General features: G+C 39.7%; 4 protein-coding genes across 13 annotated transcripts; 2 read left to right on the plus strand and 2 right to left on the minus strand.

Annotated features, from left to right (window-relative positions):
• The first annotated feature begins 1617 nt into the window (after window positions 1-1617).
• NOPCHAP1 (NOP protein chaperone 1) lies at window positions 1618-7375 on the plus strand. The gene is made up of 5 exons (XM_041426822.1): window positions 1618-1641; window positions 2029-2215; window positions 3171-3307; window positions 4386-4567; window positions 4904-7375. Exons 1-5 carry the CDS (start codon window positions 1618-1620, stop codon window positions 4926-4928), a joined length of 555 nt encoding a protein of 184 aa, XP_041282756.1. The 3' UTR covers window positions 4929-7375.
• Window positions 6809-35746, minus strand: ALDH1L2 (aldehyde dehydrogenase 1 family member L2). 2 transcript variants are annotated; one of them, XM_041426864.1, is made up of 23 exons: window positions 35591-35746; window positions 29707-29848; window positions 27126-27360; window positions 23140-23305; window positions 22223-22324; window positions 21585-21674; window positions 20682-20816; window positions 20158-20283; window positions 18678-18769; window positions 17705-17852; window positions 17299-17418; window positions 15997-16124; window positions 13374-13524; window positions 12538-12608; window positions 12330-12435; window positions 11883-11970; window positions 11360-11453; window positions 11058-11154; window positions 10476-10574; window positions 9584-9749; window positions 8934-9039; window positions 7766-7965; window positions 6809-6864 (listed from the first exon to the last, which is right to left on the minus strand). In XM_041426864.1, the coding sequence occupies exons 1-23, from the start codon at window positions 35744-35746 to the stop codon at window positions 6809-6811; spliced, it is 2874 nt and encodes a 957-aa protein (XP_041282798.1). The 2 variants fall into 2 exon arrangements, with proteins under 2 accessions (XP_041282798.1, XP_041282797.1); XM_041426863.1 differs by lacking the exon at window positions 6809-6864 and having other exon boundaries at window positions 7514-7965.
• A 7796-nt stretch (window positions 35747-43542) lies between these two features.
• WASHC4 (WASH complex subunit 4) lies at window positions 43543-84053 on the plus strand. Of its 7 annotated transcripts, none has more exons than XM_041426862.1 (34): window positions 43570-43673; window positions 47665-47804; window positions 48867-48920; window positions 49033-49098; window positions 49267-49312; window positions 51585-51652; window positions 53882-53964; window positions 54938-54980; window positions 55494-55597; window positions 56371-56491; window positions 57926-58049; window positions 58144-58271; window positions 58916-59076; window positions 61263-61389; window positions 62705-62830; window positions 64152-64259; window positions 65515-65661; window positions 65767-65846; window positions 66716-66821; window positions 67553-67669; window positions 68703-68871; window positions 69000-69154; window positions 70680-70754; window positions 71560-71664; window positions 73026-73160; window positions 73886-73994; window positions 74683-74749; window positions 75451-75537; window positions 76046-76193; window positions 76353-76449; window positions 76927-77123; window positions 78101-78200; window positions 79448-79523; window positions 83917-84053. In XM_041426862.1, exons 1-33 carry the CDS (start codon window positions 43613-43615, stop codon window positions 79513-79515), a joined length of 3522 nt encoding a protein of 1173 aa, XP_041282796.1. In that variant the 5' UTR covers window positions 43570-43612; the 3' UTR covers window positions 79516-79523; window positions 83917-84053. The 7 variants fall into 7 exon arrangements, 6 of the variants coding, with proteins under 6 accessions (XP_041282790.1, XP_041282796.1, XP_041282792.1 ...); XM_041426858.1 differs by lacking the exon at window positions 83917-84053 and adding an exon at window positions 80901-82521; XM_041426859.1 differs by lacking the exon at window positions 83917-84053 and adding an exon at window positions 81123-82521.
• Window positions 82569-116075, minus strand: APPL2 (adaptor protein, phosphotyrosine interacting with PH domain and leucine zipper 2). 3 transcript variants are annotated; one of them, XM_041426865.1, is made up of 21 exons: window positions 115853-116075; window positions 111014-111112; window positions 101019-101078; window positions 100461-100532; window positions 98531-98618; window positions 96368-96409; window positions 96192-96250; window positions 95084-95230; window positions 92891-92973; window positions 90125-90283; window positions 88927-89115; window positions 88569-88611; window positions 88435-88491; window positions 88232-88320; window positions 87661-87813; window positions 87485-87537; window positions 86510-86684; window positions 85832-85868; window positions 85584-85724; window positions 84859-84906; window positions 82569-84069 (listed from the first exon to the last, which is right to left on the minus strand). In XM_041426865.1, exons 1-21 carry the CDS (start codon window positions 115904-115906, stop codon window positions 83941-83943), a joined length of 1977 nt encoding a protein of 658 aa, XP_041282799.1. In that variant the 5' UTR covers window positions 115907-116075; the 3' UTR covers window positions 82569-83940. The 3 variants fall into 3 exon arrangements, with proteins under 3 accessions (XP_041282799.1, XP_041282801.1, XP_041282802.1); XM_041426867.1 differs by having other exon boundaries at window positions 111014-111146; XM_041426868.1 differs by having other exon boundaries at window positions 115816-115855.
• Between the last annotated feature and the right edge of the window lie 28104 nt (window positions 116076-144179).

Below are 144179 nucleotides of genomic sequence, written 5' to 3' on the forward strand. Positions count from 1 at the left end.
GGGTTGTGTACAAATTCAGAAAGACTCACTTTTGAGGCCCAAGGCAAAAACCTCACCCCTCAAGATTTTTCAGTCATTAAACCTAGCAATGGGATTTTTCTGAGAAATGGAAATTCTGGAGTGCATCTGGGGAGAAAAGGTGCAGGTAGAAAATTCAGTGGAATGCACCTGGCACTGTGGGTGGGCTGGGGAAGTGGCAGAGGACACTCATTTGGATAGTGTCAGGAAAAGAGCAGGGTGGTCTCTTGCTTGAGGCCTTGCAGAGGTTTGCTTCCTATTCATGTTAATTCCAAGATACTGGCATCTCGGTGGTTGTGTGGTTGGGTTTTTTCCTTTGTCATTTTTCTGTGTCCTTTGCAATGAGGGCCCTAAACACCACTTACCTGATTACTATTTATTCTCATTTTCATCTTGGACTTCCTATCTTGCTTCTTATGAACCATTCAGTTTTCTTTTTGCAGTTTTCACATTGTCTAGATGTGAAAGGACACAAACTGCAGAACAGATAAGGACAGAGATTGCAGAAGAAATCCTGAATAGCAGGCTAGTTAGTATCAGTGTCAGCCGAACTTGGTGGTTGTGTAAGTTTCTTTTCCAAAGAATGACTAAAACTCCCTCAGGCTCTGATATTTAATTTTAGGTTCATTTATCAAATTCTGAAAATGAAAATGGGAAAGTTTTGATAGACTGGCAGGCTGGTGATGTTACCAGCTGGCAGGTTGGTTCCACAGGCTCTTCATGGTGATGGGATGGACTTTTTGTGCCAAATCACAGAATCAATCAGGTTGGAAGGGACCATAGTGGATCATCTGGTTCAACCTCCCTGCTTAAGCAGGGTTTGCACAGAACTGTGTCCAAACAGTTCTGGAATATCTCCAGTATGGGAGACTCCACAACATGTCTGGGCAACCTGTTCCAGTGTGTGGTTACCTGCACAGTAAAGAAGGTGTTCCTCATGTTCAGGTGGAGCTTCCTGTGCATCAGTTTCTGCCTCTTGCCTCCTGTCCTGTTGCTTGGCACCACCAAGAAGAGCCTGGTTCCATCCTTTTGTCACTCTTGCCACTGAAGAAATCTCCTCTCAGTCATCTCTTCTCAAGGCTAAACAGGCCTCCAGCTGCCTCAGCCCTTCCTCTTAAAGAGATGCTTCCGTTCCTTAATCACCGTTGTTGCAAGGCCCCGCTCCAGGAGCTCCATGTCCCTCTTGTCCTGAGGAGCGCACACCTGGACACAGCCCTCCAGATGTTCCTCACCAGGGCTGAGCGGAGGAGCAGGACCACCACCCTCCACCTGCAGGCAGTGCCCTTCCAAACGCACGCCAGGGCCCCCGCTGTGTCTCAGGAGCCTCGGGCCGCGTCACCGCCATCTCCCCGCCGCGCGCTGTCCCCGCCGTCGCGCACGTGCGGCAGCGCCGCTGCTCCTCCCGCCCGGCAGGGAGCGCGCCGCCGCCGAGCGGGCCGGCCAGTCCGGCACCGGCCTGCAGCCGGTGGGTGCTCGGCTTGGCCAGGTGGTCCGAGGGAGGGGATCGTCGGCCTCCGGTGACCCACGGGTGATTGCATCCCGCGGGTATTGAAGAGTTGCCCTCCCGGGAAGGGATAATACGGAGCAAATAAGCGGGAAATGCACGTCAAACTATGGGAATTCGTAACGATATTTTTATGAGAACAAAGAAAAAAAGTTAAAAAGACAGAACGTTGCGCTTTAGTTAATGATACCGGGCGGATGGCTCTGTTGGTGGTCATAAAGATAATGAGGATAACTAATGCCGAATTCCCTGGCATCCGTTTGGGTTTTGTGGCGCTGCTGCTGCCCAGTTAGCGGAGGTGGCTGGCACCGCCATTGAAATCAGTGCGAGGGGCGCGCCTCGGCTGCCTCCTCACCGCGCCTTGCAGAGGGCAATGACAGCTTGTGTTTCTGTGCGCTGTAACTCTTTCATCAAACTTTGTCTCAAAAACAGCTTAAGGAACTTTAGCTTAAACCCAAGGAGTGTGTGAGAGGTGACCTGCAGGCTGAGGCCCCTGGCCTGTATAGCCCAGTATTTCTTCCAAGAGCAGCAAAAGCAGTTGGCAGTCACAGAGAACTTGTCAGCTTAAGCACTTCAATACTCGTTTGTTTGTTTGTTTGTTTGCAGGGCTGGGAGACATTTTGCTGATTAATTCAAAACGTAGCAGCAAGAAGGCCACAACTTTACAGACGGTTAAGGTGCCAAGGAGCAATGGTGAGTACGGAGGAGCTTGTCCCTGGCACCGTGTCTGGTAGTAGGCAACATTTGTGACACAACTTTTGCTTTGGTGCTTTCCTTGAAAAGGGAGAAGCTTTTGTGTTCAGTTTCTAGAGGTGGTAGGTCCTCCTCCCATGACAGTTCCATGTCCAACTGGTGAGTCACGTAACTGCTGCTGCTGCAAAATTAGATTTTGCAATGCTAGGCGTTTAGGGACAGATTGTTCTTTCCCAGTATAGAGCTGTTGCTTGGCCTTCTTATCTCTTTTTTAGAAGTAATTTCTCAGTTTGATATATTTGTTGTATAAAAGCATTTAATTTAAAAAGGACTTCTGTCAAATTATTTTATGTTTTGTGATTGAGCTGAAATTTAAAAAGATTGTTACATTGAATTCTTTGTTGGATAAAAGTCTCTACAAAGATGACAGTGTTTCAAAGATTGATTATACCTGTTAGATTTTTGTGGAGCTCACCTGAAACAGTACCTCTTCTTAAAGAAAGAAAACTAGTCTTTGGCTCATCTGCATGTGTGGAGCAGTTTATTTGAAGAAATTCTGGAGGTGAAAATATTGTCTTCCTTCATGGAAGGGTTATGAGTGTGATTCTCCTAATTCCATTGATTACATTAAAATTCTTCTGAAGTCCCACTGAGCTGTAGAGGATAAGTGCTTTATACTTCAATCTGGAGCTTCTGTCTCTCTTCCACCATCTTAATTTCAGAGTTTCTTTTGTTAATAATGTTGACCTTTCATTAGTCCATCATGGCATCTGCTACAGCTAATTTTTCGATGTTCCCTTCAGTCTATACTTAATTATTGTAGACAGCTGGAAATTACAGATGAAATGGAATCTGTTGTAAAGGCTCATATCTGAGGTATAAATGTGAACACTAATGAGCATCTCTTTGACTTTATGTATATATATATATATATGTGATAATTATTTCTTTTCAGTTTTGGACCGAGTACAGAGCTTTTTACCACAGATGGCCCAGGCAAATGATGAGCTCAAAAGAAAAATGGTAACAGCACCTGCTCATCAGTTTGATATTGAACATCTAGACAGTGAAACAGAAAAAGTTATAGAAATGGTAAATACATTTTTTTTATTTTAGCATCAGTCTAGATGGGATTAAAATAATTCTGATCTTAGAATGAGTAATATGATAGATAAAGTGAAGTCTTTACCATTTTCTGTGAAGTCTTCACCATCATACTTGCAGAATTCAATCACAGGGGATAAAGCAGTTCAAGAACGCAATAAGACATGCTTTTGAATCTACAACTCTGAATCAAAAGTCACAAATTGTATTTTAAGTGTCATCTAGGTGATTATGTTTAGAAACTGGACAATATAAAGTCTAGTAAGGCATAGCAGAAGGCTTTCAGCTCTGCTCTGTTGCTGTTTTTAGGAATGACTAGATCTTGGGTTTAGAAAAGTTGTTAGTGTTGTTGTGATCCTTTGTTGCTGGTATTTGTCTGTTTATTTACAGTCACATAAATATTTTATTTCTGGTTTTAACTGAAGTGCTGCAGCCACACACTTATATAAGAAAACTTTATTTTGAAGCTGATATATGTGCATAACCCAGCCAAATGCCTTTTGGCTAAGCAGACCTCAAAAATTGTAGCTCTGTATATGGATATATGAGATCTCTTCAAAAAATATTCTGTTGGTTTAAACTGCTTGTTATTTTAGCGTAGTTGTAGTGCCCTGAATACTACTACATTATAAGATATAAACTATATTAATATATATATCTACATGTGATAGTATTTTTGTCATGAGCCCTTATACACTAAATGACATAATTTGAGTTTTTTACTGAAACAGCAGTAGTTTTGATGCCTGCTGCTTGTCAGTTTACATACCTGATTTAGACAATCTGAGTTCAGCTATTAACTCAATTCTTTCTTTGATAGTGGTATAAATGTGGCCTTAGATTTCCTATAGGCCCATAATATTTATGAATCTCTTAATGATATTTGTAAAATCCCTGGAAAACTCAAGTCTTTTTTATTGTGGTTGTGATTTCCTTATGGTAGCAGGTTGTTTAATGTGTTCCCCTTGTTTTACTCAAGTGATAGAAGTGATGTAGTGTGTGTGTGTATATATATATATTTGTATGTATGTAGTATGTGTTAACCAAGATCTTTTTTTTTTTTCAGAATGTGGCTGTAGTTGAACTGAGTGATTCTGATACAGATGAAGAGTTGCTGACTTCAGAAGATGACTCAGAATCTGATGAAGATGACTCTGTAACTGATGAAGTGACAGTGGACAACATTAAGTTTCCTAAACAAAAGGGAGAAAAGGGCAAAATAGAAATTTTGGACAGCAAAGCAAATGAGTAAATCCATTTTATTTCACTTTAAAAAACCCCAAACCAACCAAATCATATTTTCTCACTTTGAAGCGTTGTCTCTTAATACCACTTTGTTTCCCAGTGTAGCATCTCTCAGGATCCTGTGAAATGCTATAGTTTACATGGTGGAGAATTCAGGATCCACTCATGGCTGGGAAAGGCTGGGTTTCTGAAGAATTAAGTGCGATTTTATTCATCAAGTAACAGGGAAATGCACTTCATAGTAGATTACACCAAGAAAACAGCTAGAGTAAAGGGGCACTTGAAAGTTGAAAATTCTTGTTCTGTTGCTTTGTTGAAGAAAGATTTTTTTTTTTATAGGAAGATAAGGGCAAGAAAGAGTTAACCAGGAAAGAAGCTTTGTTTTCATATTCCATGTCCTGTGAAGTGTTATATACACTCCCTTCACTGTTAAACATGATCTTGCAGTACCCCAGAGGTAAGTCTACAGTGCATTAATGGCAGTGACTGCTCAACAGCGGAGCCGTGGCTGAGTTCATTTCCAGCTGAGCCAGCCTGGACAGCCGTGAGTTCAGCAAAGGGTTACTTGGTACTTACCCTGTGTGCCTGCACTGGGCTCCACACCAGCACAGGGAGCTTACAGGCTCCTCTGGGAAGCCTTTGTGGCTGTGGTGCAAACACTCTCCCATACTCAAAGGATCAAGGCTGCCTCTGGGGTGTTATGATGGCTTTAAGCTACACTTTTCATCCCCCAATTTTCCAGTCTCCATTTTGTTAACTGTCACTGACAGAAGGATGAAAAGGTGACTTTTCAGCTGGCCTGTACTTAAGTTGGCTTGACACAATTGTGAAACCAGGATCAGTGAAAGTGTGTCCCATTTATACTTAACCTCACATTGATCAAATACAATGGTTTGGGCTATTACATTCACTTCATAGATCAGTCTGCATTTCAGAAGTATCTGTCATGCTCCTGAATGTCATTGTTTCTTAAAGGAACTTAGTATTTTCTACACCATTAAAGTAATATTTTCGATACTGTATTTGCTCAAATATTACACTTAATGTCATGACTTGAAACCTGGAGTTACTTACAGAATTTATTTTGAATCCTGTACCTGAAGTTCTAGTTTTAATACCTGTTTCTGTAGTATTTGTAGTAAGAAATAACAGGGATTCTAGTCTTTCTTTTACAATGTGGCTTAAATATAAGATGGAGACATTTACTGATTAAATCATGGAACATTTTAGTGAAGGGGAAGGATGGGGATCAAAGAATCAGACTGCTGTCTTTAATAGCAGCCCACAGATAAGTGAAGCTTTGGGTGTTTTTGCATTCTAAGAGCAAGGAGTCTTAACAGGCTTAGTTAAATAAGGTCTCAATCTATAGAAAATTTCTTCCAAACTGAAAAAAGTTTGAAAGCCAACATCTGACCTTGGTCATCTAACAAGGGATTTTCCCAGAGATTAAAAAGAACCCAAAAGTGTGAAATACAAAGTAATAATCATACAGTATGAAACAGTGATTACAGTCCATGTGCAGAGACACAAAATGTGATTTTAATCCATTAATGTAACCACCTTTCAAACTGCAGGCAGAGCACACATTCCATATCAACAAAAATGTAGAAAATATTTTCAGTTACTTTAGCTTGATATGCATAGTTTAACACCAATATTGAACTCTGTATGTACTATACAAAGATCATAGTAAGTGCACTTCCTTGCATTGATTTACTTCTTATGGCACAAAGGTTTTCTGTACTGCTGAAAAGTCACCAGAGCAGAGTGTTTAATTGCTACTGTAAAGCCTGAACTGGTTTTTAGCAAATATGGCATAATCAGTATATTCTAGTTCAACTTTGGAAGCCTAATGACTAAAGATTTAAAATTATCATGTAAATATTATGTCACAGAAATATGAAGTAGGTGTGTGAGAACTTAACTCTTCAGTTTTGTTTAAAAAAAAGAAACTGAACCATATTCTTGGGGGGTTTTGGTGGGGGGATGATGGGAAGAAATTGTGCTACCAACTGTTGCTGCTGCATAATTTAAATAACTTCAGGGTGATTTCCAAAAGCCATTGTCTGTCAGACTAAAATCTGGTCCTAATTTATAGAAACTTATCCATGAATGAGTATTTTACTTTGTTCTTTTGGTTGTAGCATTGCAGACAGCATATCCTAGGTGTGGGATTGAGTGCTTGGTGTGGTAATCAAGATTCAAACTCTGCTGACAGTCTGCTTCCCAAGTGAAGCTGTTACTTTAATATTCCACAGTGATGGCTTTGGTTCTGAGATATTCATGAAGAGCTTCTTCACCTGTACAAGCACAATATTCACCTGTTAGAACAGCAGCTAAATGAATTTTGTCAAACTGTAACTATTACTAAGAAAAAATTTTAAACACTGGAGCCAATATTTGAGTTCTTAAGGAACAATGAAAACTAATTACTTTCCCACTGTGATTTACAGACCTGGTTTGACAAGGGGCCAGACCCAACAGATGTGGAAGAAAAAGGAACTAGATTTAACAAGCAGCTCCCCAAGCAGCAGCAGTCTTTAGATGGCCACTGGGGGCTCATAGGTGTATTTATGAACTTTGCTTCTCCTCTATTAAAGGTCAGAGGTAGAGAAGCTGTGTGAAAATCAGTAATCTTTTTTTCCCTGACATCATGACTGATTGTGGTTTCAGGAAGTGTCTTTGGAGATTCCAAAAGCAAAAATCTGTTGTGTGAATGAAATTTGATTTTCCTTTTTTCTCTGCCATGAAGCTTGAGCTGTCCAGACTTGCAAAGCTTCTTTGACAAAATAAACTTCACTTTTCTACAAAGTTGTTTTGAAAAGAGAATATTTTTAATGCATCTTTTTCTGTGTCTCTTGGCAAATTTTGGTGACATTTTAAGGTATAAAAAAGTTTCCCATGCTCTTACTTAGAGGAGATACCTAAATTAGCATTCTATCTGAGGGAAAGGATATTTTGGCCAATACCATTGTTACTTGACAGCCTTTTGTAGCCTGTACAAAAAGCTGTAATTTATTTGTCTGCTCTCAGAGTAGTTGGAGAGGAATATTCTGTGTTATTTAGCAAATATACAGGAAATGCTGAATGGGAGGTATTGAAGTGGGAATATTTAGGGAGGGAGAGGAATTGGGTTAAGGATTGTAATTCTTTCATTGACTAAGACGCTGAGACAATAAAGGAGGGAAGGAAACAACTTACCTAAATCTTTCCCAAAGCCAGACAGCTTAAATCCTCCAAATGGCGCTGCCACATCAGTTTTATTGTAAGTGTTAATAAAAACTGTCCCAGCTTCTAGCTTTTCACTGATGTAGAGAGCTTTGTTTATATCTTTTGTGAAAACTCCTGAAGCTAAGCCATATTCTGTGGCATTTGCCCGTCGCAATACTCCATCGACATCCCTGTGGGGGAAAGAAATTATTTCATTGCAACTAGGTAAAATAAACAAGTGTTAGCAGCCTTCTACCTTCAGTGTCATTGAAGCAATTTTCACATGGCCTTTCTTCTCCAGTGAGCTTTTTTAAAGATGACTTATTAAGGACAAATCGGTGTGTCAATCTGACAGATCCAAGGCAATTCACACCCTTGCTTCAAGCTTGTGAAGCTCATAACTTCACTTTTCAAAGGTTAATATCTACACTGAGAAATGCCACAGGAAATGTTGCTACAGTACAACTTGGGAATTAGAGCAATACAAAAATGCCTGTAAAGCAGATGATGAATCAGTTTGCTAAAATTTTGTCCAGCTTTACAAGTTAATGCAGAATAAAAGCTGGAATTTAAACTGCTATCAAGACACAACTTTTCAGACTATTTCCACAGTGCTGTTTTCTATCTGCATCTCATCTTCATACAGCTTCAAAAATCAATAGTAGTTTAAAACTTTAAAAAATTCAGTGCAGTCCCTTAAGACTACAGAATTTATGGATGTGAAGGGTTATCTACATGGCTGGTTCTTAACTTTATTGTCAAACTGCAGGAGATGAAACCTGATGGAAATATTTATGTGAAGTTTCTATGTAGAATTATAATCTCATCTATATGTTAAATAATTCTTATGATCCAGAATGAAAGATATTAGAAATGACAGTTTACAAAATATACAGAGGAGTTTTCATTTGCAACAGTAATATGCCAGTGTTACACAACACTGCAGTCTTCTGTAACAGGAAAAATAAGTAATTCCACTGGGAAAAATATACATTTCGTAATTTGATCAAGCTGTTGCAATTACCACACAAACCTCACTAAAACATTTCACTAAATACTAGATATTCAGGTTGGTCTAACAGGATTTAACAAAATACTGTGTATGCTGTCACTTCCTGACTTTGGGTGAAAATGGTACAGTAACCAGACGAGAACATACCCATTTTTAAATTTAGATATAACCATCACAGGACCAAAGGATTCTTCCTGGGCGATATACATATGGTCTTCAACATCTGTGAATACAGTGGGTTCCATGAAGAAACCTAAAGAGAGGATAGAGCAGTGTTCAAGCATGGTACAAGTGCTTAAGGGTTTGCTGTTGTCCAGGCCATTTCTGTCCCACGCTTTGAGGTCATAAATAATTTTCAACTTGAAACAGAAAACAGATATGAAGTATGAATGGAAATGCATGCACTTCAAGAGAAATGGCAGACAAGAGGGTAAAAGAGCAGCCTGTACATCAGTGACAACCTGTGCTGTTTCCTGCCAGGCTGGGAGGTCTGTGTGCCACAGCCCAGGTGACTCCTTGGGGGAAGACCCTATACTCTGAAGACAAGGTTACAGCAAGTCACAGAGGCCACTGTTTTTCTTGCTGGGAAACAAAGAGATAGATTTTAGGCTTAAATAAAGATCTCATACTTAATTTGCACAGCTTCTCATAATAGTGGATTTGAAAGCTCTGTGGTATCATGGGCTTACCTGGTACTGTTTCCATGATACTGCAACTCCACAAAATACAGCTGAGACAATGGTGACAGCTTTTACATAAAGTGTAAAAGTTCAAAGTATCTCTGGAAAGCCTTTTACCTGGTCTGTGTACTTGTCTTCCTCCATACACTAGAGTGGCTCCTTCTTTTACTCCAGTTTCACAGTATTGCAGCAGCTTTTCCAAATGTGCCTTGTGATTTTGCGGACCGTGATCTGTAGCTCTGTCAAGTGGATCACCAATTTTCATCTTTTTTATCTCTTCAACCTATAGGTTACCCAATTGAAATGAAGTTACATAACACAGCAATGTTGTTAAAGTGACCAGAAATTTGGAATGCTGCATTTTTTGGTGCTGTGAAGACTGAATCAAGAAAATACTGGATTCTTAGATATAATGCTTCTCCCTTTTTTAAAATTAGGCTTTATCTTTTGTTTCATAATCTCTAATTACTTCTGAAAGTTTTTGATGCTTTGTTCATGTGTGTATTCTCTTCTGCTATTAAGATAGGCGTGTAAAATGTTAACTTTTACCTGTGGTATATGACTTAAATGGTGACTTCCTGTTCTTAAGCAAAATAAATGAATTCTCCAGTGGCACAGCATGGCAACTATTGCATTTTTAATAGTGATCTTTGTATTATTCTAGCTATGCTTCCAATATTCCTTTTTTTGACTTTACAGAAGCCTTCTTCAATCACATTGACCTGAGTTCAGTAATTATTTGTAATCTTATTTTCCTAGTCAAATATGAACTATCACTGAAGGTACAATATCTATTTAACTGCCACTTATCTGCATTACTGATACAAATATCTCCCTTCAATGCTTCCTTTTAACCATGTAAGAGGTTCCTGAGAAGCAGCACTGTCTACTACAAGCAATAATGAGAAATTAGGCAATTGAAAATAAGAAACACAAATGTCTATAAAACTAGTCGATCCTTCTGCCACAGTAAAACATATGCTTAAACTTTAGTTTTTTAATATCTTACCACTTTTCTAACAAACTCATCATGAATTGATTCTTCCACAAACAGCCTGCCAGCTGCAATGCAGTTTTCTCCTTTGTTGAAATACACTGCTCCCATACCCTGATCAGGAAAAAAACCATAAATATTTATATGCATTTTTTTTCAGTCTCCATTCTGTTCCCTTAGGTTGCATGCAGTATTTGTGATCCCAGAAGTTTAATGCTTTATGTTAAAGGATATCACCAGTGCAACATCTTATTTAGGAACTTTGAACACAATATAGGTGGTAGGGAAGGTGAGTTATTATGATTGATACTTGATGATTGATTGATGAACTAAAAACTATATGGCAATAGGGGGCTCAATTCTTTGTTTTGTTGTAATTTCTAATGTGTATTTCTTGTAGTACTGCCTTTTTGGGGCAGCACGAACAGTTAAATTGTGCTGGCATAAAGCAATCTGTTTTCTAACAGATCTCAAGGTTTTTCATGCAAAGAATCCCTGGGTTTTTTGGTTTTTTTTGGCAACTCAGGAATAATATTGCAGTACTGTGAGGATGTACCACAAAGGCTTGGAATAAATTTTACTTCAAAGTAACATTACCATTTTTACAGCTCTGTCAAGTTCACAGTCACTGAATATGATCAATGGTGATTTCCCACCAAGTTCCAGAGAAACTTTCTTCAGGTTAGCAGCTGCACTGTAAAAAATAAAAATAGTCATATAAACCCAAAATAGTCATATAAACCTCTGCTGTCCAGTAGTGACTTAATCAATTCTACATAGTAGTAAACAACTATATATAGTTAAGCTTTTTCATCACTGCTACATGCACAATATATCTAGTAAGATACTTCAGAACCAGACTAAGCAGGGTTTATTTATGATTCTTTTGCTGAGTGTACCTCTTCATGATCTGTTTACCAGTTGGTGTTGAACCAGTGAATCCAACTTTGCGGACATCTGGATGTTCGGAGAGGTGCTGTCCCACTAAGCCACCTATCAGAGTGAGGAAAGCAGTGTAACTGGATTGTACATGGACAATTTTACTACTCCAGCAGCAGCACTGTAACACAGAAGGAGCTTACACCACAAATCAAATGCAGTATCACATCCCTATTTACATTTGCAGCTTTATTCCCGTGACTACAAATAAGCTTCACAATTAAGTGAACATGTTTCTCTGTAATACATTCTTTCCAGAGTGTTTGTGTCAATTGTGTGAACTTGTAAAGGGCGTAGGCTGACAGCTCCTACCACTAACTAAAGCCAGATTTTTCCATTTCTCTTCTGGAAACATGTGAAATCACTGCATGAAAAGATGGAAGCCTAGTACCTGTGAACAGACCTATGTAGTAGATCTTCAAAAAGGTGAAGAACTTCACCAGTTTTAGCATGACCTCTCCCAGAAAAATGTTCAAGTTTTACCTGAACCAGGCAGAATATTTATAACGCCCTTAGGAAATCCAGCTTTAGCTGAGAGTTCTGCAAACTTCAAGGAAGTCAGAGGTGTGACCTAAGTAGAAACATTTAGATTAGGTCTCCTGTTTTAATCAAATGCATGATGATACTTTTTACACTCAATATATCTTAGTTTTGATACAATATTCACCTTGTTACAGTATTTGCAAATTAGAAGTGATGGCTTCTTGCAGAAAATAATTCTTGAAAATGAGATTAGCACCAGGGTGGAATTGGAGTCAATCAATACTTTGTATCACCATGGCAGTTTGTATTATTACAAATGCACTTTCAAATATATGACACAGTCAACATATGACAGATCAACCTATGGGTGAAATCTGCTACATTGCCTAAATCATTCTGCCTGAACAGGGGCATCTGGGCCATTTGTACATTTCCTTTTGCTCTTACCTGAGCTGGTTTGAGTACAAGGGTATTGCCTGCAGCCAAGCATGCTGCGCTCTTCCATGCAAGCATCATCAGTGGGTAATTCCAGGGGATAATAATTGCACAGACACTTCAGGCACGGAAAAACAGGGAAAGATTACACATTTGATGGCAGCTTTTCAATGGCTTTTCTGCATGTCAAATCTGTCACTAAGAAGAAAGTGATACTCACCCGATTGGCTCTTTCTTGGTGAATGTTAGATTATGGTTTGGCCGGGCCTGGTTAATTGGAATTGTAGCACCCTAAAAGACAGAGGAGGGACAAATCTTCATACTGATTTATAATTTTATTATAAATATATTTGCCATGTAAGTATGTTTCAGAAAGCTACAGAGTAGGCTTCAAAACCACAAGCATTTTTGCATCAGGGGAAGGGGCACAGATGCTCCTACTGTATGATTTCCTACTGTGGATATTGTAATCAAGTCCTGATTGTCAGCTGGGTGAAATAACAGCACAGATTTAAAAAAAGCATGAGAGAACATAAAGCAAGGGTCTGATGAAAAAAAAAAAAAAAAAAAAAAAAACCGGGATGAATTTTTAAAAAAAAAAAAAGCTGGATGATATTCTTGGTTGGTCTTAAAGATGCTGGAAGAAATGCTCTTGAACGTGTGCCACATGTTCCACCATCAAGCAAACTCACCAGCCTTGGTCAGACTGCAGCAAAGTGCAAGTCTCTGCACTTACCTGCATAATGAGCACAGTGACATTCTGCCCTGTGAATAACCAAGAGCTGACCAAGTAAATATACCCACTGTGACACCTCAGCTGATTTCTTCACTATTTAGAGCCACATTCTAATCCATATTCTCCAGCTGGAGGTGGACTTTCCTTTTGTACTGACAGGGAAACCCATTCTAGGTAAAATTCTAATTTTGCTTTAGTTTTTGATTCCTCAGTAACTTTTTCCCTTTACTACTTTTTGGCACTGTTTCAGAAGAATAACAGCAAAAAAAGAAGTGTAGAGAAGCACTGCCATTGATAATTTCCTTTACATATTCACTTGCCTGAATTTTGTCACACCATCCAGCAAAGTATCTGAATGTTTGCACAGACATTCCAATATGAGTCTTCAGAGCTAAAGTGTAGACAGCTCCTGAGTCAATAGACTCTATTGTCGCTAACTCCTCTTGATGTTCTTCCATCAGGTCTGCAAGTCTTTAATAAAAATGTTAAAAATCCACATTAAAGGAAATTACATCTAAAATTATATTAGGTGTGGAAAAGAAGCATAATCAAAACAGCATTCCCACTAAATTTGGAGGTGGAGGCACTGCTCCTTAATATCAGCAAAGGATTGAACAATTGCCCATTACTCTGCAAATGTCTTTGCACTGGCCGTATTAAAGACTGAATGAAGACATGAACTGTGCAAACTCACTAAAGTGTAAGTAAGACTGTAGTAAGTATTACTAAGTTGATAATAACTATCAGTATCTCAAAAATACATCTGCACAGATTGATATCTGTACTTATGAGGTACTACTATTAGTTTAGTGGTCTCCTGTTCAGGTCTGTTTGCATCAATGAATTTTCACATTCAGTCCTTCACATTGTCTCACATGCATTAATGTTTTTCTTCAGCCTCCCTTTATGATTTGGTACTCAGATATATAAATCAGTGCTCCCATGTGATTTTAAGAGCTTAAGAAAAGTCCATTTTTGATCCTGTAAAGGGTATTCAAAACTGTGAAACTTGTGAAATTTTTCCATTATGTAAATTCTGGCCATTTAAAGCATTTGCATAGATGTGGGAAAATGCTCTTTAATACCTGTTTTAAGTGTATCTTGGAGACCCAGCTGCAGGTCAGGGCATTGGCAATGTTGTGTAAGATAATGGATTTGGGCATGTCAGGGACAAAGGAGAAGGTTCCATTTAAAGTGTGCTTAATATTTTCTATTAATGACTCCTTAAGACAAAGCAGCAGAGCTAGGAGCTTTAATGGCACACACATTCTCTTTGGTTCAGCACTCAAAATCTCCATTTTGAACAGAGGCCAGAGAAGAAAGGGCCTTATTTCAATTAAGGTGGTCCAGAGAGAGCTTTTATCCACTGGGAGTGGTTTGCAACACAAACACACTGGTGTTTTATCCTAGAGAATGAGTTCCCTAAGCAAAGCTTTTAATCCAGGATAACCAGCCCAGTGTAGGGGAACTGTATTTTCCATATACCTAATATAGCTATTCTTGCAAATCTTCCAAGTCTAAAACAGAGCAGGAGTTTTCACACCTTAAGATTTTTTTCTTTAGGTCAGAGTTAACTTGGTCTCTCAAGCACTCTACATTCCTGATACAAATTAAACACAAGTTTATGCATGCCTTGAATATGTGCACACTTGTGAAAAACAGAAGTGACCAGATGTATTTAATGTTCCGTTCTGACTTGCCCATTTTCTCTTGTGATGACTACTAACTGTGTAAGAGTCCTGCAGGCCTTTTTCCATGGCCTGGTCACATACTTTAAAAGATAAGCTGAATTTTTAGCTTTGCTTTCATTCTTTTTTGCTAAGATTCCTGCCATGTCTTGTAAAACATGTGGCATTTTTTTCAGGAGTAGCAACCTGAAAAAGTAGCTTCTTTACTCGTGTCTGCTCATTCATTTGCATGTTTAGACCTGAAAAAGCAATGAAAGCTTCTCGTAGAGCCCGCAAAAGAGGCTTTCTTCATAGGGAAGCTCTGATGCTTCTAGTCACCTAAAGTTTGCAAGGCAGTGTCCTCCTTGTGCTTGGGAGAAGCATCATACTGCATCTGGAGAATCTATAATACTCTGGGTTTTATTAGCTGCCTCTTGTGTCATGCTCACACTATCTAGTCAGCATTGAGATCTTTCTAAGATCACCTCCACCCCTTCAAGAATCAAAGCTCACCACTAAAATAGCATTAATTCAACAAAACCTCTGCTTATCTTCTGAGCCAATAGCAACACAGCCAAAAATAAGAACCAGGCATTAACTAGACATGGTGAGACAGATACAAAAAAGAGACAGAAGTTCTCAGGTAAATGTTGGAATTAGCTTAGAAAATTCCTGCACAGGACAATTCTTCCTCTACAGACCATAACACATGTCCTACAGTGGGTCTTTAGCCAGATGCTGGCATATGATCCTGGAAAAATCTAGCATCATTTACAGTCTAATTCAAAATTAGTGGCAATGTAGGTGCATATTTACTGTATGGAGTGCACATGCAGGCAGGCTTAGCAAGGTCAATCTCTGCCTACCTAACTCAGGTAGACTGTTTTTAAAGCTTAGCCTCACTTACATGGAAGGATGAGGGTTTACAAGGGAATTCTCAGTCTTTGCAATGAAACTCATATAGATTAAATGAAGACATCAAGTATTTAAAATATATTTTGCTCAAATTCTTTGCTTCCATTCATAAACGATAATGAAAAGTTGGCAGCACTGAGGGACCACAAGATTCTTCTCTGGCACAAGAAAGGTTGGCAGGCTGAGAGCTGAGGTTGGTACACTAAAATCAGTCAGGGGGTGAAAAGATGGCTAGTCATAATCCACTCTGACAGTGGGATTATGAACATCCATCACCTTCAGAAAATGTAAACAACAATTCTTCAGAGAAACAAAACAAGATTTGAAGAAATGAAACAAATGCAAGCTGTCTTGTACATACCTGTACATGAGTCGCCCTCTTTCCCTTGCATTCATCCTCCCCCATTCACCATTTTCAAAAGCCTCCTTTGCTGCTGCCACTGCCTTGTCAACATCAGCCAGAGAAGCAGAAGATACACTGGCTATTACCTGTGCAAAGGTAGCATTGTGTTAGCTCAAAAAGAAGCAGTGGGATACAGTGCGTTACTCCTTCCTCCCAAACTTCTAGACTGGGTATAAGCAAATACTTAATATCCTCATCTGTGGCAGCTGTCCTGGGTGAGCCAGGCTGCAAAATGTTTAGACACAATTGAGACGATAGAATTTGGAGGACACTGCAGGGAGACAGATTCCTTAATCTTTCTTTTTCTCCAAAGTAACATGCATTGTCCCATGGGATCTCACCCTCTCTCTTTCCTTATATAAAACCAATGTGGTATTACAAAAGCTGGAAGTCTTTATGTGTGGTATCACAATCTAATATCTCAACATGCTAAAACAACTCCCATGTGTTCCATTTCTAAGGAATGGAGCTTCTGTTATCATAAACCACCATAACACACAGTATTTTATGATGATCGTGTTCTAAATACACACATTGTAAATCCTAACACAGAATGGTTTTGACTTCTACTCTATAATGAGTTTCAGGAAAAGTATCAGAGTCTGACTTCTGATGATAATGAAATTTTTGTCATTGATTTTAGGAGACTTCATGTACTCCAGAATTAAATGGCAACTACATGGACATCAGAATCACTTCTCTTATTTCTAATTCACAGTTATGATTTGCTCAACCAATATTGGGTAGTTCAGGACTAAAGTGCAACAGTATGTATTTTCCTATTGAAAAGTTATTTTTCTTACTGGGAATTTAAAGGGACATTTTAGTGTTAAAATTACCCTAAGGTATCAGATTTATTAAAAAAGTAAAAAGAAAAAAGAAGTTGATTACTGATAGGAAATATACCAAATATCCTAAAATAAACACTTCTTTAGCAAATAGGCTCCAGCAATTTCTGCTTGCAAAGTTAAACAAGAATGAAATTAAGGTAAAATGTTCAGCAGGGTGTGAAGAGTGTTGTAATGATTGAAGTAGAAGTAGGTTATTTTTGCTTTGCAGCTTGACTCAAATGGAAAAAATTGTAGAATACGCAAAATGTGAAGTAAATTGAAACTTGAAATTATTTCTAGAAGTTGTTTAATTTAAAATATTTTAAAATTAACGTTTTAAAATTAGCAATATCCAGGTGATGTTTGAGATTTTTTAACAAGCAAAACCAATGAAATAAACTGGTATCAGTCATATTTAGAAATTACTTACTGATCCATCTGCTGGATTTATAGTGTCATATGTTTTTCCATCATCAGCATCTACAAATTTCCCATTTATGAAACATTGGTATGGCATATTCACAGTCATGTTGTTCATATTTTTTGAAACCTGGGTGAAATAAAAACTAAATTATTTAAAAATTATAATAACTAATATTTTAATGTAGCTTAACAAGCTTTTGATATCTGCAGTCAATATCCAGACACATTTTAGCCTACATATATGGCTGTTAGAAGTAAAATGTATTAGAGACCATATACAAATATATAGAAGTTTGTATAACCAAGTAGTTCCTTGCTTTCCTACTGCATCAAGCAGTCTAATAAAATGCATTCTCTGCCCTCCCCTAAAACCCAGGAAAGTGTAAGCAACAATGCAAAATTAAAGGCCTTACATAATCAATGACTAACTCTTCTTCTTTGTCTTCTCCTCTGAGTTTTCTGACAGCCATCTGAATAAAGTCTGCAAACTTAGTGGCCATATACACATCTTCATTCTGTAGCTGCAGTCCACGATGTTTCTGTTTGATCTCTTCTAGCAGTCTAAAGATTTTGAAGAAGGAGTAAGTTTATTTAAAAATTAAACAATTCTCCAGATAACTGAATCATTAGAAGGGCAAAAGGGATCAAAACTGGGCCTCAGTTTGTGTGCATGTGAATACGTGTGTGTGTTTCTCTGACAAGGGCACAGAAGTGATGCAATTTCCTGAAATCTGTTGGTTTCAATTAATTGTGGATGCTATGAAAAAGAAAATGTCACTTCTAGAATACTCCTAGGAAAACTTTTGAAAATCAGTTACTAGAATATATTGATATGCCATTGGAAAACAGTATTTGGGACTACTCCAACCACAATACGGAGGACATTGAGCTTGGCAGGCAAACAGCACAATAATCAGTTTGTTTAAAAATGCTGGTTTTATATTATGGTCTGTGCTGCAAAAAGAAGGCAAACAAGGTGACCCATGCCATGGCTAACTCAGCACATCTTTAAGCATGGGCTCAATTCTTTCTGTGAAAGGCTTCTCTTTCCCTCGGGGGAGGTCTTTGCTCAGGTTCCCAGTCAGTCCCCTGCTCTGGAGATACCTGTGGCTGCACGCAGACAGGTTTGAGCATCACCATGCTCCCATGGGCATGACATTCCTGAAGTTAAGGGGAACTTTCCTTCAGTAGAAAGAGCAGGATTTCAGCAATACCTCATAACTTTGGGAGAAGAACAGTACATGTTTCCAATATAAGAAAGAGAATATTAAGAGTATTGGAAAACATGCAGGGATTATTTTTTTAACACCACTGATTTAAACGCACCATGACAACTTTTTTTTATTAACTTTTGCTTTACAATTTTCTTATTTTGAATATTCCTACCTGACAACATGCATAGAGGATGCTCCAGATTTGAAGAAGTCTGTGGAATCCTCAATCACAGCAACATTGCTTAAAATTCCCTTCCAAATAGCCTAATAATACAGAACAATAACAGATGCAAGAGTGAATAATCCTCTAATAGCAAAAAGTATTTATCAAACTGTATTTTCTATGGTATTTGTGCTGACAACATATTTTATTTCAAAGGTTTCTAAAACATGAAGTTATTTTAAGAGGGTCTAAAACAGTCTAGAGACATTATATCAGACAAGGAATTTTTCAGTATAATTACATGATCAAAATTTAGTATTTTGTCCATGGTAATTTTGCCTAATCAGGTAAGAAACCTGAATGGTGTAATGCTAAAACTTTTCAGGCCCATCTTTAAAAGATTTTTTTATCCTCCAAATAATAAGTTCCCATTGCATTACAGAATGTGTCATCAGTATAGGCAAGGACAGCCTGGGGCACTTTATGAATGGATTGATGATATTTCAGGCACCCGGCCAAGGCTGAGAAGTAGTTTAAGCTGCATTCATGAGATGGAGAAATAAACAGTTCAATAACTGGTATTGTAATATTTCAATTAATTATAACTGAGTTTCACAGTTAGCAGGCAGTGTCATCAGCTGATGAGTTTATACTTTTTTTCATCATTTTCTCAGTCATTCAATAGCTCCAGGCAGTATTTATGTTGCTGCAAGCAGGTTCAAGGTAATCTTGAATCAGCAGCTTAAAATATTAGTACATGAAGCTGCCTGACCTGTGCCAAAAGTTAATAACCCTTCAGCAGAGTCAGCACAAGGGAAGACATCTATGATTAATTTGCTCTGGCACAAAACTTTAATGATAAATGTGGCTTTCAGCTAAGCCCCTGACACTACAGAGGGATGGATTTCAGGAGAGGGCAGAAAAGTTTCTCTCTGGCTATGAGAGTTTTCTGCTCCAGCTGTTCCCATCCCTCTGGCAGCCAGCCCCTTGTGAGTGGTTGTGACAGAAGAAGTGCACACAAGTACAGTGGAAAAACTGCTGCCTTTTGCTTTCAGAAGGCTGTTTTGAGAATCCCTGGAGCTTGTCCAACAGGCCCACTCTGAGCACAACCTAGTGATGAACACCACAGTGAAAAAAGGATTCCAGGAACTGTCCGAGTCTGCCAGTGTTGAAAACCTCACCTCTACGAGGTGAAGGGCAGCTTGTTTTTCCTCACCCCACCTTCATCACCTGTAGATATTTATCATTACCTGCACTCACTGTTTTTGTATCACCTGTATCTGAAAGGAAACTTTGTAAAGTGAGACAAATACACCAGTGAATCCCCACCTGAATTAATATCAATAACTAAACCTTCACCCCCATATACTTTGAGTACATTTTATCAAAAAATTACTTGCATGACTAAACAAAATATATGCCTTGCCAAAAGTAAGTATGTCATGCTTTTGGCTGAATAATATCCCACTGAAGCAGTTTAGTGAATTACTCTGATATCTTCTGCAAACTTTTTCTCCTCTTCTCTAAGTTCCAGGGCAATTGTTTCATCAGCAGAGAAGTATTTAGATGCAGGGATCATTTTGCCATCCTCAAACTGCAGATTTCTCACTAGTACCTGAAAAATGAAAGGATATGATTTTAAATTGTTTGGGAGGTAGCACATCCTTGGGTGAAGAGTTTTAAGCATTAACAGGGTGATTGAAATAGTGAAATAAATGGCTCGCAGGAAAGCTGATACGATGCAGGCAATTTAGCACAGGCCACTCGTACCTGTCTTTTAAATCCTGTCCTAGTAAGAACAGATTTTACTCCATATAGGAAATGATGATGGATTGAGTGAAAAGCAGAACATGAACATCTTCTCTATAGGATGGTAGAGGATTGATAAACTCCAAGTGAATCAGCTGTCAGTCATTAGCACCTGGATTTATCTAGCTTGACAGTTCCACACTACTCGCCCTTCTTAATAAAACAATTCCATCCATGCTTATGTTTGCCAGACTGAGCACTTACCATCTTGCCATCATTTCCAAAAACTACTAGACCATTCTTTGTCACAAGTCCTGGTCTTGAGGCACCTTTTATTGTCAGCTCTTGTCCAGCAGGCACTGAAGCGTCAAGTAATGAAGATCCATAAAAAGTAACCACCTAAAAAGAAATGTAATTAAAAGCACACAGGTTCTAAGTGTGCTGTAAAATGTTAACAATTGTATTAGACTGTTTTGAAGCTTTAATATAATAGAAATCATATATAATTACCTACACATGGAAAATATGTTACAACATTTCTAGACCTTTACAACTCAGAACATGTAAAACTTTGCAAATTGCCTAAACCTGCAAAGCAGCTGAGCTGTAACAATGTGCATGCTGCAACCAGTGCAGGAAAGGGAGCAGCTTTTGACAGTGCATCCCAGAGTGAGGGACCACTCACTCTATAACATTTCATAATTTATTTCTGCAAAATATCTAGACCCAAATCTCTTTAAAATGAAACCCTCTGTTATTTCAGCAGCCCACAGTGTTTCATTTTGCTGTCCACACTGTGATGTTGGCCACTGTACATGGGCTGTACTATACTGTAATGCATACCTGCTTTCCAAAACGACTGGCACAGTTTGGTTCTACTCTTCGTACCTTTGTACCATGTCTCTTTTTTTTTTTTTTCTCAGATTTGTACTTATCTTTCTTCAAATTAAGTTAATTCTGCTATTAAAAACTCTTAACTACTGTGTTCTGTGTGTTTCTTTAGGTGCCTGTTCTAGATACACACAAAACATAAAGTCATCAGATTAGAGCTACTCCAATGTAACAGCCATTTGTATTCACCTGTACACAAATATCTTTAATTTTATAATAAAAAAGAGTCAAAAAGAGAGTATAGATAAGAATATTCTTCTGGTTTTCAGAGCATACCTGTCCATTTATTGTTGTCCATGCTCCAGGCACTTTATCATGCCCTCGAATCCAATTGTGCAAAGCTGCTGCAGGTTGGTCCCAGGAGATCTAGGAAATCAAGACATGCCAGGATGCACCACCACCTTCCCAACCACAAACAAGATCATCTAATGCAGTAGGGGTGCTTAGATAAAATAATTCTCATATGGGAATTCAATTAATATTTGTATCTCTGTTTATACAGCCTGTGTTATTTTTTGGCACTAGAAGGAAAGGTGCCAAAACTTTGTTTTCCTAAAATCAAATGTATTTCTGGTAGAGAATTTCATATGGCCTGTTGGCAAACAAAGAGAGTGATCTTGATTCAATGTTGTATTCACAAGTATGGTAGCTTACTAAGAATCCACTGAAATTGCAGCTGCCTGTACATGATTCCAAATAAGACACCAAGTTTCTAAATACATGCAACTGCTGAAAGGAAAATGGAACTTAACCTAGGGCTCCATTACATGCATCCTAAGAGGTATTCCAGGAAAAAGAGGTGAGGAAACCACTCAGTTAAAATTCACGTTAACTTTATATTGCTGCTACTGTAGTCTGTATTAATAACTTTTCTAGTACTATGCACAAAAAAACCCAGTGTTACTTCACACTACCTCTGCATTTTCCTTTTTCTGGATCCCTTCATATGTTGCCCCTTCTTTAGGCTGAGGTATACGAGGGGCCTTGCCATCAGCAATTAGATGTACAGCTTCCACCTACGTGAAAAAGTAAAGGATTTAATGTTAGCTTGGTTCATCTTTTTTTCTTCAAACATACTTCAGAATGACAGTAAAAGACTTTCTGCCACAAGGTGAATTGGCTTGGATTTTTTTAAACCTAGTATTTCCAAACCTTAAGGGACCAGTGCTGCCCTGAACAGACGTGTGTTTCCTTGAGTCTCTTTGACAAAAGAAATAGCCTCCAGAATTTCATGGGAGTACCTAGTCACCAAACTTAGAACAGCTGTCTGAATTCTCCAGAACAGAAGTGTGGCTCAGTATGATTGTATTTAATGTTTTCCTTTTTCTCTCTGCAAAAAGTTACTTTTCTGCATTTAAATGAAGGGAGGGGAAAAAATCTCTAAGAAGCAATGCTGAGTATTTTTTGTGCATTTTCTTTTATTTACTTTAAAAAATACAAAAAATGACAAGCACAGAAAACCCAAAGTCAATCCACCAGAACTTTAAGCCTCAAACACCATACTGCCATTTTTTCTTAAAAATCTCACGCCTAATTTTTTTGTTGTTGCTGAGCCTTTAAAAGATTTTGTCTTGTATGAAAGAGCCACATTCCAAATAAATTCAACTTCATGCCATTTGTGGAAACAGAATATGCTCTGCCTGCTGTCAGCAACAAATATTCTGAGGTCACATCCTCAGCTGTTGGGCAGCTGCACAGCTCCAGTGAAGTCCAGGGTTTGGCTGAGTATCACAACCTCTGTCTTTCCAAATGCATACATCTTGTCTGTATTTCCTTTACTTTCAATCCCTTTTCCTCTTAAAAAGCTGGTATTCAGTACAGTTAAACATACCATAGCTTTTATTCCTTCTGGGAAGAGAAACCGGTTATATAGGTCATCCACGGTATCATTTTGGCCAACATCACATTCTCGCTGCAGAAGTATTGGTCCAGTATCCAAACCATCATCAGCCCAAAAAATGGTAAATCCTGCTTTCTTATCTCCTTGAATTAAAGTCCTGGGCATAAAAAAATACTTACAGTAAATATAGAAAAAATTAAAGTAGTTAGGAATATCAGCTCACATGTTTTACATTCATTTTCTTCAGGAAGACAGAAAAGCAAACCCTAACAATTTTTACTATACTTTCACTGCTCACTTCACAGCCAGGAACCCAAAGATTTGACACTGTTGATGTGTGGTTTCCAACAATGACACAGGAAATGCTGCAAGTGAACCCAGGCTGTCTCACATAGTTCACTGTGATAATTATTTTTAAAGTATTATTAATGGTAAGCCACTCAGAGCAAAAGGTGTGCAACAGTTATGACAGAATTTGAAAGATGGAAGCATCTAATAGAATGCTATCTTAATAATTCATGATTGTTTACTGTAATTAGCGAAGTCTCATGGCTCATCTGCAGGTCAACAAGGAAGTACATTTGTCACATGGCTGAAAAGGGGTTAAACTCAGAGTGGAAAATGATAAATATGCAACTGTTTAAGGAAAAGTTATTAACAGAATTAAGGCTTTCCAGCCAGATTCTCAGCTGCTCTGCATGAACATAGCAGTGCTTACATTAGACCTGTGCCGATTTACCCCAGCTCAGAATTTGCTTCTGCATCCAAAGGGAACTTCAGCCACCTAAAATTTTGCAGGTCTTCTTTGGCATGTGTCTCAGAATGATGAAAAATCAAACTGAAGTGTGTTTAAGGGAGCAGCCAGAAACTGTGAGAAAAATATTTCCTGCATGTTTTCAGCCATGTGTATGCATGCAAACTTAAATGCTATTTTAAGTAATTCATATCTCATGTAAGTATTCCCTCAGCAGCCCATGTTGTAGCAGAACTGTCTGAGATCTGGCTTATACACAGGAAAATTCATTATTAGTTATAAGCACTGAAAGCTGCATTCACTAAAATGAGTGAAGTACACTGAAGTACATATGGGATGAACACTGGACGAACTCCAAAGACAGCTGGGGAAGTTGGCAGGTATAACAGAAGTGAAAGCTTACAGAATTTTGGCTAGCCTTTATCAGATCTTTCACATATTTAAGCTGCATTTCTTCTCGTTTTTATTATGTAAACATTCCAAAAGAGTACTCTAGTGAGAAATGGATGTACTCAGCATGGAAAAGAAGGTTTTATAAGCAAATGTCTCTGACGCTGAGTAGGTGACAAGGTAAGAACTACGTGTGCCTCCTCCTTTGTCCAGCAGCTCCCTCCACAAAGGGCTGCTGATAACGGAGTGGCGGCAGCTGGAAGAGACTCTAAAGGAAGCAAGTGAGGAACCCTCTGCACCCCAGGACCCTTGTTTGTACCTGGTTATGTTTAGCCATGCCTAATTCTCAAAGGTTTTCTTGGTTATACTGTGAAGATAAAGGGTCTGATAGCACCAGGGCTGTAGCCACAATATGTGAAAGTAGTGATTAGAGTAAGGGGTGAGAGGGTGAAACACAAGAACAGACAGTCAAAGCCAAATCCTAGTTTAGTTTAAAGGCCTCAGGACAATGGCCTTCACTTGAGAAGGGCAGGAGCAGATAGAAAAGATTCCTTTTGCAGAAGGAATATGCAAAATAGAGCAAGACACAGTGATACAACACTGCAATACATTCCATTTCTGCAAACCTTTGCACTTGCTGAAAGAACTTCCTGAAACAGAGTTTGTGTCTACACCTTCCTGTGAAATACATCTTGATGAATTTCTCCTCCATAAAAGCATGCTTTTAGAGCTCTCTAGATATGAGGTTGCACAATTTAATAACAAACTGCATGGAGTAAAAGGACCTCATTTATTTGGAAAAATCCTACTACTTGATGTCTTTGCTGACTGCTCCCTGACTTTTCATTAGAATGAGCAATCATTCTTTTTTCACCTTCCATGTCTTTCATGGCTCAGCACACAGCTGGTGTATGCCCTTCCCAATGACCTCTTTTCCAGTCTAAAGTCTCCATCATTTGTCTTCAGCCATGTGAAAACCGTCCTATACCCTTGACCATCTTTTGTAGCCTTTTCCGAACTTAGCTAGTTCATGTTCCAGCTGAGATGCAGACAGTATTTAAGATCACAGAATCACAGAATATTTTGAGTTGGAAGGGACCCACAAGGACAATTGAGTCCAACTCTTGAATGAATGGATCCTTCCATGGTGAGTAACAACAATCCTTTTCTGAGTAACAACAATTAACTTATAACACTGCTTATATATAGTCAAGGGGGTTTCCCCCTTGTGTCCATTGTGTAATGCTTCTTAACTTTGAATTTGACCTCTCATTTTCTCACTCTCACATTATCATGTTTACTCATTTGCATAGAAAGTGTATTACAGATTTAAATCAGAGTGATTGATCTAAAGTTTCCTGGCTTTCTCTTTCAGCCTTTTTAAAACTGATATTGCTTTTGCTATTTCCCAGTCACCTGCATCAACATAACCTTAAGAAACAGAAACATTTGCAGTTCATTTCAAATCTGCAACTTCAAATTTGCTGATGTCCTGTGGTCCTGACAAAGAGTTTTTTATTCCTTCATCAGTTCATGAAAATGTCTTCTGCTCACAGTTTAGCTCAAGAGAATTGTTTTGACTTTTGCTACCCAAAGAAGGACTGTAGGATAGTAACATCTTAAGCTCCTCCATCCTGAATACCAATACAGATTTCCTACTGTGATATTCTCTTTGATAAATACCTTTGTTAAATCCCATACCTCTATCAGTTACATACCTCCACTGCAACTTCAAATTTGCTGATGTCCTGTGGTCCTGACAAAGAGTTTTTTATTCCTTCATCAGTTCATGAAAATGTCTTCTGCTCACAGTTTAGCTCAAGATAATTGTTTTGACTTTTTCTACCCAAAGAAGGACATCTTAAGCTCCTCCATCCTGAATACCAATACAGATTTCCTACTGTGATATTCTCTTTGATAAATACCTTTGTTAAATCCCATACCTCTATCAGTTACATACCTCCAACTTTTAACATATTTGGAGGAATTGTTGGTATTACATTTGTGCTTTAAAAAGCTGTTTATTTCTTTCTTTTCTGGACTGTCTCATTCTCATTTTCTGCTGAGTTTATGCTATTTTACTTTACACACTTGGACACAACTGACACTTTTTGAAGTCTTTACCTCTCTAATAGCCTCCTCAACACCTCTGTTTAAGTATTTCAGTTTAGTACTTTTTCCAGGAAGGATTAAAATTAAACAAAGCTAAGTACGCTTTTGCTTTGAATCCACAACACTGTGGATTCAGATAATCACCATGCTGCCTGTAAGATTATTTTTAAATTGTTCCTCCATATTTAGATAATTTCTTACTGAATTTAGACACTGTAATAATGTCATTTCTGTTGTCACAAGCGTGCCAGATTTGAGTCTATTGTGGCCATTATTGCAGTGTAGTTCTTTCAGGGTGATGATTTGAACCTACCTTGTGAGATAAGGTTTTTTCTTGTGGATTCTCCCTTTTCCCTTCCTCTCTGTGAACTCTTAGGTTCTGTATCAGACCTTCCTGTGACAGTTATCGAGTGTTTGTGGGGATGAGCCACTAGGGCAGTGTCCTGCTTATGGAAACTCCAGATTGTCAATTCGTGCATGTGAGTAAAATATATGAATGTACAGCTCACACCGCTGATCCTCCAGAGCAACAGCTGAGCTCGCACTGGAAATAATAATGAATCCTAGGTATGAAGTGCAGTTCATGTACCAAATAGTCAGCTGCCCTAGAGAAGTTCCTTCAGAGCATTTGCAAGTCAAGAGAAGTGCAGCATTGACAAGAGGAACGGGGCAGACCAGCCCCTAGCGTGACAAACACGTGGTTTTGATGCACAGAACTCACCAGTTGATTGCAGAAGCTCCTCGGTGGCGTGGTAGGATGGATGGATGGTAAATAATAGAGCCATGTTTTGGGCAGTCAATAACATCCATGGGGATAAACTGTGTACAGAATGGAAGGACATTTAACTCTGCTCCAACTGATTTGTAGGCTGCAACTACTTCCTGGATAGGCTTGCCTTTAGCTCTCCACTTGGGGAACTTAAAAACAGGAGTGCCATCCTTCTCCGCTGCCAGTGCTGAGGGGCAAGAACAGTATTTTTTTTTTAATTCTGTGTTAAAAATTCAAGTCAGAGACATATTTCATGGCAACTGAAGCAAATCATCAAGTATATGACCACAGAGTGCTCTTCTGTATGCTGTTTAAAAACCTTTGTGCTTGGATGCATTTTATTAATTCTGTCTTTGATTCTTTTTCCTACAGCTTATGTTGATCTCAGCTTTCAGTTCACTCTTATGACTTGGCTGGTAAGTACCAATGAAAACAGAAAAGACAGGTATCCATACTTTACTTTCTCTTTTTTGTCTGTGAAATTGGATCTTGAGCTTGACCTGAAGCATCTTTAGCCTGTTGATTTAAATCTTAGGTAAATTCTTATTTAAATATTATTCCATGCAAGTTAGTGTGTACTGAAGTTACTGTTAGAAAACAAAGACTGTAGCTGTCTGAGGGCACAGAAAACTTCAGGTAACACTTGAGACTTAAGCTTTTATCTGGAAGTAAAAACAAGTGGTTACCTAGTAATTTAATTTCATTTTTTCCCCCCAGTCAGGAGAGATTGGACTTAATTAGTCCTGTGGTTTTAGTTAAAAATCAATACACGATTGAAAGATTGGAAGATTTACTTAGTTACATTTCTTAGTGTAACAACCTTACAAGAATAATTTTTATAATGTAAACAAGTTATGGTATATAAACTTTTTATACAATGTAATCCAAACAGACATGGATAGTCAAATTTTCATTTTCTAAGCCAATGGTTGCCTTCCCTAATTCTTCTGAAGTGTGATTAAATCTTTTAATGAGGTAGAGTTGAGAATTACATGCTAGTCTGTGAACACCACAGCACCAGTAAGCAAAATTTATGTTTGATTCTTCCCTCATGAGAGTTCTATAAAAACATGTCAGGACCACATAAAAAAACCCAAACCCTAAACAAAAACCAAAACAAAAACCACCAGAAAAGTCCCCAACCAAAACCAAGAGAGAATTGAAACAGCTCATGGAATGTAGTTTTGATTTCAGATTATCCATAAAGGTACATTCCATTCTGGCACTTCTATTTGCTAATCATATAAACTCACAGTCTTTGAACTTGTGTCACTGAAACAAAAACAAAAAAAACAAAAAAAAAAAAAAAAAAAAAAAAAAAAAAAAAAAAAAAAAATTAAGTTCCAAATTAGCTTCTTTGCCATGCTGGGTTCTGAATACAATGAGTACAATTCTGAATAAGCAAAACTTCCTTCTTTTGTAAGCCTAGAAAATCCACGTGTGGTATTCACATTCTCTACACAGAGAGACATAATTCTCTCTCACAGGATTTTTCCTGGAGAAGCACAGAGAGAAGAAGAGCAAACAATTTTCATCTCTATTCTCTGCTCCTGTTGTTATGCACCTCAGCAATGGGAAACGTGTGGTATTCACATTCTCTGAACAGAGAGACATAATTCTCTCTCACAGGATTTTTCCTGGAGAAGCACAGAGAGAAGAAGAGCAAACAATTTTCATCTCTATTCTCTGCTCCTGTTGTTTTTGCACATGTGGAATGTGTTAGGAAGATTGTTTACCTGAAGGGATTTGTCAATTGGATTCTACTGAGGATTGTTTTGTTTCCTTGGCCAATTAGGTCAAAGCTGTGTCCTGGCTATCTCAGTCACGAGCTTTTCTTTAGTATTCTTTAGTATCTCTTTGCTAGGTAATTTAGTAGAGGATAATGTATTATAATATAGTTTTAATAAAGAAATTGTTCAGCCTTCCAAATCAATGAAGTCAGCTGCCAATTACTCCCTGCCTCAGGGGTGCCCTGCATTCAATAAAGGGAGAGCAAAGCCTCCTCCAGCCTTTCGAATGTGTTTTCCATAGTCCAGGTGGAAGAGAAATAGGTTCTGCAGGTACACTGCCACACGCAAGCTTGTCAAAAAGGGCAGAAAACCAGGGATAAACAACCTTGGCTCAGTGCCTTGAGTGTCCCAGCCAGCAGAGAGAAGCAGGTGACAGACATTTGCACTTGAATATAGGCTCAGCAGCTATTTGCTGTAAGATACAGATCTAGTTCAGAATGAATATGTCTAGGGTGTACATTCCAATAAGATATCCAGATTAATTTTGGTTTTCCAATACCTTAATATACAGCTCTGCATGTTTAGAAACTACTTTAAAAGTTTCTTTTTTGAAGTACTGACAAATGGACAAGGTTAAACTGGTTCTGGGACTGGTGTTTGTTAAAGGATAGGTCTCGTACTGGATTTAGTGGATAAAAGGAAATATATGCAAGTCATTCCCATATAGCTATAACCTTCTAATGAAAAGGAAAATTTGTTATGTACACCTGTAATTTTTACATTTGGATTCAGGTTACACTTACCCAAAGGATCAGCTTGTCCATTCTTGTCAGGCACAGTGAATACTCCCACAACTTTATGCCCCTCTTTTCTTAGCTTTTTATAAACTTCTTGTCCAAAAATACTTTGACCTATAAGGGCTAGCTTTAGCTTATGTTGATAAGCCTGGTAAAAAGAATTAAAACAAAACATGTTGTAGCATGCAAATAAAATATGTTATTGCTTACATTTCTGTCTTGCTCTTTCTTTGTCAGTTTTCAGTTTGATTTAAAATGGAATAGTCTTTTCTAACCTAAAAACCTTTGATGGAATAAGAATCAATTTTTTGAGACTAATGACAGGTAACATACAATTTAGAGAGAATATACTTCACATGAAAGTATCATCGGATTCTGTCACTGATGTTTAGATGGCTTTTTTAGAATTTTCATTAGACAGACCACCCACTGCTTCTTATTAGAGGCTCCATGATCTTATCCATAGTCAGAAATGAAAATACATTTTTTGAAACATACATAAAACACTTTTTGTAGACATAATTTATGTGGCTGGAACATGCCCTCTAAATCCCCGTAATTAAACAGAAGTATATTATTTGTGGTTAACATGTATAGGCTAAAGACAGACTTGTACTGTTCCTGCCAAGTTAAAGGTGATGATCATCCATTTGGTACTTCTACAAGCAAAAACGGTGCTAAAGGTAAGGTTACCTTGCTGGACTTCCACTGCCTGCTGCATTTGGATTCCAGTACACTGGACATGTGATTTAAGCTTCTTCAAGGAGAGCAGGTGCAAGTAACCACCTCCACCTTTTTTTTAAATTTATGATCGTTAGATCATAACGATATGATGATATCAGAACACAATATGTGTTCTGATATCACAACAATATGATGATATCAGAATATCAGATATTGCTATGTCTTTCAAGTGATTGCTTCTCGAGGAAACTACTTTTTCCTTCTGAGTCCTTTCAGATTTATGTGGCAGTTGTGCTCCTTTCCCACCCTACCTCCAGTCCCTCACCTCCAACACCTCCTTTATCCCAGAACTGGTACTGCTGTATCTGCAAGAACTGCATTAGGGTACTGAAGTGAGCAGGCACCGACATGAAAAATGCAGCTTATTCATAACTGGATCTCTTCACTGGTCTAATTTATAGCACACGGCCATGAGTCCTAACACAGGGCCAGCAGGGGAGCAGGAATGAGCATGGAAACATGGCAGAAGGGTGGAACTGTCTCTATATGCACTGTCTTTGCATTTCTAGTCAGCTTTTGGAAAATAAAAGCTGGAAACCTCTGGAAAACAAATGGACTATCAGACCTGGTTAAAAAGGAAAGGTCCACACAGAATAAACAGAAAACGTACCTTCCTCAAAGCTGGGTCTGGCACAAACGGTTCCTAGACTCAAACCATACAGATCCCTCCTCTTAGGAGGCCTGAATGAAAGGTAGGAAATAGATCCACACACTCCCCACCTTTTTTCTTAACTTTATTTTTCACAACTGGACTTTGACTTCCATTTTTTCCTTATGACCCATTAGAGGAATCAAAGCACTCTGTGAATGTCTTAACCACTGATGTTTGTTTTGCTTGTGAGTTGGCACTTGTATGTTTATCTCCTCCCACCTCTTCCCTTTCTTAGGGTGCTGGGACACGAGGATACTTGGACTGAGTGGGTTATTGATTGGATAACAAAATGGTCTGCACTGTCCATTAGATCATACGACAAAGAGAAATGTCCTGAAAAACAGGTTACTCAAAACCACAATCCACTGCAATTCATTTCACAGCTGACATATTACAGATGCATTTTACTGGTTTCAGCTTACATTTTTGTTGTGCAGCTGGCTTTAGAAAAGGGAGTTATGAATTGGTAGGCTCCATTACAGGAATATTGAAGTGTGGGGTTTTTTTTTTAATATAAAACAATAGGAAATAATTATTTGTACTGGACACAATATTTTCCCTGAGAATGAAACTGCATAGTAAAACTGTCCTGTATTGCAGCATTACTCAGCACTAGTGCCACTGCAGCAGAAACAAGCAGTAAGGTGCAAAGGTGGACGTAACTCAGGCCCTTGCAAAATCAGATTGTTATAACTGGCTGGCAAAAAATGTCTGCAAGACTGCTGATGATAATATTACTAACCAACATTGCACTGCTGGCAGCTATACCTCAAATAGTCCATCATTTTGTTCTTAACAAAGACAAGACCTTGTTCTGAATTACAACTTATCCTTGCAATCCTTATCCAGCAAAGCCAAACTGATGCAGGTGGTGCTCATTATCAATGCTTTATGATGGATGTCTTTACAGCAGAAATGCTGCTGCACTACAAAAACCCAAAAAACCAGTTATTAGGTTTTCCCAAGTATCTTAACTATAGCCAGGCAAATTGGAGAAAGATTAACCTGCTGGATCACTGAACATGTTTAGCATGGTATGAAATCCTCTGATTTCTGTACTGTGCTAACTAGTGCCCAACTCGTATATTAAATAAATGTTTAAAATAGTCCAGATGAGAATTACTTATTCTACTTCTGCTCTTTCATTAGCATTTCTCAGTAAGAACACAAGACTGGAAGGGATCTTCTTAGCTAATGAATCTTCTCCTCTGCCACCACAAAAAATCATGTCATATGATTGCTTTTATAAATCTACCCAAACTCCTTTTCAAAGCACTGTTAATGTACTCACTTCTGTACTCTGCTGCTTTTCTGATACTTGGACAATCTTCTTGTAATTTTAAGTCCAAATTTATTACCACTTAAATAGTTACTTTTTCACAGAGAGTTTATTCACAAAGTGTTAATAACATATGCACCCTCTATTCCTACACTTTCAGTTCATGTTGCCCTGTGAATAAATCTGATTCCCATATTACATGGAATGGCATAGCAGTTCCAGTACCAAATCATGAGTTGCTGTAAATCAACATACTTTCAGTAAAGCCACACATTTAATTTGTGCTAGCTGTGGAACTGAATCAACAAATGGTGAGAAGCAAAGAGAGAATGTAGTCCCCAAATGAATAACAAATAAAAAAACCCCACCAAATCCAAACTGAAACTGGCAATACTGAGAAGATTGCAGTGTGGGAAATTCTGTGTGCACAAAAACATTATTCTAGTAGTAAATCAGCTTTGCTGCCTCACACTTCCAGAAGGTAACTCAAATGGGGACTGGTTTCAATTGCAAGATGGATCTGATAACTGTGACCAGTGATTCCTGAGTTCCCTCTCCACTGTGGCACCCACAAGTCAGCCACAAACAGGATTTCTACTGAGTTTTAAAAAAAAAAATAAAGAAAAAAGAAAAGGAAAATATCTGTGTGGAGGGGCTTGCGTGCTCGGATCACAAGTTCAGTCTTTTTTTTTTTTTGTTTTGTTTTATTTGAAAAATTACAGTGGAACAACTGCATGAGATGTTATAGCCATTCATATATTCTTTTGGAAACTCTCCTTAAGCATTTTTACCTAAGATGAGTCAGACCTGTGGAAGTGGGAAAATTTTGTAGAAGAATTTAATGTGGACATAACACGCAATTAAAACGGAAAGTTCTATAAGATGACACAGAGAAGAAAAAGAGTTTGGTGTTTTCTGTCTTAGAGAAATAGCACATTTTGACTAGTGTGCCATCGCTAGCATTCATCATGAAACTTTAGAAATTCTGTTAAAGAACACCAAAACAATCCTGGATATGCGCTAGATGGATACTCCATCATTATCACTGACATGCACAGAGATTAAACTTTTTATTGTTTTTGACAGTGATGTTAAGAGATTCTACTAGACTCCTTTTGCATCTGCCTGGTTGACTATGAACGTGTAGCCTGCATGAACCATGCATGTAAAGGTTAATGGTCATGTAGCATCAGAGTGGATCATTTGCTGCACTTCTGTAAGATTACCCAATTCCTAGTTATAATAAACAATGCAGCTCAGGTGGCTTAGGGAGATCTGGCCCTTCTTTTATTACTAATCATAAAATAATATAGTTATTATGACAGCGCTGCCAAAATACAAGATTTTAGGCAATTAGTTTTCACTCTACTGTAATTCGGTTGCTTTCACTGTCTTAACTTTAAATTTCTTCTTTAACTTTGTATTTTGTTTATAGCATAACACAGATTAACAGTGATTATGTTTCCTTGACTCAAATACTCATGATTTGAATGAAGACAATAAGATAAAGGTAGAAGCATAAAATCCGAGAAGTGTTTGTACAAGCAGTCTTATCTTGCATGCTCAACGTGTCTCAAAGTTCACATGTGTTTCACCACCTCAATACAAAAGCACAGATTTAAGTTTAACTTCTGTATTTAAAAATTCTGCCCATATGATCTCTTGATACCATACTGGAATTTATTTTAAAATAGCTCATTAAAAGTTGTACAGTATTTTAATGTTTGATTCCATTCTGGCTCTTTTTTTCCTCCAAAACACTTATACAGAACTAAAACGAATAGAATTAAGTACTGCATAGATGACAGCCTGAAAAATGCTGGTAACTATCTTGTAAAGTTCCCTAGAAATGGGAGATAAGTCCAACATCTACATTTTCTTCTCAGTAGAGTCTAAACTTACAAAATCTCTTCAGAGGAGAATTTTTTTTTTTGTTGGATAAAAATAATTTTCTGTTACTGCCTCTTTTGTATGTGCATCTAAACTTCAACTGGTTAGAACTACTAATTACATTTCCTGAAAATGAAGATTTAGTAACTGCTACCCTGGGTACAAACCTTATAATCAAAAAGATGACAATATTTTACTTAGTTTGCATAAGAATTTAGTAAAGCTAAAAAATTTTGAATGTTACATCTTTTTAAAATTATCACAGAGAGATGCTTCTTTTGAAAAGCAGTACTGCAACTTTATTTCTACTGAGATCTCCCTACATGTGCTGGATTCCAGTGCCTGCAAATAGAAGCCTATAGTAGAGCCCCGCCCCCATCTACATACACATCCAGGGCAATGTGTTCCCACCGTTCATTCATTCTCTTTTTTTTGGCACTGTTGGTTGCATTTCCAAAAGGCTTGTGTCAAATGTCCTTATTCTAACGCCTTCCATGCAGATACCTTTGGAGGATTGCTGTCCTCAAACAAAACTGAGCAGCCAAACACGAAACAATGAACAATCTCTAGGGAAGAAATAAATCCCCCAAGCCCCATCCAACTTGCCAGACCTACACATCTGGACAATTTGGACTGGACACAGCTTTCAGGGAGAGGGTCCTTGCAGGAGTCCTGCAGTCTATATATGTAACCAGACATAAAGAAAATTACTTGAAACAAATGCTCAGAGCTGTAAAAGACTAAACCATGGGGTGCAGAGGAATTTAGACCATCAACTTCAACCCTAGCAGTCCACCATGCCAGAGCTATGAACCGGCGATGAGAAGGTCACAAACGAAACAGGCCAGAGCCGGGGGCTTCACTTTGGCCCTGGGAAAGAGCATGGTCCCTTCTAACTGAGAAGAGAGCCTTCAGCTTCTCGCAGGGCAAATCCAGCCTGAGGGAGGCAGAGAACGGCTGCATCACATTGTTCTTGACACACGATTACGGGGCACTATCACAGCATCGCTGCTGCCTGTTCCCCGCGGCTTCCAGGCACATCCCTGCAAGATGCAGCGCCCAGACGATGGCTGCGATCCCGCTCGCCGAGCAGCCGGGCAAGATGCAGCCTTTGCACTCACACCGCGCCCTTTCCCGACCCTGCCGTGCCTGTACGCGCTTTGCTAAATCCTCGGCAGAGACGACAGACATCACATCCTGGAAAACACCCGCTCCCGCCAGCCCCCTCCTTGCGGTTGCCCCCCGACCGGTTCGCTCGCGGGCTCGGCACGGCACGGCACGGCACGGGGACCCAGCTCCGCGGCCGCCCGCCCCGCGCTACTCACCGCAGCCGTGGTGCAGATGGTCCGCAGCAGCCGGGGTGCTGTCCGCAGCATCTTGCGGCCGCCCGGCCAGCTCCGAGCGGGCTCCGCGGCTGTGGCGGAGCGCCTCGTCTGATGCAACCCGCGCCGATGCCGCTGGCGCCGGGCCAGCGCCTGCATCCGCGGCGGCGCAACCCCGCCCGGGCCCGCGGCCGCCGGGGANNNGGCGGGGGTCGCGGGGTGCGGCCTCGGCGGGGAGCGGAGCGGAGGGAAGGGGCGGGGAGCCGGGCGAGCGCCGCCGCCCCCCGATCCCAGCGGGGCGGCCGAGCCCTCCCGCTGCTGCCGCGGGGCCCCGGCGCAGGGACCTGCGGGGCGGCGCGGGGGGCTCCGGGCCCGCGGGCACGGGAGTCACAGAATCACAGGATCGTTAGCGTTGGAAGGGTCCTCTGGAGATCATCCAGTCCAGCCCCCCGTCAAGGCAGGTCACACAGGAACGCGTCCAGGTGACTCCATGGAGAGAGACTCCCTGGGCAGCCTGTTCGAGTGCTCTGCCACCCTCAACATATAGAAGTTCTTCCTCATGTTGAGGTGAAACTTCTCGTGTTTTAGTTTGTGGCCATTGCTCGTTGCTGGGCACCGCTGAAAAGAGTCCGGCACCACCCTGTACGTGCCCGTCTTCGAGGTGTTTGTAGGCATAAATGAGATCCCTTCTCAGCCTTCTCTAGACTGAAACAGACCCAGCTCCCACAGCTCTTGCTCCAGACCCCTCATCATCTTTGTGGCTCTCCACTGCACCCTCCCCAGTCACTCCTTGTCTTTCGTGTAGTCACGGCCACCGAGGCCACCCGGGTGGCATTTTGGTGTCTGAGATGCGTGCAGTGTCCCCAGCAGTGCTCCAGCCATTTACAGCTTGAGGGGACAGAACCCCTCACCTTCACCTTTGCCCTCTCTACCGAGGCTGCTGGCAAGATATTCCCTTGACTCTGCTGTGGGAGTAAAAGATCATGTGGATTATTAGCATTAATTTTTAGTTTATTTAATGCTAGTAATGGGGTTAAAAAACATTAATGACTTACTGGAAATCCATATCACCACCTTTGCCAAGTATTATTAAAGCAGCTCACTCTATTTAGCCATTTCTTTAAAATCTTGCTCTTGAGCTCTATTACTAAAAGTGTTTCAATTTCAATATTATCTGGAAGATACAACAAAATTTTATTGTCAGAGGTATGGAGAAGATCTTGAAAACAGAAATTCAACGTGCTAAAAAAGACCAGAAAGCAAGTGAAAATGGCCCCAAAAATGACAGGAATAGCAAAAGCAAGAGTAGACAGCAAGACAGTAATAATTTGCATCATTGCAAATTAGGTCAGGTTTAAACCCCAGCAACACAAAGAACATAGGCGTGTAATAAACGCAAATACATGATGTTCCTGTCAGAAGAACAAGGAAGACAAAAATGGAAAAAATTTCTTTTAGCCAAGTTGTGAACTATGTCAGAGAGGTCAGAGGCAATGATTAAGCAAAAGTTATGACCTGCAGTCACCTTGCTACAGTTGAAAATAGAGTAGACATGCAAATATCCATATCTCAGTGAGATATCATATCTCTTTTTTATGCTTTCCTGCAAAAGAACTGCAGCAGTGATCACCAGGGTTTTACTCCCAGGCCCCCAACATCTTCCTCAGGGTATTTCAAATGCTGAAAAGTACCTTAAGGACACGGACTGCTGCAGTCCTGCTCTTCCATCCCTGTTCAGGAGGTGCAGGAAGGAGAGGTGTTGCAAGAGATAAATTGTGCCAGTCCCCAAGGAAGTTGGGTTGGCACAACACAATCCCCCCACAGAGTAAAGTTACACAAGGGCTTGCATTATGCCTCTCAGACCATTATTCATTCTCTGATTTAGTCCTGTGTAGCACAATTATATCCTGTCCTTTATTCAAGGCTCTTGGTGGTCCCATAAGTGTAGGTGGCCCTAAGCAGAATAAACAGAAATTAAACCCAAAACTTTTAAACTAAAATAAACCACTGCACTTCTGTTTTGCAAAGAAAGCTCTACAAAGAACAATCACTAGCCAGTTCCTATAATTTCTTTTCTGTGGGATGAAAAATCTACAGGAGTACTTGTCTGCTTCAGTGAAAATTCTTCTCATGATGGTATCATGTGGATTGTGTGGTGATTTATTAGATCATGGAATAATCAGCCAAAAAGTCATCAAAAAATTCTATTAACAAAGTGGTACAATATATTTATACAAGAAGTTCCTTCTCTAATATCTGTGGTACTGTGGGTTTAAAAAGAATGGTATACAGTAATTCCAGATTTTATTAAGAAAGCTAAAAGTTTTTCCTTTGTGGCTTATTCTTAAAATATTGTTATTGCCTACTTTCATGGGTATGCAGCTTCATACCTTCCAATTATCTCACAGAAAATCTACAAAATTTCATTGCTACATTTCTTTAAAATATTCCTTCTTTAAATTGCACAATAAAAAATTAAACCTCATAATTTTCTTGGACTAAAATGCATCACTTAACTATTGCAGGAGCTGTTGTTCTGAAATGCCTGTTGTTAATATCTTGCTTTCTTTTTTGAATTGGCAGTTTCTTTCAGAAAGATTAACTGCCCAGTTTGAATGGTCATGTAGCAGTACAAGGATTTTACAGGTTCATGTGCAGCTTGGTTTGCAGCTAAGCAAACCCCAAAACAAGAGGTATTGACAGTCCTCACTAAAGGAATGATAACACTACCACTGACAGCAGGAGAAATGAATGTGTGGGTAGTATTCCCATGACTTGATGGAAGCTGCACAAATTCCATACAATAAATAGGGTACAATCAACTCCTATTATAATAGCTGGCATCGAAATGGTCCTATCATGCAAAGTTTGGAACTGGATTAAAGCATTGCTGAAGTTCATGGAACTTCAAATCTTGGTTCCTGATCCAAAATCCTCTCCAAATTGAACAGTACACTTGGCATTTAACCACTGACACATGAGCTTATGGCAAAATGCCTGGTTTTCCTGGGTAAGCTATTTGTAATAACCTGTGGCTCTATTCCCTGTACACACACAACATACAGTTCAACAATGCAAGTGTAAAGCACCAAAGTTTACTTAGTTGGCACAGCTTCATCTCCAAACACAATTCTTAACCTAGTGAGAAAATAATAGACCTCCATTTACTTCACACACCACTAAAATATTAGGTAACGAAAGGGAAAAATCACAAGAGGACGTGTCTGTTGTCACCATATAAGAAGAGCTATATAAAGAAGAGCTGGGAAGGAAGAGGTGGGATTTATTTTAGATTTCATAGCAATAAGAGGGGCAGGGACATGAATGGCCATGAAGGTGTGCTAAAACACAAAGATGGTATCTTCATACCATCAGCTTCACATTATCATCAGGGTTATGAATTCATACAAATGGGTTTAAATAACCACTTAACAAATTGCCTATGTGGAATTTCATGTGCAAATACTTACAATCAAGATTTTTGGTATCCAGAAAATTATTAGGCTGACCTTTTTGAGATAGGTCTTGTATGACCAAAAACGCCAACATCAGTGTTAAATATCGTAACACAGTACATTCCTCTGGGCTTTATGTTGTTGGAAAAAGTGACACAAAGTATTACCCATTAATTTTTGTACCCCAGTCAGAGAAGTACCTTGCAAATTATTAATTTCTTGTTCATTTGGGGAAAAATATCCTAGTACACCAGTGCTTACTTTGTTTGGAGCACATTTTATACATTAAGCTTAATTTTGGATTTTTTTTTTCCTTTCAGTTCTAATCCCTTTTCATAAGCCAAAGTTTATCGTTGGGACAAAACCTGCAATTATCCATAGTAAGCTTTTCAGCATGGGATTTTTCCTTTGTGTCACCAAATTTTCAGGAGATGTATGTCAGCACATGGCAAAAACTGATAAGGGGATATGTTCACCAAAGCTATGCAGGAGTTAAACGTGCTTGTACAATAGCAAAAATGTACAAATTGTGCTTGCACGTGCAGAAATGTACAGAACAAATATAAGACCTAATGTAGCTGAATATTTTAAATCCTTGTTGATTTCTGTGAAGCAGAAGCTACTCAGTGTCTTGGAAGACATCAAGACCTGGCAAGATCATTAGGAAAGACTGTTCCACACAGCATGCACATACTGAAGTGCTTGGGAAACTGCTTGGAATCTTCCAGGATTTGCTTTCTTTTGAAAATCATGCCCTGGGACTCAGTAATCAACTAAATTAGCTCTGCATAGGCTTTTTGTTGTTGGAAATTATCCCTGATGGGGCTTTTCATGATGATTAAAGATTTGGTCATAGTTCAGACTCAAATTCCTCAGGAGTACTTTAGAGTTTACCCAGTTCTAAAGACTGAGTAATTAAAAAAATAAAGTAAGGCTTTGTATGGTTCACTAAGTATGTTAATTGCATGACAAGTTTCAACTAAAATTTTACACAATAAAAATATTTCATGTTTTTCCCCTTGCTGAAGCAAAATTTGACAGGAAAGTTACTTTGTCTGTTATCTCTGCAATATTTGTATTTAAAACTTGTATTATTTTTTTCCCCAGAGGGTCTTAATTAGAGAGTAACCATTTAAAACTTTAGCCTCGACATTTGATTTTTCCAGACTAACCAAAAGGAGGTATATATTTGTTGAGAAAATGAGATTATTTCACCAATGTAACAAGTGGCAAGGACTATCATGTGCAGATGCCTTACTCACATGGATAAATGTAAGTCTCTCAGATTGCATACAATAAATTAGGAACTACATCTGCAAAAGTGGTTGCTATCTTAGTGGAGTGGAGCTGCAAAGAGCAGATCTCAGATGGTAAATCCTTTCTGGGAATTCTGCCACAAAAACTTCGAGCAAAATCTTTATTTTATTTAAAATGTTCAGAGCTAAGCATCAAACATTCCACAGACAAGGAACATAGAGAATAGTTGGGTTTCTGCATATACAGCAAGTCAAATTCTTTCTCCTGTAAGTAATTACAATTCTAGAAATTACTAACTGTCAGTCTTGCTGGAGCTTTGCCTGCATACACGAGAAGCAACATCTGATCTGGGTGCTTTTCTGACCCCTCTTTTTTAATTTTTTAGGAAAAAATTGGTTTCTGTTTGGATGGTTAAAATATCTGATGGATGGTTTCAAATATCAGAAAAATGCTGTTTAAAATACCAGGCAACCGAATTGTCCATTGTAGTATGGTATTTCCAATTGTGATTATTTCAAAGGAAAAAGGGTTTTTAATACCTCATGGAATCAGACTCCTGTTGATTTATGAATCCATAGAAACTTAACCACTTCATAAATGAAACAGTCATAGTACTACATTAATTCTGCTATATTTTGGACTTTATTCTCTCACCCACTTTTTCTAGTACTCAAATGTAACAGTAATTTCAGCTGGAACATATTTGTGTTCACATTTTACTCAGTTCCTGTGAAAGTTCATTATGAAATTTCATTTCATGACCATTTTGGCCTGACCAAAAGGAATGATTTTTTTATCGATTATGTCTGTGCTCAGTAGTGGTCAGCTTAGAAATCACTGTCTATCAAACAAAGTCTAAAGAATGTTCTTACTACTCTATTTCCTGAAAATTCTAACAGATATTTGAGCAATCTTAGCAATTCCTATGAGTTTGTACCACATAAAAGCTTCCTGGTACAATGGAAGCTGTGTCACCTAGCTTCCAGAAATTCTGTGTATAAATAAAATGTCAGTAATTTCACACGAGCGAACAGCGTAAAGCCATCCACTGATAAGACAACCCAGCAAACTTATCAACCAAATCCTAGCCAGTATCACTGCCAGTGAGCTTCAAGACAAAGTCTAAATCACATTTTCAGAGAAAACAGAAATTCTAGCAGAATTTTCAAATTACCTAAATAATTTCAGTGTGAGCAACAAAACACTGCCACCTAGGGAGCCAAAGGAAAGGCAATTATCAGTCATTTAAATAAACCAACCATGAATGGCAGCATACATTTAACCGGTGTACTTAATTGAGTACAATTGTGAAATTTTTTTCCAGTTACAGAGCCTCCTGCTCCATTTTTTTTTTTTTAACATTCTATTTCAATGCATTTTCTTTTGAAATAATTTAATTTTTCCGTATTTAAAACAAGGGCTACATCACTTATGCTGTGGGGATCACAGTGCACCCTTTGGTGTGGCACAGACCACCCAGCTGGATTACCTTGCACCCAGTTTTGATGATCCCACAACCTTACAATAAGCAACCCTGCAATATTTCTTTTACATATTCAGTTTTGATGTGGGAAGTGAGAGCCCTACCAAGTGCCAGTTCTGCAGGTTATTCCCTTGTACCTTCCTGCAGAATTGAAGGACACCTTTTTCTGGGACAGAGAGCAAAAGGCCTGATAACTACTTTTTAAGTAGTCTGAAAGCCTCTGTTCGTGTGCAGTCTTACACAGCTGAAAAAAACAGTGTTTGTTTCAAAGAAGGTTTGTGAAGAAAACTCCTCTATTTGTTTCATTTTTCAGAATTGGAAGACATACGTTGAATAAATGTATAGCAGCTATACTGAGTTTGATTAAAGCTGCACAGACAGAACAAGATCCTTAAAATCTAACATAAGCTGTGTTTTCATTTTGTGTGATACTCATCATCTTCTTAGAAGCACTTGCGTTCACTGCCAGCTGTCAATGTCCTGCACAGTTAAACTTCTGGTTCCATTGAAACTCAGTGTGGACATCTTCAGTTTGCATAAGAGCCAATGAGTGGAGGAGATGTATTGGCATATTTGCATCATGATTATTTGACAACACGTGCCAAATCAGAGTTCTCTCCAGTAAAAAAAAAAACCACCAAAACGAACAACTTATTCCAAACACCGTTTGTTTCATTTCACACAAAGCTGAATTTGATCTCTTCTTTCCCAGAGTGGCCTCTTAGAATGCACTTTATTAAGAAAAATTAATCAATAAACGTGGTCATTCAACCAATCGGATATTTCATTCCTAAAAATCAATAGATTCCAAAGGATGGCTTCCTTTGGAAGCAACCAGAATCTAGTAGGTGCTATTTTCAGAATTGTTGCACTACCAAGTTAGGTTTTATGGATGGTCCTGCGCTTACTGGCACATCTCTCATCCGGGTTGCCTCCATTTCCCGGCTCTTTCCCCACTGACATTGCCGATGCTCCCGGTGATACTGCTTTTGAAAGCCATTTCCTTTTCTGCTGATGATACAGATTCTGCTGAGCTAATGAAATTGCTGTGGTCGCTGCTAATAGCCCTGAACGGTTACTTCTCTTCCTTTCCCAAGTACTTCTATTTTTATTCTGATTTTACACCCCCTAAGGTCCTGGAAAAAAGAAAAAAAGTGGCACGTGGGTAACCACCTCACGGCCCTTGTGACCACAAACGACAGGGGGATGATGAGCGGGAGCTCTGCAGCTCTCCCTGAGCTCCAGACCGTCCCAGAGCAGGGACAATTCCTCGCACCGCCTCCTTCCTCCAGCACCAGAGAGGGGAAGCGCTGGGGCGGCTGCGGGAAAGGGTCACGCTTTGGGCGGCGGAGCTTTCCCTCCCGCCAGCAGCTTGGCAGAGGCTGGGACGGGGCTGGGGCGCCGAGCCCCAGCCGAAAAGCAGGAAAGCTCCCAAAGCCCCGGTGCCTCCGAGGCCAGCACTGCCTCACCCAGCACGACCGCTCAAGCTGCCGGGGGTCGGAGGAAAGGGGGGAGCGAACTCCCCGCCCCGCCGCAGGCACCGGGGCAGCGCCCCCCGCCCCGCGGGGCCTCCCCCGCGCTCTCTCGGCCGCAGCAGCGCTGCCCGGCGCCGACCCCCGGGCGCGGCGGGCGGAAGGAGGGAAGCAGGGAGGGAAGCAGGGAGGGCCGGGCCGGGGGCGGCGGAGCGGCGCCAGCGCTGTCCCGCCTCCTCCCGCACAGCCCAGTCTCCCCTCCGCCTCCATTTCCCGGCGTGCGGCGCGGGCGCGGGGCAGGAAGTCCCGTGCGCCTGAGTCAGGGGCGGCCGGGCGGCCGCTGCCGGGGTCGGCGGCGATGGCGCTAGAGACCCTGTCCCCGGACTGGGAGTTCGACCGCCTCGACGACGGCTCGCAGAGTGAGCGCCCGCGGAGGGCGGGCCGGGCGGGGCCGGGCCGGGCCGGCGGGGTGCGGCGGGAGCCACCTCGGAGCGGGGGGAGGCGCGGGCTGAGCAGACCCGGCTTCCCCCGGACCGGCCCGCTGTATCCCCGCCGGGAGCGGGAGGGAGGGAGGGAGGAGGAAGCGGTCGCGGGAGCTGAGCGGGGTCTCCCTCCCCGCGCCCCCCGCGGACCCTGCCCCGCGCCCCGCCGCCAGCCCAGCGCTGGTCCCCTGCGGCCAGGCCTGCGGGGGTGGGCGGCCGCCGTGACCTCTTTGCTCTCACCACCCTCTCCGTAGCTGTCGGGGCTGTGTTGGGGTGGGGGGGTGGCTTTTCCAGCGCTTCATCCTTTGCTCCCTCGGGGGAGTCGCCTGCGGTGCCCCCCGTGCGGCGGGGAGGGCCAGGCTGCTTTTGCCACCCTGTCTGTTCTCACACTAACCGGGCTTGTCGTGGGAACGGTGTTTCTTTCCTTCCCGGTCATTTCTCATGGCCCGCGAATTTTTGTAGTGGCTTCCTTGGTTATCCAGAGAAGTCACATCAAGATATGTTGTGAGCAGTTAGTTGTACTCAGCTTTCATTGGTAAAGGCTCTCTGTCACGGGAGGCGGGCAGTCGCTTGCAGTTTCACCTTTAAAATAGAATTGAATAAGATCTTCAGCGATGCTGAAGTCTTTCACGGTGGGTTCGTGTGCCCGTCAAAATACACGTTTTACTCAGCCGGTGGAGGTGACCTAGTTTCTAAACAGGGAACTTATATGGTTGTCACACTGTAATACACGCTGTAAATTGAACTGTGCCAAATTAATTATACCAGGTGTTGCTGTGAAAATATGTCACTCATGGACCAACTGTTTCACATATAATGTTATCCCAGGGGATGACACTGTTTATGCCATGTTCGTTTAGTCTGGATTTCAGTGGAAGCTGAAGCTGTCCTGAGCAGAGCTTTTTATCAGTTCTCTAGTTGTAGCTTTTACTCAAAATGCCAGCTCTCTGCTGGTTTGACCAGGACCTGAAATGAAACTCCAGAAAATTTACATGACTTAATATGCCCCGTTATTACCATCTCAAGGGTGAAGAAACAGGCTGATCTTCCCTCCAGAACAGCACACAGTTTTTCTAGAGAAAATCCAAAGAATAATCGTGTGACTTGAAAGGCGTTTTTTGTTCTTTTTGTCTACTTTCACTTTGTATCACTAACATTTAGCAATTACAACTTTCTCAACTGAGGACATAAGTCTAGTTTGTAAGTCTAGTTTACTACATCTCTGTCCTGGATATGTATGGCTATGGCACATGCAAATCTTGCTGCCAGTGACTTCATTGAATATTGATATTGCTGATTTTATGGAAGAAGTTAAGATTAAGTTAAGGGATCTGTGCTGCTGAATTGATCTCTTGTACTGTTCCAACTATAATGTTATAGTTTTATCAGCTGAGAAGAAACTAAATCAAACTTTCTTATATGTATGCTGCTCAGAAGAAATGGGTGATATTTGCTTTCTATGATTTCATTTTCTTCCTCTGTGTGAGTCAGTTTATTTAGGAAAAATGTTCTGCATCTTAGAAAGCTTCTCTCATCTCCCAAGTAATTTTTTATCTTTGCAACTCTGCCTATCTCTGGCTAGCTAAGAGCTTCTACTCTCTTGTCTCACTAAGAAAGTGAGAAATTATTCCTGTCTCTTATTTTATAGATGATCAGTACAAGGTAGCAAATTGATGGCTGTCAATAATTAAGTATTTGGAAGTATTTAATGAGCTGTAGTGTTGCTCAAATCCATAATTTGCTAGAAATGTGACAGTCTGTGAATCTCTAGCAGAGTGCTGTTGTGAGGTTTTGTTTCAGAAATGCCCAGTGGTTTTGGTTCGTAGAAACTGATTTCAGCAGCAATGCAAATTTCCTACTCTTGTATGACTTTGAAGTTTTTTTGTTCTTCCTATAAAGCCCCAGTGTCTGTCAGGTTTTTTTTGTTCTTAGTTTGTCTTTTGTGTGAAGGGAGGAGATGTGATGGGGAAGTACCAGAGCATACCTCTTTAATGTCTCCCCTGCTCTGGATTTTGTAGCGGTAAAGCACTGAAGCTGACATGGTGGCTGGTTAAAATCCATTCAGCAGGGCTGTGCATCTATGAGTGTTTTACTGGTTTGCTGCAGCAGAGCTTACAGAAGGTGCACTGGAAAGAACCTGAAGGATGAGATGGACTTGATGGAATACAACAGTACAATGACACAGCTTAAGGGCTACACACCAGTGCCTGGAGTGCTGCTGATGGAGGGTGTTTTACTCACTTCTTTATTCTTCTCCTGTGTGAAATTCAGTCTCCTGATCTTGACGAGCCTGTGCACTGTCTGGGCTGCAGGTGGTACTAGAACTCAGTGGCACTGAAGCCATTATTGTGGGGGAGTGTGCTGTGCTCCTTGGGTAGGCTTTGCGGTCTGCGTGCCTTTATGGTTCGCGTTGCTGCTGCTTTCAAAATACTATCTTAAAATTAATTCAGGTCTTCACTGCAGTCATTTCTCCTTCTCAGTCTCAACCTCCCTGCACGTAGTCCTTTTCAGCTTTCCCTTATCAATTTGTCTTTATTCATTCTTCCTTTTCTACCTGGTGCAGTTTCTCAGATATTTTCTTTCTGCAAAAAATGTTTCAATGGTGATTGATTCAGCAGTGCTCTCCCACTGAAGTAGCCGTCAGCTACCATTTGGCTCATTTGTTTGCAATGACAATGACTAAGAGGTTGAACAGGCAGAATAAAAGAATATATAATTTTTAACTTTCTAGGCCAGTCTACTTGCTGAAATGCGAAAAGGGCACATATAAAGCTATGTGACAGCTGAATTCTTGTGTAAGAAAAGTTCGGTTGTCCAGCTGACCTTCATTCTCGAACTTTTTTTTAGATAATCCTATTTCCAACAAATAGCAGAAGATCACAAGCTGTTAGATTTCTTATCTAATTATGGGAATGACACTTTTCTTTATGTGAAAAAGGACTATACTTCCTGAGTGTAGGAGCCTTGAACTGTAATCATTTACTCCGTGGTTCAGACTCTAATTATGGGAATGACACTTTAGTCTTTACGTGAAAAAGGACTGTACTTCTTGAGTGTAGGAGCCTTGAACTGTAATCATTTACTCTGTGGTTCAGATTGTGCAGCTAAGTGAATGAGTATAATTTGAGGAGGAGTGGGGAGCATCTTAATATGAGAAATAAAAAAGATCAGGATAGAGAGCATGAAACTCTTTTTCACCAATTGTCTTTAGATTTACTTTGCTACTTAATACCACTGTGGTTTGTGTTTGACCAGCTGAATGTTAGCCTTTGAACCTACTTGTCCCTTTGAACCTACTTGTCCCTGACACTAACAGGACAGCTGTGCATTTCAATGCCCAGCAGAAGAAAAATTCTGCATGAGAAGGGTGAATTTGAAAGTGGGAGGGAATGACTAAAAGCCATAAGCTTTCCATGTAATTCTCAAATAACTCACTGAGAGGTACCAGGGAGAAGTGGAAAGAGGATTGCTGGAAATTCAGCTGCTGCTCAGGCTGAAATTATTAGACCCATTGCCTCAAAGTTCTTATATAAATGCATTTGTACTGGTTCAGCTGGTGGGTAGGGTCACCTGCTGTGCTACAGTTTCCACAGTAATTTCTTTGCTCAGCACCTTATGTGATTGTTAAGGTCTTACTTTAACATTACATGTACCTTGGAAAAAAAAATTTCTGCATACTGCTTAGATGTTTGAAACTCTTCAAGTAGTATTTGCATTTCTTTTAAACCAACACTAAGTTTTAGGATTGCTTTTAAACAAATAAGAACTTTGTATGAAATCTGCATTTTATTAAAGAAAAATGCCACAGCAAAATGAGGAATACAGGGCTAAAGCTAAATAGCAAGATATTAAATGTTTTAATAACATTTTTTGATATTGCAATTTATTGAATTATTTTTAAAACTGTACTAATGTTATCAATTCTCAGAAATTCATGCTGAAGTGCAGTTGAAGAATTATGGAAAATTCCTTGAGGAATATACATCTCAGCTGAAGAGAATTGAAGATGCTTTGGATGACTCTGTTGGAGATGTTTGGGACTTCAGTCTGGATCCTATTGCTTTAAAGGTCTTCATATTTTTAATATACTCTGTTACTTTCCTAATTTGTCCTTTCCTTCAAAACCTCCAAAGTAAAAGCTTGTTACATTTGTGCTCTTAAAATTTTGACTTGTGTGTTTGAGAAAACTATCCAATACTATTTTAATTATCAAGTAATTAATAAATTGGTGCATATCATATGAGAAGAAGCTTTCACATTATTATTTTCTAGTCTTATGGATACTAGCTAAGTTGAATGAATTTCTAATTTTTCATGTGCTGGGAAGGCTGGTTGCAGCAGACTTCTCCCCTGTGACTGTTAGTGTTTTTCTCTGGGGTTCCAGGAGTGCTCACTAATAGTTGTAAAACTGCACAGTGAACTTTGTGTGTATTTGTAGGTTGTGTTTTGACCTAATGGCCTTGGTACAGTATTGGCTGTTTTCTTGGTCACAAATTCTCTGTCCTCTGTGGAGCATTAGCTTTTCCTTTTCACTGAATTTGCAGAAATAAATTAAAAGCGCTTTTGTTGCCGTGTGAAACTTGTCTGTGCTGAAGATGCACTCCCAAGCAATCATCTATGTGAATAATTTGGATAAAATATGTGTAGGGCCACCACAGTACTGCATGTTTATAGACTAGTTAAAATCAGGCTGACTTAAGTACAAATTGTCATTGCCTGCATACAGATGTATTTTCTGCTTCCTGTTTCTGGCATTTGGAATTATTAATTCATGTTTTAGTTTTCCTGAGCTTTTTTTCTCCTACATATGCCATAATGATCATGCTTTTGCTTTACAAGTTTTGTAAGTAAATTGTTGCAAATGCTATGTAATATACCTGGTTATTTGTCTGTCTGCCTAAAGTGAAAGGAAAGGTATTTCCATGTGAACGTGAAGGGTTCCTGCAGTGCAGGCTGCCAGTAATGTGCAATTGTGGCTCTCTTACTACTGACCCTATTTCAGATTAAACTGGCGGAATACTTGTCTAGTTGGATGAATGTATTTTTGAGTAATGTTTTCTAAAGTTGCTGATTTGTTGTTTCTGTTTGGTTGTTTTGTGGTTTTTTGTTTGCTTTTTATTTTAATTTTAGCTTTTGCCATATGAACAGTCCTCCCTACTGGAGCTCATAAAGACAGAAAACAAGGTAAGCACTTTATGCTTAAAGGAAAAAAAAAAGTTATTCAACCTCAGTCCAAGCCCTCTAAATGTGAACTTGTTTGTAATGGGTGTGATTTTTTTCCTCACTTTGTGTCTAGGTTCTAAACAAAGTTATAACAGTGTATGCTGCTCTTTGCTGTGAAATCAAGAAGTTAAAATATGAGGTAAATTCAGCTGACTTTTATTATTGTATATGAAAAGGTTTGCAGTTTGGCATGCTGATATATACATTTAATTTTGTCAATAAAGAAACAAGACATGTCTAAATAATTTTGTAGCTTGATTACATATATCCTGTTTATTAAAAAACAAATTTCTGCTTTTGTTGTTAGGCGGAAACTAAATTTTATAATGGCCTCTTGTTTTATGGAGAAGGAGGTAAGCAGCTCCTTTTACTGTAAAAGTATGAGTTTTGTATTATTGCTTCAGGTTACATTAAATGCTACAATAACTGTAATTTTATTTTATGGATACATGCTTTCTCTGTGATGCACACCAAATAGAGAACTTTGAGGGTATAGGGATATATGTTAGTGTCTTGTGGCTGTCCTGAGTTAGCTAAAGATTTATCTTAAGATTTATCAGGTTTATCTGTAAAGCCCTGCAGTAAGTATTGTTGCATGAACAGGAAATTTTGTTGCAGCCTTATTTACACGGGAAGTAGGGAGTGTGAGCTCCCTACATGCAGCTTGTCCGCTGTAGCAGCTATTTTGCAAGGTATAGCACTGAAAACATGTTTTTCACGTGTAAACTCATCCTAAACCATCTTATTTCCTTTTGGAACTACATTTGACATCGGTTGTAGTAAAACAATAAATCTGTGATTTAACTGTAGTAAAACAGTGAAACCATTAATAAATAACTTGGCCCAAATCCTGCCCTCTTCACTTACGCAATTGGTATTCCAAGATAAGTTGGAGTGTGTTGGTATCGCCTCCCCTTGCAGTGCAGGTAACTCACACTACTCTTTAGACCATGGCATAAGATAGGAGGGGCCCAAGTCATTGTCAGTCAGCTCACAAATCGTGAGACACTGCTTCAGGTGACAGCTTTTTGCCTTGAAGTTAAACTGGTGACTCCTGAATGACTGGCCTTAAGCTTCACCTCAAGGGATACTAGTGTGGGAATAAGCACAGGTCTTTGTCACAAGACAAACATCAGAGAATGCGAAAACTTTGAGCTGAGGACTGTTTATCACACTTTTAAGTGCTATATAAGATAACTGTTGTGCTTAAGGAGCATGGAAACGTGGGGGATTTGTTACCTTGTTATGTGGGAGGTTTTTTTTGGGGGGTGTGTGTTTGGGTTTTTTTTTTTCCTTTTTTTCTTAGCAGACTTGCATGTCTTATCAGGTATGGTTTTAAATATTTTAAAGTCATATGCTGCCAAAATGATACTGGGAGATCCCTCAGAATTTTCCATGTCTCTAGTGTGAAAAAGCCAGAGTATAGCAGATTATTATATTACAGCAGCAGTTTGTTCCTGATGGGTGTTGTGCAGAGAATGCTTGGGAATGGCAGGAACTTAGAGGTCAGCCTTCTGAGGGTGAGGTAGGAATGCAGAAATGATGTTCTTTATTTCCATATCACTACTTGTAGCATTTTTTCTGATAACAGCAAACTTGCTTTCTTTAAACAACTGGCAAAGTTACTGGCTCAAGGATGATTGAAATTTAAACAAATACTATGGTGGCTTTTTCCATCTATATAAAGGAAACTTCTTTACCCATCTTGTCATTGCAGTGGCTAGGACTAGTCTAGGAACTTCAGGTGGTTGGGTAGGGTTTTTTGGAACATACACTGAAGAGATTAAAGGTTGCATAAAATGTGTAAATGGGAAGCAAAGCGATGTTTAGTATCCTGTCCCAGAGTTCCATGTTAGAGAAAAATGGAGACTCCTTTAATCTCTGACAGCTGTAAAAGAATATATTTTATGTAGCAAGAAGACCTGCATTTCTTAGGCAGGTAAACTTGTAATTTCAAGTGAGCTTTTCTTGCTTAGAGTGACCCAGAAGAAAAATCTCAAGTCTAGAGCATCCATCTGTTGTCACATTAAAAAGACAGTATTTTGTCAGGTGATGTTCAAACCGCTCCAGATGACTGAAACACTTTGGCATGGCTGATGTAATTATTGTATTTCTGTGTTCTGTGTCATACAGATAATGCTGTGAAGCTATGGTGGTAAGCCTGTTCTTTTGTGCAGAAGGATATGTAGGAAAAAGAAAATTAATTATTTCTGGTTAATCGTGTAGTATATTCTCTCTGTAAAAAAACATCTGGATGTTTCTTGCAAGATAAATACATAGTGTTTTCATGCAAATTTCTTAAAAGTAGAAACATTTATATGAAGTTGCATAGTACATATGCCCTTAAAGAACTATGGGGTTTATTCTTTTTCTTTCAGATGAAGGAGACTTTTCCCAGCTTTGTATCTAATTGATAAACCATGTAATTTTTAATGAGAAAGAAACTCCAAAAATAAGTCTACCTTAGGAAAGCAGAATTAGGAGGTTTTGAGGCTCCATCAATACACTTGTAATAGTGCACTCTACTAGTATGACTAATAAATGTCTTGAAGGACAAGATTCAATGTTAGTTTAACAGGTACAACACAGGCTTTAGAAAGTGTTGACAAATGTTTCTCTTTTAAGCCACAGATTCCAGCATGGTGGAGGGAGATTGCCAAATACAGATGGGAAGATTTGTTTCTTTCTTGCAGGTAGAGTATGTTTTGATTGTTTGACAAGAATTATAATCTTAATTTTACTTGCAAAATGGATTTAACAGTCTGCCATATCCTGTTTGCATTTTGCTGAAAGGCATAGCAGCCATTTAATATGTTACTGTGTTTTGCCTGCAAACCAGTTGTTGTATCACACATTGTTTGGGGATTTTTTTATACTTTTCTCTGGAAATCTAATGAGAGAAGGAATTAGAAATGGCTTTAAAATATTTCAGTAGGAGAACATAAATTGAGGTTGCTTTCATCTGTAGTTAAAGTGAGCTGTTTGTATGAGTTTGGTTAGCAAGTTCTGGTGTTCATTGAACATTGGAAATGGGTTAATTGTTTTATATGTTTGGGGGTTTTTTAGCTGGTAGAAGAAAACAATATCAAAGTATCTGCCTGAAAAAAATTGCTTGTGTTTCTTTCAAACATTTTTGGAAGAGCACTCCTTTGCATGAAAACAGGATCTGTTTTTATTCTGAGGATTTCCTGTACTCTTGGGTTTCAGTCTATTGTGGAGTTTTTTGTCCTTAATATAACTTAAGCAACTGTCCCATTCCCAAAAACATTTTTATTTTTTTTTTAATGCAATATTGCTTGTAAGGAGTAGCTGTGATGAAGTAGAGAATATAGAGGAGGCTTCCAGAATGTTTAAACAAATTCTGGTTTTACAGGAGTTAAAATTTATGTTCTGATTCTGCAGCATGGCACTAATCATTGTCATACAAGACAAATGCCGTGTAGGAAGTAATTTCTCAGCTTCCTTTACCATGCTGAAGTGCGGTGAATTGTTAGGATCGTTTGGGTTTTCTTTCTCATTTTCCAACCTCTTTGTCTTATCAGCTTTGTAGGTTTCATCCTTCATTCTCTGTTTTGCTTATGAAGTTTGTTCTTTTCCAGCAGCTGGATTCTCCTAAATCCATTCAGTATTCTACATCCCTAGATTAGGAAATGCTGTTCTGGTCAGTGTTATAAGCATATCCGCAGGGGTGGTGTGAAAAGTTGCTTTCATAGAGCTAATGACCATGTATTGGTTTCTTGGCTCTTTTGGGCTTTCTGGATTAGCTAGATGCAGTAGCCTCAAATTTGCTAGGTCAAAAAGGTTTTTTAAAGCATTATCAAAATAATACTCTGAAATATTAGTTTAAAAATGACAATCTTGTCTGTATTATGTAGCTGCTAATATGCATGTGCTGTTGAATTGGACTTCTTTCCGGAAATTTTAAAATGGCAGCTGGTGCTGCCTCCCCAGGAAACATGATCTCATCTGTCTATTAATCCATTCTTCTGGAATCTGTTGGCTTATTTCAGCTGCGTTTGTTAGAGCAGTACAATTTTAAGAAGTAATGGTTTGTGAAAACTGGTGACTAATAGAAGGCAGAAGCCCAAATAGGATCTATTTTTGATGGAGAGGAAGACAGAATTCAGCTGTTAACCAGTCTCCTGGCTGGCTGACTGTGCAGCCAGTGTGGACTGTCTGCTATAAAGCCATCTGTGTGCAGCCTGGCTAGACTCACCACACACTGACATTTCCCTGATGGGATTTGTAAGGTAAATTAATGAGCAGATGTTACTGCAGTTAAGGGAAACTCAAATTAATTTATCCTGTTGTTCAAGGAATGCTGTGTTAAAATCCATTATAGAAATTAAGATACCTCTTTATATGGTCAGAGTTGACATGTTCTTACTCATTTTGTGTTACGTAACCAAGGCCAAATTCTGCCTTCGTCAGGCAAACCTTTCAAAGACATTGATTTTCTTTGTTTTAAAGCAGTATTCTGTGGCTTATCACTCCTACAGTAAGAGCTTCTGTGGTAATTTCCAATTTGAATTTGGCTATTACCAGCATCCAGAGTGTGACTCTTGAATCTAATGGGGAAAAAGCACAGCCTCTGCTGGATTTTGTCCTTGAAGGTACTTGGGCTCTGTTGTCAAGTCACTTCTTGCTGTCTTTCATAAATTGAACCAATACTATAAATGGTCAGCATTGTAATGGAAGCTTGTGTTTGGTAGTTTCTTAGCTTAGTCCCAGATCCTTTTTCAGAGCTGTTAGTAGGATGTTTTCCATCCTGCTGTAGATCTGTCCACTGACTTGGGTTAGGTATATAGTTGGAACTTTGGCTGCATATTCTGTAGTTTATGTTCAGTTTCTTTGGTGTAATGACAACTTGTCTATGAGGAGGATCTATATATTTATATGCATTTTGTTTTCTTGTATTTCAGGAGCTGTCTTGCTTTGTTACCCGATGTTATGAAGTGGTGGTGAATGTAGTGCATCAGCTGGCTGTTCTGTATACCAGCAACAAGTAATTATTCCCTAAAATGCTGTATTGTTACTATGTAGAGTTAAATGTATAAAACATGAATGTTCTATTTGAGGAAATGGTCATTTTTGGAATATTGTTGTCTAGAGAGAGTGCTTTGGTGTGCAAGTTTGAGCTTCATAAATGGTTGTGGAAATGGTTTTGTTTTGTTTTCAGAAAAAATAGTGCTTGTATATAATGAGATGCAAGGATGTTAGTGTTTGTCATTTTTAGTCTTTATGTTTGAGAAATATTGCTGATTTTTCATCCTTGCTCTGTTTGAGACACTCCTCCTGTTTCTTGATACATAGTTTAAAAATCAAGTAATTTCTACTGTCTAGTTTGAAAATGTAAATCTTGGCATGTATTCTTCACAGAGCAGCCATGGTTTTAACATCTGAAGTTTAGCTTGGTAGGGGCTGTTTGGTTTATCTCCTTTGAAAACTGTGAGGAAGGTTTAGTTCTGAACAGGATTGTTGGAGTTAGCTTTGAATACCTCTGCAGGACTCTCAATTGCTTCCCCATCCCTCAATAGGATAGCACCATCTTCTCAGTTTTATTTGTTGCTTTTATTTTTGGCTTATGCCACACCACAAGGCAGACTTCCTGTGTGGTGCTGGATGTGTAGCTTGGACATGGCTTGAGTAAATACAAAGTGATTTTATTCTCTGGGTGTGTCAAGGCTATTTGCATAACTGAAGTGGGAATTGCTGACGCACTTGGGCACTGAATACACTTGGTGGTTTCAACCAGTCACATGCTGTATCTTTAAAAATACAGTTTTAAATTTGATCAGAGTATACAGATTTCACACAGTATGTACTTTTCATCAGGTTTTGATGTTCTTTTGTTTCCTGAAGTTACTATGTTAACAAAGAAAAATGTTCCCAGAAGACCGAGAACACAGATACAGAACTGATAAATATGATCTGTTCTAAGGATGAAAAAGGCATTAAAATATTGATTTTATTTACAGGAATGCACCTAAAATTATAGAGACATCTGGAGTTCATTTTCAGGTGGGAATGATTTGGAACTCTTTTGCTTATGTGAATATATATAGGTCTTGATGATTAATCCTGAGAAAACCAGCATGAAAGTGACTATAGAGAACAACTTTCAATTTAAAGGTTTTATTTTATTTATCAGCTTTTTCTGACCTTTATATGGGAAGGCCTGGTGTCTCCATGTCAGTCATATTCTAAATTTCCTAGCAGCTAAGTGTTTGCATGCTCCCTTATTGCAATGTGTGCCTCGGCATATAGACTATTTTAAAAATTGTGTCTTCAGTGTCAAGATAGATCAAGGAATTTAGTTTGTGTGCAGACATCCCTTTAATATTTCTTGTGTCACTACAAATAAAATCTTTAAGCTGCTAAACCACAAACTCTCCTGTTTAACTCTCTAGCTGATATCTTGTTGGCTGAAAATGTGTTGAAAGGAACTGAAATTTTATGTGCCTCATATGACTGCAATAAACTTTCTATTAATTACAGTCCTTTTCTCTCTTTTTTTTTTCCCTTCACATACAGGCAATGTATGAGCATCTAGGAGAGTTGCTCACAATCTTGATCACTCTGGATGAAATAATTGACAATCATGCCACGCTGAAAGATCACTGGACTATGTACAAGAGGTGTGTCTCTGATGTGAAAAATACTCCCACAAACTAAGACATAAAAGCATATGCATCTGTGTTCCAAGAAAGTCAGTGTGAGAACATGGATTTTGGTAGTCTCTCCAGAAATTTCAGTGAAGAGCAGGGCTAAGCACCCACAGTGTCCTTCTAAGGGCACCAGTAAATATTTTGTGTGTTTGAGTATGAATGTTGCATTTTCAGTGTGGGGTAAGCATCTTGGCAAACAATGTAGTAGTTGGTGGGATTTAAAGAATATTCAGTAAGAAATTTAGTTGTGTAAAGAACTGAGCTAAGACTATGCCTCTTCATATTGATCATGGGAATGGGCATACAGCTTGAAGAAGGGGTGGTACCTTAAGTAAAAGCTGAAGATTCAACAATTCTAAAGGTAGCTGAATTAGTGGAATATTAACTCTGTCCTTGAAAACCCAAATAAATGGAAGTTACTCAAATGCAAATTGTTTATACAGACCTAGTGTTATTTTGTGGGGTTTTTTTTGATTGTTGGTTTGGTTTGGGTTGTTTTTTTTGTTTTGTTTTGTTTTTTTGGGGTTTTTTTGGTTGGTTGGTTTTTCTGTTTGTTGGTTAGGTTTTTGTGTAGGTTTTTTTGTGTTGTTGTTGTTCGTTTGTTTGTTTTTTATTTTGGGGGTTGCTGCTAAGGGCAGGAGGGGGAAATCAAAACATCTTAACAAAATAGTGCAGGATATGATAAAACTGTGACTATGTTTTAAGTGTTTTGTATGTGTGTGTTCTACACCTACCCCTTACAGGCTGCTAAAATCTGTCCATCACAACCCTTCCAAGTTTGGGATTCAAGAAGATAAACTAAAGCCATTTGAAAAACTGCTGTTAAAACTGGAATGCCAGTTACTTGATGGAATGATATTTCAGGTAATGAACTTAATGCTCCCCAGTATGATAGAGGAAGCTTACATGAAAGCAACACTCTTTTCAGAATGGTTGGTTTGTTTGTTTGTATTTTACTTTTGTTACGGTTACAGTCATGTGTGAATTTGGCTCTTGCATCTGTGCCTGGGAGAAAAAAGGCTCTGTTGTAAGATCCTGTCTTGCTCTTCTCATGTGCTTGAACTGTGCCAAGCTTTGAATAGTAGCAGTAAATGCTGACTGTTTTGCTGAACTAGAGAAACACAGACAGCTTGGCATTAGAACTGTGTATTATCAGAATTCTGCTTTTGTGCACATAATAGTAAGCAGGTTTACCTAGCATAGGTCTTTATTTTAGCTGCAAATTAATTAGTTTCCTCAATAATCTTTAAAATACGTTGAGTGTGATCTGTCATTCCTTGCATACAAGACAGGTTGCTGTCATTAGAGGCCCCTGAATCATGCAGGGGCACAGGTGGATGAGAAGGATTTTGTTACATTTTCTGTACAGTTAAATTTAATTAAGTTCATACAAGAAGCCATTTCTTTAGAAAAGTGTGTATTACAGATATTGAAATGTTTTGGTGTAGTGGGCAGATGATAATGTTGTTGAACCTGTTCAAAGTAGGGTCAGTTGCTCGGGTCGTGCCATTACATCTTAAATGGTATTAAGGAAAAAGTGCTTGTTCTGTAAAAGCCTTCAAAAGGAAATTGTAGGTAAATAATTAATCACACTTTGGCTTATTCTTTCAAAGGACATTGCTATCAGCTATCCATTTTTCATGTTGTATTTCCTTAATGCTGTATAAGTACAAAGACTTTGTTGTAGGTTTGAGACATCAATAGGATTTGACCGGAATTTATTCCGGAAGTTTCCCCTCCTGTCCTGCAAAAAAAAAATCATTAAAAATATTAGATGCAGTTCTGATAAAGACTTTTCTAATCTCTTCAGAAAGTATGGAATATGTCTCTATTTTTTGACTGTCATGGGGTTTTGGGACCTTTTTTGAACTGCCAGCAGTAATGTGTGGTTTTATGCTGCAAGGTCATGAGCCACATCCTACAAGTGACTTGTACAATAATATTGATTAAAGGACAATTAGTAACATGTTATAATGTGATAATACAAATACGCATCTAGTTTCTTAGAACTAGCTCATCAAATGGCTTCTTTAAAAATGCTCCTTAAAGGAAATGGGAAAATAAATAAAATGGAGGTTGGAATGTCAATTGTAGAAGTGTTTTAATATTTTCTGGTTTTATACTTAAAAATGTAATCATAGCTAAGAACATGTATATCATAGAAGGTTAAGGCCTCCTTTAGGTTAGTCTTAAATCAATGTGCTCTTCCAGTATTCTCTTGAAAACCAGTACTCTTTCGAGGTCCAAAACTCATAGCGTTATCTTAATATATTGATATTTTCCCCCCTTTTTATTAAGGCCTGTATAGAGCAACAGTTTGATTCTTTAAATGGTGGAGTGTCTGTATCAAAGAACAGCACATTTGCTGAAGAATTCGCTCATACTCTTCGTACATCTTTCTCAAATGTCGAAGCCAAACTTGGTAAGGCAAGCTCATGCTTTTCCTGCCAGCTTCACTGTTTCTCAAATTGTTTATATTGTTTGGGAGTAAAATTCACAAGGGTGTATTTTTTCAGGTGAACCTTCAGAAATTGACCAGAGAGATAAATATGTGGGCATCTGTGGCCTCTTTGTACTGCATTTTCAGATTTTTCGGACTGTAGACAAGAAATTTTATAAGTCATTGTTGGATGTCTGTAAGAAGGTAAGTGCTTTATTCTTTTGTCTTTCAGTAATGAAGTAGGTAATTTCCTGAGTTGCATAGTGTAGCACAGACTTGGGAAAAGAAAGGACACAAAAAACATCTGAAATCAGAGTTAAGAATTTTCTTCTACTTATAACTCCTCCCTGCCATTTTCTTTTAAAGATGGTCTAAAATTTGTGCACTCACATCGCAGCAAGGTAAAATAAACTTAATCAACTTGCCATTTTTATTAAAATCTTTATTCTCGAGATTAATATGGCACTGAAGACAAAAATCTCTTTGAGTTACAAATACTCTGGTGCTGAATAAATGCTGTGAGTTTTGACTGTGACTAGAAACATTTATTTTGAAGACTTCTAAGTGCAGAGTTGACTGGGATGTGTTCATATTGAATGGCATGAAGAAATTATTAAATTCTCTGATATTGCTTAGAATCACTGAAAGTGGTTATAATTTTGCCCATGGTGTCCTTAGTGGTGAACATCTAGGGAAACTTTTAACATCAATGCAATACTCTGTAGAAAACAGTTACACAGAAATAAACTGAACTGTGTTAATTGCATTTATTGCTACTTGGTAGTATTTCCTCCTCTTTTTTTTTTTTTTTTTTTTTTTTTTTTTTTTTTTTTTTTTTGTCTTCCCAGGTACCAGCCATTACATTAACAGCTAACATTATCTGGTTTGCTGACAATTTTCTGATTCAGAAGATTCCAGCTGCTGCCAAACTACTGGACAAGAAAAGTATTCATACAGTTAAAACACAAAGGGAGAATTTTCTACAGCAGAGGGCACAGTCACTTACCAAGTATGCATCCTAATACTGCCTCATGATGCTATTTGGCAAATAGTTTTGAAGCACGTGGGCTTTTTCGTTCAGTGTAGTAGCATGTTCTGTGGTGTCTCTCAGTGGTGGTAGTCACTTGTTCCACTTCACTGCAGCATTGTATGTGTGTTAGTGTTGTTGCAAAAATTTTGGTCAAAACTAAGCTGCTTTTCATGTCATGCTTTCAGAAAAATATGTATTATTACACCAAAATAGCAGTGCTCCTGGCAGTTCTAAATATTTGTTTCAGTTACTTCTGTTTCCATATTTTCAAATTCCCTTTTGTTTTTTAAACTAGTGTCTAATAACCTGGGCTGCTTTGTTTTCTATTAGGGCTCTCTGATTTCTGTGTGTTTATGGAAGTAAGTTGCTAGTGGGCTGATAGTGGAGCTTTCCTCTCCTTGGTGATGGTACTTTCTTTGCAAGGTTTTCTTTCTTTGTGACTTTTTTATTGCTTGTTTAATGGTCTTTGAAATTATCTGTATTTGAAGAAAGCCTCCTTTGTTTTGTGTTCTGCATGTAGTGTGCAGCTCACTTCTTTATCTTCTAAAATATGCTTAAAGATGAGATGGAATATTTTTAGCTGTTAGTCTTAAGAACAAGTGTCCTCCATAAGAAGATAACAGGGCTAAGGTTTGTATGTTTCAGAACAAAACAAGAAAGTGGAAACTGGGGTCTGTGGAATGGCAAAAAAACTTAGGTTTTGCATGTTGTCTTCCAACCCGATAAGCAAGCTGGCAGAACTGAGATGGAGGGGAGGAGGGAAGGGGGAAAAAGCAGCTCTGTGCCCGATTCTCTGACAGATTATTTTCACTTCTGCCCTGTTTTCTTTTTCAATCCACTTTTTCCTGGCCTTTAATTCCTAGGTAGGGCATAATTGCGCTGCTGCTTTGCTTCTGGTCTTAGGCAGTGGTACAAGTCTTAAGATTAAGAAAAAGTTCAGAAAAACATCTTGCTATTCACATACATTTCATAGAAACATAGAATCATTTAACTTGGAGAAGGCCTGAAGGATCACCAGTTATAACTCCGTAAAGTTCACCATTAACCATGTCCCCGGGGCCCACATCTGCCCATCTTTTAAATACCTCCAGCAGTGGTGACCCAGCCCCTTCTCTGGACAGCCTGCTCCAGTGCTTGGCAGCCAGTTTGGTGAGGAAATTTTCCTAATCTTCAGTCTGAGTCTCCTCTTGTGCAACTTGAGGCTGTTTTCTCTTGGCCTGTCACTTGTTACTTGGGAGAAGAGACCAGACCCTACCTCACAAAAATCTGCTTTCAGGGAGTTGTGTTGGGCAGTGAGGTCTCCCTGGGCCTCCTTTTCTCCCTCAGCTCCCTTGCAGGCCTTATGCTCCTTCCCCAGTTTTGTTGCCCTACTTTGTACGCACAAATTTGAGGATATTTTAATAAAATCAGGTTTTGCATCTGCTGATTTGAATTGTGCAAATAACTTTTTATGCTTGTTTACAAATCCTTGCACTGCCTTTAATAATTGGACTTCTCCCTAAATATGAGGACTCTTTTTAAAAGTGTAATTTTTGGTAACATCATCAATGACCTAAAAACTTTCCTGCTACAGCTGCTGGAAAAAGCTGTATTACAGTGTCACATTTCTCTATTTAACTCTACTTAACCATTTATTAAAACTAGTGTCATTCACACAGATAAACTTCTGTAGAATTATGTAATTATGTTACATAAGAACAGTCCAGTCTGGCATTGGTGTAATGACAAGTTATATTTGTTTGTGTGTGTTAGTGTGTATGTGTGTGTGTGTGTAAGCAACAAAAATTCAAGCTGGGATGAAAAAAAGTAGCACCAGTGTTGGACTTTTCCATCTAGTGTTTAAAAGCATTTTCTTACAGTTCTATGTAGCCTTTTAATTTAAGGAGGTGTGGTATATGCACTACTAAGAGGGCCATGTGTTCTCTTGAAAAGTAGATGATTTTTGACTCATTATACAGACATAATTGGCAAACTAACTAATCCTTACCTGCAGAGAATTAAAATGTAAATCAGTATAGGGTTCTGATACTTTTGGAAAGGTGAGTTATTTCAGGGACTGAAGGTTTAAAATATTTGCCTTGCAAGGGAAAGATTTGGAAAGAAATAAGAAAATCTTCACAATCCTCTTACTTGAAGTGAGTAACATTCTCTGTTTCCTTCCACAGAGATATGCAGTCATATTATGTTTTTGTGAGTTCGTGGATGACAAAAATGGAATCCATCTTGTCCAAGGAGCAGCGCACAACAAAGTTTTCTGAAGATCTTTCTAACCGCTGCAATGTCTTCATCCAGGTGTGCAATCTTTTAGTGTGGTGATGCAGCAAACTGATGTTTTGGTGCAAATTGTTGAACATAAAAAGAAATCACAGGAGTTCTGTGATCACTGGTGTGTAATTTCACAGTTTTGGAATTCTTATGAAGCTTTTAATGCCCAGTACTCTTCCAAGAAAATCTTTTAAAGTTCTTTTGATAAAGAATGTGTGGAAAGGGAACTATTCAGTGGCTAGAATTTTGGATTTTTCTCTTGACATGGGAAATCAAGAAAGCTTAATCTTCTCTGTAGTAAAGGTTTTGGGTTTCTTTCCTTTTGAGTCATGAGGTACTTATAGTGGACTCAACCAGTGTGTATTTAGTTTTATATAGGACAGTACATACTCCCAGTAAAGATTTTGTGTTGTTTCTTAGTGATGGTACTTCGTCAGAATCTTCCTATGTTCCAAGACAGATGGGTTTTTTTTTGCCTACAAACAGCATGCAGTCTTATATAAGATGCATCTTATTTCTGAGTTTATTTTTTGCTAGTTTTCATAAGTATCTATCTACCTGGCAGAAATTTGATGAGAATAGGTCTGTGAAAAAAGCATGAACCTGAGTCTCCTTTAGCTAAAAATAGGCATATACTAGGATCTGTGTTTTTTACATTTGAATTAGTTGCAGTAGATTTAATTCAGTATGGAGCAATTTTTTCAGTTTCCTGCACCACTTACTGTATTTTCCTAGTTTCTTTTTCCTTTTTTTTTTTTTGTTACTACTTTTTCTTTGAAGTAAGTTTAATAATTGTTAGCCATGTTGTATATAATCAACATTGTGTTTAAAAGCTTAAAGCTTAGCATATATTGATGTAGAAATGATTAGTATCTTTATTGTGGGATGAACATCTCTATTTAGAAAATGTGAAACTGTCTAAATACTGTCAGTGTATTTGTTCCACAGAATTTGGAAGTTTTAGATAGTTTTTTGTGATGGGATATTTCTTGGGGAGATAGAAATTGTTTGATGGGTTGGTTTACAGTAGACTGAAACTATTAGACCTTTGAGGCTCTGTGATTATTTGACTCACTAACCTGTATTTAATTTGAAAGGCTTTAGAAGAGGTTAATCAGATGATCTAATGAGTCATAGGCAGTTTCATGGTGTCTGCTAATGAAAGGATCTCATTCAGCTTTGGGATCCCAGGCTTGCTTAGTGGAGTGATAGGCTCTCTGTTGTGCAGGGGCAAAGATCAGCTGTCTGTCATGTATGGAACAGAACACAGAACACTTACTTTATTGACATGTGGAAATACTGATTTTTAATTTTTCTTCCCCTTGTATTCATTTCATTTTAGGGTTTTCTTTATGCATACAGTCTTAGCACCATCATTAAAATGACAATGAATCTTTACTTGTCAATGCAAAAACCTATGACCAAAACCTCAGTAAAAGCCTTGTGCAGACTTGTGGAGCTTCTGAAGGTAGGTCACTGGATGAAAATTATTTATTTCATGGAGGCATTACAGAGAACATTGACCAAACATCTTGTATTAAAAAAAAGAAACTGTGATGGGAAGTGTTTTTGCATGCATGGCCTCTTGTTTGAGAGTGGTTAGAGAATAGATTAGGGAGCCTAGGACTGGGTTTGTTTGTTTGGTTGGTTTTTGGTTTTTTTTTGTTTTTTTTTTTTTTTTTTTTTTTGTTTTTTTTACTCCTTCTAACTGGCTTAGTTGATGTCACAGAATGTTTGAGGTTGAAAGGGATCTCTGGAGATCATTGGTCCAACCTACCCCTGCTCAAGCAGAGACACCTAGAACACCTAGAACTGTGTCCAGATGACTTTTGAATATCTGCAAGTGTGGAGACTCCACAACCTTTCTGGGCAATCTGGCTATGACAGTGCTTGGTTACCCTCATAGCAACAAAGTGTTTCCTGATGTTCAGAGGGAAACTCCTGTGTTTCAGTTTGTGCCCATTGCCCCTTTTTCTGTCACTGGACACATCTGACAAGAGCCTGGCTCCATCTTCTTTGTGCCCTCCCTCCAGGTATTTATGTACAATGACAAGATCCCCCTCCAAGTCTTTTCTTCTCTGGCTGAGCAGTCCCAGCTCTCCCAGCCTTTCCTCACATCTGAGGTGCCCCAGTCTGTGAATCACCTTCATGACCCTTGGCTGGACTCTCTCCAGTGTGTCTGTGTCTCTCTTGTACTGAGGAGCCCAGAACTGGACCCAGGACTCCAGATTTGGCCTCGCCAGTGCTGAGCAGGGGGAAGGGTCACCTCCCTGGAGCTGCCAGCAAAGTGCTGTACAGTGGAGACAAAGCTGCTGTTGGCCTTCTTTGGGACAAGGGCACATTGCTGCCTTGCACTCAACCTGCTGTTCACCAGGACCCCCCAGGTCCTTTCCTTCCAGGCTGCTTTCCAGTTGGGTGATTCCTGGTATATACTGGTGTATGGGAGATTGTTCCTCCCCACATGTGGCAATTCACATTTCTCCTGGTAGTTTTTCCAAAAGGAAGATACTCTTTTTCAGGATAACTTCAGCAAGCAGTGGTAAACAAAACTGAAAAAAAATCCCAAACCAAAAAACAAAACTTAGATCAGTCCTAAAACTTTTTTATACTCCTGAATAGTTTTATTTTCTTGGTTTCTAAGGGTTAGTTGTAACTGCTAGTAACAGCACATTACAAAATGGAAAGAGTCTGTATTTGCAGTGTGGATAAGTCACACAGCATAAAGCCAGGTTCCTAAGGCAGCAATTTTGGTAACTGCATGAGCTAATGTGTTTTGGGATTGACTTCAGGCAATAGAGCATATGTTTTACCGAAGAAGCATGGTTGTGGCAGACTCTGTGACACACATCACTCAGCATCTGCAGTATCAGGCTCTTCACTCTATCTCTGTGGCCAAGGTATGTAATCAAAGTTCTAACAATTAGTCTCCCTAAGTATTTTTAAAAATATTGAGTTTAAATTAAAGTAGTTTTTGTATTTTTCCAACATCTGTAGTGTAATGCTCTATCATAATCCAGAGATGTATAAGCTTTCCAGTCATTCCAAGCTTTTTCCTAGAAAACTGGACAGCACAGATGGTTACCTGGTTTTTGACCAAGAATTCCCCTCTTCCTCTAAACTGCTGCATCTCTTGTTATCTTCTTCTTGTGTTCTTTTTAGATTTTATTTCTAGTGAATTTTCACAAACTGACCTTTGCTTCCATCTTTTCTGATGCACATTCATAAAGCAGTCTGTTGCAGGTCTAAGCAAACAGGCTGTTATTTAAATCTATGGCTTCTTGGCAAAATAGCACTACATGATGGCTTACAGGAGCCTACTGTGGGCATAAATTCTCTGTTTCACTGTGAGATAAAATAGTTTCTTTTGCTTGTCAAACCTTGAATTTCAGAATTCAGGTCAAAGGGAAAAATGAGACTTTAGTATGCCTGTTCTGATGTATTACTGATTGGTTGTATTATTTCATCACATTGAGTAGCAGAGTTACGAAGGATGTATGCTGTTGTTACTGGTGCAACTATGAAATTTCCTTTTTGTTTGGCTGTAATCTCAATTTATGTATCTGGCATCTCTGTGTTTTCTAGGGTAAGGAAAAAAATAGTTGTATCTATAAAAATTTATATACAGATATATATGTAGCAGGAGTAGCATGAACTGAAGAGTTTCCAAACTTCAAAGTCACTAAGAAAAATTATATATCTTCAAACACTTCATAGATATATATATATATAGATAACTTTCAAAAACTTTTCAAATTATATCTGTAATTACATTGCAATTATTTTTAAATGAATAAAAATAGGTTAAAACTTTTGCATTGAAGGATATTGAAAAGAACACTTGTGTGAGCAGTTCTTGATATTTTGATTACTTATCAGAAAATATGTAAAAAGGCAAATGTTGGTAAATAGAAGGATCCATTAGTATGACTTAACCTATGTTCATGTTGGCTGCACATATTCCAAGAGTATAGACAGGTGATATCACTGAATTGGCAGAGTAAGTGAATTTGCATTCAGTTAACTCTGTTCACAAAACATGTTTGCAGAAATACTCAATTTATGACAAGTCCACAAACTTTGGGAAGAAGTAGTGAGCTGTTGCCTTTGGGCTTAGGTAACTTTTCTCTGAATTTGTGTCTTTTTGTCATCAAGAAAAGGGTGATTTCTGATAAGAAGTACAGTGAGCAGCGCCTGGATGTCCTCTCTGCTTTGGTGCTGGCTGAGAACACCCTCAATGGGCCAAGCACGAAACAGAGGCGACTGATTGTTTCCCTTGCACTGAGCGTGGGGACACAGATGGTAAGTGCCCTCATTGTTCCAGCCCTTCCTTTGCTTGGTGGAGTGTCTTATGAAAAAATAGCAGCTTGTGATCTTGTGCTTTTTTTTTTTCCTTCATTTCTACAGAAAACATTTAAAGATGAAGAACTTATTCCCCTTCAGTTAGTTCTGAAAAAACTGGACTTGATCAGTGAACTTACGGAGAGGTAAGCGGTGACAGCGGTGTATAGGAGGTAGCATAGTCTCTTGGGGGAGCTGGATCCTCGCTGTGTGAATGGCAAAATCTGGTCTCTGCATGCTGGTGGTGATGTTTGCAAGTTTTGTAGACCAGGATGGACAGAAAGAATTCCAGAGTTAAGCCAGAAGCTTTCTTGTCTGCACAAGTCATATTTCACCTGGCTGTTGATTGTTTAGAAGTCCTGTGACTTTCTTGGATGACTTTGTTTTATGATAATCTGAAGTGCTCCCCTTAACCCAACCCCACCATTTCTCAGTTAGTACCAGTCTGTTTGGGAGACTGGGCTGCTAGTTTACATGTGAACCATGTTTTACTGCTGCTGTAGTTTCTGTGCACACTCAAGTTACATCATGCTGGCCATTTGTAAGCCAAGTGAATATCTGGGTTCCATGCAGTTTTTAGGAGAGAGACAAACACATTTAGTGGTCGACTCAGAGATACAATCTGTCTGCATTTATCTCAAGAATTCATCAGGAGGGGCCTGTTTCTCCTTTGACTTACAGGAGAAATTTAGAATATATGTTTGATCTCTAGGCTACTAATTGCATGTAATAAGAAAACAGTTATTTAGGAATTTGCTGTAATGTAAGATTTAAGTCCTTCAGAGACTGAGTTAACTTTTCCTCAAAAGCAAGTATCTTTTATTTATAAACAGGCTAAAAACGAAAAAAAAGTTTTTAATAAAGAACTTTCTTCTGATGGTCAGTGCATGTGGAACATTAAAGTAATGGTAAAACTTGGGCTTGAAATGCACTTGTCTTTAGTTTAAACACATTTGCTGTGTTAGAAGAATGGTTTCTTCCAAATCTGTGTCTAACAATTAATCTTTTATTCCAGAGTTCGAGCACAGTGCGACTGTTGTTTCTTGTACTGGCATCGAGCTGTCTTTCCAATCTATTTAGATGATGTCTATGAAAATGCAGTGGATTCTGCTAGACTACATGTAAGTAATAATGTTACAACTTACTGACTGTTGTGACAGATTCAGATGAAGAGATGATAAACCTCAGACTGAAGCTCTTAAAGGAAAAGCTCAAAAAGCAAATCCCTGACTACTACTGAGTCAGACATTTCTTCTCATTCTGGAGGATATAAAAGCCATATCTGTTCTAAATCTATCTATTAGATTTCTTTAAAAAATCTGGGATTGCTATTGTTAACTTTGTGTCTGTCTGTCTCTTTGTTTCTCTCTTCATTCCGATTTGAAATGAACACCTGCTAGGCTTGAACATTAAGAACCTTTGTTCCTCTTTGTGGTTACATATTTCTAAAGCAGATACCACTGTGTTCACTGATTCTGTGTTAGATAGTTGTCCTGTAGTTTTTTCCACCCCTCATCTCTTCTCCCCTTGTTGAAGTAATATGTACGTGCTGCAAATGTGAATCAGGCTTTGGCATGACAATCCTGATAAAAATCAAATGTCTGTTCCAGGATTGTACAGTACTGAAATGAATAAAGTGCTAATAATTTCTGATGAAATAGCTAATAATTAGGATCTTCCAGTCAGTAGCGAATAATACCTCAGATTAAGGACAGGACACTTCAGTAGGGTTTACGAAGTCAGTTTTTAATGAAAATGGGAAGACTAGTGATTCTGATTTTTGTTAGCTTTGAACACTGTTGGAAGTGCTGGTGGCATATTTGTCTGTTAATAATATGTGTTTTTTAATAAGTATATGTTTAGTGCACTACGGGACTGTGTACCTCCTATGATGCATGCAAGACACTTGGAATCGTATGAGGTGCTTCTGGAATGCTATGACAAAGAAATTATGGAAGTGCTCAATGAGGTAATTTGTTGTGGTTGGGAATTAAACACACCACTGTGCTTGAAATATCTTCAGCTCACATTAGCATCTATTGTAGCAAATCTGATATGATGTGTAAAATAGCACAGAGAGCTTCGGTGTGAGGGTTTTAATAAATAGGAAAGTGTTTGATTTGACTGACGGTTTTGACTCATGTTTAATGGTATCCATGTTGGCTGGGAACATGAAAATACTGCACTCTAAATTATGTAAATTAACAAAACCTCAGTTACAGATTTGACTGTGCAGACAGAGGAGTGCTTTTTGTTAGATTAGCTTCTGTTTGAATGAATGCCTAAAATAAATGCTACTGTTCGTAGTTTCCATGCATGGCTTTTAGTAGTGAAGGCTCTGCAAATACAGATGCCCTCTTGACTGAATTATTGTCTAGAATTATGAAGGGGGTTTGACAAAGAAAATGCAAATTTGGATTTCACGAGTCTTAGTTTTTTAACCTTTGAAATACGCTTTTTATTTGCCTAGTTCAAGACAAAACATTACATGTTATTCAGAAAATCAGACCAAATTTCTTATTGCAAGACTCTTCCTCACTGAATTTGTTCTTACTGTTTAGATAGATAGCCCTAAGCTTAGTTCCCCTTAAAATGAGAAGTGAGAATACTCACTGAGTTGTGTTAAACTCACATGTGGAAGTTTTAGGCATGTAAAAATGGCATTAGGTAGGTAAACCTTTATGTTTTCTGAGCTGTGTAGCTTTTTCTTGCTATTTGTACTAGAACAAGAAGAGAGGAAGTCAGTATCTTTCTGGTTCCCAAGTATTTATTCACTTTGACTTGTGTGACCCTACCCGAGCAAAGATTTCTTCACTAGTTTAATCAGTCTTACACATATGTGTGGAGAGAAATGTTGATTCTTCTAAGAGAGCATTGTAAGTGGACACTGAACATGACTTTTTTTTTTTTGTCTATGGTTTGTTTGTTTGTGTGTGTGTTTGGTGTTTTGGTGGGTTTTCCTTTTGTTTTGTTTTGGGTTTTTTTTTAACTTTCTTGAATAGCACTTGCTGGACAAATTGTGTAAAGAGATAGAAAAGGACCTGCGCTTATCAGTTCACACTCACCTGAAGCTGGATGACAGAAACCCCTTCAGAGTTGGCATGAAGGACCTGGCTCACTTCTTCTTTCTGAACCCAATACGATTTTTCAACCGGTTCATTGACATAAAAGGTGAGGAGTTACACGTTTGCTTGGTTCTGTTATTTTCATCTCTTATACTTTGTATATCTTTTCACTTCTTTCCACACTTTCCTAACTAAATAGGTAGCATTATTTTAGTTCATCCTTCATATTCACAGCTTATGTAACTCATTATTTGGACAAGACCTTCTACAACTTAACAACCGTAGCCCTTCACGACTGGGCCACCTACAGCGAGATGAGAAACGTGGCAACCCAGCGCTATGGTTTAAGCATGACTGAGGCTCACCTTCCCAGCCAGACTCTGGAGCAGGTACAGTGCCCACAGGGCAGGAATAGAATTTAAACCATTCCACTGTTGTAGGACTGAGTCACTGAAATGAAAGTACCCAAGAGCAGAGAACTGTTTGGGAAAAGTACCTTTAATTTCTGGTTGCATTGTGAGGCAGGATTTTTATCTGCCTTTGGAGATCACACTGATATTCGTTAATGTAATGTTGGACTTGAATTGTTCATTTTTTTAACATAATGGAATGAATTGAGTATGCAAAGTCAGAGGCAGTTTTCTTGAAAATTCAGTGTCAGCAGTTTGGCAAGCTGCCAAGACAGCTCTTACAAGTCTGGAATGACCTTTGGGTGGTGGGTCTTTTTCCATGGTTTATTGCTAGCTCTTTAGTGGATTCTGCTTAGAGAAACCATTTCACAGGCTGTGATGGAGAACTTTGGGACACCTGTGAATTAGATTCTAGGAGAGTGACTTAGAGCCCCCTAAAAGCTGCTAAACATGATGATGTTCAGAATAAGTTGTAGAGTCATCAAGTTAATGGTGAAGATATTCACTTTTACAGGGTCTACAGATTGCATAGTTCTGGAGACTTTCCTTCAGGAGTTTTAATATCTTGGATATTTTTGGCAGTTTGCTTCATTCCCTCATTTGAGTTAACACGTTGGTGAAAGCTCTTAGAAATACAGCCCCTTTTTTCCTAATGTTCATGATGGCTGCGTCTCCCGAAGTTGAAAGAGTGCATAGAACTAAGAACTTCAGCTGTATTTTTGGCACAGAAGTGCTGTAAAGCAGTTTCTGTTTCCAGCTTTGATTTTCTCCTGGCCATATTTGATCAGCACATTGTTACAAAGAATTAAACAATTTCACAACATTGGTTTCATAACATTGATTTTGGTATGAGCTTTACTTCAAAGACACTCATGTTTCATAAGCCCCCAGCCTCAAAAGCCTGATGAAATCCCTGGCACAACTGGAAATAGGGTACATAAATTAAATAGCATCATCTCTAGGCACAATTCTCTAAGGTACTCCTTAGGGGAAATAATGTAAACAATTGTAAAATTTATCCTGTAAATAGCAAACCTCAGTCTTTTATACAGGTTGGGTTAACCTGTATTGGTTGGGTATTGAAAATTAGCTGGTTGCTTATTTCTCTGTAGACATCTATATGTCTATAGGAGTCTCTAAGGCAAGATTCTATATTTTAGAATGTGAAAACAGATACATCTCCGTTTTTTATTTTTTATGGTTTAATTACACCTTGTGGTATAGGCTGGAGAATTCCTTTCTTTCAGGGGAAGCTGGGAAAAAAACAGGCAGGAGTGCAAATGTTAAAACATGGGCTGAACTGCTTTTTTCTCCTCTAAGCTTTATCTTACAGACACTGAACAAAAATTGTAAAGAGGTTCTTCATTTTGCAAAGAAAACAGTGCTTTCTAAAATACCCTCAAATAACTGCAGAAACAGTATTTCTGCACCTTAGTGGTTAGGCGTGTCAGGAGTTCTTGAGAAGTTTTATCATAGTAATTCTCAATGAATAATATTGTTTCAGGGTCTGGATGTTTTGGAAATCATGAGAAATATTCATGTTTTTGTATCCCGCTACCTCTACAATCTGAATAATCAGGTAAGATACATCCCACACTTTTCCTGATATTTGGCTCCAGTTTGAAGGGATTGCATAATGCAGAGTGGAGTACATGTAAGGAAAGCCCAGGCTGAACATGTGTAGTGAGAGCTATAAAACAGTACTGGTGCTCTAGAAAAACATCTTGGGGGATGCTGTGGCTTGGTCTTGGAGAATGTTATTTAGCATATTTTGGAAATGTTTTGCCAGTAGGATCACTGCATGTCAGTTTTCCAGGGAAGCTAGAAGGCAGCAAGGATAATTGGCTGCTCTGTAAGAACATGCTAAGTATCATGTGATTTTTGAGCTTGAAAAACGTGTATCTGAAAATGGGTTATTGGAGGGATGAAGCGGTGAGTGACATGGAGAATATGGAGAGGGAGCAGACTTTGGGGTTTCTCACAATGTGAGAATGAGGTGCCCATTACAAAGATGATCATCTTCCTGAAAGAAAAGCAGTACTTTTTTTCAAAGCTTCTAATCCAGTAGTGGATCTCATTGCTGTGGTATATGTGGGGTCAAAAGTGCAAACAGGTGCCAAAAGAGTTTAGACTGCTTAATGTAGGATATAATCTCAAATATGGGAGTCTTTAATGCAACAACTGCCTTAGAATTGTTGAATCGCTGATGTGTAGAAATTGGAAGAATTTACTAGATAAAGTTAATTGAATCCATGCTGGATTTTCTTGGTTTTATCCCTAATCATCACTTATCAGCTGTTCTCAGGATATAGGCTATTTAGATCAATAATTTATCACAGAACCAATTTTGGGTACTTAACTTTATTTTCCTCCCTGCCTCCCAGATCTTCATTGAAAGAACAAGTAATAACAAACACTTGAACACCATCAATATCCGACACATCGCTAACTCAATTCGAACTCACGGAACAGGAATCATGAACACAACAGTGAGTATCTTTTGCACTGCTGCTGTTGGGTTATTTGTTTGTGATTGTGCACAAAAACCTCCTCCTTGCATCTCCTAATAGTTTATTTGGTTATGCAGTTTTGATAATGCAGTCATAATGTTCTGTGTGAATTAATAAAACAAATGAGTTCTTGGATGTGGCACAAATCAATATCACAATGTTTTGAGAGTGTTATCACTTCCAGTTACCTAAATGTTAAGGAAGAGATCTAAAATCACATCAAAGAAGGAACAGATGTTCTGGTTGGACTGTTCTGGAAAGTATGCCCTGATTTTCTCCGTATCAACACTTAGTAGACAGATACTTCTGCTGCAGTTAAAGCAAGTCTTGAAAAAATGCAGTGTTGGTTTTTTAAGTTCTTCTTGTAATTGTTATGCTTAAGAAATACCAGCTTTTCAATTTGCAAAATAAAGCTACAGACCTCTTCTCACTTGTTGGAAAAATGAGTTCTTATTACAAAGCTTTTAATGGTGTCTGAGGTGCAGGTGGCCATTTTAACCAGCCAAAGGTATTTGCCTCTTTGCAAGGTAAATGCAAAGAGGTGCATTGTGTCTGCTGCAGCAGGAATTTATCGTTGGGATTCTCAAGTTTGGATACAGTTACAAAGGTGTATTCACATCAGTGCTGTCCAGTCTGCTGCTTAAGTTCTGCCTTGTTGCTGTTTCCTTTTTTCTATTCTTCTGGCTCTATCAAAAAAGGAAAAAAAAAAAAAAAAAAGAAAAGGAATTTGCTGAAATATTGAACCTATTCTCAAGTCATTATTTTAGAAGTGGAAATTACTGAAACTAAAGTTTTGATGATTTGTTTCACTTTTCTTCTAAGAGTGGGAGAATGGGGACTGTCTCAAAAAATGCTGCTACACACATTTTTTGGTGATGTAGATTTACTCACTTCTGATGGTGAGTTAAGTTGTTTTTGCTTAAATGAGAAATATGAGATGAGAGAGTACTTTAGAAAACTTTTTGAAGAAGTGAAAAAGTTGTGTCAGGAGGTTATTCAGATTCTACAGACTGAGGAAGTTGATCATGTCTGCCTGTTTCCACTTGATCTTTGTATTGTTTGAAAAGGACGGTTACAGGATATTCCAGATAATGGCTGTGTAGGGCAGGTAATCAGCTGAAATACTGACCTTGTTCCTTGGTCTTTTTCTGGAAGAGAGTAGGCCTTCCATGAGAATGTTTATTAATTTTTCCTTATTCTTTGAAAACAGTGAAATTAAAGTAAGTTGAGAACTTGCATTAGAAGTTACTCAGGCATGTGGTGAAAACAGGGCATTAGATGTTTTTGTTACTTTGTTAACTTTCTTGATTTGACTTATTTTTTTTCTTTTTGCCTTCTAGGTAAATTTCACTTACCAGTTCTTGAGGAAAAAGTTTTACATTTTTAGCCAGTTCATGTATGATGAACATATCAAATCCAGACTTATCAAAGACATCAGATTCTTCAGAGAAGTCAAGGATCAAAATGATCATAAGGTACAGTAGTTTTTTGAAGGCTCAAGAGTATTTTTCTAAAAGAAGTGCTACTTTCATGTGACCAAACCATAACACTGCTGTTATTTAAATGTGTATCCCCAGACAAAGGGACAGCTTTTCTCCTGGCAAATGCAGTGTTACCAATGTCTGTGTTCAGGAGGGCTTTGTTTCATTCCATCTGCTCTGTAAATACAGAGTTGGCTAAAATCATTCTCTCAGTGACTTAAGGATGATTTGATGGAGTCATGGTCTGTTGGAGGTTCTAAACTTCTTGTTCAACTCATGCATAACAGTTTTCAGTTTTGAATAATAAGCTTGCTTGAATGGAATCCAAAATGATATGATCATGTAGCACTCATTCTAGTATGTTGGGATTTGGGAACGAGAGTCTGGTTTTTCATCCTAGAAAATTGTCTTAAGAATGGGAGAGACATTGTATTTAGTAAAATAGACTGCTAGCTTCTTTGCATGTCAAGTCCTTATTTGTTTTAGGAATACTTCTTTTTTCACAGTAAAACTATTTCACTTACCAACTTGCAGAAGTGACTTAGTAAAATGACTCTTGTGAACTAATACAGACAAGCAGGTCTATAATTTATAAAAAACCAAAGCTGTAAATGTGATGTAGAACTACATTTCCAATAGAATTTTATTGATGTTATGAAAAGTTGTTTTTTTTTTCTAAAGATAGGTAATTATTGCAAATAATTACCTTTTTTTTCTAGTATCCCTTTGAAAGAGCAGATAAATTCAACCGTGGCATCAGAAAACTTGGAATAACTCCAGATGGCCAGAGCTATCTTGACCAGTTCAGACAACTCATAAGTCAAATTGGTATGAAATGCTATCTAACATGTTATAAATGTTATTAAATGGAAGAGGTCTTCATCACCTAGTAACTGACCTTTTAGCTGAGGCTAAAGCCGTATTTATCTCCAGTCAGGTGGAAAGTAGTTCACTTGTTGCCCATGCTAAGTATATGCTCTCATCTAATTACACAGAAATGGCCTTTACATGTCTTAATCTAAAATACAGTTGTAGCTTGCATAGATTCCTGTTCCCTTTTCAGTTCTTTTCTTTGTTATGGAGCTGACTTTTACCCATGTTGAGTGTATTTCCTAGTAAAAACCTAGTGCTTAGTTAATGTATTTCAAAAATGGGATATATGTCTAGCTGAACTATCCTTGAGTGATGCACGATTTGACAATGATATTTTCAGCCACTGGTGCTGTAAGTGTACAGAATGATCTGAACTTACAAGTGTTTTATGTGCCCAGTGGAAAGAGTTTGTACCAAAGTGAACAAAACTTTGCTTGATGATGCGTTTTTGTTTTATTTCTCTACATAGACTTTTGATAGCAGGGTTCAATTTAACTTCTATAACTTAGCTTTCAGAGCCAAGTTCTGCACCAGAACTACATGGCAACTTTAATTTACATTTCAGAGCCTATAGGAGCTATGCAGAGTGGGTGTGTGTTTAAGTAATTATAAATGGTTTCCTTGTTTTTTCTTGTTTTTAAAGGCAATGCTATGGGTTATGTACGAATGATAAGATCTGGTGGACTTCACTGCTGCAGTAGTGCCATTAGGTATTTCTGCAAATATTTCATTTTTCTCTTAGCTCCTTCTCTTCCCCTTGCTCTGTATTCTTGCTGTTATTCCCTATGCTCTTACCTACTCCCCATCAGTTTTGAAAAGCTCTATTTGTATGCTTTCATTTAAGTGTAATTATTGAAGACAGTGCTGGGATTCAGTGCTGTACAGTCATGGACATAAATCACTAAAAATAAAACAATTTCTGTGGAAAAACACGGCAAAATAGTTAATAGAATGTACACATTAGTAAGACAGTCCATAAGCCAGCAATTTGTGATGTTAAATAATTTCAAGGATGCATTAAGGAAAAATAATACAAACCTTGAGGAACTTGGAAAACACATTCCTTTCATACCTTTTTCTGTACAGATTTTGTCTGTGTTTATGAAAGGTCATTAAAACATAGTAACTTTTACATAATAAGTAATATTTCTTGCAAATAATAGCAAACGTAGAGTCACCAAGAGTATCAAGTGCGAGAGAGGAGATGATAGCCCAGTAAAAACAGAAGTACAACTAATGATGTGTCTGTGTTTAGAAATGAGGTTAATAATGCCTGGATGAGAATGTATGACAGATATGACATAACTTGACTAGGTTCAAGCCCAAAAGATTAAATTAAGCAAATTATAAAATAGGGTAGATTAGCTCAACAGACACTTGGGCATAATCCTAACAAAGAATAAGTTTTCAGGTTTGTTCCTGATCTGGAAGATATTGTTAACTTTGAAGAGCTGGTGAAAGAAGAGGGACTCTCAGAAGAAACACAAAAAGCAGCAAGGTACACTAACATCATGCTTTTAAGGTCTGGGGCAGGGGTAGGATGAGAAAATTGTCATTTTATGTTTATAAATGCAGCTATTAGTTATTTGTGTATGTGTTAAAAGTTCTGCTGCCTTTATGCAAAAATATTTGTTTCAAAGCGAAGCAGATAGAAGCAGTTGTTTTGAAAATGTGAAGTAGCATTGATAGCAGTAGACCTAGAACCTGATTTCTTGAAGAAATCATTGTTCAAAGGCTAACAAGCTTTCCTCACTATGTGCCTGAGCTCTACTTTTAAAATTTTCAGGGTCTTGGATAAAAAAGATGCAAGTGTTCTATTCATAGGCCTTTTTTTGAGACAATGAAATCAAAACCCACTATTCAAATAGGCTGTAGTGGGAGGGTACTCTCCCAAATCCTGGATTGTGGATGTTGGCAAAGGGCAAAGAGAGGGTTGTTATCCCAAGAGATGTGTAAGCAAAAGGATTTTCAGCAGAAGCAGGGAATTCATTGCTCATCCCTTGCAGGCAGCTGGACTCTGTGCTCAGTGACCTGACCCGGAACTTTGCAGAGGGAACAGAGTACTTCAAAATGCTGGTGGACGTGTTCGCCCCCGAGTTCCGCAGCACCAAGAACATGCACCTGCGGAACTTCTACGTCATCGTTCCCCCCCTGGTCAGTGTCTGCGTTGCACTGGGGCTTGCTTCAAAAGGGTCTTGCCAGATCAGGGCTGTGTTTAAATGTTTTGAGTTAGACTGTAGTAGCATGTGTGACAGTGCTTTGTGACATTTGTCAGTTTCTTTGTGATTCCAAGACAGCCTTTTGTTCTTTCAGACCCTCAATTTTGTGGAGCATTCGATCAGTTGCAAGGAGAAGTTGAATAAGAAGAACAAAAGTGGAGCAGCTTTCACTGATGATGGGTTTGCCATGGGTAAGTTTCAGCACTCTCACTAACCTTTGGGTAAGCCAACGTAATGGACATTTGCAAGAAAAGTTTTGTTTATACTTTGTCTGTTCCCATAATTTAAAATCCCATAATTTATTTGGATTTATCTTTGCTTCAGCACAATGGATTTGAGGATTATGGTTGTGTTCAGAATTTCCTAAACACGGAATAGGTGTGTATGGGAGCAGACAGTTTAAACATGTATTGATGCTTCCAAATTTCTTTCCAAGCTTGTGGTTCTCATCCATATGAGAAGGAATGCAAGTATTTGGAGAAGTGATGTTTTAAAAAAAATCAAGCTTGTTCTTTATTGTGATTTTTCCTGATAGATTAATTGTAAGTTAATAACAATTTAAATTATATTTGCGTGGGATTATTAATTTAGGCTCATCCATTGAAGACATTCACAAAATGTTTTGCTAATTGCATGTTGACTTCAGTACATGGTTTGTTAATGACTAGGTGTGGCTTACATTCTGAAGCTTTTGGATCAGTACCAGGAGTTTGATTCTCTGCACTGGTTCCAGTCTGTTAGAGAGAAGTATGTGAAGGAAATAAGAGCAGTAGCTAAGCAACAGAACGTGCAGTCCACTAATCAAGATGAAAAACTACTACAGACTATGAACCTTACCCAGAAGCGACTGGAAGTTTGTTTACAGGTACAGCACGGGCCTGGTTATGTGTCCTGGTAACAATTTCTGTTCTGTTTTGGGTTCAGCACTTATTCATCAGAAATACTGTTCTGACTGTTCTGAGGGAGCTCATTGAGAGCAATATCCTGAGCACTGACTACAGCAACAGTGCAAAAAGAGCATAAAGACATGGTGTATGACCTGAGGGGAATATCATTGGTTTTTGTGATATTTGAAAACCTGTTTCATTGAATTCATTGTCCCATGGAATTTGAAATCTAATGCAACTAAACCATAAATGCTTAAATAGGAGAGAATATCTTCTGGTTGAACTTCTTATAACAAGGATTGTATATAATGCTGTGAACCCTTGGAACTGCCTGTGTGTTAATTCTGAGCTGCTAAATTGAATGGTGCATTAACTGTCAAATAGAGGAAAGGTGCATTTGAATTTTGGAGCACAGCAGCTCAGGTTTCATCTGTGGTGTGCTGCTTTCTCTCTCTTGATTGGAGAAGCCTATGGGACAAATCCATCAATGGCTAGTTTTGCAGCCTGTGATTACATTCTGTGGAATAGATAAGGCCCTGTATGCCCTCATGGCTCCCAGGAGTGTGCACTGTTTGGTCCTCTGTTAAAAAACCACATCACTGAACCTTGTTCAGATACTGATCAGGCTTGTGGTTGTTTAAACTATTGGCTGCATGATTTTCCATGGGCTAGTTGCTCTGTTCTCTCTGCTGCTACAAACCTCATTTTCAGCCGTAGTAGATCAGTGACAGATTTATTGCAGTGATGCTGCTTTGCTTAGGTTGCCCTTTAATGTAATTTGACATTTGCTTTGTAAAATGCATGTGAATAAGGAATGAAAGGAGGAAGATTTTCAAGAGCATTTAAGTGATTTAGATACTGAAATCTAGGAGCCTAAGATGCTCATAAAAAATCCCATTGATATTTGTCCACAAATTTGTGATACACTGATGCGCCTCTTTATCTTTTCCCTTAGGAATTTGAACTCCTATATTTCTCACTGAGTAGTGCAAGAATTTTTTTCAGAGCAGATAAAACTGCAGCAGAAGAAAGTCAGGAAAAGAAAGAAAAAGAAGGTGAGTGAATCCTATATGTAGAACATTTTAGCTAATGAGATTGTGTGCCTTAATAGAGGGTTTTTTTTGTAGCTGCTTCTTGCTCATAGGTTGACTGAGTATTCCAGAGAGAGGTTTATGAGGTCATGGGTGATTTAGACTCAGCAAGAACAGCTCAAGAAGTCCTTCTTTGGAATAGGTGAATTTCAAGCTGGGCTTTTGGGGTGTGGAAAAAAAAAAGCAACACCACAGAAGACCCAACTGATGAAAAAAGCCTGGGACAGGGAAAATTGCAGTAATATTAAATTCAGTAACTTCAGCATCATACTTACCTCTTCAGTTACCAGTGTTGACAATGAGAGCCTTGGGTGGTGTTAAAGTGGTTTTCACCTGTTGTGCCAGGTGGCTTTCAACTTGCATAGCAGATTATGCAGTTACTATAGATATTATGATGTTTGATATGCTTGGTCTCCCATTGAATTCTATATTCAAAGGGTAAGATCTTAATTTGTGGTGTAGTGTCTTGACTAGGTAACACTGGTATTTTGCATTTCTATTCCTGGTTGTATATTCTCCCTCATGAATTCTGAAAGATTCTCTTGGGGAAATTCTTTCCAAAGAAATGAGAATGCTCCTAAGGATCAAGATACAGAAATGCAGTTTGGTCACAAGTTACTTAGAAACTCAGGGAACAGTAGTATATTAAAAACTGAATTGGTAAATAATTCTCCACTGTACTTCTGACAAAGTACCAAATTCAAAGAACTCCAAGCACTGTGGGAAGAACAGACACGCTGCTCTGGAGTTTTTAGGAGACCATTCTGGAGAACATCAGCTAATTTATTTTAGTTTAAATATTCTCTGTTGTAGTACCTGTTCAGTTCCCAGGAAATGGTGTTTTGCAGGGAGAAAAGCTGGAAATGCATGCCAGGGTGGAAAGTTTTGAACGTGGTACTGGTATCTATGCCCTCTACCATGATCTTTGGACTTGGAGTCTGAAAAGTGTGTGAGCATTGTATATGTAATTTTTAGACAAGTACTGCTGATTGAAGGACCTTTCACCCCAAATATGAATTTCTTCATAGGGCCAGGACTTTTTGTGCTGCAAAGTCAGGTTGCATATGCTGACTATGAAATACAGCATGAGATGTTCCTGTGACATCAGCATCTCTCTCTCTCTCTATATATATATATGCTAGAATTTGAGGGGTTTTGTTTCAACTAGAGTGTTAAACATGATCCATGCCTTTTTTTTTTTATCTTTGTAGAAGAATCTGGTAAAGCAAGCAATGGAGATCTTTCCAACTCTACACCTGCAGAGCCTGTTGTGAAATGACATGGCTGGTATGGGTGATGATTACTTACTCAAATAACTCGTGTCCGTGTCTTCATCAATAACACTCTGTAGGGGTTAAAGCTCTAGATTTGATTTACTTGCTCTGTTAAATCCAAGAGAAAATGTACAGTAGCATACTAGCATCCACTGGGGCTAGGTCTATGTTTGTCTATATTTTCTGTAGAAACTCCTATTTTTCAGGAGTTTGCATTATTTACAGCACTTTCTCTAGATTGAAAATAATTTAATAAAATGTTGACCTTGGGGGTAGTTATTTTAAAGTACAGATGTGCAGATTAAAAAAATCCCTATTAATTTCTAGATGCATTCTCGCATCTCTATCATAGCATTTTAAAATCCCAAATTCATAGGCTGTTGGTCCAAGGTTTGAACTGGCATCTCTTCAACCAGAAAAAAAACCTCAATCCAGATATTGGCTGTATCTGTTGTCCAAAAAATAATTGAGACATGTCATTGTGCAGTCCTGTTGCATTTAATGCAGTCACAGATTACACTGTGGGTGTAACAGTGTATGTTGTGACTGTATGTTAAATCTGTTACACAAAATGGAAGTGCTTTTTACTGTTTTATTCCAAACCCCCTTGTTATTACTATAGACAGTATTTGTACTCTGGGAACTTAGGATCCCACCAAACATTTATTTCCCCCTGTTTTTGCCCCCTTATCAAAGAATGGGAAAACAAGAAAAGTGAACATGACAAATTACTTCTCATTTCATACTGAAGGTCTGATTTGCATCCACAGAAGTAAGGAAATCCAGAGCCAAGATAAAACCACAATCAGCTCTTTCTTTCATGACCAGACACTGTGATAGGTGTCTGTAACTATTAAGTGATCTTACAGTTCATGAACATGTTGTGCCTAATTGCAAGTTTCAGCCTCAATTCTGTATTTCCTAGCCTTTGCAGGTCTGTTGTACCGTGTGTTGTTCATACAGTCTTACATGCCTGATTATTAACAATAATTGCACTGCAGGCTCAGAAGCTGCTGAACACTGTGAGAACTCTGTTTAACATCTGTCCATGCCTGCAAGTAGAGGTTCTAGATTGTGCAAGAATTACTCAGATTCCTAACTTAAGTAGCTAGACTTAAAAGAAAACACCACCTTTATTAAAATATACAGGTGTGTTTTAATCTCCCAGAACATGAACACCCTTCTAGTTCTTACCAACCAGAACTAACTACTCCAGTCAGTCCAGCTGAGAGAAGTACCCTTGGTGGGGAGTTTTTTGGCACTCTTAAACTGTATTTTTAGGCCAAATTTGCTTTAATGCTTGTTTTAATGGTTCAAATTGTTCCACCCACTCTTGGGTCATTGGTTCAAGCAATTCCTGACGTGCTTCTGATTCGCCCTTTTCTGCCAGTCACTTCAACATTCAGACAGCAAGGATGAATGTTTTGTTGCAACTGGAAAGACCAGACTGATACGAACGTTCCATTTGTTGGTTCTGAGAACATGACACACAAGCTTCATGGACTGCTAAATCAGCTGGGCTCATTAAAGTTTTTATTTTTAGTTCATTATAACTGCCCTAAAAAATGCTGCATTACTTGATTTATATTTTTGCTTTTTTACTTTGATACAGGGTTTTTTTTTTAAGAGTGTACAGTTTTTTTGACCAAACTGTGCCCGCACTGAATGCTCAGTAGCATTGCTGAGATCAGCATTCTTGCTGCTGCTTTCCATCCTGCTGCAGTTGCTGTGCACATCCTTCTGCATTCCCATCTCTGCTGAAGTCACCTAAGTTTGTGGAGTGGAATGGCCAAGTGCTACATTTCCTTCTTCCACAGCAATGGCAGAATCACCTGCAGATGGTGTTCCTGTCCCCAGGATGGCCTTGCTGGGGAGCTGTGTGGAGTCAAGACACAACCCACACTCTAGTCTGTACTTGTATTTTCCCTTCTCCATTTTTTCTTTTGAAAGACATTGTCTTGCTAAGGTAAGACTTCGCAGTTGAACATAAAGTGAACTGAGCACTGCCTTCATGTACAGTGGTTAGCAAATTCATGTGGTTCTGGTGATGGAAATTCTAGAGGAAAGACGTAGCCTATTTTTATAGATGCCTGTTTAATCTGGGAGAACTGAATGTATACTCTGTGTGGCAAAAATATATACATACACAAACATGTACAGTGATAATAGAGCTATTCTTGCTAATACAGGACTTTAGTTTGTATTTCCTTCTTTCTCTTTGTCATGTAGCAGCATAGACATGCAGAAAGATTTTTCTCATCTGAAATCCAAGGTGGGTCCTGGGTTTGGATGTCACGTGACTGAGTTGCATTAAGTCCTTTTTTTCTCCCAACAAGGATATGGAAGGGGGGCAAAATTCATGCTGTGGTGCTACTACTCTTTCTGTTGCTTGTGGCCTCCTGTTACAATTACAGGAACCAAATGGACCCTAACTGGTTGTCTGGAGAGGAGACAATGGAGCTAAAACAAAAAATCCCCTAAACTAACCCAAACATGCTCACTCAGAAATCCCCAGGAGTGACAGAAGTGAGGATGATGAATTTTCTGCAGGGACATGAAACATGTCTAGGGGCTTTTTCCTTTGGGGCAGGGTTGGAACAGGCTGAAGGCCAGGCTCTCACCCCCAGCAGGCAGCTGTCACCACTGCCCTCAGGTGTTCAGCCTTGTGCCAAGGCTGCTGGAAGTGCAGCAGCTGCTCTCTGAGGGGTTATGGACACCCAGCTCCCTGTCAGCCCTGCCACCAAGGGTTTGCATGGCCCCAGCAGCTGCAAACTCCTGGTGCTGAAGGGCACCTTCTGCAGGTCCTAATGCAGCCTGGAACCAGGAAAACATTTGCGTTGCATCAGACGTCCATCAACAGCTGTTTTCAGCTTCTCAGGTACAAAGGACCAAATGTAATACTTAATGTTTCCTAACTCATTGTACAAAAGGGTATTTTGTTACTCCAGTCTCTTTGGTTTGTGAGTAGAGAACATTATGTATATAAAACTGTGTTAATAAATGCGATTTTGAGAACCTCATTCCCAGTGTTTTCAGTAACACCAGTTCAGTGGGTGTTATAAGACAGCTTCAGCTTTTATTTACAAAGATGTCTGTGTCAGTTACTAACGGTTTTCTTCCATGGTACTTTTAAACATTAAATAACCAGTTAAGTTAGATTTATTCCACATCAAACACTTCCAATCTGGGATCTTTCAGATACTGTTGCATAGATTCTGCTTATGGAAAATCTAGTTCCTTGATGACTGAGAAGAGTTAAATTAAGTTTGAGGATTTTTTTTCTAGGTACCTCATCTTGATTAATATAAACTACACTACAGATTACACCCCTCCCCCCACTAACAGCTCTTTAGTTTGTCTATTTTGTTTATTCTTGCAAAGTGATGTTGCTGATGTTTTCAGCAACAGATGGAAAAAAATTGTAAAACTTATGAGCCAAATCTCTCTAGTGTCCAGTATCAGGAATGTACTATGAGACTTGTCAATACATTGTAGGCTTGTAATCTAACATTTTATTGCTCAGTTTCTTAAAACCAAGGGTTGCTGATAGACTCAGCTGTTGCATGTCACCACAATGTTAAATATACAAAGAATTCTTACTATAAAAGTACTTATTTGTCCTACTGTTACCATCTCTGGCAAGAAACCTAACCGTAGAAAAACTGCACACAGCTAACATGCCACATTTGTTGCCTACTTCTGAGGTTCGCATGTCAGTGGTATTTAGAATAATAAATCAAGAAGGTACAGTTTTTCCATTATTTAATTACAGAATGTGAGAGTGCAGTCCCCTGGAAGGTAAGAGTAGGCACTTAAATTTTTTTGTAAGCTTATTCTAGATGCAATATAAAAATAGATTATATTAATAGGAAAAATTTAGTGTTTAACAAATTGTTTTGTAAATAGGCTAACACAAAAGGTAAATCCTGTTACACATAAACTAGACTAAAAATAACTTCATCTGAAATAAAGTAGATAGTGCATTTTTAACCTTCATCCAGATGCACATAATCATGCAAACTATGAAAACTGACTATGATGGGAAATTTGAGGCCTGATATTTGTAAGAGGAGCTGGCAGCTCACCCGAATTTCAGTGGAATGAGAGGCTGCAGGCTCTGTAAAGGTAAGAAATACTATTAACCCTCAGTGGCTGACAGCTGTGCTATCCTGCCCACCAGCAGCACTGGCCTCCTGCTCAGGGCTGTCAGCTCCCCAGACACAGTTCCACCCTACACATTCACAAATGCTAAATGCCTCGAGTCCTGCTGTGCTTTCACTGTAAATCCAGAGGGACTCTGCTGCAGAGACACCACTGCTCTCCAGCAGGAAAGGGCAGCTGGCCGCAGGTGACTGAAAACCAGAGATTCTTGCAAAAAGACTCCCTGCTTTTCTGCTCCCACACAGGCTGCAGGAAGTGACAGGAGCTGCTTATACTTCTGATTCCTCCCCTCCTTCATGCATGGTTCCATCCTCTTCTGACAAGTCATTCAGAAGCATGAACTTCCCATCATTTGTTAATGGCACTGACTTCATTAGCTGAGCTAATGCTTCTGGATCCTGAAGAAAAAGAAGAGAGGTCAGCAAGCTGCAGCAGCCTTTGAGGAACACACATTTCCCAGTGCTTCTTGCTAAGCTTTTGCAACTTCGGTTTTTTTTAACAAGCTGTAGAATAAAGATTTGAAACATAAATAATACTTTTTTAGGTAAGTAAAGACAATCCTTGAGTAAGAAGAAAAAAAAAATTCTTTTGAGCCTTTATTTTGCTGTTCTTTAGTTACTGAAAAGCAAGGAGAAAAGTAACTGTCTGAAGAATTTATTATAAATGTGCTTAGTGGTTGTGACTAAAAGCTCATTCCCCAACTGGTTCTGAAACCTTAGTAGCAAAAATATACTGCAAATAATAATGTCACATCTATACAGATAAAATATATCCACAAGGGATAGGGTAACTCTGCCATTCATTTTAAGTGGAAAAACACTGATTTTCATACCTAAGTGAGGGAAGAATGTAAGTTTCTAAAAGTGAAACAGCAGTGTGTGTGATTTGCACATCATCCCGAAGAGTGTGTTAGTTTTTTGAAAACTTTGCTAACAGCTTTCTTTCAGACATGAACATTTGGATTTGTGTAATTTTGAATTTGGACTGGGGTGGCTTGTTTTCTCTCAAATCACATTACTGAGAAATCAAACCGTTTATTTTTGCTATGTTAAATAGTGCCTGCAAAACTTTGTCCTTAGGAGGAGTACCAGTTCATTTTTCTTATGCACACCAGAGGTACCTGGACAGTGCAGCTGAAAACCAGAACATGATGTATCATACAGATGTGGAGAATGAAACAAACTTACCTTCTGTGCCTCAATAATTTCTTTTCCCAAGCTAATGGCATAGCAAATCTACAAAGAAGAAATACATGTAAAGTTCCATTCAGTTCTGGTTTGACTTTTTGTTCCTTGATTAAGAGTAAACCACACAACTGTCAGTGCAGACTTAGTGCTAAAACCAGGCCTAAAAGCAGGTGGAATACCAATTTGTTATGCTAACTACTGGTAAAGAAAACTATCTCGGGTTCAGCTTCAAAACTCACAGGGGATGGTAAATCTTTGTACTCAGCTTGGTCAGTTTTAGTCATCAGACTTTATTTCCACACTTGAGGGAGTGCATGTAAGTGTTTGTAAGGACAAAAGTTCTCCATCCCACTTATTTCTGCTACAGCAGGCAGCAGTCACTGGTGTTAGCACATATGGCTGCCTTGTCTGTGAAAGCTTCACAGCTGTACATGTCTCAACATAGCTGATGTTCCTTTTGTTAGTGCTGCTGCTGGACAGCACTTTCCCATCTCTCTTAATGCTGGGATTAGCAATCCCATCCTTTCCTCCTTATACTTGCTGCTGCATTTTCTGTTCATTTGGTCCCTTTTAGACATAGCCCAGTAAAGACTTGCATGTTAACATGTTTTCTTGGCCAGAAATTGAGCTGCTCTTGTTTCTACAGCACTGTTTCCCAGATGTGTAAGCCAAGAAGCCACAGACCTGTTTTCTAAACAAAGAATTTTATTAAACATTACACAAACCTTTTCCCCTTCTGTGTTGCTCTCAAAAACATATGCGCTCATGGATTCTTCTCCCAGAGTCTCACTGAGGTGGATTACAAAGCCAATCAGTCTCCTGTTCTCCTGATGGGCAGCAAACTGTGTCACAGTGGTGAGTTCAAACTGGAAAAGTAAAATAAATGACTTATTTGTTTTAACCAGCTCATGTTAGCAGGTTAGCTCAGGTTCATGTAACTGAGTAGTCACTGCTGTGATAAAAAGTTACTTACGCTTGCTCGTGTAACTTGGGTTTGAGGATCTATTAACCTGCAATTACATATAAGGAAAAAAAGAAGAAAATTATTTTAGAGTGATTTCTGGCAATTTTAAGGGCTTTTATAATAGAAAAGCAGTAACTCCAGCAGTTTTACAGATGAGGAAATATATGCACAGCATCAGATGCTTTAGCTGTGATTGGCAAGATTCAAATCTCAGCCTTGACTCTCAGCTGCCTGACAGGAACAGGTCAGAGCACCTTTCTGAGTCACTTGGAAAGGATCCTGAGTGCCTGAGCTAACACAAAATGCAGAGGGACATAAACACACCCCACCTAAAGGGAATGTCTGACATCAGCATATTCTACAGTGACACTACTGTCAAAGGACATTGTTAGGAAAGAGATTTTGCATCAAAACAATCATTGTTTTGCATCTTTTGTATCTTTGTAGGGTCTTATAGCCCCACTACATCCCTTAATTTTGATAGGACATTCTTACAAATTGGTCTGGACGATCATTTCTAGGTACCACAGAATAAGAAAAGAGACCTTTCTTTCTAGGTAAGGTGACTCTTGGGATCTTGCTTCCTCAAAGATTGTGTGTCTTAGAAAAACAAAACCAACAATACATAATAAGTCACAAATTGTATGAAGAGAACAGACTATTGACAAGTTAAGGCTTTCACAGTACCTCAGGTTCTTGCTGGTGACCATGAGGTGGGATTCAGTCATGCGGAAGATGTTGTGAATGGCCCGAGCAGCCAGCACTTGTCTCATGGCTTCGTAAATCACTTCGCACGTCTCATCGGACTGGACAGCCATGGACCCTAAAAAGCGAACCACGAACATCTGCTGCAGCAGGGAATCTGCAAGAGAAAAGCCACAACTTCCTTCACTGTGCTATTTCAATTTTCCAGTAGCTCGAAGTATCAATGGAATTATTTTATTCACTTTGGAAATTCAACAGTAAGCCTGTGGTTGGTGACCGTCATGAGTGGTGGCTTTCTGCCATGAGTCACGCAGTGCCCTGACCCAGTTTCACACTGTGTGAACAGGCAGCAGTGTGGAGGTGGGGAAGGAAGTTACTGCAGTTGCAGTTGGAAGCTTTAGAAGTGTGGAAGTCCTTTATGCTTCATTTGATCAGCTAGTAAAATTCCCTTGCCTGTTTAGCTATTGGGTGCACGTAAACTGTGATGAATTTATGACTGGGCACAAGCCTTGGCTTCCATTAAGCCTTGTACATTCTTCCCTTTCTTCTATATCCTGACCTTCCATGCAGCTGGGCCCAGTGAGGTTTTCACCAAATCCTTCCCTGCTCCTTGACTGTCACTAGAAGATTTAATGACAACTAAGCAGCCATTATGCAGCAAAGCCATCACTTGATCAGGCTCCCTTTATGGCTGGTGGTGGGCAAGGGAAAGCAGGGTGAATGTTCAGAGCAGTAGGTACTGCTTTGGTTCTGAGAGCAGTTTTCTGACAGGGCTGTGGGTTCCAGGCACAGGGGAAGAGGAGAACAGCCAGGGCCAAGCCCTACACATGCTAGTACAGGAAGGTCACTTTATTATTGGATCTGTTACTTCTGCTCCACGGTGTCAGGTGCTTTTCTTAAGAGACACTGGGTAACTAAAATCACAACTGATTTTATCTGGATGAAAGAAGCACTGACCTTCCTCCTCATCTTTGTTGCTGTCTTCAGATTCCCCAAATGGGTTTGCACGTCTGTGAAATAAGAATTAAAACTTGAATTACAGATTCTGGTCATCACCACTAACAGATGCTGCAATACTTCATCTCGCCTGAAATCACACTGTTACAGTGATGGATCACTGTCTCTGGCCATACCTGCCACCTCTGTTCTGGTCCAGAAATTCCATAGCAGGCAGTACAATATCAAATTGAATTGGTGTTCCAGGAGCAATGAGTTGTGTGGAGTCTTGAATGCCAGCTGATCCACTGGGAATTATTTTGTCATTTTCCATATTCTTTACAGTCTGGCTGAAGTGCAAATGTAGAAAAAAATTATGTTTCTATCCATCAGTGACACCCTACCTTTGCTCTGGAAGAGAGACAAGATTATTCAAAAATCCAAAGCAGGACTGAACCACTATGCAGACATGTAAGATATTTTCCTATTTACCTGTTACTGAGGACCCTAATAAAATCTTTTTTTTAAACCTAGCATTATTTAGGACAAAAATAAACATTGGTATATTAAACCTGAATACAGATCAGCTCTGAGTGTGGGCTGACTTTCAGCAACAGGTGGCCATTTGTCTCCCTGCCCTGTCAATATTCACAGCTGCATTACCAGCAGAGCCCTGGACTTGTGTCTACACTTCTCAGTGACAGCCCCTCAGCCCTGGGCTCAATACAACTGCACACGGTCCCTGCTCCATGCAAGGGAGAACGTTACCTGGGGTGCTGAACTTCATGTTTTTTTCCCAAGCTAGTAATGGGAGTCACTGCTTGCAGGGCTGTCTGATTTAATTTGATTGCAGCTGCCTACGAAAACAAGACAGAACAGCTCTTTTAGACATGTAGCTTACCTTACCATGTTGAAGAATAATGGGAGAGCAAGTTGAAGGAACAGACTGAAAGATCAAAACAAGCTCCCACCTCTGGATTGTCAGTAAGATAGATCTGTCTGGAGATGTTGTTGATGGCACATATCCACTGGAAGGGAAAAATGAAATTGAAGTCTTCAAGCTCACTTGTATGCAAGAATAATAACATTAAGAAAATATTTTTACCTCCTCGTATTCTTTCTTGCTTTCTGCTTGAAGGGTTATACCCCTAAAATATAAACACAGTGTATAAGTGCTAACAGTGGACACCAGGACTGTTTGACTGCAGTGCTTACAGTAACCTCACCAAGCTTTCCATCTATTAACTACCAAAGGAACAAGAATCATGAATAAGCTGCAGCTAAAAGACACCACACGTTCCATTCAGGCACTTGTGGGGGAGGATGGAAAATATGCTTTTAATTTGGAAACACCCTTCTGGAAACCCAGAAAAGCTTACTACTACACCAAGCAAGTTTTACAGGAAAGAGTATCTGAAGGGGTAGGTGTGACTGACTGTGCTCAAACAAAACCTGTCTCATACGCTTTGCCTGTAGGAGTAGTGATCTGAAAGCAGTATCTTCTGTCTTCACAGTCCACAGCCATAACAGAGCAGTTATCCAGGTCCTGAATCAATCCTCCAGCTACTGCTCCCCTTGGCTGACACATCAAGTTGCCACCTTGAGTGAAGAAATAGAGTCTTTCCCAAGTTGTAGTCACCAGACCTGTTTTACTGATGAGAAGGTGCAGTGATAAAGACTCATTACTGTTTAGAACTTTAGAAGTGCTGTTTAGAAGTAACAGGTATGAAACTGCAAACACAGCCTGATGCTAATCAACTTCATGTTCACCCTGGCAATTTTTTAGTAGTCTTTGTTAAGAAGAAAAAGAAGCACCTGTTCCTAGCAGAAACTAATCCATAATGAAAGCTGAAAAATTAAATTAATTCCAAACATCCAAGTTAAAAATCGTATCTTCTAGCTAAGGAATAAAAGAGTATTGAGTAACTGACATGAAATACTATGAGCAGTTTCAGCACAAAGAATCTAAATATAAAAAATTATCTACTGCAGTAGTATCTCAGAGTCCATCTCTTGCTTAGCTATAGAGTCCTATTACAGTGTAATCCAGCTTTTGGAATACTAGGAGAAATTACTAGATGTACACTGACAAAGAAAAAAATTAATTACTAGATAAAATAATAAACTGATATTTAATCAATCACATAAATAGGGTTATTATATGCCACCAATATACCTAACTTGTGTGGAAGTTTATGGAAAATTTTACATGTAAAATCTGCAGACATAATTCTACATATGACATTCTACACAAAACTGGCATTGTCCATAAAGCTTTTATTTATGTAAAAGAGGTCATTTATGAAAACGTGTTAACTACAAAATAAAGCTGCTTTTGTAAACACCATGTCTCCTTTAAGATTTGGGCGCAGTCTCATCAGCTTCTAATTTTTAGCCACTTGAATGCAGGAAATTTTTCCTGTAGGTACATTCAATCAGAAGCAAAATTCTGTTTTCAGAAAAATAGTCTCAAACGCCTCTAATTTGGTTAAAGCTTCAAAAATACATTTCCAAAGATGACAGAGGTACTCAGAGGATGAAAAGTGGAGCTACCAAACTGATTTAGGACCCTCAAACATCAATACCTGAGGAGTCCTTATGACCCTCCCCCCAAAAATGCAGCCACTTAACAAAATCAGCAGATAACAACAATCTTCTTACTTTCTAAGATTAAGGTAGCCAGCCTTCTGGATGAGATTTCTATTGATGGCAGGTGAAGTTACATCAGAATCTGGGGTGTAAACAGATTCATTAACCGCAATTAAGTCCTGCTGGGATATTCTCATTTTTTCAGCTTCGGCATCCAGCTCTCCTTGTATACTGGAAAAAAAAAGCCAACAACACAAAAAGAAACCCAAAGCCATCATTACCCATTTATACCAGGATACAAGTAACATCTGTAAGCCAAAATGAACAAAAACACCCTCTGAGATTACCTTGGAGGGTAGTGCAAAGATGAAATTTATTTTTCCAATAGATGTTACAGGAACTACTGTTTTGTGATACTGAAATGAGCACATGAGAAATGTTGAGACGTGTTGAGAGTGTTATTTTTTGAGAGACAGCTTCTAAAAGTAACACTTCTATGAATTTACACTGCTGAACACATACAGACATTGCCCTACTATATGGCATAGTTCAAAGCAGGCTGTACTAGAGGATCTCTTGGCTTTTTCAGAACTGTCTAATGCCTCCAAGGCTGTAACACACAGGAATTCCTGCTTTGACACCACCTATTAACTGGTCATGGATTTTCATTAATTCAGAACAGTACAATGACAAAATCTATAGCTCAAGTCTCACTTCAGCTTTAATTCTTTGTTTATAATACTGTGTTCTGCTTTGGTGTGATGCAGAGAACATCAGGTCTGAATTAAATTAGACCATATTTTGCAAGCTAACGCCTTTCCACTCCATCATTGAATGTCAGAGTAAGAATTATTTAAATTCCATTTTTAAATACAATGGAACTGTGCTGTCAGTTTTTACTTCAGTGTTATTTCAATCAATCTTTTGATCTGTCATTTTTGTTGCACCACAAAATGCTTTTGATAAAACATCCCTGGCACCTTCATGGTTTCTGAGGCTGTATTCCTCTTCCTAAGGTGTGCTTCTCCCATCTCCAAGGCAGGAAGAATAGTGAAGTAAACTTCAGTTCTGAAGTTACATGCATGTGTGGCAATTAGGCCAAGTGGTCACTGAGAATGTGTTAGTGTTAGTGTAGATATCTCCCGTGTTTTTATAGCATTAGCAATATTCACTGTATAAATTAAAATGCTTTTAAATACCAATAAAATTCTGTAGCTGCACAATGGGTCACATCAATTTGTTGTTCCAAAAGAACAAATATGCAAGTGAAAAGCTTTTAGCTTGACTAACAAGCAGACCTGACTCACTGAGGCCTTGTGATCCCCAGCACTAAGGAAGGAGAGGAGTGGGCAGCACAGTTTTCAATGGCTGTGCAAACTGAAGTCATGAAACCCTGTCCAGTGTCAGTAATTCTGTGATTAACAGTGCCATTCAGAATTTTACAAGCTTCTCTTTTGGTTTTTCCACAGACATCACACCCCTTTATGTGTGTAACACATGTTACATGTGTTTAAATGTAACACTGGTTACATTTGAGTTGTACTTTCAAGCTTTACTGTCTGACAGACTTTAAACACAAAAACCAGACTTAGCAAAATAACTGAGCAGCCTATTTTTGTTTCCATTTACTACTGTACACTGTCCAGAACTCAAATTCATCTGACTGTGGAAAACAAGGGCTTATTCTACAGTGAGGATCCAATGGCAGGACCCTTCCTGTGCCTGTAAAACACATGTAAGATGCTCCAGACTTTTTAAACAAAAGTCACTATTTCAATGGCATTTAAAATCTGTCCTCCAGTCTGTACAAATGCTGTTTAAACATTAGAGGGATTTAACAGCAGAAGGATTTATTTCACAAGTGAGTGTACAAAGATATATAAGTATAAAAGTACAAAAAGTAAAGAATCATTTAGTGAAATAATCTACTGTACTTGTTTGTAGAATGGTTCTCAAGTTAACAGGTATGCATTATTTAAAGTGCCATCAGAGTGAGAATAAGTAATGATTTGGCTACAGCTTGATATGAAAGGAATGAAGGATTAAAGTCAAGGACTCGGTTGGAACTATATTATCTTTATGATCCATTCCAACCCCTTAACATTTTATCATTCTATGAATAATATCCTCTCTATTATGCTTACATTTCAAGTGTAAAGTTTACATTTACAGGGACTTAATTATACAGAAACTCTCACTACAAGTAGAGGAGGTGGAGGGGAGGTGCAAGAAAAATGATGATAAAATTAGGAGTACAAAAGCAGTTTACTGAAATTTAAAACTTAGTCAAAGTAGGTTGAACTCACTGGACTAATACAGCCTACACTGGATGCAATGAATTTGTTCCCTAGGGTGAGGAGTTTTGTTTGCCTTGTGTAGCTACACCATCAAACGCTTTAGGCCCTAAATTTGAGAGGTTAATGGGTTATTGTTGCTGTATTATTACAGAAGACCCAGTAAATATAAATACCTATAATTCAGAGAGCACCTTAAGTCTATTATATTAATACTGTTAACCTGTTTCTAGCCCAAATTCCATGCTTTTCTATTCATGAAGAGACACAGGGATGTAAGAAAGCATGTGAACACTTTACAGTATATAGTTTCTGACTATTGTAAAAATACTCTCTTCAGTGTACAGACAGCATTTTCTTTTCCATGTACAAACATTTCCTTTCTACCTGTTACTTCAACAAAATATGCCCAACAATGCCATGTAAGCCTGGAAGGAATCTCATTAGAAAGAAAAAGAGGCACTCTCTGGTACGTGCTGAAGGTTAGAGCGCTATTGCTCAGACTCCAATGGAATGACAAAAGCAAACAAACGCAGTAGGTTACCTCTGAACCATGTCTGAAACAGATGACAAAAAGCTGTCCATCCTTTTGGAAAACATCTCTGCTCCTTTCTTAAAGAAGTTGATCTGAAAAATACCAAGAAAAAGGGCACTGAAGGTTCTCTTGGCTTTGGCAGACAAGCAGCAGATTGTGGGAGTGTTAACAGTGCTTCCATTATGACTGGAACTTTTGGCGGGTGATCAAACACATGGGCAAAACAGCTGCGTTGCCTTTCTTGCTACTTCCCACTTTTGCAACTCTCCACCCTTTCACACAGAGATAAGCTATTGGCTGCTGACAGGTATGTTTCCAAAGAACTTGCTAAATGACTCAAATAAGGGCACAGGTAGCTTCTCCCACAATAGCACTGGGCAGGGCTGGGCCTCGTGGTGTTAGGAGCTGCTGTGTGCAATGCCACCCTATCAAAGGGACTGGGACACAAATCATCCATTAGATTTAGCAGTCCAACCTGAACTACCAACTCCACGATGGAAGTTTTCAAAGTGCTGTAGCAAAGTCGGTCAGGAAAATGTAGCTGTGCTTGCAGAAGCCTCCAGGGCAACTGGCTGTATCAACTACAGTTTTACTATGAGTTTTGTTCTACTGAAGGAGCTAAAAAAAAAAGCTACTATGGCCAAAGTGCACATTATGTGATAGAAAATTAATTCTCTTAGCTGGCTCAGCAGGCACACAATAAAGCAAAGCACTTGGTGTAGACTTGACCTTGTATTGTCTGCTGCAGGGCACAGCCATCATTACAGCCTACCGGAAACTGCATGAAACATGGAAACAGATAGGATGTGTGTGCAATTAATTAGAATAAACACATAAAAATCAGTGATCTACTCTGGGAAGAGATGTAAAAGCAAATTCTTGGATGTTAAGCAATTTATTAGCTATTTCATCCACTTTTACTTGTGATTTCACTCCCTTTCTCTAACCTTGGGACTTAGGATTCCCAAGATTCAGATTTCTGCGACCATGTTATAGACCACAGCATCCCTTTATAAAGGAGAGAAAGAATGGTCTCCTAAAGAATGACTCACCTATTCTATTTCTGAAGCCTTTTTCAAAAGGAAAGAGGTCTACATTCCACTGATGGTAAATGCTGATGCCAGTTTTCAGTCAAATGAACCCTCTATTAGCCACTGCTTCTTTCAAAATGTCCATATGACCTACTCATTTGTTGGAAACGTAAATCTGGAGACACATGTCTGAGTAATTAACTAAAACAATACATATTTATACTGAAAGGCAGTTCACAATATTTAAGCATCAACTGGCTTCTGGTTATTCAGTTATTCCCATGACAACCTGAGACTTCCCTGTAAAAAGCACTGAGATAAAGCAGTTTTGCCAGTTGAAGTATGGGGAAAGAAAGTTCTGTTTGGTTTCCAGTAAAGGAAACCAATGCAGTTCTTTCACATAGGATAATTACAGCAGAGAAGCAGTGTGAACTACCGTGGTGGGGAAAGTGACTGAATCCTCATTTACTACCTGTTTTAAATGAGGCACATGGGCTGCAAAAGACAGATGATGTAGATGATGAGCCACACTACAATATCAAACAGAGCACCACATCTATTTTTCCTCTTTTCATAGCCCAGTTCTCATTTTCCAAACACTTTCTTTCATCAAAATCAAAGACCCTTAAAATGGGTAATAGTGAGAATCAAGTGTTGTGATAAGTGCTGTCAGACTTGAGAAATGCTCTATCAAATTGCTGTTAGAATAAAAATTAGAAAAAGGATTTTCCAGCCTTATGCTCAATCCTCTCTACTGTTCTGTCCTTCCAGCTCTCCAGAGCTCTGTTCCTCATCGTGCACACTCCTCATTAGTATGCTGAACATTATGTGCCAGGAAGGGAACTGCTACACAGGAGAGATTGTGCAGACTGAGTAAACAGTGGAAGTAAATGCTACTGCATTTAGCTCAGCTGTGAAAAAACTAACCCTGGGCTGATTTTGCATTGAAGTGTATTGGATTTTCTTTTCATTAGTATCCTTCCTGAATATCTAAACATTCAACTATTTGCCACAAACAAAATCTGTTGTTAGAATCTAGGCAAGCTGAATGCAAATTGTTTCCCCACCACACTCATTGTAATTTGTCAGGTCTCAAAATAAATCCAGAACTACAATGTTTTACCTTTCCCAGGAACATGTCTAAGTGATACAGACACTTTGCTGTCAATACCTGTCCCCGTGTATATCCTAGCATAGGTTCCATCATAGCCACTCTCTTCCTGTACTGCAGAGCATTCAGGGCACAGTAATATTGCAAGGATGAAAGGTGCTGCTTTCTTCTGGCATTTGCCACTTCTTTTGCCACTTCTGCCTTAAGCTGAACAAAAAATGATAAAGAGGTTGACGAAGTGTTACTGTGTATATGGTTATATTTACTGATAATCTTCAAATTTTTTTAAATCATCGTCTTTACAGAACTTCTACAGGTTAAAATGAAGGATGAGAAACAAAGAAAGCAAATCTAAAACCCAAAGCAAGTATTTCAGGCCCTTAACTGTCATGACACTAAAGCATTTGGAGAGCTCCTGTGACTACAAACTATGTAACTACCACCACTAAAAATCTGGATCAGATCTCTGTGCAAGAAATTTATTTGCAGCTGAGATCAGAACACAAGTCTGCAAGTGCAGAATTCAGAGGTGAGTAATTCACAGTATGCTATACCACATTGTGCTCCATAAGGCATTTCCTTTCAAGAACCATCCTGTAGAACAGATTCACTCTCAAGACAGGGCCAGCCATACACTTTTTGACAAAGAGATGTATTTTAGAATAGCAGTCCAGTGGGCAAAGAAGGAGGAATGTAAAATAATCCCACCAAGAGAGTTATGTGCACTGTTAAGTGGAATGACAGGCCAGAGTAATTGAACAGGAAGGTACATGCAAAGAAATGCAATGCTTTAGGAACAGCAGACACAAGGCTTCATGGCAGCTCACAATGAATTGTGCTCAGTGATACTGCATCACCACCTCAGCTGCACAACACTAGGCCTATACAAAGCTATTTATAGTCACTTGGACTGCCTCTATCTGAAAAGCTCCCATGGATCTGAAGGGCTCTAGTTGAGCACAATATTTCATGACTTGCCTAACTTGGAGAAAACAGGTGTAATTGCTGAGTTGATGTTTAAAAGCCTTGTGTCTGCTTGGAAATGAAATCACAAGTATTCCTGAGCTACTGTGAATTTAAGCAATGAACTCTCCAAAGTTCACAATGAACAAGGATGCAGACAGAATGGCTGATGAAAACATTCTATTTTCCCTTTCACATTTGTTACCTTCTCATTTTCTTTCCTTTTCGGTAACCTGCTATATTTTGCCATGGACACGTCATGTTCTGTAGACAAGGAATATTTTTTTTTTTTTAGAAATGTGATGTGTTTGTGCACAGATTAAACATGTCTTCTTTGCTCTAGCAGCTGCATATGAATAGAAACAAAACAGGGACACATACCATTGCTAGCAAGGCCAAAGAGATCCTTCAGTGTGCTTACTTCTGGAAAAGAGAAATCAAATATTCAAAGTAAAACCAGCTGTGAACACTTTGTTCAACTGAGACCATTTATGGCATATTTACTGCCCAAGTCACTCCAGCCCTTCCACAGCAGAGATGTATACATTGTGCCTGTCTTGAAAATGCTAAAGCAGATCAGCTGCTAGAGAAATGAATAGGCAGATAGCTAATTGGTGGTGGACTGAGTTTATTTTATTGAGCAAGTTGTCACTTCAAGAAAGATGCCTTATCTGCCAGTGTCATTTCTCCAAAGAAACACCATTTCAGTATGTTTATTCTGACAAAAGGCCCACCACTATCATGCAAGAGCAGCAGTCCTGAACAATCTGACAGTGCTTACGTGATACTGAGAAATTTAAGACCCATGGATGTATGAACTAAAGCCTTCTTCCTGTATATGAATCTCCCTCAGTGTGGAACATTTTTGCTAAGCTGCTCTGTGAAAATAAATCTGCATTCAACACACCTGACTGCTGGGTATGATGCTTGCATTACAAATACTGGCCATGAAATTCTGATACAGGTAGAGAGAAGACAGGCTGAACAGGCAAGGTAACTTCACAAGTGTCAGGCACAAGCTACTCTTAGTATCCCCACCAACATATGCTGCAACTGGTAAAAACTCTCTCAAAAAGCTACAAAGAAAGCACATTTACAAGAACAGACATTATGCAACTGTGAAAATACCAAGGGGAAATTGTAGGATGTCATCATGGTCTCTGATTATTTTTAGCATCCTACTCATTAATCAGTTTCACTCCACCTTTTTTTTCCCCCCCCAGAATGCTTCATTATGACTCAGATGAAGAAAGACAGAAGATTTTTCCATTTGTAAGTAACTTCTGTTTAGAGGTTTCTACAATATTCAATGTATAGATGTAACAGGATCAAAAGTAAAAACAGTAAGACAGTTATTCTTCCTTGCTGCCTTGTGTAATCCCTCTATGACATTCCAATATGGCCAGGTCTCTACTGAAAATGCTGTTCTACAGACTGCATCAGAAAAAGTGGATAGAATTTTTAAAAAACTGACATCCAAGGAAGTTGAATAAACTTTCATTTTTTGTCATGAAGCAGCTGGAGCTGTGGTTGCAGGCTTCATATTCATTTTCATATATTTTTTAATGAACAAGAGGGAAGAATCCATAAATATGGAAAAATAATTACTATCTCTGAGGCAACATGAAAGAGTTGAGGAAGTGTTTATACCAGCAACATCTTACCATCCAAATTCTGCTTTATATTTGACAGCATATAATAAATAATGTATTGTTAACATAGACACCTGGATGTCCTCAAAATTTCCAATCAGATCCTATAAGGAACTTAAACCAGTCACTGTTTTGCTGTAGTCATTTTGTCTCACATCAAAATGATGTCTACAAGAAGGACATAAGTGGGACTGCAAAAAGTGAAATGAGCAGTGGGCTTTAAAAAAAAAGAGAAAGAAAGAAATGCTGCTGCAAAAACTCACATTTCTGTTGTGTAAGTAGGTAAGACTGTCCTTGACCTTGAATATAAGCTTTTTTTCTTTTGTGATTACATAAAATGTTTGTGTTATTGCCTTGGTGTTTAAGTAATGAACTCCCAAATTCGTGAAATCAGGTAACTTGCATGGAACTACCCTTGCATGGCAAGGATTTAAAGAGGACTGATTCCCTAAAAAGGAGGGAATATACTATTCTCTGAAGTTAAAACAACATTCTTGCCTGTGCTTGTCAAACAGCCCCAAACTTCAGAAGTGGAATAAATACTGACTGCAAGCCCAATTCACTGCTAAATATTCCTTCTGGCAATTACAACATCAGTGACTTCAGTGAAATTACACTAGTATAAAAACACAGTGACCCAACAAAGAACAAAGCTGTATATTTTTAAACTTGCACCATATGGTGCATAAAATGTTATGTGGTGAACTTGAACTGGTTTTGTCTGAGTAAGAGCATGCACCTGTCAACAAAACTGAAATAGCAGAAAAAAACCCCACAAACTTTCCTGTGAATCATCAAAGAACAAATTAATACATGGCATTATTTCTCAGTTTGTGATGAAATAAACAAGCAGGAACATATAAGGAAAACTGAAACTTAGAATATAATTTACCTGTGAGATCTTTTTCTCGAAATTGTATTATTGGGAGAATCATTGTATCTGCAAGCTGTTTTGCCAGTTCAGAATGAAGAATATTGAGCTGAAACAGAGAACTGTTCTAAGACACAATGTACATAAAAAACCCCAAACCACAGAGAACATCAAAACACACCAGCCATTTGTGTCCAGTGGATATAATGTACTTCAATGCTTGAAATACACTTCTCATGGTATCTGAGACAGATGGGGATGTCTCCCTAAATGCTTCATTCCTGCCTGGTATTTCCCAAGGATCCAAGAACTTCTCAGTTCCCAAATAATGGATTAGGGCAATTCACTTGACCATTAATTCTAATGCTTAACCCAACAGGATTTAAACTGTAATTATCCTTTATTAACCTGTTTTTGTTAAGTCTCAATGCCATGGAGTTACAGTCCCACCACCATAACTACAGTGTCTTTCCATGAACAAGAGTTAACCAGGACACAATCACAACAGGGGGAAACCTCAACAAAAGGTCCCATTCAGTATTTTACCTTCACAGCAGTTCCCCATTCCTGTTTTTGTGTTTCTAAACCTCAGCACACAGCTGTTTTAAAGCACCCATGTGGCACCATTTAGGATGAAGGCAGGCAAGGCTCTCATGTCAACAGTGGCCTGCTAAGAATATGAGATGTGTGCAGGGAGGACAGCTATCAATCACACTGCTGGAGCACAAGGAAGGTGCCACACATTGAGGTGACATCCTGCCTGTTTGCTCAGTGTCCTGGATACCTCCAGGCAGCCTCATGCAGGGAAGGGTGAACTGAGGATTTCCCATGAGATAATACAATTCAATGCTGACAGAACAGAAAACAGGAACAAGGGGAAGCTAACACACAGAAAAGGAGGCCAAGGAATGGAGCAAGCTCTCATGAGGGAAAATGTGACTGACAGAACTGAGGAGCAACTTTCAGCTTTCTGTCCCCAAATGGCACTGTTCTCTTGAAACTGGGAAGGAGAAAGTTCTTGTTTTGATCTATTTGGAGCTCACATAAGCAATTGCAAGACTTGTGACAAAAAAAAATGCTCCTTTCAAGCATCCTGAAAACACACATGCAACAAGAAAAGCCTAAAAAAGAAGCAAACCTTTGGGATTCCTCTCACTACATCCTCAGAGTTATCCATGGGCTCTAAAATTTTTAACTTACTTTTTGTTCCACAACCCTCTCCCTTTTCCCAAACAGCAGACCAAACAGTACAGCCTTTTGCCTTCTTAATCAAAGTTGGAAGTAGACCAACAAGAACAGATTTTCTGATGGCACAGCACTGCTCAAAGCAGAGAGAGTGATTCGATGAAACCTAAGCAAGAAGGACCTAGATATCAAGGCCATACTGAAATGTTATATTGGCAGGTCTAACAAAAGCATTTACAAACACTTCCAGTACTTAGCAGAAACCTCCAGGGCATGGGGGTATTCACTGCACACAGATTCACTGTCTTCACCTCACAGTACTGCAGCCTTCCCCAGACATCTCTGGATTCTGCATGATCTCACAGCAACTAAACTGCAACTTTACCAATTCACAGCTGCCCTGCATCCATACCTAGCAAGCTTTGGCACAAACTGCAGTGTTTAAAGCTTAGAAATGTATCATTTTGATATGGAATTATATAAAAGATTGCCCTAGCCTAGATGACACATCCTGTTTTAGTCTCTCTTTAAGTTCCCCTAGGAAATTCAGCCTTGCTCTGAGAATAGAATATGGGATGAAGCCACAGAAACCGCTTTAACCATTATGGAAGGGTGGTATCAAACTTCTTTATCCAAAATTAAACTACTCTAAAACTCAGGCACAATCTAGCCTTCAGTGGGAAGGCTCTGAATCAAAAGGAGAGACCCAAAGAAAAAACACTAATATTCTGTATGGTAAAAAGAGAATATTAGCAATTCAAATTACCTCATCCACAACTTTTGAGAAATAATGGAGGGTGGATATCACTTCTTCATCTCCTTTACCTAAGGCAAAATGCTGCAAATAGAAACACACATTTGGTCCATAAATTAATAAAGATTAATATAAAATACAATACACGTTTTACTACAAATCTAATTAATATTTCTACAAAATAAAACAAATGCTAAAAATAAATGTAAAAACAGATGCTCATTAATATACATTCTTTTACCCTGCTCTTCTTGTGTTAAATGAATGGATTTTGGACAACACTTAATCCTTATTATACTCATTTTAAAGTCATAGAACTGGAACAAACTGACTTGTATCTTCATAAATTTATTAATTCAGATTTTGTACCTTTTTGGGTTTTTTCTAATGTCGTTCTTTTATTTTTTAAAGATTCTCAGAAATGACCCAACGCCCTTGAACATCCTGGGGAAATTCACAACTGCCTTTGCATGAAAGCAAATGCCCTGAGCACTTCCAGAAAACACAGTTTAGAGACTTTTTCACAAGTGCTGAGGCAGAAAAGAAATCAAAGTCATGTGTTGAACATACCTGCTTTTCATAGGCAAGGAGCTGCTTCGAAAGCTGTTGTGTGGCAAGACACATTTCATTCTACAAACAAAAATGACATGTTAATAGAAATAATGAAAGGTCCCCAGTCCTGCTGTTACCACTAATTTGTTAGCAACTTCTTGACTGAATCTGAAACTACTTTGACAAACATTCAGTTGTGTGCAAACAGCGTGTCCCAAAATACCTGCACAGATGTCCTGCTTTCAGTTAGGATAGAGTTAATTTCTTCTCAACAGCTGTTACAGCGCTGTGTTTTGGACTCAGAGTAAGAATAGTGCTGAAAATGCACTGATGTTTTGGATTTTTTGTGAAGTCATGTTTATACTAAGTAAATGATTTCTTTTCCTTGTCCCGCACTCAGCCAGTGAGAGGGCACGCAAAAGAAGCCAGTGGGAGGGAGCACAGCTGGGACAGACAACCCAAAAGGACCAAAGGGATATTCCACACCATGGAACATCATGCCCAGTAAATAAACTGGGGCAAATACCCTAAAGGGAGGCCAATCTGGGTTCAGGAAGGGAGCCCTGGCATCAGTTAGTGGGTGGTGACAGCTGCAATGTGCATCCCCTTTTTTTTTTTTTCCTTTTTATTATCATTATTATAATTTACCATTATTATTTTACTTTATTTTCAATTATTAAACTTCCTTTATCTCAAAATACAAGTTTTATTTTGATTCTCCTCCCCATTCCACTGGGGTGATGGGAATAGAAATGGGGTTAAGCAAGCCCCACAAATGGGGCTGGCAGAATTTCCAGCTGCGCTTAAACCATGACAACAGAGAAGCAGCAGTAAGAGGTACATACTTCAGATCTACAGTTTAACTACTCTGAACAGAGCTAAGATTTGGGCATTTGGTTCTAGGCTTGGGTTTCTCCCCATCACAAGAATATAACAAAACTAGAACAACCTCAAAGATGTAGGATGCCATATCAGCATAAGAATGTTTCACACTGGTTAATCATCTCCCCCCAAAACCTACATCAATAAAGTGAACCAGAAGATGTGCCTCCATAATGCATTCACGCTCAGGGAATGTACCAATGTAATTACAGCACTTTAAGTGGCTACAAGAGCACAAACCAGCACATCTCTCTTTTCCTGAAAACATACACACACTTAAGATGTGCTTACACCAGGTAAGACTTGTAGAGAAGTTGTATAATTTTACTTGACAGCTGGAAAAACCAGACAAGCACTTGGATATGTCAATCTTTAATCAAGGTATTCCCTAACACTAGCATATCAACTGCTCTGTCCCTGATCTGTTAATGAGGACTTAGAACAAGAATACAAGAAAAAAGGGAAGGGGGTAACTGACATCTGTCTCAACCCCTATCAGATCCTTCTCGTCCTCAGAAATGCAGAGAACTAGTAAATTTAAATTTAATTTTAAACCTTAACAAACTATTCCTGTCTTCAAATATATAAGGCCATAAAGAGTTTGTAAAACTAGGAGCAGATCTCTGAACTGCTTCAGTAGAGCCCTGTTTACAAGGGCTGATACAGAAAACCATGAAAACTGGGACAGAGCTTGTGTGCTTTCTTATTGTCCCATGTCATCCTGAGCAAGCAGAGCCCAGCACAGTGAACTATCTGGACCAGAGACCCTGAAACACCCTTTGCTCTGGCCTGCTGCCACCTGTGACATACTGCATTACAGCCTGGTGCTTCTGCTCTGCCTTGGCACGCCAGGAACGGGGGCTTATAGGGCAGGAGGGCCCAACTTTCAGTCAGTGTTAAAGTGTGCTCAAGTGCTCAGGGGAAAAATAAAAAAAACCAAACCAAACCAGCCACTGCATGTGAACACAGGACAGGGGAAAAGCTGAATGAGGTAATTTTGACCATCTTAAAACACCATGGCGACAACACTCCCAGGCAGGAGGATATGGCACAGCAGAGGCTCCCGAGGCATCAACAGGAGTTCAAAGCTGAGATAATGTGGGCCCATGCTCAGATCATGCACACCCTATGACTATTCTCACTTCACTGTGAGGGATTAGTCTTATTTCTTGTCTCAGCCCAATTTATTAATAAGCATACTTTCACACAACAGTAATGCCAATGGTTCCTGTAAGATTTGCTGGAGTTTTTACAGATTATGTAGTTTTTACAATGAAAAAGCTTTACACATACACTTGATATTTAAGTATTTCCCAAGCTAAAGGATGGAAAAGGATGTTCTGCCTCATAATAAAAAACAAACCCTGTTAAGGGTTTGTTTTTTATTATGACATGGATAGGAATGAGGCTTAATTATCTGTCCCCAAGCAGTAAGAACACCAGAGAGACTGTGCCACCTTCAAAGTGGGAGCTAGCAAGCAAAGAGTTTATGACAGGGAGGACAGGACTCCCTGCAAGTATACAGAAGACATTTAAAGGGTTTGTTTGTATGCATGTGGGAGGAAATTCATATTACAAAAAACAAGCAGAAGTTCTCAGACCTGGCATCTTTCTCATAAACACAATCTCAAAGACAGTCTTCTTGCAGTTCCTACCCAGCTCTAAGTCCTCACACAACAACTGTGATGCTACCTATAAATTGTACAGCTGGATCAGGATGAGAGAAATCTTTTGAAATAAACCAAGTATCAGAAACATGCCTCTTTTCCCCATTTGTTTCAATTTATTTATTCCTGCAAAGTCTGCAGTTTTGTCATCTGCTCTGAATCTGGAAAAGACATGCTTCTGGCCTAAGTCTGCTAACACTACAAGAAGCTTCAGAATAATGGGCTGATACAAACAAACAAACAAAATCCCCATACCCAAAAACCCCTGGCCAAAGACACCCTGTTCTTTTGTGTTCACCATCCACAAAGCTTCTACCAGTTTGGTTTTTAGACTCAATCCTGAATTTCCTCACTTAACATTCAAAGGGCATCACTGCTCATCTGTGTGGGGCAGTTTGAAGATGGGCAGTGTAGAGGTGTGTGGAACAAGCATCTTCCAGGGGTCACCACTCCCCAGGAGTGGTCTCCAGTATGTGACAGGATAATGGGAGAACACAGAAACCCTGAGGATCTCAAAGGGGTGTAAATGAACACCACCTTACCAAGTACACAACCAGGCTACAACAGTTAATTACAGACCCCAAGCAGACATTCATAGCCTATTACTCCAGACACAGAACAAACTGAGAGGTGTGCCTGACACAAAAGTTATTTTGGGATTTTAGGCTGATTTGGAGACAACAGTTCCATGTACTACTCACAAACCACTGCTGCCAGCTGGTCACATTTTTCATTTATTGGCTCAGTTCTTTGTGTCAGAACACCACAAACTTGTTACTCAATCCCTACCCATGTGGAAAAATTAATCCTTGGTCCTTCATCTTCCCTCCTAACACCTGCTAGACTTAGTTCCCATTAGAGGTACAAAATCATTCATTGTATCATTTGGGAAAAAAAAAACCCAAACAAAAACCAAAATAAAATAGACACACGTTCAAAAACTGTAAACAACAAAAAATTAAGCTAGCAAGCTGAAACACACTCCATTGCATAAGGAACAGGAAGCAAGTAAAATGCTCTGCTGACCTAGTGGTAATACTGCATTGCTAAGCACACTAATCTGGGAAAGTTTGGTTTAATCCTCCTCCCATTTCTTCCTAATCAGCCTTTTCCCCTCCCCCTGCCCTGCTGCCATTCAGTTCCAAGACTTAGAAGTTATTTGCATTGCTTCATTGACAGATCCACTAAGTCCAGGCAAATCATTTTAACAGGTTTTAATCTATCTCCAAGGCATTTTCCCATGGATACAGCAACATTGATTTGCTTTGTCCTGAAGTGACTGCAATGCAATATACCATTGCAAAAGAAAAACTACAATACATTCCTGACTCTACATCTCTTCCATATTATCTTGACATTTCAGAATTCATCCCACATTTATGGAGTAGGACACCTATTAACGAGATAATATATCAAGCAAAAACTAAAAAAAAAAATCCTGAACAGAAATTGAAGCTTTCTAAATGAAGGCAAACCTAACCAGTAGTGGGCCTTGCAAATAAATTCATTTGCACTAAATGGTTTTGCTTAACAGGTAAGACATTTCTGCAGCATTAATGTAAAAAAAAAAGTGTAGCAGGAGGAAGAAAAAAACATATGTAAATAAGTATAATTAAATCAGTAGTGATTACAGATTTCTGCAAGTCCAGTTCAAATAGATAAGGTAATGGAAGTGGGTCTTGATTCTAGCATTAATCTACCAGAAATGAAAAACAGCTAGTTTAAAAAATATTGTTTAATTTTCAAGTTACTTCAATACTTGATCCAGCCTTCAAATAACTCAGTAGGGAAAAAAAAGTTGTCCTTACTTTCTAAGCTAGTGCCCAGAGTAAAGACATGTGGTTGATTCCACCTTCTTCATTATCACTTTTATTCACCAAGCTGTTCTTATTGTCAGAAGAGACTGATTTTTCTCTAACCTCTGTAATAAAATATCCATGCCATTTACAATTTCCCAGTGAGGCAGTCCATCCATTTTTAGGATCTCTGTATTTTTCCAAAATAAACTCTGAGGACTAATCTGCTGAAATCCAAAGATATTTCTGTACACAGTTGTCTAACAGACAACAGATTTGAGGGCATGTAAAGGATTAAGTCGAGCTATAAATTAACTTCTAAAGACACAGAACTATTCCAGCACATCCAGTTCAAATCCCAGTCTAATGAAGCTTTCTGCGAAGCAACTTTCTTACTCTAGTTGGCATTTTTAAAACTGCAAGTAACTATGACACAGAACTGCCAAAGTCTGCTTCATATAAACAAGCAAGACACTGGTAAAGGTATTTATCCATGCACTCTGTATGTGCAGAATGACACATAATAAATTTTGGCTTACATCTGGGAAAACTTAATGCCTCATCAAAGACAAAAAAGACCCAGATATGTGATTGAAGCAGAAGACCCAGGAGGTAGTTGCAGCCTGTCCACCCCTCCAGAACCAGGCAACACATTTACCTTTAAAAGGTAAATAATAATCAGGTACAGCACAGAAAGAACTGGGTCTTGATACAACAGTTTTATGCAGCTCCATTTACATATGCTTATCTCCTGACAAAACAGAATTATCCAGCAATCTAGGAAATGGCACAGTCCTGCAGGTTTAGGTTTGCATATTAAATGGCTTGGAAACATGAACCCAGGGTTGCAGAAGCTAAGCCTCACCAGAGTGCTCAGGCTGCACAGCATTTACAACATCAGGCTAACATATGGCTTGCCCTGGTGCTGATTCACAGCATGGCATCCCATCCTAACAAATGGGAACAGTTCAGCAAAGGATCATCCAATAGCTCCAAGGAACAGAAGCCACCAGTCAAAGCTCTGCTGAAAAACACCAAAAGCAGCTACAACAGGATGGTTAGCTCAGTACAGAAAGAACCTCTTCTGTCAAAACAACTACTATCAGCAGGGTATCCATACATTTACGCTGCCTCAGATCTCCAGATCCTCCTTAGCACAATGCTAACCTGTTTCCAGGCACGGTGAAAACTCTGACTTTATAGGCAGCACTAAACCCAACGCCCATGCCTTTGTAGATACATTAGTTCTCATGTGGTAATCTTCTGCTTATCTCTGTCAGCAATATATGTGAATAAGCCTCAAAAAGGTAAGATGCAAACTTACAAGTATGGAATAATAATACACACAGTATTTCACAGAAGTCAGTGATGACAATTGTAGTTTATTGGAAATGTTTGTCCCATTCTAACACTCTGTTGAAACTTCTCTATATTGAATTAGAAGTTTATAAAATGCTAACTTAATTTTTATTCCATCAAAATGTTTTAGGGAAAAAAAGGTCTTATAATTTGAAAAGCCAACCCAATTGCTCCCTTAGACACGAAAAGAAAATAATTAAAAGAAAAGGTGCATCAGTGCTTGCTTGCTAAATAAGCAAGAACTCTCAGCACTTGGGGCTAGCTATGCAACATAATAAATATGAAAGTCCATGCATAGCCTAAATGTAGTGCATGACACCCAACTACTGAGTTACAGCCTCCTGAAGGCAATACACTGGAAAATCAAACAAGCAGCACTGTTGAAAAATGCAGACGTGAGGAATCATGAATTTGCAGAGAAGTAACACTTATAAAGCACTACTTAAAAAATAGCTTGACAGATTCAAGCTGTCCTGACACCCACGTAATGTGGTACATATAAACCAATACTATTCCATAACTGTCAAAAGTTTCTCTAAGAGTCTGGATGTAAAAAGGCAGTGAGCCACAGTGGTTGTTGCTGCTTTGCCTGTATGCCTCTGAAATCACAAGAGAAATGCTCACAGAGACAGAGATGCTGAACAAGATCATACTTCACAATTCCCATGCTTTTCTCTCTCCAGATATATTGATAAAGACAACATGTGCTTCTTTCTACTCCTTCTGACATCACTGCCCCTCTATCTAGACAGGTTTGTCAGGACTCATGAGATGAAATATCTTTACAATGACAAAATACTGCATCTTACTCTCCTCTCATCTGCTCAACTGTTCATCCCTTCTAATAGTCGGCAGAGACACAAGAGTCTCCTAAGTTGCCTAAAGGCATTTTGCTTCAAGTGAAGATTTGTGGCTCAACCATTTCTAGAGCATGATGAAGAACTGGAAATGATAGCAAAGCTTTGAAAACAATCTACTGTGACAGTGGTCAGGAAGGCAAACTGGACACACTTTGCTCATACACTATTGCAAGAGCCTCAGCATTGTAAATTAAGCAAAATAAATTTTCTAACAGTTGTTGCTTGCTGCTGCTTTATAATATTGGTAATAAAACATCCAGACTGACAAACACAACATTCACAGAAATCAGCAGTAATGCCAGATGCAACATCAGGGCTTGCATAGAAGAAGGAAGCACTACAAGAATAAACTCTGTAAGGAAGATCTCCTGTATAAGACCACTACTGTGGTAATATTCTAGAGTACTACAGCACAGCTGGGAGATCTACAGCAGGAAGTGTAATATGTACTCACACGGGTGTGGTTTATTTGATGAATATAAAAATGCTTCACTGTATTTAATCACATTGGTTTGCCAGATCAACCAAGCCTCACTCCTCCAGTGCTACTTTTGGGTCCTGTGACTTCTCCTTAATCAGGGCATCAGAGCAACCTCACTCCTCCAGCGCCACTTTTGGGTCCTGTGGCTTCTCCTTAATCAGGGCATCGCACACTGCATCTGCCTTGTAGCATCACAGCCTCTTTTGCACTAAAGAGTCACCACCTGATCCCATGTGGTGTGGGTGTCCAGGGAGGTGAGAGCACTGTCCTCATCCTGCAGGGCAACTAGAGGCTTGTAAAGCACTGAGGGCCTTGCAGCCAAGGCAATCTGCTACCCACGCATCTCCCAGCTGCAGCCCAGGCAGCAGAGCCACTGCTGCACAGGATGCTGCACATCCCTCCTTACACTCTTTCTAAAGTCCTGCTCGAACACATGTAAACCTGAAAAGATGTTTAAAAGGATTCCCATTTTCCTAACTGTTTTTTAAAAATATGGGCAAGTATTTCTTTTTCACACTCCTTTCAAATGCACTGATCCAAGTGCTTAAAGCAGTTTAAGCTGTCATTTTACAAATTTAGTGTGGCTCTCCACACAGAGCAGTGTTTTGGCACAGCTATAGACAGCTATATGAATATAACCACACAGTTAATTAACAGCATGCAGTTAGTACTAATTGCTACTCCCCTGAGACTGCACTGAATCTCTTCAGAACCTTTAACTATTGTTATTTGATCACAAGTTAAAGTGGTTTGAATTACAAGAAGAAACACCAAATTTCTAGTAAGCTAGCCAAAAAAAATCGTGAAAACATGGTTAAGTCATCTGGGAAATGTTAAAGCTCAGAAAAACTATTGAAGAAAACAGAATTAACATTTTTTAAACTGTCGTGTTTTCAGGGGGCACAAACCCTGAATTTTCAGTACTGGAGACTAGTACAACCCACTGATGCTTTGTCTGACTGCCTTGACTGTGATCCCAGTTATTTTATGGCCATTGCTTTAAAGTAGGTCAGTAACTGCAATTCCTATCTTACAGACACAGAAATCAGAGGAGGAGATGACAATGACTTTGCAAAGAGAAAATCTGACTTTGCAGAGACAAGATTTAAGTCATGAAAATAAAAAGGCAATTTTGGAATTGGCTTCTCAATACTCTCAGCTTTTACAGGGTTGGTAATACTTCCTAATATGCCGCTATTGAGGCCCAGATAACACATCAACAAAAGTGCTTTTTCTCTCAAGCTGTGATCAGGCAGCCAAGAAATACCACGTACATTTTTCTTCACTGTCCATAACTAACTTTATGTTTAGTAGGCAGTTCAGCATTACCCTTCTATTTCTACATCTCAAAACTGCATCAAACTCCAAAGACCTGTTTTAAAGACTATATCAAATATTCACAAGTGACTGAATATTTACATCAAACTAAGGTAGTGTTCAGGACAGAAGTGGAGAAAAAGTGCAGGAAAAATGAAGCAGACTCAGTAGGACTGCAAAACAGTGATGGGTAAATGTACTGAGACAATGAGAAGAAAAAGGAAATGTAATTGTGGTGAAACAGAAATGGAGAAGTCTAAAAACCAAGATGAAAAGGAAGAGGCAAAGAAAAGCAAAAAAAGCTCTTTTTCTTGAATCACATAGAGCAACCACTTCCTAAAATTCCATCCTAAAATGTCAGCAGCAGCGGAAAGGGACATGAAGCCCTCAAGCTGGACATTAAAAATCAGATTTATCTCCTGATCCCCCTCTTCATCCTTTTCAATCCTACCCAGTCTTTGCTGTCAGATTCCTACCACACAAGGTGCCCACACTCTTTGTTACTCTTAAAGCACAGTGACTCTGCCAAAATGCCTATCCCTGACCTTCAGCGTTGATTTCGTGCCATCCCTCGAGCCCTCGGCCATGCCCTGCATCATTTCCTATGTATCTAAGCTGTGCTGCAAACCTCTGGCTGCTCTTCATTTGCACAACATCCAAGACGTGAAGACTCTGAAGCTCTCCAAAGCTGGATCTTCCAGGTGTAGGCAGCCAGATCCTGGGCAAATGGTTCTTCCATGTCAAACTATCAGTCACCCAAAGAGCAATCCCACCAAATGGACGTATACTTGCTTATAGCAAGATTTACAGCAGAGCTGATTTCTAATAGTGTAGGGATCAGGCACTCTTCAGGGAAATTCAAAATACCCCTGAGCTCTTAACCTTTCTGTGGGCTCTGATTTACTGGTTTAAGAATAGAAAAGTTGTTTCTAGTGAACTCAGGAATTTAACCTACATAAATACTTGCAAAACTTCCATGAGACCATGTATGTCTTTAAAGACCCAGATATGGCATTTTGAAGCACCTAATTTTATGCACATGGGAATCAGCTTCACTGAAAATCACTCAGATTTACATTTTCCAAAGCACTGGATATAATTTCTCTTACAGATTTTACCTTCAAAGGGATTTAGTCATCTAGGTCACGTAAACACTCTAGAAAATGTTATTTTTTCTGCTCCTGCTCATTTTTTTTCACAACTACTCCAGGCACTTAACTTTAGTATGAACCAAAGTGCACATCTGCTCTGTAATCAATGGACATGGGCAGTTCCCTCCATGAGGCAAGTCACAGCATCAAAGCGAGGTGCCTAAAGTCATTGTGCAGACCAGGGAATCGTGTCTGCATTTTGGCAAGCAATTTTGTCAAGGCTCGCCTCCCAATGTGCCATAAAGTAAGGACACAGCACAGTTTTACTCTGATTAATTGTTTGCAGACAAAGTAAATAACTTTTTTTTCTTTTTAATGACTACAACTTTTCTGAGCATCAAGGCAGGAGGAGGTTGAGCTATCAGATTCAAAACACCCACAACTCTTCTTAAACCACAGAAGAAACATGTACTTAGTAACTCTAATGTAAATAACAGCATCATAATAGCAATTTATCTTCTAATCCACATTGAACAAAAGAAATACAAATGAAAAATTACCTGGGCACCATAGACTCGTTGCATTGCCTGAAGCAACTGGTTTGTGTATTCTGTAAGGGTTCCTGCATCTTCTTCAAAGACACTGAGCAAAGAACGAGTCTTCAATAAAAGAAAAAAAGCAAAGTTTTCAGTCCTAAGTAGAAATATTAAAAAGAATCAAACAATTACAAAGAGATGGTAGCAAAAAGTAAAAAGCAATCAGAAATAATACACCCTTGACTTGCATGATTCTGTTTATTCAGAATCTCTAAACATGTGGAAATAGGTTCTTTTATTATGGATGGTAAATTGAGGCACAAGGATGCAAACTAATAAAACGCTACAGCCACATCCCAGCTCCCAGGCTCTTGCTCCTACTAATAGACAGTCCTTCCAACATAATTAGGAATGTAAAAAATCCTGAATATCTTCCTGCTGACGACAGTAATTCAAACCATGTTAAGGACCGGGGGTCAAACACCACTGCTTGCTCACTTTACTTCTCCAGTGTCAGACTGCATTGAAAGCACTTCTTTCCACTGAGATAATTTACACTCTGTTATTCACTCCCCACTGTCTTGAGCAACTCTTAAGGGGCCCTGGCCAAAGCAAGCTGATGTCACTGGAGTGTTCAACTCCAAGAGGCACACAAGGATACACCCATGCAGAGATACCCTGTACTTTCTTCACTTTGCTAACTCATCCTAGCCAGCAAGCAGGAAGGGGAAGGAAAAACTTGTGCTATCTTAAAGACACAAATAAATTCCCTTGGTTTGTTCAGGCAGAATTGTCAGGAATAAAGAATTATGTTGCTGACACAGCTCCCAAGATGGGATAAAAAAGATATTTCAGAATAATGCTGGGCTCCAGAATTTGCTAGACCTTTACAATAATTAAGGAGGAAAGATTGTCCCTTTAACAAACTCATGATCCATACTTAGTCTTAGCTTTGATAAATCCAATCTATTTGAGGCTAACTGGAAATGTCTCTCCATCTGTACAGCTAACCCATACGACATTAATGAGCTTCATCTTCTTACATGAGGGGCATACATAAACTCCAGTACTTTCACAGACATGTCAGTCCTGTAAAAGAGCAAGTCTTTTATTTATCCCCCTCTTACAGGAATCTCTAATGTACCTGAAGTATCCAGGTTCAAATTTGGGAAATTTATTTTCAAAGTTTTAAGATACTCCACTATTTTAACAGAAGGCACATGCATTTTTCCAAGGCATCTTTTCTTCTCTTCAAAACTCTCTGCCCAGACTGTCTTTGTTCTGGAAAACTTAACACCAGCATCCTTCAAGAATCCTGGCCTAAGATTACCTATCATTTCATCTCTGCTGAGAAGTATCCAAGCCAGAAAGTAGTGCTGCTCAGTGGTTAAAACACATGACCTGGGAGTCAGTCTTTGGGTTTTCTTCAGAACCTTCCCCCTCTGAGTACCTTTAAAAGCTCTCAACAGTTCACTTGGCTGATGTGCTGTGCTGCTACAACACCTCCTACCTGAGAGATGCTGGCAGTTTGGAAGCTAGTTTGAGATCCTAGCATGTAAGTGAATATGCATTACAAAGTATTGTTCTCAAATACAGTGAACATAAAAACCAGAGAATGGAGAGAAGTCCAAGTCAATGAAATTGATACCAGGATCCCAAATGTTCAAAGCACCTTTGTACAAAACTTCCCTGTAAGGACAGTGTCATGATTTTGAGTTTTGCACATTAATATATTATTTCAGTAACTGCAAACATATTGATTTTCAAAAATATCTGGTTTCAAATGTTTTATCTTCAACAATGTAAAGCAAAATAATGTCAACAAACTATTCTGTATCTATGCGGTGCTCAATTTGTGTTACAATGGCACCTGTTTTGTGTTACAATGGCACATGAAAAGTACAGGGTACAAAGATGGTTAAAAAATAAATCTGGGGAAAAGAGAAAATTATAAAACTGGGCACAATGTTTATCAAGCCAAATCTCAAGCCAAAACTCAAGGGTTATAAAGAAATTGCCTGAAGTAGGCTACAAATCACACACTTCTGCCTGCTGGAAAAGGTTTCCAAACACAGGAATGTCAGCTGCATTTGTAAATTTTACTGAATTTTTGCAGACTCAGATTTTTCATTTGTCTAAATATGGTTTGAGGCAGAACAGCACCGGGAACCAACTTCTGAAAGTCTTGGCCTCTGTTATTAGCACATTGTTCAAAAATAATAAAACCAATAAATTATTCAGACAGTTTGGAAGTTATTCTTGGAAATTTTTACATTTAAGAATACCCTGTGAAATCACTGTAACAAAATACCAGCATGTATATATTTTCTTTGTTGCTGTTTTGACAAATTTTGGAATAGCAGCTAATTCTGCTGAAATAAACTAGTCTAACCCAAACATTAAGCTAACATTTAGGAGGCCCCATTATTCACAACATTATCTCAGCTTCTGGAAGGATAGGAAACAATTTTCTAGTTTCATGTAAGTACTTCCCTTGATTTTAGCATGACTGCTGACATAAATTTTTCTCTATTTTGTAGCCAAATTTTTCTCTAATTTGTAGTCAAAATTAAGACACTTCTTATGGCCTCTTTCAGTCAGTGTCTGGAGACAGATCAAGACAAAAGTACTGTACTGATGGGGAGAGTTAAGTTCCAGAAACCTGATGAAGAAATAACTTTGGCCTAATTCTCCTCGGTCTTGCATGTAAATCACATACTTCCCAGAGATTATACAAAGTGAGGTTACATCCTCATTTCACCATCCCTTTGCACTCCTGTGACTGCACAGAGCAGGAGAGACTCAAGCTCCTTCTTGCAGAAGTAACTGATCCTATAAGATGCTTTGCTGCTTATTTTTGTGGAACAGAGACTAACTTTTTGCTTTGATTTTGTGAATCTAAAGCTCTCCCCAGGGGAAAAAAAAGTAAAAATAAAATAAAAGACTGAAAAAGCCCACTCTTGCTTCCTTGCATAAAAATAATATATTTTAGCAACACTGGGCCATTATAAAAATTAAACAACGTCCCTCCCTCTGAAAGCTGTAGGGCTTGAAGAAAAAGCAATGACCAAATCAGGGTAAAACATCCTGGCAATACTAAGGTTTATGCATTGCCTGGTATTCCAGTGATTGCAAAGGACACGTTGAAAGACTTCATTTCGGGACACAAGAAAGACAACTACCTCCAAATTCAGTTCAGTGCATTGTTCAGCTGCTTTCAGTCAGCATTACATTTTTAATCACTGCGGGAAGTGTTGACTGAAGAGGCAAATTAGTCCACTTCTCCTGCATGTCAATTTATTCAGCTTTAGGAGGCAGTGGGTATTTTAACACTAAAAACATTACTAACTACCCATAATGAATCTAGTACGTTCTAGTAAACTGTGGAATACAAAAAAGCTCAGGCTGGTGAGGAACTCTGCAGGTCACCTTGTTCAAACGTCTGCTCCAAGCAGGGCTGGCTTTGGTGTAACACCACATTACTCAACACTTCTTCCAGCCCAGAGCTTAAAATTCCTAAGGGTGATTGCAAATGCGCCACATCAAACAGATGACGGAAATCCTTCTTACTAGAATGGGATTTCATGAAATTACAAAAAGCCAGGCTAACATGAGGCAATTAAGATAAGACCCAAGGCTCATTAAGTCCCGACAGGTGCATTTCCAAACTTTCCTTCAAAACATCTCATGACAGACTCTGTCACCTTGCAGTAATCTCTCTACAGCTCACTATCCATTCCTCCTCCCGATCCATCAGCAGATGAGTTAGGATTACGAGTTAGTTACCTGGGAGCTGCACCCATACTGATCCACCCTGCCCTCATTTGTTTATTCCCTGCTTCACCAACTACTTTTGTATCTCGCTCTGCACCATGCTTTGTCCCCAGGCACATCTTCCGCATCTCTCAGTGGAATTTCCATTTTTTCCCCTTCCTATTACTTCTCTCTTCTACTCAACCAGCCCCTGAACACATCAAGGCATGGCATGTTGTTCTCTGTGGGGCTTCCACAGTGCCAGGGGTGCCCCGTGCAGCTGCGGCACACCGCGGCTCCCGGCGGCGGGGCACGGGGCGCTGCACCGGGCCGAAAGGAGCGACATCCTCCCCGGCCCGCACTCGGCAAGGGCAGCGACCGCCTCTCCTCGATCCTCACACCCCTCCATAGGAGGTCATCTTCGGTGGTATCCACCTCACTTATGCTCATGGAAGCTCTGCATGGGAACTGCGGCCCCTGAGGAGCAGGCACGCTGGTGCTGACACTCCTCCAGACCATTCTGTCACCGGGGCCAGGTGACTCACCGCGCACAGGTGTCCCTTTCCCTTCGGGGGAAGCCAGCGCACCTAGCCGTGCGCACCTGTCCTTCCCCGACACGCCTCGGCTCTTCAGGGCAACCCTCACAGCCACCGAGCGCGCACCCAGACGGGACGGTGCGAGGGAAAAGCCACAGCAGTTTCACTAAGGGCGGTGAGGCGAACGGGCGCACTGTCCCCCGCGCTGGGGGACAGCCCCCGTCCCGGGGGGGCCGAGGAGCAGACTCTGCCTGCTTTTCCCCCGACGAACGCCCCGCGGGACACCAGACCTCCCCCGCGGCCGCACGGCTGCGGTCCGCCCGCCTCAGCGCTTCCCCGCTCCCCGACGGCTCCGACCACCGAGCTCGCCCCGACCACTTCCCCGCCCGCCGTGCCGTCCCCCCGCACCGCCCCCGGCACCCCTCTGCCCGCCACGGGACGCTGCTCCCCGGCCCTCGCCCGCTCTCAACCCGCCCCGGCCCGGCCAGACCCGCGGGCTGCCCGCCGGCACCGAGCGCTCAGGTGCGTCACACCGACCGACCGACGGACGGGCTGCCCCGGTAGCTGCCGCTACCTGCGGGCTGTCCTGCAGAGCCTCTTCCAGAAGGAGCTTGTCGACGGCGGGCATGTTGGCGCTGCGGCGCGGCGGAGCCCTGGCAGGAGCGGGGTGCGCGGCGCTGGCACGCCCCGGCGGCGGGGCTCAGCTGCGTGCGTGCGTCCGTCCGTCCGTCCCCGCGGGGGTGGTGGCCGCGGCACTTCGCAGGCACCGAGCACGGCTGGACGGCTCGGCTGGCGGGGCCGGGGCCGCTCACTCCGCCCAGTTTCCGTCCGCCGGAGGAAGCGAGTCACGGGGAGGGCCGGTGGGGGGAGGCTTCCTGCCGCCATTAGCTCGACGGGCGGTGGCAGCGAGGGCGCTGATGGAGCGCGGGCCGTGCCGGCCTTCCGCAGCTGCGCTCCCTGAGAGCAGGGTGGCGGGAGGAGGGATGTAGCAGCGGCCCTGGGTGCCCCCTGAGCCGAGAGAGGCTGTGAGGGTGCGTGGGTGTGATAACAACCAGGGGAAGATCAGCCCCTCCAGCCTGAGCTCGTGGGGCTTGGGGACCTCTGGCTGTGGGCCAGCCCTTTGCTGTGCTCTCCTCAGGTAGCGCGGCAGGGACGCACCTAGGGCATCAGTACAGCCGCTTGCTTATCAGTGACCCTCCTCTGTGGCATCTGCGTTTGTTCTTGTCCGTGGGCAACTCTGCAAGTGAAACTGTGGGACCTTGTTGTGCTCCAGGCAGGCAAATCCCCGCACAGCCATAGCCCATAATACCATAACCCCGTAACACCTGGGGGGTTAGAAGGGATGCGTTTTGAGTTGCTGGTCCTTCATGTACTGAGCTATGTTTTTATGTGTCTTGATGCTGTTTTAATTGTGTTGGATAACTTCAGCATTTGGACGCTAACTTGGATTCTTAGTTGAACAAAATTAATATTTGCAAAGTAAGCACAGCTTGGTATGTATTTGATTATGTACATGCCTTTGAAGGGTGTCCATTGCTTTTAGATGCCTTAGCTTCCCCAAAAGTCCAGGGTTACGGATCTTGCAGGGAAGTTGTTCCATTCTTGTCAGCTGTAGCTTTTGTTGCTCCAGTGTGCCTTTAGATAAAAATGGAGATACTCAAATCCAGAATCTCATTGAAGAAAAAAAAAACCCCAAAGCCCAAAAACCAACCAACAAACAAACTACAAAAACCCCAAAATAACAACAGCAACAAAACCCAAACAAGCAAAACCCATTTCTGAAGACTTCAGGAAGAGTCCTGCCAATTAAACAGAATACACAACCAACCATACTGGCTGTAAGATGCTACCATCTTTGAAGAAATTTCACAATCTTCAGATAACTCGTATTGCTGGCCTCTTTTAAATGAAGAAAAATAATTCTAAAAAATGCAGATTGTGTTGTAAAAACCTCCCAACATTAATATCAGCCAGCTTTTTGCATCTAAGTCCCAGTGGATTTTTCCACTTCTGTCACTCTTAAGAAATAGCAAACATTTTATATGACAAGGTGGTTGCTAATAAAGATTAAGTGCTTTTTTTTCCAATTAAAAGACTTTTTGCAGATTGGCTGGATGATTGTTTGCTTAATTATGTATGAGAAAGACCACTGAACCCTGTAATTTTGGCTAAGGTGTTTCTGTGTGTCTGACATTGATTGGTATTGCTTCTGAAGCTTGTGATGGGACCTTTAACCCAATGTGCCAAGCTGTAACAGTGGGACTGCTCCACCAGTCCTGAAACTGGACTCCTTGTTCCAGGCCTTTGATTAAGAACAGAGGTCTCACATTTAGTTCTTTTTCCTGTCTGAATAAAGACACTGAACCATAATAAAAATCTCTAGCTAGTACCAAAAATACCATGGATGACAGTATGTATTTACACAAAGAGAAAATAAAAATAGATATGGATTTATCATAATAATGTTTTGGAGAATTTTAGAATGGTGAAAAGAGGCCAGAGATTTTATTTTCTACAGAAAATGAAATAGGGCACCAGTTAGCCATTAGGCTTAAGAATCCATGATCACATCTGAGCCAATTTTGTCAGTCTGTGTTAAGTCTTATTTTTTTTCCATCAGAGATTTTGAAAACATTGCTTGAAATTAATAGAGAACAAGAAAACCATGCTGCATCAGATTTTCTGTATCTGTAAGTTCAGGGCATTTTTTTAATATTTCCCAAATACTTCGTTTTAGTTACAATTCTTGCTTCTTTCTTTCCCCTTCTTGTCGTGAAATAGTTCAGCAACAGCTCTTACATTGAGTTGAAGTATTTCCTTCACCAGGAAAGCATTAAGGTGGTTTGTGGTTTTATTTCACATCACTACAATAGCCTGGAAGATTTTGTCTTCTTCCTTTTGATGTCTTTGTTTAGTGTGAGGTTCAAGAGTGGAAGCCTGTTGTCATTCCAAAGTTCAGAATAGTTATTTCCAGAACAGGTTCTACTAGTCTTATTTAATTAAAACAAAAAGCACTTCATTAACTTACTGAAGGGGATGCTTTTTACTAGTTGTCAGTCTTTGTTGCATCATTTCCTACACAGCTATAAACTTGGCAAATTGCTTATTTGTAGTGAACAAAATGTTTGTATTGAACTTTACCAATTCAGTCCAGGTGTTTTTAAATTTTAAAAAGTTGCCTATTAGTAATTGAAAATAATTTCTCAGTCACTTGGTTTTATTGGGTCTCAAGAATTATTCTTCAGTTTTGGTAACTCCAAATAATGTTTCTAAAAAAATTAAAATAACCCACAGTGCTACCACCAAACATTTAAGCAATTTATCTATGCAGCATTAGCAGTATTATAAAAAGAAGTTAGGTACCTTGTCCATGGGCAGTCCTTTGGGTAGAGGTGTCTCATTCTTTGACACAAGAAAACACAGTTTCTGGGTTTCCCGAGTTTCCACGTTCTACATCCAGGTACTAAATGCAATATACTCACTACTACAAAAAGTCTTGCTGACTGGAAAGCACTCTTCCAGCCGTTCTAGGAACACTGAACATAAGGAAAGAGAACAGTAGGCACAGTACCCTGAATCAGTCACCTTACTACTCCAAAGACCTGCCATGGAAGCGTGAAGTGAGCTGGAGATCACTGCCGGGAAGCAGTGTGTGTGTGTATTCTGTAACCTACAGATGACTCAATTATGTGAAGAAAAATGGCTCCTAGACTGTGTGTGAAAACTTTAGGGAAAAAACCTCAGAAAGGCTACAATTAAAGTGATCCATACTGCTTATAAAACTAGCAAGAGATCATAGTATCAAGTAAAATCAACAAATAATTGAGTGTTGAGTATGAAGTAATTGATTACGTAAACTAATTGTCCTGCTTCTAAGAAAAGATGATGCTCCCTTCCAGCAAAAGCCTGACAGTAGCCAAAAGATCTCATAGCTGGGAGAATGATCAATTTTAAAGGAAAGAAGAAAGTTTGAATTCATCTGAAATTTAAAGATTTGTCTTCTAAACAAATCTCTTGGCAAAATGCTATAAAATCTTCCAGTATTACTGTAGGTCCACAGAAACTGGTGCATCTTCAAACCTGAAATGGGGGTTTTACACAGGACAGTCTTGTTCGTGTTTGAGGATGGCCAGGAACATCCCTTGGTAACCAGCCAGTCAAGTCTGGCCCTGTGACAGGACAGGAAGGACCATGGTGTGAGGTGGCAGCTGGGACTGTGCTTTCTGCAGGACTGAAGGTGTCAATGCCATGCTTCCAGGTTTGCCCAAGTGCTTTCCCCCCAACTGCCCAACACCAGCTCAGGGCTGGAAGCAGCAGTGCCAAGCCTGGATGGTGCTGTACCTGAGTTAATAAGCCCTGCCAGCTTTAATTGGACTGTTTGGAAACAAGGCAGCTGTTGTGCATCCTTAGCCTAATTTATTTCCAAATTTCATAATCCACCCAGTATTAATGGAGAGCTGACTGTAATTATTTTTTTTCTGGTTAGACTAGTTACAGAGTAAGTCATACTACATCATGCTCTCTTTCTCATATGTTCCATTATAACTTTAAAGAACTTATTGCATTATGCTTCCTTTTTGGCTTCATACCTTGTACTTTACAAGAAATTTCTGAGCAGTTGTGTGCTATTTGCTAAGTCAGCTGAGTATATTTATGCTTTTAACAAAGTTTCTCATATTCTTCTTTGTGCTCAGTAAAAAATCTTTGAACTACAGATGACTTTTAGACATGTAATAATTTACCATAAGTTGTGCAGCTTTGTAGAAATATATATATAAATATAGAGGATATGTTATATGATAGTACCAATAAATTGCTTCAAATGAATACAAGTGAAAGATATGAAAAGGGCTCTCAGTACTTTCACTACCAGAAGCATCCCAAAACAATTTTTTATATAGTATCTGAATAAATTACTGGTTAAATTAATACTAGGACATCTGATGTACTGGACATGTCTTGGACACATAGGAAACGAGTATCTTGTGATTTTGTGTATGACCCATAGCATAATACTGGGCTGAAATAAAATTCCACTGAAATTGTGAATTGCTATGTGACCAAGATGTCGTATTCTTTGTTTTAACATAAAACACATGGCTTTGTTTATTTCCATTAAACACGTTAGTAATATGCCAAAATGGATATGCACAGATGGACTGGCTGGTGGGATAGATCTAATTAAAACCTCATTGAAGGTGAAGGGTATAACTGCCATCTTTAATTTAATGTGATTTAAGGACAATTATGTCCCCTCCTATAACCAAGCCCAGCAGCAGTCTCCACCCAGATACAGAATAAAGATATGGTTTCAAATGCTGGAGTCACTGATGGCAGTACCAGCCAGAGGTGTTGCCACCACTTCCTCCACACCTTCCTCTGCCCTGCGCTGTGCGGGCTTGGATAGTGGTGCCATGACTGTTTGTTTGGGGGCCTGTCTGATGGAGGGCATCTGATTTAACAGTTTGCATTTGCTTTGCAAGAAACAGGAGCAATGAGACAGTGGGTAGTTCGTTGGAGATTTAGTGGAATATTGTAAGCTAAAAGTTTTATGTTTTTGCAGTGCAAATGTCAATACACAGGCTCCTTCCTCCTACTAGATGTGCTTTTTGTGATGTATGTTGCTCCCTAACCTGCTTCAGGTGACGCTCCAATGGTGTTCAGGACTGTCTGAGGAATGGTGAAAAATCTTTGGGTGAAATACAAGAAGTGACAAAAAGAATAATACAGGTACTTCATCAAAGAAATGCATATCTGATATGATTCTGTACATTAATGCGAGACCTCTAATGCCTGACATATGATTATGAAGTGCCAATAAATAACTTGTTAGACATAAAGGGTACCAGAAGTCAGAAAACCACATTCAAGTGCAGGCTGGATCTGCAGAAAAGACCGTCAATTTAGTGTCAGAGGGAACCTGCTTTTTTAGTCTTTGCAACATCAATACAAATATCAGAAGCAAATGCACTTAATGTTACTGTGTCTAAAGCCAGCTCTTGGTCTGTTTTTTTTTTTATCATGAGATCACATGAACCAATCAGTCCCTGTACTTTTGTGTTTCTTTCTGAACAACACAATTGAAAAATTCATGTGGTCTTAATTCTGGCCACTCCCTTTGATTCACTTTTGTTCATTTTTCTATGGCTGGTTAGGCTAAAAAAAGCTGAATGATAATGTCTTAACATTTATATATAGCAGAACATACCTTAAGGCCTATTAGAAGTCCAGAAAAGGTCGCTGGCGTGATTATATCCTTTTTGGTCTTCCTGTTTTCTGTTTGGACTCTTTTTGCTCTCCATACACCATGTAGCACAAAGGGGTCTGGGTACATAACTGAGGCTGCTGCAGACCACGGGAGCCCCAAACAGCTCTCCTGCCTGCTTCCCCCTTGAGCAGAGCCTGTCTGTGCTGCCCAGGGCAAAGGCAGAGCAGGATGTGGTGGTGCAATAGGATGTCATTTTGTATTTTTGGAGAAACAGCAAAAACCTCGGAGGATGATACAGAAAGTATTAAGGAAACTCTAGGCAGCACCCAAATAGCACAGATACCACAATCTGTTTGTTTCCTGCTGGGCAGTGACTCTCTCAGCAGGCTGCTGAGACAAGGTCAGGAGCCCCAGTACACGAGCAAGTGCAGTTGTACAAGGAAATGCAGTGCTGCATTGCTGCCCAGGGAGCAGGTCTGTGCACCTCCAGTCCAGCTCAGCAGGAACCCTCTCACCCCAGAGCTCTCTGTTCCTCCACAGTGCTCAGATGCTTCCAGTGTTGCAAGATCAGATGTTTCCAATTTTTCTTCCTGTGGCGGCTGCTTAAAAGTTCTTCTGCTGTCTGGAGAAAACCAAATACTGGGAACCCTTTCCTGTCATATGACTGGACCTACTGCTGCAAATGAGGGGCTTGCCAGACAGCTGGAATTCTGCAGCATGTGCACTGAGCACTCCATCCAGCATTGCTGCTGGAGGCAGGGTTGTTGCTGTGGCGAGCTGGTGACTTGCTTTAGTAGGGGCCAGTGAGGTGTGTGAGGGAAGCAGAGTTGAATCATTACAGCAGAGGTTGCAAGCCACACATTGCCATCGCCTTTTGTAGCTTTGTAGCTCTTGGAGTGTCTTTTCAGAGGTGTGCTGCCCGTACAGCATAGGTGACAGAACACAGCGCCTAGGAGGCTGACTGCAGGGCCCGACTGCTGCTGTTAGCAAAATAATTCTTCCAGCTGGCAAAGCACTCTCAGTATTTTCCTAGGATAAAGGTCACTGTGAGCAAGGTACAAGCAAGGTGAATCACACCAGGCGATGGGCAGCTTTTTGGGCAATAAACTGCCCACCATATGTGACTGCTCAAGCACCTGAACTTGTGCAGAATTTACCTTGCAGCTGAGAAGTTGCCCCACCCTTTTGCTTTCCATCATGTGATTTGCCATGCAGGCAGGTGGTTTGTAACCCTGAAGCAATGCCGTATGTTACCTGCGCGCTTGACAGCCCAGCTCCAGTCCTGCAAACTTAGAAACTTGTGTTTAGCCTGTCAGATTCCTGGAGATTAATCAGGCATATAAATGTTGGCTGGATCAGTAAATAGTTTCCCAGTTCTTTCAAATTCATTTATGGTAACACATTGCTTTTCCTTGTTTTTCTTTCACATTTTAAAACCAGAACATTTAGTTCAAGGGTCACATACAGTCATTATCTTTAAATAATCTGTAAACGTAAGTGCTTCCAAGATCCTAGGTCAGCAAGTGTCTCTCAGTTGAAGCATGAAGCCTGCAGACAGCATGTACTGCTGTAAGACTCAACAGCACCTAGTAATGTGCATAGTTTTTTTCTTAGAAGGGACCAATGGTTTCTAATTAGTTTTTCACCCTCTCAAATGACACTTCTATGAAATAGCAAAAAGAAAAAAGCGCCCCCAAAAAGAGCAGTATCATATCTGTTACTGTGAGAACATGAATAATAACGCAATGGAAAATGTTCTCATCAGTGTTTAAACTAACTTAAAAGCTTTGAAAGAAATCTGTGACAGAAGAGAAGTTGCCAGAGTTTTTCATCCCTCCCCTGAAAAGAACTGCTTGTGCGTACGGAATTTCAGAGGTTTTGTTAGATTTGATTTACATTGCGTTGTAGCGTTGCCAAATGGAGCAATGTTCTGTACTTTGAAAACTAAATCAAAAAGGAGTGGCTTTGTTTCAAATAAGTGCTCTGGTCATTGTTAGGTTTGAGCCCAGATCTCTTCTTATTTTTGCTGTTGTACATCTGGACTGGTGCTGCCAGTACCTGTGGTTTCACCATATCTCAGCCTTCTCAGGCAGGTTTGCTGTGAGGGGCTTCCAGGCTGTCAGCTCCCCATCAGACCTTCCCCAAGTGACATGTGCTTCTTATTACGAGATGAGAGGGATTTGGGATTGATTGGAAAGTGACTGGCCCTTCTCATTCTGGAGTAAAGAGAAAAGCAAGTCCTTGAATCCTAAATGCTCACTGTCAGAAATCAAAGAATTAAATCTCCACAGCAATTATTTTGAGCTATGTTCATTGTTTTCAGACAATTCCCTTGCATTTTAGGAGCCCCAAGTCATGTATTTTGAAATGCCATGCAAATACTAATAAACAAAATACCAGTGTTTTGGGAGTAATTCCAGGTATATATTAAGGAACAGATGGTTTGGGTGTGCTGCCTCCACTTTGCTGTTAAACCCGGAATAAATGAAACTAGGTAAAGTATTTAATGCAAAAATTCCCAAACTGTCTCTACCATTTGCCTCTATTTGTGGATCCAAAAGCTGATTCTGTGTTTAACAAGGGCTAATTCCTTAACCCTTATGAATATAAATTAGAGGAGTTTGTCACCGTTATATAGGTGCTAAAAGGATGTCTCCTATGAGAACATCATGTGAGGACATCAGATAACTACTATTGATTGCTTACAGTTGTTTTATTTCACAGGTGCAAATATTCTGCTCTTACAAATATTTGAAATTATGCATACAAGAGCTTTCCTTAAATGCCTAAAAATTGCTAGTACTGTATCTGTCAAGAACTACATTCTGTGTGTTAAAAGCCAGCAAAGCACAATGAATACTTGGTATTTATGGGTGCCCTTTTCTTTTTAATGACCTAACACACACTGCTTCCTTATTGCTAATAAGGTAAGGACTTCTGTTTACTGTATGCCTAGTATGATAGAAGTTTTGATTAATCAAAATTGTTAGCATCCTCTTGTATTAAACCCATATTTATATGGAGAGGTGCTGTTTTGATGTACATTTATCTGTTCTTAGTCTGGCTGGTATTTGCTGAAGAAGAATTCTATTATTTCAATAAAACGGCACATTCAAGTTATGAAAGTCACAGTCCATGTGAATTATATATAGCTACTGTAAAAAACTGGCAAGTTAGCTTCCCTAGGTTTTCAAAGCTAAGGTATTAATTAAGCAGAGGTGGGTTCAGGGCCTGCAATGCCTCCATGGCATTCAGCAGCCTAAGAAATGTCTAGCCATGATGACTGGACCTAAGAAGCCCCTCTCTTCCACCTTTGAACCCTTGTTATCTCTCTGTAAGACCATAGGTCACTTTTGCCTCGACCCTTATTATTGGACTATTTCCCAAAATCCTGTACCCTGTATAAACCCCTACTTTTGCCCAGCTCGGCAGAAGAGCTGTCACTGGGAGCCTTCGCAGAAGGCACCAATAAAGACATGTCTGTGGAACTCACACAGCCTTCTCCTCTCTCTCCAGGCATCTGCCAAAGGCACTTCGCAAGCAAAGAGCTGAAATCGCAAATGAGCTGATAATCTCTAAGAACTGATCTCACTTCAGAGCTGAGCTTGCTAAGACTGCCTGCAACTCTGGAGCCTGCCTAGGGGGCCCGGACAGGTCGTGCTTAATTGAGCTTCTCTGTCCTGGACACCCACGGCAGCCGGGGTCGGGGAGACCCCGAAAGCCCCAAAAGCGCATTAGTGGATAAATATACAGCTTTGATGAAGACATTTTTTTTGTCGTGAAGATGTGTCTGCTGCTTCTATAGTCTTCAGGCACACTGCATATGAAAACAAGGCAGCGACTGTGCTGGTTGGCATCATTACCAATACAGGGAAAAAGCAATTATTATGTGTGGAAAACTGCAATGGAAATTTGTATCAACAACAGAGGAAGAATTGGCATCTGAAAAAGTGCATGAAAATAAAACATAATAAAGCAGGGATATCATCTTCCCACAGTACTGCGCAAATAAGAGCTATGTATGCAGAGGGGTCTCTTGAAATAAAAGTGTGGGACTCCAAACAAGAGATGTGTCTTTCTCATACACAGTTCTGAGGCAGAGAGTTTCCTCTCATGTATCTAAATGCAGTTGTCCTACACTACTCAAGTACTAATTTAGGCTTTTCAAATGGAGCAAGTGTGCCTGAAGTGATGCACACACTTTGTTTCAAGAAGATGCAGTGCTGCACTGGCATCTTCAAGACAGCGCAGTAAAATGCTTTCTCTAGCATTTTGCCAGTTTTTCGTCTTTTCATTTTCTGATGCTGTCAATGGAAAAGCTGATTTAGCTGCATCTTGCAAATTAATTTATGAAGTGAGAGACAGAGAAAGAGATTAATCTGTCTGCATAGTATATTAAAATAAAAGAGTAAGACGCTTTTCTTCTCTGGAATAGAGCTTTGGGAGGCTGTTTGCAGAGACAGTGAAATGAAGCTTGAGGGATCTCAGAGGTAAGAAGCACCCTTACTTGTCTCCTGTATTTTTCTCAAACCTCTAATAGAAGAATCTGATACATCAAATATATCATATATATCATATATATCTTTTGGGCACAGAAAGGATTCCAAACTGTTTCTTTGTATCCAATTTAAGCATTTGGCCATTTTTTTTATTTTCAAGGGAATCTGAAAATAATGAAAGAAAAATCTTTGTAGGGAGGGGGTAATAGCTGAACTCAACAGCAAATTCTTCAGGTCTGTGTGCTAAAATCCAGACTATTTAGGAACAGATATAACACTGATATGAACAGAGTAGCATTGAATTACAACTTATTTCTTCCCCATGAACTTACCTTTGAAAGTTTTAGTCTTGAACTCCATTTCTACCTTGTGAATCAGCTAAGAATCACATGCCCCATAAGCTTTTAAAAACAAGGGGGGTTCCATGACTATAGACAATAATCACATTCAGAAAGAATTATTGCAAAATTAATTGCTATTTATTCTGTCACAGGCTGGGGAGGAGGAGGGGGTGCACAAATTTCTGTAAAGCTGGCATATCTACTAACAGAATTTTCACATTTCTTTGGCACTTATTGACTGGCCAGTGGGTTCCTTGTTCATTGCTTACTAGATGTTTTAGGAGAAATCATTGATTTTGTCTCAATTCATGTCTGATTTGGCCCAATAGTGAGAATTTTATTAGTGACTTTCATGAGAGCAGGAACAGATAGATAAATTAAAATCTTGACTTGAGATGAAAGAAAAACCTTGGTCTTGGCAAATACTCTTTTTTTTGCTTTAAAGTGAGGTATTTAAATAATATATTTTAAGTCTGTTTCCACAGACCCTTATAAACCTACATGTTCTACCATTTTGTGGGGTTTTTTTAATAGAAGGAGTCATCATTTTCATTTAAAAGAAATATTCAAGTCAAATTTTCCACAGTCTCTGCAAGAAGAAAGACAAATTGCTTTTCCTCTTACATTCTTGCAGTTTGATTCTGTTCCTCACTGTGCTGCCATGATAAATAATGCCATGTGGATCATTTAAGGTTAGATGGTAGCTGGCCCATCTGTGGGCTACTCACTGTGGTGTGAGCTCAAGGCGAGGCAAGATCAGCTCAGAGCTCAGAGGAGTGTAGGGCTGGTGCTGAAAAGCTCCCATGGTGAGTGTGGGGCTGCCAGGCAGCCAGAAAAGAGACAGAGGGGCATATAGAAAGCCCTCTACCACATTTTCCTATTGCTGACAAGGAGTGCAAGGGGGGACACACTGCGTGGATTGCGGTAAGTCTATGAGGGGCAAAGAAATATGGCTGCTCCCTCCATGCAGGGTCCCTGCACAAGTCATGTAAACTTGGTATTACTAGCAGAACCTAGTCTCTAGTATGGGGTTTCTAAACCCTTTCACAGAAAATCTCTTTCAAAGTGTGTTAACTACCTATTGATCAACTGCCAGAAAATGACAACTTGCTATCACTGCTGCTGACTAAAGGTGAGGGTAGGGGACATGGTATATTGATTCTTTGGTGTTTATTCTACTATGAAAAACAAAAAATCAGAAGTGTGTGAGGTGGGGAATTGATTCTTCAATGCTTATCCTGATACAAGGAACAAACCACCAACAGCTCAAGTGGGCAGGGACCAGGCTCAAAGCACACAAAAGTAGGTTCTTCAGTTCAATTCAGTTCAATGTGGCTGGGAGGTGGAATGGAGGATGCTCTGAGTGCCAGGGTCTTACATGTGTTCAGGGGTTGGTGGAACAGACTTATAGAAGAGAAATGTGTTAAGGATTGCTAAATACATCTGCCTCAGGCAGACTGTGACCTGCAAATGCTGGATGATGGGAGACTTTGGGGAGCACATACCATATGAGTTTCCTATGTTTTTGCCAGCTGCTGTCAGAGACAGAATCCTGAATAAGGCGGATCTTTCCTTTGACCTGATATAGCTTTTTTCCTTTCTTTGTTCTTGTTAGGTACATCCATTTTATAAATAGTGATGCTATCTCTCTGCTTCCTACTTTGGCTCCTCTATATCATCCATCAGCTGTTTCTTGTCTTTCTGACTGCCAGCAAAGATGAGCATTCTTGATGTGTCCAGATAGTACCTTGCACTGTTGGGGTCACTTGGTGTGACCAAGTGGTTTCACAATATAGCCATTATTAAGAAATAGTATAGAAACATTGGGGATTGTAGATTTTATTTATTTTTGTTACCCTCTGGGTTTGTTATGACTACCATTTGGCTTCTATAACCCAAATCAAATTAGTTAACCCTTTTTGTTAAGAATGAAATGTTCCCAGCAATGTAGAGATTTTCTGAATGTCTCCCTTTACCATGTAGTAAGCAACTTCAAGGGCTGTGGAATCATGATACCTTTTACTAGGAAGTTCTTGATTTTTTTCCCCCTCTTTCTATTAATGTAAATAATTTAGTATCTTGATGTATTGCTCTTTCTTTATTGATGTGTAAAACAAACAATCCCCGGTTGACACAAGAGTGCTCTTTATTTTTGTTTGTTTTTTGGTGGGTTTTTTTAGTTGTTTTTTATTTTGGCTTTTTTTTTTCTTTTCTTTTCTTTTTTGGTTAGGCTGGGGCTTGGACTACTGAATTTTTCAAGAAGAATCATCCTTACAGACTTACTGGGAAATTGGGTCATAACTTCTGTGGTTTACTACGTAAGTGTTCACAAGCACCATCTATGTTGTACCATAATATTTGAAGAAGTCAATGAAACCTACAAGCCCAGGTTGCCAGCTATAAAACAACATTGCTCTAGCAAGACTGGAAAGTTTCTCTCTGGACAGGGAGAAACATAATACAAGGTAGCCTGAAAACATGGGAAGTAGAACCTGAAAACAGTGGAATTGAGAATCAGCCATAAACAAGGTGGTTGCATTGGCGAACTCTGACCACATATTTGCAGTGCAACTTGCCCCTCTTAAACGGGGCAAGTCTAGTCTAAATTGAATTCCTGTTGTAGATTTGATTAGGAAAAAATTTATCTCGTGGTGCTAACTACTGATGAAGAACTGACAATTTTTTCAGGACATTTGCAGTTTTGAGACCATCCATGTCTAAGAGACACTGTTCAAAAGAAAATACTCAGAAGATGCTAATTAGCACTATATTTTTTTTCTATAAAGTCATAGAGTATCCTGAGTTGGAAGGGACCCACAAGGATCATCAACGTCTAGCTCTTCTACCTGCATAAACTGAGATCCAACCCTTTGTAAGCAAATGTTTTGTTAGAAAGAAATAATGGATGCATAATGTTTCTGTGTGGATACTTACATTAAAAAAGGATTTTGAAAAGTATATATTATTGCGCAAATAAGGGATGTCCCTAGGACCCAGAAAGAATGGGTTTTATAGATCCTTTCCATAGACTTGCATGCCAGCTTGACAGATTGTTTGGATTTTAAGCACTCAGACCAGCAAAAATGTCCAAAAGGGGAAAATCACTGGAATTTCAGATTTAAATAATCCCATTAATCAACCTGTTTTCTCAGCTGGGTAAATTTTCTGTTAATGTAGGGAAAAAATAACAAAATCCTTTTTCACTACATCTTCTGAAATACTTACAGAAGTTTGTTGTGGTGTGATGTCATGGCTTGCCTCAGTTACCCCAGTCCTTCCCCAGGTGTCAATCACCTCTCCTTTCCCCCACCCTGACTCCTGCTGGGCACTGTCTATCAACCCAGAAATTCCAGGGGAGCATCCATCGAGTGATTGGCAGGTTCAAAGGATGCTCTCCACCCCCTGGGGGGCCATTGGCCCATCCAGGTGTCCTTCTCACCTGAGACCTCTGCCTCCCCCCGTACCTGTTTGGTGGTCCCTGTGTTTCCTCCCCTGCCCCAGTCCCCAGGTAAAAGGGCAAGCACACCATGTAGTCGGGAGTTCTGCTGGAGTTGTTGCAGGATTCAGAGGCCATGCGGCCCTGAATAAAAACTCTGGATTAAAAACTCTCCATCAGGACCCACTCCTTCCTTCACCACCACCTTAAAAGGTTTCTCCAGCTCAGGAAGGCCTGAGGAGTGACCGTCTTCAACAGCAAGTTCCAGCCCGTAAGCACTGAAGCTCGGGGCATGCCTGGACTCTTCCCCACATGCTCATAGCTAGCCAGAGCATCTCTGGGCTGCAAAACACCACAGGTGCTGCTATTTGGTTCAGCAGCAGGAACCAGGCAAGCCAAGGCAGTCCCGTTCAGTAATATTGGTAAAATCCAATAGAAGTTCATATCCATACATCTCCCAGTCTTCCTCAGCGGAGATGATGTACACAGGGTGTGCGATGGCAGGAGTTTGCTGATGCAGGGAACACATCACTCCTTTCCCTTAATGTCAAGTGTTCATTTAATTAACTTGCTTAGGTGACTGTATTTTGCTACCAGTTATTTTCAGTAATAAAGTGAAATTCTCTGTTTGTGTAAAACACAAGTAAAGTTGAAACTAAAGTGCGTCTTCCCATTTGTAGTAGGAGGCAAGTACAATAGAGCTGCCAAGAGAGGGGCTGACTCATTACAATCCCAGACACTGTATAGAGGAATACATCACATTTCCTGTCGTAAGTCCCCTGAAAGTGCTACTAACTCCAGCTTTGGATGGGTGTGCTGGAAGTTTCTTGTCTTACTGATCTTAGTGCTGCCCTTAGTTGTGCACAGAGGGTGCTTGGCTTGTGTGTGACACACTGAACTTGTAGGAAGAGTGAGAGCATTTAGAAGTTGCATCACCGTTCTCCCATCTTTAATATCACTGCAGGTTTCTGAACCAGCCTCATGTCTTCTCCTTGTGGCCAGGGCAGTGGCTTGGCGTCAAGGCATCTCCAGGGAAATTTTGCCTCCCAGTTGCATTTATTAATATTTGAGGACATGACTCTGTTTCTGTACTCATCACAACTGCTTCCTCCAAGGTAAACTGCATATTAAAAATATGCTCATAGATACTTCAAAATGTGCCAAGCCTATGGTCAGTGTGGGTTTCTGGGACGTTTTTTTTTTGTTTGTTTTTACATTAGAAAACCATATGGGGCCTTAAGGAGCATGTCTTTCAGCATTGCTTTCAGAGCACCCTTTCTTCCTTCTTAACTCTGCCACTGAAAATTCTCTTTGGACTGATGCTTGGTGCTGAAAGCTTGGCCTGAGGGTTCATTTTTCAATGTGTGAATTTCAGAAAACTGGCCATCAAAAAGAGGTGGTTTTGAACCTTTGTGAGATTTTTTTTTTTTCTGAAGAAAAATGCACACATTTGCACTGTCTGCTGTAGGGCCAGTGATGGTGAAGGAATTGTGCACCCAAACCTATGTGCCCATTAGCCCTGTCCTATTAAATTTTGAGCTGATTGTTCAGGTTCAGGCAATTTGTTGGGAAGGTATAGACAAAGACCCTGAAAATAATGACTTTCTGCAATTGATGTGAAAATAGGTGGCCAGTCAGAGGAGGGAGATCTTACACCCTGTCCTGAGGTGGACATCAATGAGCCCATGTAGGTGCTTCTCCCTAGGGCAAAAATCCATAGGAGACTGGATGTTATTGCTTCTTCTGCTTATGGAGCTGCTTTGTTTTAATGTGTACTTCTTGGGAAACCTGGAAGAGAATTGTGATTTCTTTTTTTTCCCCTTTCTTTGAACACACTGCAAGATCAGGCAGCAGCATTTTATATCTGGTCCTTTTGTAGAAGACAATTATTAATCAGATGTATATGTGGTGCTCATACTGGTGTTTCTGTGATACCCCTGAAACATTTTTCTGAGCCCTTAAACAAATTTGTTGTAGCAGTAGTATCAATCTATTTATTTTGAGTATTTGCAATTGTATCTAGATGTATCCATTGGATTTCAGCTTCCTGCTCATTTGAGGATGGAGGAGGAGAAGTCAAGCTGACAGGATTTTAGAGTATTTTACTCATTAGTGTGGAAGACAGGTTTGGGTTAACAGAAAGTCGAATTCTTTTTGGTAAATGACACAAATGGTGAATGAAAATGATTGCTTGAAGAATTTGTAAACTTATCTTTCATGTTTCTCAGTGCTGCTGATATTACTTGGGGAAAGTGAATTTGAAGGTCTTTCTCAACTCAATGGGTCTTCAGTTTCACCATAATGTTTCTTATAAGTAGAGAAATACCCAAACCAATTATAAAGATTTGCTTAAAACGGCGAAGAGGATGTTATTAATAGCAGATACAGTTTGCAGCCTGGTCCTGCGGTTATGTCGATGTTCCCCTTTGCGAATGAGGGGTGTCCCAAAGCTCCCGTTAAACGCCTGAGCCGAGGAGCATCTCTACTGCCCGGGGAGGCTCTGGGCTTGTTGCCTGCGAGTGGGGGTCGTTCGTAGTCCTGCAGGCTTGAGCCTGGACTGAGCCATATCTCCGGCTTAGCAGCTCCAGCCCGTCCGGGCGAGGGGACAGCCCGGGCTGTGGCTCTCCCTGGGGACGAACAGGGGGCACGGTGAGGGGCCGGGGCCGGGGCCGGGCGGCGGCGCTCGGGGCCGGCGGTTTCCCGGGCGATGGGTGGGGAGAGGAGGAGGAGGAGGAGGAGGAAGAGGAGGAGGAGGGGTCCCCGCGGCTTTATCTCCCACCCGGCTCCGCCCGCCGCCGGCTGTCTCCCGTGACCGCACGGCAGCGGCGGGCGCAGCGCCGGCCCGGGCAGCGCCCATGGGCTGCGGCAACTCCACGGCCGGCGGCGCGGGCGGGCGAGGTAGGGCGGCGGGGCGGGCCGGGCCGGGCGAGCGGCGGGGCGAGCATCCCACCGTGCTGGGCAGCCCTGCGGGACTGCGCGGGGCGGCGGCGGGCACGCACCCGGCGGGGATACAGCCCCCGGCGCGAGGGATGCCCGTCCGAGCCGCGGGAATCGCTGCCCTCCCTCTTGCAAGAGCATCTTCCTTTCCCGAGGCTGATCCGCCTGCTCAGGGCAGAGAGGGTGATGTGGCCTGCCGCGGGCACCGGCGGCTTTCTGGTGCCCGCTTGTCGCCAGAATCACCACCTCCGACAGGAGCTGCCCAAGGCACGGCGAGCCCAGGCCGGGAGCTGGACGTAAGGATCCCGCCGGGGGTGTCAGCTCCCTCCTCTTCGCTTCCCTATAAGGCCACGAATGCCACTTCTGAAATGAATTTGTGCCACATCTTCGCCTTTTGCTTGTTGGAGAAGTTGGAGGATATTCCGTGATTGAGGTTTAATGCATGTTAATGTGTACTGCTGGCTGGTGCGTCCAGCTGGCTCCCTTATTTGTTCATTGCTATTTTCAAAAGAGATAAGATCTGGGAAGATGGTGCTGTTGTGTTCTTCCTCCCCTCTGCCCACGCAGAATAGGAAAGTACATGGAAACTGATAAGTGGACCTTCACCCTGTAATTATAATATGAGCATTTCTCAATCATTTTTCATCCTAGCTGCATGTGGCAAACATTGCCACCTGTTCCAGTACCTTTATCAAGTCTTTCAGAGGCACTTGTGAGTTTTCAGCTCTTGAAAATATGCAGAATAATGGTTGGACAACTTAGAATTACTGGGTCCCCATCTCTTACTGTTTTGATTTGATTTGATTTAACCAGAGTTTCAGTAGTGCTTTGGGTGGTGCTAGTCCTGACTTGGTCCTGCCTGTGAGTGTGAGTGATGATGCCTTCTCTAGGGTGTACATATGTGTGTGTGCTTGTGGGGTGTGGTGCTGTTCCACTCTGCACTACACACTCGGAGGAGAATGTGATTCTGCCATTCCTTACTTGGTTTCTGTTAAATGATTATAACTTAGCTTTTAGGTACTATGTCTATCCATCAGAGGCCTCTCTCACCCGTAAAGAACAGGCTGTGTGAATTTGCTTGAACATTCAGTGCTCTTATTAGAGCTGTCCTGTTTGCATACACGAATTCTCTCCCTTCAGTTGATTCCCACATTGCTGTGACTGGAAGTTCCTTCTATATATGACCAGTCTAGGTTCATACCACTGAGGTGATGCTTGTTCACATCCCATTTCTGTTTGCTGGATAAAAGCACCAGAGAAGTTCAGACAAGAATGTTGAGTCGATTATTAGTCCATTTGTGGTAGTTTCTAAGTTGATGTTGATTTGACTGCCCTGTGGAACTTGTACCAGGGTACAAATGGGTAAATGTCAAATAGCTAAATCTGACAGCAATATTATTTTGAACTCAAAGTTTGTTTAAATGTGTCCCTTTGCATTAGAGGTAGTTGTCTTGAACAGGTTTTGGCTTATAGATACATTAAGTATTTTCACTGATGGTCTGACCCCTTTTATAATTAAACTTACTTACATGTTATACATAAAATATTTGAACTTGCATTTTTTGGTAAACTTTTGCATGCTCTTTAGAAATATTCCACAGATCTCTATGGGCTTAGTGCAGGTAAAAACCAACAATGCCACGTAAAACCCATCGTTAGAATAATGGAATTATTACTGTTGCACTGATAGACCTCTCAAAATCCAGTGCAGTTCTGAAAGGTCCAGTTCACTTCTCACTTTCACCACTGTCAGTCAGGAATTACTCTGTGCAGTCCATGGTCTTAAAATAACAAACAGCTGGAAATAAAAGCAAGATGTTGGATGTCTACTATTTATTTACTTCATTTAACATTCCTTACAAAGTGTGTCTAATAAAAATAAAATTATTTTATAAAGGGGAAGGAAAAGACTTACAATTTTTGTTTGGAATCCTCAAGCTTTTCAGGAAAATGCAACTCCTAATTTCACCAAAAGATGTGACGACTGTGTAAATACAAATAAATTTTGTGGCATGCACAGCATGACTACATTCTTAATGCTAAAGTTATGACTATTCTGTAGTCAGTAATGTCAAAGCTAGAGGTACATAACATGTAATTAACCTGTAACTCTGTCATATCATACGACTAAGTATAATACTGTAGCATACTTCATGGAACACATTAAATGTGTTACATCAATCCCCATTTTCTTACTCTAGTAAAATTCCTATTGTAGCCTAATTTGATTTTTCCTAAGCAGATGTATATATGGTCATAGTTCAGCTAATGATATTATCTTCTGTTGCATGGCTAGAATGACATCAGAGCTTTCAGCTCTATGGTCTGTGAGATCTAAACTAATAGACGTGATCTAGAATAACATTTCAGTCTGTGGTGCAGTACTCCAGAACACCAATATAACTCACAGCATTCAAATGTTCTTTCCAGAGTATCAGACAGCGGCAAAAAGCTCTTCAATTGAGAAATGGCAACTTCAGTTATCCAAGTAAACTGATGTATATACATCCTTCTTAAATTACCTAGCTATTTTATATATTAACTGTGGATTATAGTTATTTATTTCTCAACTTTCTCTTTTCCTTATGTTTTGTTGTCTCATCCTTCTTTCATGTTATTTCCTGGAGTTTTAGAAGCTCAAAAAATAGCTGCTTTTTTTTTTTTTTTTTTTTTTCTTTTTTTTAAATCCTGAGTTAAGGTATTTCCCTTCATTCTAATGATTCTTTAGTAAAAATTTTTAAGTCCCTCCTCCTTTCCGTATCTATTATAGTAGCAATGACAGCACCTTAAATTGTAGTACTTTTTGGAGGCTGTCAGTCTAGCCTTAGTTTAAATATATAGAGAAGCTGTTAGTCTGTGAAAAGCTTCAAGTACAGCCAAGTTATGATGAAAGGAGAACTTTCATACCAAGTTTTAATAGATTTATTAACTTCAAGTTTGGTGCAATGCCCAGGAAGCCATCATGCCGTTCTATTGATTGGGTCTAATCTGTGTGCAGAACTCCCATCCGATAAGCTGAAGAAATAATCAATGTGAAACAAATTGATGATATTCTGTCTTCAGTTACAATGGGGGTATAAATAGAATAAAATCATTGGTGTTAGAATGTGCTTCCTTACTGCTGACTGTTGGAGCACATCAGAAAGGAGCCTGCAGTAGAAAACTCATTCTTAACCATTGCATGTATGTGTGTGTAATTTGGAGGGGTTTTATTTGCTTCTTGTAACAATTTGATGTGCAAGAAAATGTCATAGGGCATTGTTCATTAAAAAATATTAGGAAAGTGTTTCATAATCTACTCAAAAGTCATGTTCTGGCATTTTTTGTATCCATTTTATTCATGTGAGTGGCTGAATGGACCACATTCATTTGCAGGCTCTACTCTTTCTTCTCCTTCTGCAGCTCTAAAATACCAAAATGCAGCTGTGATCCTACTGTGTAATGGTGTGAGCAGAGAGGTCATTCAGGACAATTCAATATTGCCTATTTTTTATGGATGTGGCTTTGTAGCTACTCTTCAATGTCTTGCTGAGGTTAGGTTAGAAAAACCCAGCAAAGAAGAGTCTAAGGTAAGGCTTGTAGGGTCAAGTGCTGCCTTTTTTTGGGCCAAGCTCTTATAGTGGGAAAAAATGGACAAGCTTTATATATGTGAGCCTTTTCTCAAGTCATTTATGGAAAGCATCATATCTATGAGAGCAGTAGCCTTGCTGCTGTGGAGCGAGCTGCAGGGTGTTTGTGGATTGGTAGTAAACAAGATTCTTTGGCTGAACTTCTGGCAGGAGGAACTAGAGCAGCAATAAAATTGTGTTGCTCACTAAACATGCAAGAGTTAGACAAATATGTCAGTGAAGTTACAGGGTGAGGGTGAATGGATTGGACTTCACAAATAAGCATGTCTGTATGAACTGAGATGTTTTTGGTTCCTTGAGAAATAATATTTATGTGTAAGGAATGTTCAGGCTCCCTAATGAAGAACAACTTAGACGTTTTTACGCAGAGATTTTTTTATAGTACACCTAGTTAAAATTATGTTAATTTGCAAGCTCAGAACTCTTGAAGGAAGAAAACTCCTTTGTTAACTGGAAACACTCTCAGATCTATTGTCAGGTACCTTAGAGACACTTGAGTGAATTTGAACCAAACACTTGTTTCACTTTTGCTAGTGAAAAAGAGAAATAGCCCCACTGAAGTTAATGGAATCCCATCAATGAAAGTGAGGATAAACTAGTTTGCCATGCTTATAAAAAAGTAGAAAACAATGTATTTCTTTTTATATGCATTTTTAAATTTATTGTGAAAGTAAAACTGATCTCTTAAAAAGTGAATTTGTTTTTATCATACTCAGTTCTCAAAGATTTTTGTGCAAAATACATTTCAAAACACTGCAGTGATTTTTCAGTAGTGTACCCTTGCTAATATTCCAAGAAAACAAGTGCTGCCATCTGTGAACATTAGTGGCATATTTCCAAACACGGGTTTTTATAGCTCTACACAAAGCCCAGGCTGCTGGGTTTGAGTGACATCTCCCATCTCCAGAGTGAGGATGGATTTGTACCATAATGCATTGAAGGCAGGCATGGCACTGAACATGAACATGGCACTGAGGTGCACCCAGTGATTGACTGAAACTTGATTATCACCTCTGGGGAGTGTAGAAGTGCTGCTGGCACACAATTCTTTTCCCTTGGCTTGAGGTTTCAGTTTGTGTGTTAAACACTGTACTTTTGCTGTACTTCCTGCAAGCAAGACACATTTTTCAGATGGGCATCCAAGGTGCTTAGACTCAGAAGAGTCTTGGCAAAGGCCTCTAAAAGGGCCATGTACCTTTCTAGAGAAACTGATTTTGATTGCAGAGAGTTTAGACTAAAAAATAAGAAAGCTATGGCCCTCATGCAGAACAGGCACAGCAAAGGAATAGTTTCTTCTATTAAGAAAAAATAAAAAATCCTGCTAGCTCCAGCTAGGCTTTTCAAAACACATGTTGTCTGAAGTGTTGCTGATGCATGGGCTCTCTCTAGGGGTACAAGGGGGTGCCCTGAAGGCTCGTGGCTGAGCTGAATGGATGAACCGGCCTTGGCAGCAGAAAATGTCTCCCTACATTGACAGAGATTGAGCTCGCACAGCAATGCCAGCCTTCCACCTGGACACAATTAATTTGAGAGGTTTACGTTTAGTGCTTCATCGATGTGCCCACAAAGCCAAAAAGTCTCAGAGGGCTGCCTGGTGGAGTAAAGTTTTAAAGCAAGGGCCTGAGCTTATTGTGACTAGAGATGCTCCCTCCAACTTACATAAGGCTTTCTGCTGATGCATGTAGCCACACTGAGATTTTGCTGACTCTGGAAGCAAGACTAACAGAAGAAATGTGTACAGTCTCATACAAGTCTAGTCTGTATTGTTGCTGGCAAAAGGAGAGATAGTCACATCATAGGAAATGGGAATGACATTTTGTTCAGGAATTAGCTGTAAAGGGTGATGTTTTCTGCCATTCTAGCAATCCATTCAGGTAGACAGAACCAGAAAGCCTTGCAGGTCTGTTTCTTCCTCTTGTTTAACATAAGAATGAAAAAGGCATATTCTTACACATCAAAGAGAGATGAAAGGTATTTGCTATTTATATATATATTTTTGCCAGCAGAAGAAATAAAAGGTTTCCAAAAAATGAAGGACCAGGGGAGAAAAACCCACAACTTACCTCCAAACTCAAAAAATCTCTGGGATTGGCTGCTTCCATTTCTTCAGAGTGAGCTCAGATCACTTTTTCCAGCTATGTACTAAGAGGAAAGGCGAAGTGAAAGGTTTTTCTAATGTCTGCCCTAACTTCTGTAATTAATAGAAGTCATAATTTACTGGTTACTCAGCTGAATTATATACTAGCAAGAGCAACATAACATTAGTAACTTGGGAGGAGCAAGAAAGAGTTTGTACTTGGGTAAATGTTTGTCTCCCAGCAAGAAACGTTTGAGTCACCAAAACAAAAGTCAGTCGCTCATACCAGGCAGCCAGGTGGCAGCTTTTGTCTCTTTGTTTTTTTGTTAAATAGCAAGATGAATTAAGGGGTGGTTGATCTCGTTGGGTGTCTGGGGCTTTGGATGTGTTGTGTCCCAATGTTTATATTAGTTCTGTCTAGTCATTTTATAAAACTTTGTTTATCTGTCAGGAAGAACAAGGCAGCATTTTACACACGTGGTGCCAGTTCTACAACTGCATCAAATGGCAGAATAATCAGGCATTTGGGAGTAACTGCCTGGTTAGTTGTGCCAGCTTTGTGACAGAAAAAACCACCAGAGTTCTGAGCAAATGGAAGCATATAAAATTCAGAAAGATTATTTTTTTCTTATGTTACTACCATCTTCACCTGGGCACTGGTCCACAGCAGCATCATTCTCACACATGAGAGTCTGGCCCAGATGTGATAGATTTAAGAGATTGAGTGGATAGTCATTAAGGATAAATTGAACAATCATGAGAAATGTGCTCTCTTACAGTAGCAAATTTTTGTTGCTATTTCTGTGTTGTTTAGCATAGAAGGACAGAAAAACAGTTACTGCATTCTTGGTTGGTTTAGAGGATTATGCCATTACCTGGTAAACGTGTTTTGTTTTTTTTTTTTTTTTTTCCCTAGGTGCTACAGGGACTACTAAAGATGTGTAAGTACTTACTCTCCTCTACTACTTAAAATATATAACCCTGGACATATTTTCAGTCATACTAGCCTTATACTAGATTCAGTCATACATGATTCATCTGGCTTCTAACAGATAATCAACACAACCAGATGTTTACTGTCTTTAGTGACAGCTTTCATCTCCACAAAACAACTCCATGTCTTGTTTACTTTTCTAGAAATTTATTTGCTTGTTATTTCTCTAACAGAAATTTCTCTGCTTCTGTTGAGACAGTTTTCTAGAAGAGCTGGTTATGTTACTTCAGACTGCTTTTCCCCATCATATGCCAGTGCACCTTTTTCCAAAGGCCATGTAATTGTATGAAGCCAGCACATAAATTTCCACCAGGCCCACTGAAGATTTAGAAAGCCACTGAGACAAGTTGCCCCTCTTTGCATGAGACCCACTAACCCATCCAACTTCCTTTTCAAAGTACCCACCTTCTCTAGCCATTCTCTGCATTAAAGATAGTATCTATTTGTTTGACACAGGGTAGCAGAGGGCAGCCCTACCCATCCTGTTTTTCTCTAAATGTGCAAGGTCTTTTTTAGGGCTATACTTACTTGCTGGTACAGGAATGCACAGGAACAGCTTAATTCAGCTGTATTTTTCTACCAAAGAAAACCATAAAGAGCTCCTCCTGAGGTGTTGCCTTCTCCTATTTCATGTAACTGGTATTTGCCACTAGAGTTTGCTACTGAGGGACCTGGGAAAGATTGTTATGTTGTGCAATAGGAACATCCTTTGGTTTTATTTACTTCGCTTAGAATAACTCCTCTAATTAGATGGAGGAATCCTGGTGTAGAAATGAGGGCAGTCAAGCCAGATAAACAAGTGGAGGGAAGAGCTTAACAAGAGGCTTGTCCTTGCTATTACAGAGCGAGGACAAGAGAACTAACAACAGGTATCACTTGGCTGATCAACACTCTTGCCACAGATAGTCTTGAGATCTGTCTTACCTCTGTAGTCTGTTTTCTGGGCTTGCAGTGCCAGACAATAAATAAATTACAGAAGGCAATCTTATAAGGAACCTCTTCTTGATGCAGCCTGCAGCATCACTGCCCTCAGTACTCCTGTATTTACAAACCCACTGGTTTAATTTACAGCAGGGTGTTATTTATTGTTCAATAAATCTATTGTTAGGTGATTTAAGAACTGACTTAGAACTGCATCTTTCTTTTTGCTCATGAGTAGTTTTAAATTTCAATATCTCATGCACTGTTGAATTATGAATGTTGTAGGCATGTTCCTGTGCTTAAAGGTATGGGAATGTGTAGAACTGTGTGTATATATAGAACAGTATTTAACTGTGTGTAAGCATTTTTAGAGCCTGGCTGCAGGAGTTAAAATAGGAACATCCTACTTATTAGTGTGAGTTCATCTGTCATGTTTCAAAATAGTATCAAGATAACTTAGAAAAAAAATTAATTACTAGTGCAGTCTTCAACAAAGTGAAAGGGTCAATCCTGGAGCTATTACTCATTCAGATTAAGGATAGTGGAGCCAGCCAAACAAGCCATATGAGTAATAGCATGGTTGAACCTTCTCATCAGATGTTAGAAATACACACCTGCTAAAGAGGAAAGGCAGTGATGACCCAAAAGCCCTAATCAGGCATTCTAATACTTAACAGAAAATTTTTATGAAGGAAGTAAATTATCAGAAAAATTATTTTCATTTCATAGAAATGAAAAAAGCAGATTTATATTAACTAATATTATAGATCCACAAAACCTTTTTACACCTTTTTGCTTTCATCAGTTAAATCTTCTCTTTAAATAACAATTTTGTTTCCTTTTGCTCTCAAATTTCAGTCATATCAGTTTTGATCCAGAAAAACATTTAGGTGTGTCCATCCTTACACACTTTTTGATACCAAATCTGGTACCAAATCTCACATTATTCTAATGTGAGGCTTCTCATTTCTTGACTGTGACTCATTGCCAAAGCATCATGTCTCCTGGAGCGCGCAGCCAAATGGAAGGGGACAGGGCTGGATCCTGGTCTGAGCCTGAGAAACTGTTTTACCCTCCTGGAGTTTCTCCACCAATAAGATAGGGGTGATGATATGATCTTCCTCTGAAAGGACTCTTCCTCTCTGAGGGCTGTGTGGTGACAAGGACACCTGCTCTGAGAACATGTGTGCCCTCTGTGCTCCAACCCAGAATCTGCCAGACAGCTTCAGCCCATGTTCCTGCCCCACTAATAAAGAAACATTCATCACTGCTAATTGGGAAAGCCTAGCTGTAAGAGAAGTAAAGGATACATTAGAAAGTAAGGCAATGCCTGTGGTATTCAGTTATTCAGTGCGTAGCTGAGTCTGTGTGAGGATTAGTTACAGCAGGAAGGAAAGGATACAACAGTTCAAGCCTGTTTCAAAATATTGAGAGGAAATGCATCAAATACAAATTAAAGGCCCTTGTTCCCAAGAAACATCAAGAATCTGAGGAGTAGTTGTCTGTCACTTGTTCAAAGTTCAATTAATCATTTCTGGTGGGACTACTGAGCACAGCTAGAAAGAGTCTCTATAATGCTCGGCACAAACACAGCCATAAAAGCTGAGCTAAGAAAAATGAGGATGGAATGAATTGGTGTGAATGCCTGTCATCTGACATTTGAAATATGTGAGAAATGGTAGCTTCTTTTACCATCAAATGGACATAGGACTGATGGATGTAAAAGCTGACAGATGAACAAAGTGTGTTTTTCAGACTTTGGGTGACAGGAAGTCTCTTGGGACAGACAAAACCTTACCAAAAGAAACACTCATTCAGCTGTAAATAGAATGCCATTTTGTGGATTTGCTGTTAAATCTGCCCATTAGCTCCAGGACTCTGCCCATGCTACCTGCTGAAAACCATGCTCTCGGTTCCTCTGCCGATGTCAACAGCATCTGAGGCAACAACACAGCAGCCAGTCAGCACGAAGCTCCTTGAGGTGTTAAGTTCCTTTCTCTGTCTATTCCTGGTGCAGAAAAGCTTATCCTAGCTTGCTGTCCCTGGAGGACTGCTGGACTCCTTTGTCCATGTGAGCCCAGGAGATGTGGCAATGGGAGCACTGCCGAAACCAAAGGAGCTTCTCTCCAGTCTCACTCCCACGTGGTCGAGCATTGCTGTTGTGGCTTTACTCCCTGGAGCCACCTGTGTTCACCCAGCCTGGGCACAGGAGCAGCACCTGCCTCAGTGGCTCAGCAGACACTGAACATGCAAAATTAGTGGGCACCTTGCAAAAGGGTGAGCCATCGTGTGTGAAGGCAAGAGGTGTGTGAATACGAGTAGTAAATAAACTGGGCCAGCATTCCTTCCTGAGCCCCCAAAAAGGTGTGTAAAATGGCTTGTTCCTTAAGTGCCATCATCCAAATTTTTCTTTCTTTTCCCTCTCACACTCCCATGTTACTCCTGTCTCTGCTCACTCCCTCTTTTCTGGCAGGGCTACAACAGTTTGCCCCCGGTCATTGCCCAGCCCAAGAGTTGTCGTCTGTGCAATCCCAGATTATTTTTGCTTTCATGCATTTGAAGCAAGGCATTGCAAAATTACTACTTTGATTTATAGCTAGTAAGAGGAAAAGAAGAAAGCAAAATGTTTTAAAACCCTCTTGTCTGCTTAATCATAGACCTGGATAATTTGTTTTGGTGAGAGAATTACAGTAATGGTCTGTGATGCCATATTACAAAACATTTCTGGAACAGAAGAAAATGGCCCTGTTTCCTACCAGGATATTTTTCCCTTTTTTTAAAAAAAAAACCATTGACATTAATTTCCTGTTGGACAATATTGATTATTATTCTTACAACACCATTTCAGAGGCTTCAAGCTGTGCCTGAAGTTGTTGGTGCTTTTAAAGAACTCTTTTCTCTGGACAATGGTTAATCTGGATTATAGAAAATGTTCCCAATTGTATGAGAAAATCAATCCTGTGACACTTTTGGTTGGTTCAACAGAAATAATTGTTTGTGATCTTTTGAGACCCAAAGTCCCTTTCCTTAAGTAGCATTTGCTTTACCCCCTAAAAGTACATCCTCATTTCCACCCACTGATATACACAGGCTTTCCATTTTCTTCAGGAGAAACTGGCCCACACTGTGACAGAGCAGCTTCACAGTCCTCATGAAAAAATGTCTCTGTATTCTCTGTCAGTATGTGTGAAGACTGTAATATGACTTAGGTGACTACAAGGGGTCACAGGAAAGGGGAAATGCCTTCTGAAATGTCTCTGGTTCTTCCCGGAAGGGATGGCAGGAGGCCAGGGAATGAGGAGTTTATTGATCAGACTTTCTTGAGTGGTAAGACGTAGACGAAGACAGCAGACGAGGAGTGCTATGTCCTGCATAAATATAACTTAGCAAAATTGCAGTATAATAAGATTTACTCCAAGCCTCAACTATTAAAAGGACCTGTGTACCCTTACTCACTGTGGTGATGCAGAAAGGATAGTTGGTAATGTTCTGCCCCTTAGGAAGAAGGTAGATGTCAGAAAATTTCCAAGCTGTAGCAGTATTTTTAAAGCATTTTTTCCCCTCCCAGGAGGTTTAAGGGCATTTTCTTGCACTTAAGGCTTCATCTTGCTATGAGCCCTCTGCTCTTCAGGCCAAAATCCCATTGACTTCAGGGCCCTGTAAGGGCATAGAGCCCCAGTAATTAAACAGCAGGCACATCAACCTTTTAGAGTAAATAAATTGGTCAGAGACCCAGCTAAAGTGCAGCTGTTCCCCATCCCTACCCAGTCATGGAAGTAGAGCTCAGAATCTGAATATTTAATCAAAGGAGTGTGAGTGATTTGTGTGATGACTGGTGTTGGGACACAGACTGAGACTG

The sequence above is a fragment of the Onychostruthus taczanowskii genome, unplaced genomic scaffold, assembly GCF_017590055.1.
Source record: "Onychostruthus taczanowskii isolate IOZ18803 unplaced genomic scaffold, ASM1759005v1 scaffold95, whole genome shotgun sequence".
Taxonomy (NCBI): Eukaryota; Metazoa; Chordata; class Aves; order Passeriformes; family Passeridae; genus Onychostruthus; species Onychostruthus taczanowskii.

Coding starts and splice junctions, on each gene's coding strand:
- NOPCHAP1 (XM_041426822.1), top strand. CDS start 1,618: ATGCACGTCAAACTATGGGAATTC. Junction 3,308..4,385: donor CAGAAAAAGTTATAGAAATG/GTAAATACATTT, acceptor TTTTTTTTTCAG/AATGTGGCTGTAGTTGAACT. Junction 4,568..4,903: donor TTGGACAGCAAAGCAAATGA/GTAAATCCATTT, acceptor TTTTTTTTATAG/GAAGATAAGGGCAAGAAAGA.
- ALDH1L2 (XM_041426863.1), bottom strand. CDS start 35,746: ATGCAGGCGCTGGCCCGGCGCCAGCGGCATCGGCGCGGGTTGCATCAG. Junction 11,971..12,329: donor TTGTACTCAAACCAGCTCAG/GTAAGAGCAAAA, acceptor GTTTCTACTTAG/GTCACACCTCTGACTTCCTT. Junction 9,750..10,475: donor ATGAGTTTGTTAGAAAAGTG/GTAAGATATTAA, acceptor GGTAACCTATAG/GTTGAAGAGATAAAAAAGAT.
- WASHC4 (XM_041426856.1), top strand. CDS start 43,613: ATGGCGCTAGAGACCCTGTCCCCGGACTGGGAGTTCGACCGCCTCGAC. Junction 49,313..51,584: donor CTTGTTTTATGGAGAAGGAG/GTAAGCAGCTCC, acceptor TTCTCTTTTAAG/CCACAGATTCCAGCATGGTG. Junction 55,598..56,370: donor CACTGGACTATGTACAAGAG/GTGTGTCTCTGA, acceptor TACCCCTTACAG/GCTGCTAAAATCTGTCCATC.
- APPL2 (XM_041426865.1), bottom strand. CDS start 115,906: ATGCCCGCCGTCGACAAGCTCCTTCTGGAAGAGGCTCTGCAGGACAGC. Junction 98,619..100,460: donor TCTCAAAAGTTGTGGATGAG/GTAATTTGAATT, acceptor TCTCTGTTTCAG/CTCAATATTCTTCATTCTGA. Junction 92,974..95,083: donor TAGGATATACACGGGGACAG/GTATTGACAGCA, acceptor GGTATTTTTCAG/ATCAACTTCTTTAAGAAAGG.